The following is a 144,179-nucleotide window of genomic DNA, read 5'->3' as shown; positions in this document are numbered from 1 at the left end:
CAGTGGGGAAAAACTGAGAGCTTTTCCCCTAAGGTCAGGACCAAGACAAGGCTGTCACTCTCACCATGTTCATTCAACATAGTGCTAGATGTCTTAGTCACAGCAATCAGACAAGAAAAAGGAATAAAATTCATCTAAGTGATTAAAAAGAAAAGAAGTAAAAGTCACTACTAGCGGATGACATGATATTGTATAGAGAAATTCCTATAAACTCCACCAAAAAACCACTAGAACCGATAAATGGATTCACTAAGGTCACAGGATACAAAATCAACACACAGAAATCTGTTGTACTTCTATACACCAATATTGAAACAGAAAGAATTTCAAAACAGAAAGAGAAATTAGAAAACAATCCCAATTACAATTACACCAAAAACAATAAAATACCTAGGTAGGAACAAATCTAACCAAGGAGGTCAAAGACCTGTACTCTGAAAACTGTAAAACACCAATGAAAGTGGCAAGGTATTCCATGCTCATGGGTTAGAAGAAGAAATATTGTTAAAATGTCTATATTACCCAAAGTAATCTAAATGCAATCCCTATCAAAATACTAACTGCATGTTTCACAAAACTAAAACAAACTCTAAAATTTGTTTTAGATAGAGATGCCACCAAAATCACAAACCCAAATAGCCAAAGCAGGTTGAAAAAGAACAAAATTGGAGTTATCACAATTCCGGACTTCAAGTTATATTACAAAGCTATAGTACTCAAACCAGTATGGTACTGGCAGAAAAGTAAACACTTAGATCAATGGAACAGAATAAAAATCCCAGAAATAAACCTATAATACAATTACTCTTTGACAAAGGAGGCAAAAATATGCAGTGGGAAGACAGTGTTTTTCACCAGTGGCGTTAGGAAAACTGGAAAGCTACATGCAAAAGAATGAAACTGGACCACTTTCTCATACCAGACACAAAAATAAATTCAAAAGGAACTTTTGTGCATTATTGGTGGAAATGCAAACTGGTGTAGCCACTGTTGAAGATAGTATGGAGGTTTCCTAAGGACTTAAAAATAGGGCTACCATATTATCTATTAATTTCATGACTGGGCATTTACCCAAAGAATATGAAAACAGTAATTTAAAATGATATGTGCATCCTTATGCTTTTGAAGCACTATTTACAATGGCCAAAATGTAGAAGCAGCTCAAGTGTGCATGTATAGAAGGGGATTAAGACCACACTTATCTTGAAGAACACTGTGTAATGTATAGAACTGATGAATCACTATATTGTACACCTGAAACTAACATAACCCTGTATGGTAGACTATACTGGATTTAAAATTTTTTTAAATGTACCTAGAGTTAATTTAAAGAAGAAGAAAAAGAAAAAAGAAAAAAAGAATTTTCAATCGATATTCTTGAAGTTAAGGAAAGACTACAGAATTTTTCAAATTAAAGGAGATTAAAACATTATGGTAATTAAATTAACATATAATTCTAAATTGGATTATTTTCTATAAAGAAAACTTTTAGTCATTGGTGAAACTTAAATAGCATTGGGGAAGTACATGTTAATAATGTATCAATGTTAATGCCCTGACACTAATGGTTATATCATGCTTATCTAGTAGAATATTCTTTTATAAATAATCTATCTTCATGGTTATTTGTTGGTTTTCTTCTTTATATTTTACATTGTTTCAAAATTTAAAAAATAGTGAAACATTTAAGTACTGCCCTATGACTCCAATTTGGGGCATAGGTCACAAGTTAATGAAATCTTCCTAACATTGACTAAGGAAGCAAGAGAGAGGTTTCCTTTTTGAGTAAACCCTCTTAATGTGTAGAAATGGTCAGAGTGTCCCAGGGCAGTGGAATATCTGAAATTCTTGTTGGCATTCAGTATAGAGTTTAAATTATTTCTAGTTCTCTTTTGGGAGAATATCTGTTTTGTTTTATAGTTAAAGAAATTCAGTTTTGTGCTTAAAGCAATTCACAGTAGTTTTTATATCCTTCCTTTTTTGTTTGTTTAGGTTGTTGTTTTATTTTTCACATAACTGATATTCCTGATATGAGTCTCCAGGGGTCATTTATTTTTCTTTTCTTCTTCTTCTTCTTTTTTTTTAAATTTAATCCCCTGTGTCTCTTATGAGCAAAGTGATAAAACTGTGCCTTTTGTTAGTGCACAATTTGAAGCAAGAATTCTTTCTTACAAAATTTGGGTTCCTTTCATATGAGGGCTTACCAAAAATGTCTTTTCATTTAAAGCATTACATTTTCATTTAGAATTTTTGGGAGACATTTACCTTCATCTTAATATACAAGAAAAGAAGACAAAAAATGAATCTTACCTGGCCTGAAAGAGGATTCTAATTATTTGTAATATCTGGGTCCTGTCATTTTAATGAGTATCAGTGGAGTGAAAGTTATTAACAGATGAATATAATTTTCAGAATGCATATCTGTTTTTAGAATCCTTCTACAGAAAAGCTTTGCAATTAACTTTCCTCTTAAAATATTGATTTTTTTATAATTTTATAAGAGGGAGAATATTCATCATTTATTTTTGACCCCTGTTTCTACCATATTCCCATAAGGGGAAAATTTTTTCAATGTATTCTAGATATGGTAAGTCACTTATAATTTGCAGTAAATATCTAGATCATAAATGAAAGCATTCCCACATGTAAAAGTCAGGTAATATCCACTGACTTTTGAACTGTCATTTACTTTTCTATTTTTATGTAGATGTAATAGTCAAAACTTCATGATAAAATGCAACTGTGAGATGACTAACATTTGAAATGAACAAAAAATAATAATTAAGTGAAATGGGATAAAGGAACAATGGGGAACTACTGCATCAGGGCAAAATAATGGTATATATCAGAATATTTCAATCATAGAGATAGTATGTAACTGTCATTATTTCCATATTTCACAAATTTTTAAGTGTTTTAATGAGCTAAGAATTTTTGAAGAACATTACATATAGACATTGTTATTAATCATCTGAATGTTACAAAAAATTTTTCAATAATTTTTAAGGTATACATAGAAAATACATTTAAGGTCAAGCTTATGTTCTATTTAGACATTGAAAGAGAATTCACCTCATTTGGAAATGACCAGCTAAAATTTAAATGATCTTTCAAGTTCAAATAGGGAAAAAGAAAAAATTTAGTAGTGTTGTTATCATAACTGTTGCATTAAATGGAACACAGAGCGACCTAGGTTGATATAGTTTTAAGTATCATCTACCCTGTTATTGGATCAATTTTTTAAACATCTTTACATTTCTGACTAGGTCTTTTGTTTTTCTGTCTGTAGCTTTTGTAAAAATCCTCTTATTTCCAATTCTGAAGTTGTTTTTCTATGTTTATTTAATAGCACTCAAGTCTGAAATGAGAAATCAGTCAAGAGAGATCGAATTCATTCTCCTAGGATTTACTGATGACCCACAATTGCAAATTGTGATTTTTATATTTCTCTTTCTAAACTATGTGTTGAGTGTAATGGGGAACTTAACCATCATCCTTCTTACCTTGCTAGATCCCTACCTCAAGACTCCCATGTATTTTTTTCTCCGAAATTTCTCCTTCTTGGAAGCTTCACTGACAACAGTCTGTATTCCCAGATACCTGATAAGCATCGTGACTAAAAACAAAGTAATTTCCTACAATAGTTGTGCATCTCAGTTATTCTTTTTCCTCTTATTAGAAATTACAGAATTTTACCTACTGGCTGCCATGTCTTTTGACCGTTACGTAGCAATCTGCAAACCCCTACATTATCCCATCATTATGAACAACAAAGTATGTTACCAACTTCTATTCAGTTCATGGACAGTTGGCTTTCTGCTTTCATTTCCACCATTGGCTTCGGGACTGACACTGGATTTCTGTGCTTCTAAAGTAATTGATCATTTCATGTGTGACACTTCCCCTGTGCTGCAGCTTTCCTGCACTGACACTCATTTACTGGAATTGATTTCATTTGTCTTATCTCTTGTAAATCTCATGGTCACGTTGCTGTTATTGATTCTTTCTTACACATACATTATCAAGACCATTCTAAAGATCCCCTCTGCTCAGAAAAGAACAAAGGCTTTTTCTACTTGTTCTTCTCATATGATTGTAGTCTCCCTTACTTATGGTAGCTGTGTCTTCAATTACATAAAGCCAACAGCACAGGAAAGGGTGACTTTATCCAAAGGTGTAAGTGTTATTTATACCTCAGTTGCCCCTTTATTAAACCCTTTCATTTACACTCTCAGAAACCAGCAAGTGAAACAAGCCTTCAAGGATATACTCCAAAAGATTTTCTCTTTTTTCAAAAAATGAAGAGGAAATTTAATTTTAAAATATTGGAGAAAAAAGTAAATAAAAATTTTGACTCTTCTTAAAGTTTACTTAATCTGTCCTTCAATTAGTTCATCTCATAATATTTTTTCACCTCACAATATTTTAACTAAACCTTTCAGCACAGTGCATCTTTTCCTTCCTACTTCTCTTTTTGATTAACATACCTTTCTGTACTACAGTGTGAGTATTCTCAGGTTATCAACAGAAATGTGAAATTTCTTTTACTGTACAACACATGGTACTGACCCCCTCAAAAATGATTTTAAATAGATATTCATCATAAGAATTTTGTAGAATTATACAGACATCAATATAACAACATGCACTACCACTGGGACTCTAGAAAGTTCTTCAAATGTCACTCAAGTGTTTTCAACACGGCAAGAAAAAAAGACAGGCTTCAAATCATAAAAAGCTCATATGTTCTAAAATGTAGCAGGACTTTATCTGGTAAGTCTATAGACCTGAAAATTTGGAGTGAATAAGAATCACACACATGGTTGGTTTATTAAAAAACAAGTCAATGTTCTCATTCTTAAAATGTCTTTTCAATTTACCTGGAGTACATCATAGAAGCATGGATGGTACGTGATTCTAATGCAGGTGGTACCTATGAGTTTTCTTTTTTCATATAAAAACCTATGTGAGCAGATTTTTACCTTATAAAGATTACTATGTTAAATGTATTGAGGATGGGTTTTTGGATGTTGGAATCTGGGAGACAAGTTAGAGAGCTAATATTTTAAACTAAATGAGTTTTTTGAGAGTTGAAATGCAACAGCGTCAATGAATCTGAAGCTCCAGGAAATGGTTCCAGAGATATTTAGCAAAACAAAGAGGAATGGTTGGACATTTGGTTATATGGGATCATTGAAAAAATATTTTAAAAAATGATTTGGGTTTCCCTTCACCTTCCCTGGGTTTCCCTTCACCTTCCCTTCTGCCCACTCCTGCACATACTCACTCATACTTCTGTTGCTTTTAAAGAAGGGAGTATTACTGGTATCCTGTCAGGTAAAAAAAAAATAAAAATGGACCTACAAAGAAATCCATGAAATATAATGAGTTCCATATTGGATATAATATGCCATCAGAGAAATATGAGTGAAAAAATCATGAAGGTATTTAATGCTGTAATCCTATCCATGTGGTCGTGAGAAGAAAACAATTTAAGCTCAGGTTTGTGTTCTGATTTATTTTACTATTTTAAGTCAAACTGGTTTTTTGGTTTTCAAAGATTTTTTTTATTTATTTGAGAGAGAGAGAATGAGAGAGCAGCAGAAGGAGAGGGATAAGGCTCCCTGCTGAGCAGAAAGCTGGATGTGGGGCTGGATCCCAGGACACTGGGATCATGACCTAAGCGGAAGGCAGATGCTTAACCAGCTGAGCCACCCAGACAGCCCTTAAGCCAACACTGTTAACCATCTTCTTTTCTAAGGCAATTACAAGGGAATAAGTTCATATTATTATATTCAAGGCCCTCAAAGCTTTCCGATAAGCACTTTAAAAATTATTTGACCCTTACTAGATTTAGTTTGTATTTTTCTCATTCTTTGGGTTGTCATTTCACTTTCCTGATAGTGTCCTTTGTTCACAAAATTTTTGATTTTGATGAAATCAAATTTTTCTATTTTTTTTTAATTTTCTTGCTTGTGCTTGTGGTGTCATATTTAAAACACCATTGCTTAATCCAAAGTTGCAAAGATGTATACCTGCTATTTATTCTAAGAACTTTATGGTTTTATATCTTACATTTAGTGTTTGGTTTCTATTGAGTTAATGTTTGTGTATGGTTTGAGGTAGACATTAAAGTCAACTTTTGAATGAAAATAGTTATCACAACATGATTTGTTGAAAAGGCTATTATTTCTCCTTTGAATAATCTTGGCACCCTAGTTAAAAATCAATTGACCATAAATGTATGGGTCTATTATAGACTCTCAGTTCTATTCCTTTGAGCTATTGCTCAGTTGCTATGCCTGTATCATACTGTCTTTCTTGATCACTGTAGCTTTATATGAAATTTGAAGTTGGAGAGTATGACTGTTTCAACTTTGTTCTTCTTTTTCAATATTGTTTTGGCTATTCAGTGTCCCATGCAATTCCATCTGAATTTTAGGGTCAGATTGCTCATTTATGCAAAAAGAGCATTTGAAAACTTAATGAAAATTATATTGAATCTGTGCATCAATTTGAAAACTGTTACCATCTTAATTAACAATATCAGGTCTACTATCAAATAATATGAGATGTCTTTTTATTTATTTAGGATTTCTTTAATTTTTTTAAGATTTGTTATTTTTTAGGATAGAATGTTTCACTTCCATGGTTAAATTTACATTAAAAACTCCTACAACTGTTGAACAATAAAAAAATAAATACTCAACAAAATATAGACAAAGGACTTAAAGAAGATATGCAAACAGGCAAAAGCACATGAAAAGATGCTCAAAAACAGCAGTATCTGGAAAATATAAGTAAAAACCACAATGACATACCACTTTACAACCTCTAGGACACTTATGTATGTGTATGTGTGTGCCTGTGCATGTGTGTGTACATATATGTTGGTTATATATATCACCAAAAATATTAAGTGCTATTGTACAGAATAACAGGTGATATATACAAAATTTGGAACCCTCATACACTGCTGGTGGGAATGTAAAATGTGTAGCCATTTGGAAAAGTTTGGCAGCTTATCATGAAGGTAAATATAGGGTCACCATATAACCCAGAAATTCTACTTCTAGGAATTGAAAACATATGTTCACACAAAAACTTCAACACACATTTTCATAGACTCATCATGCATAAGAGCCAAAAAGTAGAAAAAACCTAAGTAACTTTCAAGTGATGAATGGATAAACAAAATGTGGTACAGGTGTATTTTATTCATTTTCATTTTGTTGTGCTTTGCTTTGTTGCACTTTGCATATACTGCATTTCCTACAAGTAGAAGGTTTGTGACAATCCTGCATCAAGGAAGTCTACTTGTGCCATTTTTCCAATAGCATTTGCTCATCTCTGTATTGCATTGTAGTAATTCTCACAATATTTCAAGGTTTTTCATCATTATTATATTTGTTATGGTGATGTGTGATCTGTGATCTTTGATGTTACTACTGTAATTGTTTTGGGACACCATAAACACTGTCCATATAAGACTGCAACTCTAATCAGCAAATGCTATGTGCGTTCTGACTGCTCCACTCACCAGATGTCCCCCCTTCGCTCTCCCTCTCTTCTGACCTCTCTATTCCTTGACACACACCAATATGGAAATTAGGCTAAATAATAACCCTAAAGTGGCCTGTAAGTGTACAAGTGAAAGAAAGAATCACGTGTTTCTCACTCTAAGTCAAAAGCTACAGATGATTAAGTTTAATGAGGAAGGAATGTCAAAAGCCAGGATAGGCCAACAGCTATTTCTCTTGCATCAGTTATCCAAGTTGTGAATACAAAGAAAATTTCTGGAAGGAAATTAAAGTGCTACTTCAGTAAAAGACATGAGTGATAAGAAAGTGAAGCATTCTTTTTGCCAATAGAGAGAAATTTTTATTGATCAAGGTAGAAAATCAAATCGAGCACAATATTCGCTTAAACCAAAGCCTAATCCAGAGTAAGGCCCTAATTCTCTTCAATTCTATGAAGACAGAGAGATGAGGAAGTTACTGAAAAGAAAATCTGAAGCAAGCAGAGATTCGTTCATGAGGTTTAAGGAAAGAAGCCATCTCCATTATACAAAAGTACAATTTAAGCAGCAAGGACTGATGTTGTTGCTGAAGTGAAGTATCCAGAAGATCTAACTATGGTAATTAATGAAGATGGCTACACTAAACCACACACTTTCAATGTAGATGAAAAGACTTATAGTGGATGAAGATGCCATCTAAGACTTTTATAGCTAGAGAAGAGTAGCTAATGCATGGCTTCAAACTTCAAAGCCTAGACTGACTCTTGTTAAGGCTAATGAAGCTACTGATTCTAATTTGAAGCCAGTGCTCATTGACCATTCTGAAAGCATAAAAATTATGTTAAATCTATTCTGCCTGTGCTCTATAAATGGAATAACAAAGCCTGGATGACAGCACCTCTGTTTACAACATGGTTTATAAATATTTTAAGCTCACTGTTGAGACCTGGTGCTCGGTAAAAGATCCCTTTCAAAATATTGTTGTTCATTGACAATGCACCTGACCATTCAAGAGCTCTAATGGAGATGTACAACACGATTAATGTTGTTTTCAGGATTGTTAACACAACACCGTTCTGAAGCCTGTGGACCAAGGGGTAATTCTGACTTTCAAGTCTTATGGTCTAAGAAATACATTTCATAAGGCTAGAGATGCCATGGATACTGATTCTTCTGATGGATCTAAGCAAAGGAAATAAACAATTTTCTAGAAAGGATTTACCACTCTAGATACCGTTAAGAACATTTGTGATTCATAGGAAGGGGTCAAAAAGTATCAACATGAACAGGAGTTTGGAAGAAGTTGATTGCAACATACAGTATTTAAAAATATTATCAGTTATTGTTGTGTATAGAAATAATTGAAACCCAGACATTGGTCAAAATCACTTATATTATACAAATGTTAGTGACCCTTGGAAGAAATTCAATGTATGATGTATTTATTTCTGTGTTTGAGGTTTAAACCACTTATAAATTATTCCTGATTCATTCTAGTTGTGTCGATGTAATGAAATTTATTAATATATCTTACATAAAAGCATGTGCAATAAATTTAATCTGATATATTTGGAAAACTACTGGCAAAGCATATTTAGAATATCCACATCATATTAAATAATTCCCTTTGTCTCTTCAGAGCCTTTCCCTATACTCCCCATGCCTGCCCTTGGATTCAGGTGTTCACAAATGTCCTTTGGCCATATTCATTATTTTTGCTTTTTCTGGAATTTCTAAGTCTGGTTTCTATTGCTCAGCCATGTTTTGGAGGTTCACCCATTTTACTGTGTGCATCCTTAAGTTCTTTCTTTTTGCTAATACAATTTGGCCAAATCTAAATTTAGCATATTTGACTTAGCAAATTTAGAATCTCTGGCATCCTTTTGTCTTAGTCACCTTTCCCTCCCCACTTCCCACACATTGGTGTTCTTATTCTCTGAGGAATCTCTCCACAAGATGGAATCATTTGTTTGGATCAATGTAATAATCAAGTACACACCATATTCTGAAATGCCAGTCCCTAAAAGCCTGTAACCTCCCACAATGTCCTATAATAAGTGTCTGCCAAAGGAAAATTAACTGGGGGCAGGGGCTTATTCCCCTATGCCTTGGTGACTCTACTTCTCAGTTCCCATTCTCCATGGCAGTTGGAATTATGGAATTACAGGAATTGTCTTTAAAGGAAAGTAAGAAGGATACATGAAGAGGAACACCATTCACCATTTTGTTGCTCTTTTTAACATCTCATCCCAACTGCTAATTAACATCTTCTACTCTCCTTTTTGATGCAGCATGTTGCAAGACTCAACCTACTTTTCTCCTTTGTGTTAGTAGCTCACTTGATCTTTTGGGGTTTATACCCACAAAGACTTGCTGTGGAGTTGTTCTTACACTGTTTTACCTCCTGTCTTTGCTAACTCTCATGAATCAGCATATTTGGTTTAAAGTTATACTGTCAGTTATGCACAGAATCACAAAATATTGTAATTATAAGAAATCATAAATTTGCAAATTCTTATAACATGGATCCCATATCGGTCAGGGTTCAAGTGAAGGTAGGATTTCTGTAAGCACTCTGGAAAGAAAGGAGATAATGGAGGAATTATAGCTTTTAAAAATAATGAAAGAGATAGGGAAGGAGAAGTTTGAGCACCAGATAGAATGTTGAAGAAACTAACACTAATGATCTCATTTTGAAGCCCTGGAGGATGGTTCAGGAAAGTTTAAGACATAGCTGTGGATGCAGTGATGGGGAGAGAGCCTGCTTACAGTGGTACCACAAAATGTTAGAAGTGGCAGAGTGCAAAATCTGAACTTTTATGTTCACTACCATGGGACATGTGCCTGGATTAAGGCATGTGCTGAGGTGGCATGAGGAGCAAATCACAGGAGTGTCAGGGTGCTCTGAGGATCCCCTGGGTTACAGGAAGAATGAGTAGCGCTAAGATGCTGCACTGTTCCAGGCACAGAGCCAGGAAACCAGCAGAGAGCAGTGGGTCTTGGTGCTGACTTTCTGCTATAAACTGTGAACTGATGCGTGATTGGGGGTCCATGTTCCTGGGATGGGCTGGCAAGCCTGGTAAGACCATCCCCCAGATGAACAGTGCTGGTCCTTCTCAGGGGCATCCCTGAAATTTGGAGTTTTAAGACTTGGTCAGGAGCCTGATGGATAAAGGCTCAGACACAGGCAGAGGGAATGCAGGGTTCAGACAGAAGCCAGGAAAACAAATAGGGTGATTGATTGCTTTTATGTGAGGGCTCACTGAAGACTAGGGGATATAAATTTTCAGCTCTGAGGCTAGAGATGAGGGTACAGCCATTTACATCCCACCTATCATTGCTGAAAGTCTTCAGGGTACAAAACAGCGACACCTTGTGGAGGCCACAGCCGCATACACCAAGCCCCACCCCCTGTGCCCCGGAGATGCATTTCCCCTAAAACAAGTCAGCCTGAGAATCGTTGTAGCAGAACTGTTCCCCAGAAGACTAGCACAAATAACTAGCTCATACCAGGCTTATTAATTATAGAGTACAACAAAGCTTCAGCTCTAGGGGAAATAGGACTGAGCTTTTTTTTTTTTACTTGTATTCTTTTATTCTTTTATTTTTGTTATTTATTCATTTTTTCTTAAGTTTTCCAATTCCTTTTTCATTTTTTATTATTAACGTTTTGAATTTTTATATAAAAACATTTCATATATAGATTTTATTTTTTGTCTACCTCTATTTTATTTTATTTTATTTTTTATTTTGGGATCCAGGTTCTTTTAACAAGCAGAACAAAACACAGCCAGAATCTAGTTTTGGGGGGTTTATTTGTTTTATGTTTCTGTGGGTTTTTTCTTTGTTTTTTTTGCTTTGTTTTGGGGTTTTTGTTTGTCTGTTTTGTTTGTTTTTGTTCTTTTTTTTCCTCTTTCCTTTTCCTTTCTTTTCTTGATAAAATAAGGAGACAGAGGAATTCAAACCAAAAAAAGAACACAAGGTAGAACTCACATCCAGGGATTTAATCAATACAGACATAAGTAAGATGTCTGGATTAGAATTTAAAACAATGATTATAAGGATACAGCTGGGCTTGAAAAAGCACAGATGACACTAGAGAATCCCTAACTACAGAGATACAAGAACGAAAATTTAGTCAGGCCAAAATTTAAAATGCTATAACCACGATGTAAACACAAATGGACGGCATGAAAAGGAAAATGGATGAAGAAGAGGAGAAAATCAGTGATATGGAAGATAAAATTATGGAAAATGCTGATGCCAAAAAGAAGAGGGAAAGAAAGGTAATGGACCTTGAAGGTCCATTAAGGAATACAGTGACTTAGTGAAACATTATAGCATTCATACCATAGAAATCCAAGGAGATGAGGAGAGAGATAAGGGGGCAGAGGGTTTTTTGGGGAAATTATTGTTGAAAACTTCACTAATCTGGGGAAGGACACAGACATCAAAATCCAAGAAGTACAGAGAACTTCCATTAAATTCAACAGAAACCAGCCATCATCAAGGCATATCATAAATTCACAAAATACACAGATAAGGAAAGAAACCTGGAAACAACAAGGGAAAAGAGGTCCTTAACCTACAAGGGGAGACAGCTCAGGTTCTCAGCAGATCTGTCCACAGACATTTGGCAGGCCAGAAAAGAGTTGAAGGAAGTATGGGAACATGCCAAATGGGAAAAACCTGCAGCCAAGAATTCTTTATCCAGCAAGGCTTTCATTCAGAATAGAAAGAGAGATAAACAGTTTTCCAGGCAAAAACTAAAGGCATTCATAAACATTTAACCAGTCTTGCAAGAAATTTTAAGAGGGACTCTTTGAATGGAGAAAAAAATACCAAAAGCAACAAAGACTAGAAAGGACTAAAAAACATAACCAGAAATACCAACTCTACAGGTAACACAATGGTACTAAATTCATAACTCTCAATAATCACTCTGAATGTAAATGGACTAAATGCTCCACAAAAGACATAGGGTACCAGAATGGGAAAAAAAAAAAAAAGATCCATCTTTATGCTTCCTACAAGAGACTCATTTTAGACCTAAAGACACCTGCATATTGAAAGTGAGGGGATGGAGAACCATCTCTGATGCAAATGGATGTCAGGAGAAAACTGGAATAGCCATACTTATATCAGACAAACTAGATCTTAAAATAAAAACTGTAATAATAGATGAAGAAGGGCATTATATCAAAATTAAGGGATCTAACCATCAGAAAGATCTAACAATTGTAAATATTTATGTTCCCAACTTGGGAGCACCTAAATATATGTCAATTGATAACAAACATAAAGAACCTCATTGTTGATAATACAAAAATAGTAGGGGATTTTAACACCCCACTTACAACAAGGGAAAGATCATCAAAGCAGTGAATCAACAAGGAAACAATGGCTTTGAATGACACACTGGACCAGATGGACTTAACAGATATATTCAGAACATTTCATCTTAAAGCAGCAGAGTACACATTCTTCTCAAATGCACATAGAACATTCTCCAGAATAGATCACATACTGGCTGACAAATCAGCCCTCAACGAGTACAAAAAGACGGAGATCATACCATGCATATCTTCAGACCACAACACTATGAAACTGGAAGTCAACCACAAGGAAAAATTCAGAAATAACTCAATTACATGGAAGTTAAAAAACATCCTACAAAAAAATGATTGGGTTAACCAGGAAATTAAAGATGAATTTTAAAAATATATGGGGAACACCTGGGTGGCTCAGTCAGTTGAGCAACGGACTCTTGATTTTGGCTCAGGTCATCATCTCAGGATACTGGGATCAAGACCCAAGTCAGGCTCCATGCTCAGCTGGTAGTTTGCTTGAGGATTCCCCCCTCTCACTCTGCCCCTGCCCCCCTTTGAAAAAAATAAGTAAATCTTTAAAAAAAAATACCTGGAAGCAAATGAAATTGAAAGCATGACACCCAAAATCTTTAGGGTGCAGCAAAAGCACTCCTAAGAGGGAAGTGTATTACACTACAGGTCTACCACAAGAAGCAAGAGAAGTCTCAAATACACGATGTAAACTCACACCTAAGGAGCTAAAAAAGGAAGAGGAAATAATGCCTAAAGGCAGCAGAAGAAGGGAGATAAAGTTTAGAGCAGAAATGATATAAAAACAAACAAAAAAGCCATGAAACTAAGAGCTGGTTCTTCAAAAGAATTGATAAAATTGATAAACTGCTAGCCAAACTTACCAAAAAGAAAAGAGAAAGGACCCAAATAGATAAAATCATGAATGATAAAGGAGAGATCACAACCAACACCATAGAAATACAAACAATTATAAGAGAATACTATGAAAAATTCTATGCCAACAAACTGGGTATCCTGGAAGAAATGGACAAATTCATGAAAATGGCTGAGTTGTGTCTTCCTTTAAAACTATTTGTCCATTCCGGGGGGAGGAGCAAGATGGCAGAGGAGTAGGAGACCTAAATTTCATCTGGTCCCATGAATTCAGCTAGATAGGAATCAAACCATTCTGAACGCCTACAAACTCAACAGGAGATCGAAGAAAAGAATAGCAACAACTCTCTGAACAGAAAAGTGACCACCTTCTGGAAGGTAGGACGTGTGGAGAAGTGAATCTGAGGAGATATTCGGGAAGATAGATGGCGGGGGAGGGAGCAAGTGATAGAGCAGCAGAGCACAAAATCGGAACTTTTAGAAGTCGACTCCGCTGAGGGATGTCGCTCCAATGGCTAAGTGGGGAGTGGAACCCTCTCTGGGACAGTGTGTTCTCAGGACGCTCGGGGTCACAGAGAGTCCAGGGGTGCCTGAGTGTGGCAGAGCTCCCAGGTATCGGAGTGGGGAAGACGGCTGCAGAGATGGACCCGAGGAGTGGGCTTTCAGCTCCAGGTTGCCATAAACCATGATCTGTGGCACAGTCGGGCCATTCGCCTTCCAGCAGGGACCCAACAAGGAGCAGATGTGGGGAGACTCCCCTTCCATCCCCGGGAGGAGCAGCACGGGAGCGCACCACAGGACTCTGCTGGGTTTTTGAGACCACACAAGGTTGTGTGCCAGAGATAGAAACACTCGGTCACTGGCTGGGTGAGCATGGAGTGCAGGCAGAGACCGGGGAGACGGGAGTGATTGCTTTTCTTTGGGGGCTCACTGAGGAGTGGGGCCCCGAGTTCTTGGCTCCTCCAGGGCAGAGATTGAGAAGCCGCCATTTTCACTCTCATCCTCCAAAGGTGTACAGAAAGCTTGCAGGGGACAAAACCTAAGGAGAGCAAACCCGAGATGATTACTTAGCCCAGACCTGCCAAGGGCAAGGCAATTCCGCCTCTGGCACAGACATTTGGGAACCACGTCAACAAGCCCCACCCCAAGAAGATCAGCAAGAACAGCCACCCAAGACCAAGTTTACCGATCAATGAGAATGGCAGAACTCCAGTGCTAGGGGAATACTGCACATAGAATTCATGGCTTTTTTCACATGATTCTTTAGTCTTTCAAAGTTAATTTTTTTAACTTATTTTCTTTTTTTTTGGAATTTTTCTTTTTCCCTTTTTCAACCAAAATTTTATCAATCCCTTTTTTAAAAAATCTTTTTTATTTTTCATTTTGAGAGTCATATTCTATCCCTCCATAGTAGTTAACCTTATATATATATATATATATATATATATATATATATATATATATATATATATATATATATATATATATATATATGTTGTTCTCTCTTTAAAATTTTGGGATACAATTTCTTCTAACAGACCAAATGTACACTAAATCTCTAGTGTACAGCTTTCTTCTAGTCTCCTGGCTGATCACATTCTCTCCCTTTTTTTTTTAAATCCTCTTCTTTCTTTTTTCACCCAACTTCTTAACTTATTAATTCCTTTTATAAAATCTTTTATAATTTTCATCTTTACAGTCATATTCCATCCCTTCATCATATTAACCCTTATTTTTGTACATATATAAGTTTTTCTTTCTTTAAAATTTTGGGAGTCACTTTCTTCTAACAGAACAAAATACACCCCAAATCTAGTGTGTGGCACTTATCTATGCACCAACCTATTCATATGTGATCATATTCTGGTTTTTTGTTTGTTTGTTTTTATCTTTTTCTTTTTTTCCTTTTTCTTTCTTTCCCTTTCTCTTCCCCTGGTTTAGGTCTCTTCTGATTTATTTAGTGTATATTTTTCTGGGGACGTTGTTACCCTGTTAGCATTTTGTTCTCTCATTCATCTATTCTCCTCTGGACAAAATGACAAGACAGAAAAAATCACCTCAACAAAAAGAACAAGAGGCAGTACAGACTGCCTGGGACCTAATCATTACAGACATTAGTAAGATGTCAGAACTAGAGTTCAGAATGATGATTTTAAAGATACTAGCTGGGCTTGAAAAAAGCATGGAAGTTATCTGAGAAACCCTTTCTAGAGAAATAAAAGAACTAAAATCTAACCAAGTCAAAATCAAAAAGACTATTAATGAGGGGCAATCAAAAATGGAGGCTCTAACTGCCAGGATAAATGAGTCAGAAAAGAGAATTAGTGATATAGAACACCAAATGACGGAAAATAAAGAAGCTGAGAAAAAGAGAGGTAAACAACCACCGGATCACAAGGGCAGAATTTGAGAGATAAGTGAAACCATAAAATGAAACAATATTAGAATAATTGGGATCCCAGAAGAAGAAGAAAGAGAGAGAGGGGCAGAAGGTATATTGGAGCAAAATATAGCAGAGAATTTCCCTAATTTGGGGAAGGAAACAGGCATCAAAATCCAGGAGGCACGGAGAACCCCTCTCAAAATCAATAAAAATATATCAACACCCCAACATCTAATAGTAAAACTTATGAGTCTCAGAGACAAAGAGAAATCCTGAAAGCAGCTCGGGACAAGAGATCTGTAAACTACAATGGTAGAAACATTAGATTGGCAACAGACCTATCCACAGAAACCTGGCAGGACAGAAAGGACTGGCATGATCTATTCAGAGCACTAAATGAGAAAAATATGCAGCCAAGAATGCTGTATCCAGCTAGGCTGTCATTGAAAATAGAAGGAGAAATCAAAAGCTTCCAGGACAAACAAAAACTAAAGGAATTTGCAAACATGAAACCAGCCTTCCAAGAAATATTGAAAGGGGTCCTCTAAGCAAAGAGAAAGCCTAAAAGTAAATAGACAAGAAAGATAGAGACAATATATAGTAACAATCACCTTACAGGCATACAACACACTAAATTCATATCTTTCTATAGTTACCCTGAAAGAAAATGGGCTAAATGCCCCAATCAAAAGACACAGGCTATCAGATTGGATAAAAAAAAGACCCATCGATATGCTGTCTGCAAGAGACTCATTTAGGACCCAAAGACACTTCCAGATTGAAAGTGAGGGGGTGGAAAACCATTTACCATGCTAATGGACACCAAAAGAAAGCTAGGGTGGCAATCCTTATATCAGACAAATTAGATTTTAAACCAAAGACTAGAATAAGAGATGAGGAAGGACACTCTATCTTTCTTAAAGGTTCTATCCAACAAGAAGATCTAACAATTGTAAATATCTGCCCCTAACGTGGGAGCAGCCAATTATATAAGCCAATTAATAACAAAAGCAAAGAAACATATCAACAACAATACAATAATAGTAGTGGACTTTAACACCTCCCTCACTGAAATGGACAGATCATCTAAGCAAAAGATCAACAAGGAAATAAAGACTTTAAATGACACACTGGACCAAATGGACTTCACAGATATATTCATCCCAAGGGAACAGAATACACATTCTTCTCTAGTGCCCATGGAACATTCTCCAGAATAGATCACATCCTAGGTCACACATCAGGTCTCAACTGGTACCAAAAGATTGGGATCATTCCCTGCGTATTTTCGGACCACAATGCTTTGACACTAGAATTCAATCACAAGAGGAAAGCTGGAAAGAACTCAAATACATGGAGGCTAAAGAGGATCCTACTAAAGAATGAATGGATCAACCAGGAAATTAAAGAAGAATTTAAAAAATTCATGGAAACCAATGAAAATGAAAACACGACTGTTCCAAATCTTTGGGATACAGCAAAGGCAGTCCTGAGAGGACAGTATATAGCAACACAAGCCTTTCTCAAGAAACAAGAAAGGTCTCAAATACACAACCTAACCCTACACCTAAAGGAGCTGGAGAAAGAACAGCAAATAAAGCCTAAACCCAGGAGGAGAAGAGAAATAATAAAGATCAGAGCAGAAATCAATGAAATAGAAAACAAAAGAACAGTAGAACAGATCAATGAAATTAGGAGTTGGTCTTTGAAAGAATTAATAAGATCGATAAACCCCTGGCTGGACTTACCAAAAGAAAAGAAAAGGACCCAAATAAATAAAATCATGAATGATAGAGGAGAGATGACAACCAACACCAAAGAAACACAAACAATTCTAAGAACATATTACGAGCAACGATATGCCAGCAAATTAGATAATCTGGAAGAAATGGATGCATTCCTAGAGATGTATCAACTACCAAAACTGAACCAGGAAGAAATAGAAAACCTGAACAGACCTATAACCATTAAGGAAATGGAAGCAATCATCAAAAATCTCCCAACAAACAAGAGCCCAGGGTCGGATGGCTTCCCAGGGGAATTCTACCAAACATTTAAAGAAGAATTAATACTTGTTCTTCTGAAACTGTTCCAAAAATTAGAAATAGAATAAAACTTCCAAACTCATTCTATGAGGCCACCATTACCTTGATCCCAAAACCAGACAAAGACCCCATGAAAAAGGAGAATTACAGACCAATATCCCTGATGAACATGGATGCAAAAATTCTCACCAAAATATTAGCCAATGGGATCCAACAGTACATTAAAGGGATTATTCACCACAACCAAGTGGGATTTATTCCTGGGCTGCAAGGTTGGTTCAACATCCTCAAATCAATCAATGTGATACAATACATTAAGAAAAGAAAGAACAGGAACCACATGATCCACTCAAGAGATGCAGAAAAAGCATTTGACAAAGTACAACATCCTTTCTTGATCAAAACTCTTCAGAGTATAGGGATAGAGGGTACGTAGCTCAATATCATAAAAGCCATCTATGAAAAACCCACAGCTAATATCATTCTCAATGGGGAAAAACTGAGAGCTTTCCCCCTAAGGTCAGGAACGCGGCAGGGATGTCCACTCTCACCACTGCTATTCAACATAGTATTAGAAGTCCTAGCCACAGCAATCAGACAACAAAAAGAGATAAAAGGCATCCGAATCAGCAAAGAAGAAGTGAAACTCTCACTCTTTGCAGATGATATGATACTTTATGTGGAAAACCCACAAGACTCCACCCCAAAACTGGTAGAGCTCATATAGGAATTCAGTAATGTGGCAGGATATAAAATCAATGCACAGAAATCAGTGGCATTCCTATACACCAACCACAAGACAGAAGAAAGAGAAATTAAGGAGTCTATCCCATTTACAATTGCACCCAAAACCATAAGAGACCTAGGAATAAATCTAATCAAAGAGGCAAAGAATCTGTCTCAGAAAACTATAAAATACTTAGGAAAGAAATTGAGGAAGACACAAAGAAATGGAAAAACGTTCCATGCTCATGGTTTGAAAGAACAAATTTTGTGAAGATGTCAATGCTACCTAGAGCAATCTACACATTCAGTGCACTCCCTATCAAAATACCATCAACTGGGCGCCTGGGTGGCTCAGTTGGTTGAGCGACTGCCTTCGGCTCAGGTCATGGTCCTGGAGTCCCGGGATCGAGGCCCGCATCCGGCTCCCTGCTCAGTGGGGAGTCTGCTTCTCCCTCTGACCCTCTTCCCTCTCGTGCTCTCTCTCATTCTCTCTCTCTCAAATAAATGGGTAAAATCTTTAAAAAAAAAAACAAAATACCATCAACTTTTTTCAAAGAAATGGAACAAATAATCCTAAAATTTGTATGGAACCAGAAAAGACCCCGAATAGCCAGAGGAATGTTGAAAAAGAAAAGCAAAGCTGGCGGCATCACAATTCCGGACTTCCAGCTCTATTACAAAGCTGTCATCATCAAGACAATATGGTACTGGCACAAAAACTAACACATAGATCAATGGAACAGAATAGAGAGCCCAGAAATGGACCCTCAACTCTATGGTCAACTCATCTTTGACAAAGCAGGAAAGAATGTCCAATGGAAAAAAAACAGTCTCTTCAACAAATGGTGTTGAGAAAATTGGACAGCCACATGCAGAAGAATGAAACTCAACCATTTCCTTACACCACACACAAAAATAGACTCCAAATGGTTGAAAGACCTAAACGTGAGACAGGAGTCCATCAAAATCCTAAAGGAGAACACAGGCAGCAACATCTTCGACCTCAGTCGCAGCAACTTCTTCCTAGAAACATCACCAAAGGCAAGGGAAGCAAGGGCAAAAATGAACCATTGGGACTTCATCAAGGTAAAAAGGTTTGCCCAGCAAAAGAAACAGTCAACAAAACCAAAAGACAACCGACAGAATGGGAGAAGATATTTGCAAATGACATATCAGATAAAGGGCTAGTATCCAAAATCTATAAAGAACTTATCAAACTCAACACCGAAAGACATTTTCCAAAGAAGACTAGAGTACTTCTTGAAGTTCGGGTCAGAACAATGTTTATGGTTATAGAAAGCTTGCATGGCATCAAACCTGTATTTTCTCCATGCGAGAGGTTTTTACATAACAAACACAAGGGTGAACTCATGACAAAAACCTCAAGTAGATTATGAATGCACTGCCTCTCACATTTTAAATAAATTAAGAAAATCTGGGGTTATATTTATGACTTGACTCATTAGACATATCAAAAAGTAAGTATGTTCCCTACTTGTCAATGAATGTGTTTATCTCTGCCCCATTCCAAAGTTTATTTTGTGAAATAAATTACAGAAGTCTCCAAGTTATCACATCAGTATTTTTAGGATTGCTAATTTTATAATTTAACATTTCAAAATACACTAACAATATCTGCCTTTTGATCTGCCAGTTTTGCTGGTGTCTTATAATAAATATGTGTCTATTACTAAAGGAAAAGAATGCCGATTGTCAGAAAAAAACAAAAGAAAAAAAGAGGCACAATACAAGTTTGACACTTATCCCCTACATACTTGCCCAGTTTATCCAACAGGAAGAAAATAATACAGCAAATATTATTAAGAACTTATAGCATAGACAAAATGCTGGTTGCTAAGAATAAAGAGAGAACATGATGGATAAATGTCATATAGATTACATTTTAGCAATTTGTGCTTTTTACACAATTAATTGTACAGATAATTTTATTGATTCTATGTTTTAGTTTTTAGAAAGAAGACAATGAGATATTTTGTCATCAAAAACCTCTCTTATTATAGGGCACCTAGATGGCTCAGATGGTTAAACATCTGCCTTCAGCTCCAGTCATGATCCCGGGGTCCTGAGAGTTAGCCCTGGGTTGGGCTTTCAGCTCATCAGGGAGTCTGCTTCTCCCTCTCCCCACTGCTCCTGCTCTCTGTTTGTCTCTTTCTCTCAAATGAATAAATTAAATCTTTAAAAAAAAAATACCTCCTTTATGAATTCCTTCTTGTCTTCAGAGAAGTTTGATAGTAAAAAGGCAAAGAGAACATAGTGGAAAAAGAAAAGAAAAAAAACAGAAAAAAGTCAGTTGCTATTTTAAATAAGAAATATAAAAATGATATAAATGGATCAGTATGCTGTAAGAATTACAGTATTGATATAGCTCTGTCTCTATGAGTATTAGTACCTCTGGCTTCTGTTTTCTTTCCCACAAAAAAAGAACTTTACTGTTATTTATAACCAAGGCAATTCTAGTCTTATATTTCTAAGAAAGGAAACACACTTATTTCTTCTGGTCACATTTAAAAGAATATATATTCAGAATAACAATGATCATAGCTCTTATTAAGTTCAGGAATTGTGACTGGGTCTTCAGCTTCCACCAAAATTTAGGAAGTAGGAAGACAATGAAGTTTGTAAATGGCATCAAAGTTAGAACTCAGAATTAGGCATTTCAGTCCTAAGAGTACACAATCTCAGAAACTGGAAAACCATGTCTCAATATCTAAATTACAAACATGATAACAATTGTTGCAGAAACATATTTCCCTTGCCTCTGGAGACATCCAGAAAAATGTTGCTATGTTCAATTTCAGAGAGATTACTGACTGTGCTCTCTTCCAGGATTTTTATGCTTTTCATATCTCACACTTAGGTCTTTAATCCATTTTGAGTTTAGTTTTGTGTATGGTGTACGAGAGTGGTATAATTTCATTCTTCTGAAAGTAACTGGTTTTCCCAACATCATTTGTTGAGGAGACATAAATATATACATATATAGCTACCCCAGTAAAACCAAAATAGTAGAATTAAAATAAATCTTTACTTATGGATTTTTGAACTGTAGATCATAATCTAGGATTTCAGCATTTTCAAAGATTTTCTATGTCGTGAACAGAATGTTATAATATTAAATATAATAAAAAACATTTTCATACATTTATATCATGTTTCATTTTTAATAGAAATATATGTATATTAGGCCATATTTTTTCATTTCTTTTTATCTTAACTATGGGCCTTGATTTGAATATGTTTGAAAATTATTATCTAAATACTTCTGTACAGTTCGTTAATGGAGTGGATCTTAAAAGATATTTGAGGCATGAATGATTTCAGGGATAATAGATAATTAAACCATTGATTACATTTTTCCATGATCATTTATATGTACACTGTTTATATTTTGAGAAAATAGATCTAATGATCCAGGAACATTATCTAATTTTAGAAATTAAAAAAAAAGAAAGAGAAGAAGAATACAAGATACACATATTGATACAATTTAATAAGATTAAAACTTAAGGCTCTCAATGTTTTTTTTTTTCTTTCCAACCCTGTTATGGGTCAACCCGAATGACTTTGCTTTAAACATACTTCCAAGTTAAGCCATTATTTTATCATTAAGCCATTCTAAGATGCTTTAGTTATATATTTTTATAAGTCTGTCTACTATTAGTTATTTACCATAGAAAATATTAATATTATTATTAATTTTGCACAGTAGAAGAGATAGGTCAGTGAAACTAAAATCAGTGAGAGATGTACAGCTAAAAAGATTAGTGAAAATTTAAACTCAGGAAGGATTAGTATTCATTACTCCAGCTGAAAATCTTGACATCTTCTAAACCTATGTCTTAAGTCTAATCTCTGGACAGTCTTGAGATGTGGTAGAGGACATTTCTTTACATTCTGAGCACTCTGAAAACAAACTAAGAATATTAACAGTATTATTTTACCCTGCTTGCAATCATCCTTACCTAAAGCTCCTGTAATCTTCTGCTTTTTAATATCTTCTTGCCTTAAAATGACTAAGGTTGTACCAAACTTGCTGGTTGGTTTGTCCATGAATTTAGCAGGTTTAAATTAATTTTTCCAAAATAAATTAGAATGGGTATGGACTTCTCCGTCTGATTATTGTCACAGTCTTACTTGTGTTCATTTATCAATTTAGTCTTCCAGAATATAAATAAATGCCCATGATTGAAAGATTCTTATTTGTTATTCAAAAGAATCTATGGAAACTCCCATGCTTTGTCTAAAGAAACATCTCAACTTTTGGTCAATTAAAAAATAATATAAGATCCTTTCACCACTAAAAATGTTTGTCATTGTTGTACTATGAAAATAAACATATTATTATTAAATTGAACATTATTTAAGGTTAAGTGATCATGGCATTAACCTATGATTAGAGTCTCTAAAAGGTACAGATAATTCTCCTGTAATAATAAGTTCTTTGCAGAAATTTTTTTTCTAAGTATCTCAAATGGAATTTCCTAATTGTGGACTCTATTTCTCATTTTTAGTGTTCTTTTCTCCAGGATGGCATAATCAGATTTTCAGGTTGTCTAACAAATCTCTATTTATTTATTTTTAATCAGTTGGCCATAATTTGAAGTTTTTAGTAACAAATGCACTCTTATTTATTAGGACTTTTAAATTATTTATGATATTATTGACTAAAAGCTGAATTAGTGTTTCCATTGAGATAACCTTCCTGGAAATATTCTATTCCTACTACATGGCTCCCTTCTTGTTTCATAATCTGAATTTTAAAAAGCATCAACTTTTGCCTACATTTAGCTATTATTACCATCATTACTTTTTTACTTTCCATTCTCTCCCCAACCCTGTTTCATTGGTTTAAAACACAACTCAATAACCTGTGTCTTTCAAACTCAGCTTTCCAAAGACATGAAACTTCTTTTTTTTTTTTAAGATTTTATTTATTTATTTGCCAGAGAGAGAGAGTGCAAGCTAGGGGGAGCGGCAGGCAGAAGGAGAAGCAGGTGCCCCACTTAGCAAGGAGCCAGATGCAGGACTGGATCCCAGGACCCCTGGGATCATGACCTGAGCCCAAGGCAGACACTTAACTGACTGAGTTACCTAGGCATCCCTGAAAGTTCTTTAAAAAAAAAAAAAGAAAAGTTTGGAAAATTAGGACTTATGAAATGAGAATTAAAATAATTGAAATGCAATTTTATGTATACGTTAAATCACCAATTGATGTAGTCAAGGGGTTGATGTGTCAACAGGAAAATACTTCTCAATGAATTGTTTTGAATACACTGTAGAAAAGCAAGATAATATAAATAACAAAGAGTTCACAAAACATTGTACATAGAAGATGTTCTGACATATATTTGATTGGCTATTCAGAAGGAGAAATTACCTAGAACAGGGAAAATTTTTTTATTAAGACAATGAGGTTCAAGAGGCAAGAAAGATGCCAGAGTAGGAGGATTCTAAAGTCACCCCATCCCATGAATACAACTAGATAACACTGATATCATGTAAATAATCCAGAATGACCCCAAGTCTGGCAGAACAAACTCCAAAACTAAAGGTAGAGAAGAAGCCACATGGAAGAGAGTAGGAAAGGCAAAGACAGGTTCGGGGAGCTAAACAGACCCTGGGACCCATAGGTGGGAAGAAAGGAAAGAAATAGACTATTACACCAGGGAGCCCGGAAGTGGAAGAGGAATCCCTATAACATTTGGCTATGAAAACCAGAGGAGCTGAATTTCTTGAGTTCTTACAACCTGAAATTTTAAAAATCAGTGGCTCAGCAACAGGAGAGCCTGGAGGGCAATAGAAAGCTGAGTCCCTATCCTTAAAGAGACAGCACAACTAGTCCTGCAGAGAAGCAGCAGTTAGAAAAATTGCCTGGGGTGGGGAGGAGTTAGGATGGCAGAGAAGTAGGGGGATCTGGGCTTTCCTCATGCCTGGAACACAGGTGCATTGAGGTCAGATCACTTGGAACACCCACAAAAATGATCTGAGGATTGGAAGAAAGATTTCCATGGTTGAAGGGAGACAGCATGGCAGGTATGAGGTGCGTGGAAGAGAATTGGGAGAGAGAAAATCTGCCATGCTACAGAGGGGAAGGAAACCTTTCCATGCGGACAGAAAAGAGAGAGAGGGAGAGGGGGGTTGAAAGAGTGCAGCGTTGTGGTTTCACAAAACCTCTCAGACCACAGACTGGGGAGCTGGGAGAACTGAATGACACAGGTTTTTTTGCAACCGGTGAGCATATCTCAAATTCTGAGTTCCTGGAAGTGCTAGATTTTCACCAGAGCAGAGTTGTATCCTCTGCTCCTGGAGATAAGGACGGATCTGGCCAGGGAGGGTGCACAGAGTGGTGTAGGGATCTCAAGTGTCGCACTGGGAGAGATCATTCCCTTTCCTGGAGTTCATTTGGAAGAAGGTATATGTCCTCTCCAAGGACAAAAGACCCTTCAGTGCCAGCAAATGGACTTTCATCTGCAAGGGACTAAGGTGTGCTGAAGGGGGATAACCTGGTTGTTGATTTTTGAGGTGTCACAGCATAGAATCTGTGAACCGACCAGCCAGGGGACTGGTTTGCTGGGACAAAGAGCACTAGTCAGAGCCCAGTGAGCCTCTAATCCAGGAGAGGGAGCAGATGGGAGCAGTTTGGGCTCCTTTAAGATTTGGAGGTTTGAATCCCTTCCCTGCCAAAGACAAAGGCAGGAGAGCTGGGTTCTGGTCCAATGATGGCCCTCACTTTAGTGTGAGGGCTTCCTGAACAGAGGGGGTTTGAGATCCCCTGCCTAGGACTAGACAGTGGAGTGTCACCATTTTAACCCTGCTACCACACTGTTGCACATCAGAAAGCAACACAGAGGCCCCCATTGGAAGTGGAAGCCACTTACATCAAACCCTGCCGCCCTGTGCTTGGCAAGTCCTTTCTTTACTGGGGCAGGATTGACAGCACAGTAGGCTTTTCTCCCAAAAGAGCAATACAGGCAGGAAGTTGCATTCACGCTTACTGATCTACAGTATCCTACACCATCCCCTTCAGTTCATGTGGAAATAGGACCAGGCAGTATATTTTTTCTTCTACCTTATTCTTTTTTCTTTCTCTCTTTAGAATCAGATTTAAATTTTTTGTTTGTTTCTCATTTGTTTTTTCATTTTCTTTTCTCTCTTTAATTTTTTTTTTTGAATCAGGCTTTTTTGTTGTTGTTCTTTTTTCTTTTTTTCTTTCTTTCTTTTTCTCTGGAATCAAGCTGTAGGGTTTTGTTTTGTTTTGTTTTTGTTTTGCTTTGTTTTTTGTTTTTTTGTGGGGTTTTTTTTTTTTTGGTGGTGGTGGTGGTGGTGGTTGTTGTTCCCTTTCCTTTTATTTTTGGAGCAGGCTTTCTCTCTTCTTCTCTCCCCCTTTTTTTCTTTTCTTTCTTCCTTTTTTTCTCAAGCTTTTTTCAATGAACAAATCAGAGCTTATCTAGATAAAGGTCCAAGCACTCCCCACTCCCAGCATGGAGGAACTCTGCAGAGGACTGACCAGTGGGAAAGAACAGTCAAAATTCAACAGCTGAGTACACAGCATACACCAGAAACACTTCCTGAAGTGCCGGGCCCTGGACACTCTATGACCTCTTCTTGGAGGTCAGGAAACGTAACAACGTAACAACCTTTCATAACATGCAAAAGATAGAAACTTAGCCAAGATGAGAAGATGGAAGAATTCTCCCCAAAAGAAAGGTCAGAAAGATATCACAACCCGAGACTTGCTCAAAGCAGATATAAACAATATATCAGAACAAAAATTTTGATCAACGGTTATAAGACTATTAGCTGGACTTGAAAAGAGCATAGAAGACACCAGAGAAACCCTTGATGCAGAAATAAAAGACCTAAAAACTAGCCAGGCTGAAATAAAAAATACTAAAGCAGAGATTCAAACAGACTGGATATAATCACTATGAGAACTGAAGAAGCAGAAGAGAGTATAGGTGATATAGAAGATAAAATTATGGAAAATAATGAAGCTGAAAAGGGGGAAAGAAAACTATTAGACCATGACAGTAGACTTAGGGAACTGAGCAATTTCATGAACCAAAATAATATGCATAGCATAGCAGTACCAGAAGAAATACAGTGGGAAAAGAGGCAGAAGGTTTATTTGAACAAATTATAGCTGAGAACTTCCCTAATCTGGAAAAAGAAACAGGCATTCAACCCCAAGAGACACTGAGAACTCCCCTCAAAATGAACAAGAACAGATCAACACAATGACATAACATAGTGAAACATGCAAAATACAAAGATAAAGAGAGAATTCTGAAAGCAGTATGGGAGAAAAGGTCCTTAACCTATAAGAGTAGACACATAAAGCTGGCAGCAGACCTGTCCACAGAGACCTGGCAGGCCAGAAAGGATGGGCATGATATATTCAACATGCTAAATAAAAAAAAATAAACAGCCAAGAATACTTTATCCAGCAAGACTATCATTCAGAATAGGAGAGATAAAGAGTTTGCAAGACAAACAAAAACTAAAGGAGTTCATGACCACTAAACCAGCCTTTCAAGAAATATTAAAGGAGAGCATTTGAGCAGAGAGAGACCAAAAGTAACAAAGATTAGAAAGGAACAGAGACATCTAAGGAACAGCAACTTTACAGGTCATACATTGGCACTCACCTCATATCTTTCAATAATTACTCTGATTGAAAATGGACTGATGCTCCAATCAAAAGACATAAGGTATCAGAATGGATTAAAAAAAAAAAACCCATCAATATGCTGCTTACAAGAAAACTACCTGGGGCATATGTGAAGTTTTATTTACTAATCTGAGAGCACATTCTGGAGGGACAGAGATCCCTGGGAGACTCTCTAGGAACAAAGGAGGTGACAGGCACAATTTCTCTCCCTCACCCCCCAGCATAAACACAAGGCCACCTGTGGGAACCAGTGCAGTGCCAACATTCACTACATAACTTGCTTACACAATGCCCACCTTGACCATCCTTCCATCTTCAATGGGTCTGCTCTATTCAATCATAGTTGCTCAATCCTGGTGCTGCAAGTGCCATTCCCCAGACTACCACTGCAAACCCTGCCAACACTGCATCTCTGGATCTGTGCACTTTGCACAGCCTCAGTCCTAGTGGTGCTGGTGGGCCCAGTCCCATGGAAGACTTGCACAGACCTTGCTAAACTCCTCCCTCACCAACCCAGTCCCAGTGAGGGCAACATGTCCCCTCTCACTAGCAAGCAAATTTCCAGGCATTCTGTGCTCCTTTCCTCCAATTTGTTCTTGGCCAGAGCCCATTCATATCAGGCACAAACCAGGCAGGGTGCAAGCAGCCCTGACAGGGGCCAGCACCACTCCAAAGTGCCTTGGAGACAAGGGAAGATAAGCACACATCAGTCAGACTGCAGCACTAGCAGTGGGCTGGGGAAAGACAGTTAGACTGATTGCAACTCTACCCACCAATGAAAGCTTCTCAGGGGACAGCACAGAGAAAATGCCATGCAGTTTGGTGCTCCTGCATCTCTGGAAAACACCTAGTCTGATTAAACTCAGCCCAAGGCAGCCCCAGATTGATCCACTAACACCACAGGGACACAACACTGCCCACAAGAGGCAAAGAGAGCTACTAAGATGATTGGAATGAAGGAAAAAGTGGCCAACATACAACAGCAAGGCACACGGAGCACAGATAGGAGACATCCCTCAAGTGCCAGGTTCTGGTGAACAGGGGACACTCCCCTGCAGGGCATTCAGGAACTCTTCTTCATAAACCTATTACTTACAAAAGCAGGAGATGTAGCTGACTTTCCTAAAACAAACAGCAACAACAACAAATAAAAACAGAAACAAAGAGTTAGAAAAAATGATAAGACAGAGGAAATTTTTGCAGATGAAAGAACAGGACAAAACCACAGCAAGAGACCTAAGTGAAATGGAGATAAGTAATATGCCTGATATAGAATTTCAAGTTATGATCATAAAGAACCCCACTGGACTTGAGAAAAGAGTGGAGGACCTCAGTGAGACCCTTGACAAAAACATAAAAAGGAAACAATCAGAGATGAAGAACATGATAAATGAAATTTAAACACATGAGATGGAATAAAAAGACAAGAGGAAGTGCAACAACAAATTGGCAACCTGAAGGACAGAGTAATGGAAAGTAATCAAGCTGAGCAGATGAGAGGAAAAAAATATGAAAAATGAGAAAAGACTTAGGGAACTCAGTGACTCCATCAGTTGTAGTAACATTTGCAGTATAGGGAACTCAGGAGAAGAGAGAAAAGGGGACAGAAAATTTATTTCTTGAAATAATAGCTGAAATCCTGAAATTCCTGAATCCGGGGCAGGAAACAGAAATCCAGATCCAAGTGGCACAGAGAAGCCCAACAAAATCAACCCAAGGAGGTCCACTCCAAGACATATACTAAATAAAATCACAAATAAATAAATTAAACCTTTTTTTTAAAAAAAGAGTGATGTTTAGAGCAATATAGGCCTACTTCAGAAGAAAGAAAAATTTCAAACAACCTAACATTACATGTAAGGAAACCAGAAAAAGAAGAATATAAAACACAAACTCTGTGGAAGGAAGGAAATAATAAAGATTAGAGCAGAAAAAAAATATAAATAAATAAATAAATAAATAAATAAATAAATAAATAATAAATAAATAAATAAGAGAAAGGGGGGGAGGGAGGGAGGGAAGAGAAAGAGAAAAAGAAAGAAAGAAAGAAAGAAAGAAAGAAAGAAAGAAAGAAAGAAAGAAAGAAAGAAAGAAAGGAAGGAAGGAAGGAAGGAAGGAAGGAAGGAAGGAAGGAAGGAAGGAAGGAAGGAAGGAAGGAAGAAAGAAAGAAAGAAAGAAAGAAAGAAAGAAAGAAAGAAAGAAAGAAAGAAAGAAAGAAAGAAAGAAAGAAAGAAGCTGGTTTTTTGAAAAGATCAATAAAATTGAAAAAAAACTTTTAGCCAGACTAATCATAAAAAAGAGGACTCAAATAAACAAAACCACAACTGAAAGAGGAGAAATTAACAACTGACACCACAGAAATACAAAAAAATTATAAAGGAATATTAGGAAAAATTATACACCAAAAAATTGGGCAACCTAAAAGAAAGGGATAAATTCTTAGAAACATATAAACTAAGAAAACTGAAACAGAAATAATTAGAAAATCTGAACAAATTAGAAGTAACAAAATTGAATGAATAATCAAAAAAGTCTCAACAAACCAAAGTCCAGGACCAGATGGCTTCACAGGGGAATCCAGAAAACATTTAAAAAAGAGTTAGGACCTATCCTTCTCAAGAAATAGAAGAGGAAGGAAAGCTTCCAAATTTGGTCTATGAGGCCAGCATTTTGCTGATACAAACACCAGATAAAGACACTACAAAAAAGAAAACTACAGGCCAATATCTCTGATAAACATAGATGCAAAAATCCTCAACACAATATTAACAAATCAAATCCAAAAATATATTTTAAAAATTATTCAACATGATCAAGTAGGATTTATTCCTGAGATGCAAGGGTGATTCAATATTTGCAAGTCAATCAAGCATCATACATCACACCAACAAGGGAAAGAATAAAAATCAAAAGATCATTTTAATAGATGTTCTATATTTCTAAAAGCATTTGATAAAATGTAATATCCATTCATGATAAAACTCCAAAAATAGATATAGAAGGAACTACCTCAACAAAATATACACCATATACAAAACCCCACAGCTAACATCATACTCAATGGGGAAAAACTGAGAGCTTTTCCCCTAAGATCAGGACGATGACATGGATATCCACTGTCACAACTTTTATTCTATATAGTACTACATGTCCTAGCCACAGCAATCAGACAAGGAAAAGGAATAAAAGTCATGTAAATTGGTAAAGAAGAAATGAAATTCACTACTTGCAGATGACATGATACTATATAGAAAAAACCCTAAAAACTCCACCAAAAAATGACTAGAATTGATAAATGGATTCACTAAGATTACAGGATACAAAATCAATGTACAGAAATCTGTTGTATTTCTATACACCAATGAGGCAACGGAAGCAGAAACTAAGAAAACAATCCCATTTACAAATGTACTGAAAATAATGAAATATCTAGGAACAAACTTAACCAAGGAGGTGAAAGACCTTACTCTGAAAACTATAAAACACTGATGAAAGAAATTGAAGATGACACAATCAAATGGCAAGATATTCCATGCTCATGGATTGGAAGAACAAATATTGTTAAAATGTCTTATACTACCCAAAGGAATCTAAACATTTTATGCAGTCTCTACAAAAATAGTAAAAGCATTTTTCACAAACTTAAAAATAAAACAAAATCCTAAAATTTGTATGGAACCACAAAAAGCCCAAATAGCCAAAGCAAACTTGAAAAAGAACAAAATTGGAGTTATCAAAATTCCAGACTTTAAGTTATATTACAAAGCTGTAGTAATCAAAACAATATTGTACTGGCAGTAAAGTAGACACATGGATCAATGCAACAGAATAAAAAAACGCAAAATAAACCCATGATTCAATTATTCTTTCACAAATACATAGTGGGAAAAGTCTTTGTGGGTTGGGAAAACTGGAAAGCTATATGCAAAAGAATGAAACAGGACCACTTTCTTACACCAAACAAAAAATAATGGATTTTCTTACATCAAACAAAAAAAATGGATTAGAGACCTAAATATGACACCTGAAACCATAAAAATCCTAGAAGAGGACACAGGCAATAATTTCTCTGACATTGGCTATAGCAACATTTTTCCTGATATGTTTCCTGAGGCACAGGAAAAAGCAAAAGCAAAAATAAACTGGGTGCCTGGGTGGCTCAGTCATTAAGCATCTTCCTTCGGCTCAGGTCATGATCCCAGGGTCCTGGGATCGAGTCCCACATCGGGCTCCCTCCGGGGGGGTGGGAGAAAGCCTGTTTCTCCCTCTCCCACTCCTGCTGCTTGTGTTCTTGCTCTCGCTATCTCTGTCTCTGTCAAATAAATAAATAAATAAATAAATAAATAAATAAATAAATAAAGCAAAAATAAACTATTGGGATGTCATCAAAATAAAAAGCTTCTGCCCAGTGAAGGAAATAATCAATAAAACTAAAAGACAATCTACCAAAGGTGAGAAGATATTTGCAAATGATATATCTGATAAAGGGTTAGTATCTAAATTATACACAGAACTTATACAACTCAACACTGAAAAACAAACAATCCAATTAACAAATGGGCAAAAGACATGAACAGACATTTCTCCAGAGAAGACTTCAGATGGACATCAAACACATGAAAAGATGTTCAACATCATTCATCATTAAGGGAATGTAAATCAAAACTACAATGACATATAATCTCACACCTGTCAGAATGTCTCAAATCAAAACCTAAAGAAACAATAGGTGTTTGTGAGGATGTGGAGAAAAAGGAACCCTCTTCCTGCATTGTTGGTGGAAATGTAAACTGATATGGCCACTGATGAAGACAGTAGGGAGGTTTCTTAAAAACTTAAAAATAGAGCTACCCATATGATCCATTAATTCTACTACTGGGCATTTATCCAAAGAATATGAAAAGAGTAATTTGGAAAGATATGTGCACCCCTATGCTTTTGAAGCACTATTTACAATGGCCAAAATGTAGAAACAGTTCAAGTGTGCATGGATAGATGAATGGATAAAGAAGATGTGATAAAGAAGATTTGAAAGGATAAAGATTCAGAAGATGAATGGATTAAGAAGATATAATACATAGATATGTTATATATATATATATATATATATATATATATATATATATATATATATATATGGCCATAAAAAAGAATGAAATCTAGCCATTTGGATCAATATGGATGGATCTAGAGTGTATAATGCTAAACAAAATAAGTCAGTCAGAGAAGGTCAAATACCATTCGATTTCACTCACATGTAGAATTTAAGCAACAAAACCAGTGAACAAAATTAAAAAAAAGAGAGAGAAAGAGAGAGAGAGGGAGACATACCAAAACTGATCTTAACTTACAAGAACAAAGTAAGTGATGGTTACCAGAGGAGAGGTGGGTAAGGGGATGGTTGAAATAGGTGAAGGGGATTAAGACCACACTTATCTTGAAGAGCACTGAGTAATGTATAGAATGGATGTACACTATATTGTATACCTGAAACTAATATAACACTATATGTAGACTATATTGGATTTAAATTTTTTAAAAATGTACTTAGAGTCAATTTAAAGAAAAAAACATAGAAAAAGGAAAAAAAGAAAAAAATAATTACCAACCAACATTCTTGAAAGTTAAGGAAAGACTAGGGAATTTTCCAAATTAAAGGAGATTAAAACATTACATTAATTAAATAAACATGTAATTTTAAATTGTATTATCTCCTATAAGGAAAACTTTTAGTCACTGGTGCAACTTAAATAGGATTGGAGAATTTCATGTTGAGAATGTTTCATTGTTAATGTCCTGACAATAATGGTTGTATCACACTTATCTAGCAGAATTTTCTTTTTTGTTATAAACACATACCACCATATTGAGGAGCAGATGGAGCACCAAATGGTGTAGGAACAAAAGATATTCATTGTCTATTTGTTGAATTTTTTTGTTATATTTTATACGGTTTCAAAATTTTAAAAAATAGCAAGACATTTAAGTATTGCCATACACCTCCAGTTTGGAGCATAGGTCACAAGTTAGTGAAATCCTAACATTGACTGAGGAAGCAATCCTTTTGGGATAAACCACCTTAATGTGTAGAAATGATCATACTGTCCCAGAGCACTGGAATATCTGAAAATCTTGTTGGCATTAAGTATAGAGTTTAAAATATTTCTAGTTCTCTTTGGGGAGAATATCTGTTTTGTTTTGTAGTTAAAGAAATTCGGTTTTGTGCTTAAAACAATTCACAGTAATTTTTATTTCTTTCCTTTTTTGTTTGTTTTGGTTGTTGTTGTTTTATTTTTTACATAACTGATATTCCTGACCTGAGTCTCCAGGGGTCATTTATTTTTCTTTCCTTCTCCTTCTCTCTCTTTTTTTTTTAATTAATCCCCTGTGTCTCTTTTGAGAAAAATGATAAAACTATGCCTTTTGTTAGTGCACAATATGAAGCAAGAATTCTTTGTCACAAAATTTGCATTCCTTTCATATGAGGGATTTCCCAAAACGTCTTTTCATTTAGAGCATTACATTTTCATTTAGAATTTTTATGGAGACATTTACGTTCATTTTAATATAAGAAAAGGAGACAGAAAATGAATCTTACCTAGCCTGAAAGAGGATTCTAATTGTTTGTAATATCTGGATTCTGTCATTTTAATGAGTTATCAGTAGAAGTGAAAGTTATTAACAGATGCATATAATTTCCAGAATGCATATCTGTTTTTAGACTTCTTCTGCAGAAAAGCTTTGGAATTAGCTTTTCTCTTAAATTATTGAATTTTTAATAATATTGTTAGAGAATATTCATCATTTATTTTTGACCCCTGTTTCCACTATATTCCTATAGGGGGAAAATTATATCAATGTATCCTAGATATGGTAAGTCATTTAAAATTTGCAACAAATATCTAGATCATAAATGAAAGCATTCCCACAAGCAAAATCAGGTAATCCACTGACTTCTGAACTGTCATTTATTTTTCTGTTTTTATGTAGATGCAGTAGTCAAAACTTCATGATTAAATGCAACTGATATGAGAAGACTGATGTATTTGAAACCAAAGAAAATTAATATTTAAGTGAAATGAAATAAAGGAACAATGGGGAAGTACTGCATCAGGACAAAATAATCATATATAGCAGAATATTTCAATCACAGAGAAAATATGTAACTGTCATTATTTTTATATTTCACAAATTTTTAAGCATTTTAATGAGCTAAGAATTTTTGAAGAACATTACATATAGACATTGGTATTAATTTTCTAGATGTTACAATAATTTTTTCAATAATTTTTAAGATATACATAGACAATACATTTAAAGTCAAGCTTACATTCTCTCTATTTAGAGCATTGAAACAATTCAGTTCATTTGGAAATAATAGCTAAAATTTAAGTGATCTTTCAAGTTGCAATAGGAAAAAAGAAAAAATTAAGTACTGTTGTTATCATAACTAAGGCTTAAGTGGAATCATCAGTTAGAGGTAGCTAGGTTGATCTGTGCTATAGCTTTAAGTACCATCTGTTTTGTGAAATTAGATCAAATGTTTAAACTTATTTACATTTCTGACTATGTGTTTGTTTGTTTGTTTGTTTCTTTTTGTACCTTTTAAAAACTCCTCTTATTTCCACTTCTGGAGTTGTTTTCCTATGTCTATTTCATAAGACTCAAATCTGAAATGAGGAGATCAGTCAAGAGAGATCGAGTTCATTCTCCTAGGACTGACCAATGACCCACAATTGCAAATTGTGATTTTTATATTTCTCTTTCTAAACTATGTGTTGAGTGTGATGGGAAACTTAACCATCATCCTTCTTACATTGCTAGATCCCCACCTCAAGACTCCCATGTATTTTTTCCTCTGAAATTTCTCCTTCTTGGAAGCTTCACTGACAACAGTCTGTATTCCCAGATTCCTGATAAGCACTGTGACTAAAAACAAAGTCATTTCCTACAATAGTTGTGCATCTCAGTTATTCTTTTTCCTCTTGTTAGAAATTACAGAATTTTACCTACTGGCTGCCGTGTCTTTTGACCGTTGCTATGTAGCAATCTGCAAACCCCTACATTACCCCATCATTATGAACAACAAAGTATGTTACCAGCTTCTATTCAGTTCATGGACAGTTGGCTTTCTGCTTACATTTCCACCAGTGGCCTTGGGATTGACACTGGATTTCTGTGCTTCTAAAGTAATTGATCATTTCATGTGTGACACTTCCCCTGTGCTGCAGCTTTCCTGCACTGACACTCATTTACTGGAATTGATTTCATTTGTCTTATCTCTTGTAAATCTCATGGTCACGTTGCTGTTATTGATTCTTTCTTACACATACATTATCAAGACCATTCTAAAGATCCCCTCTGCTCAGAAAAGAACAAAGGCTCTTCTACTTGTTCTTCTCATATGATTGTAGTCTCCCTTACTTATGGTAGCTGTGTCTTCAATTACATAAAGCCAACAGCACGGGAAAGGGTGAATTTATCCAAAGGTGTAACTGTTATTTATACCTCGGTTGCCCCTTTATTAAACCCTTTCATTTACACTCTCAGAAAGCAGCAAGTGAAACAAGCCTTCAAGGATATACTCCAAAAGATTTTCTCTTTTTTCAAAAAATGAAGAGGAAATTTAATTTTAAAATCTTAGATAAAAAGGTAAATAAAAATTTTGACTCATTTTATAAGTTTACTTTATCTGTTCTTCAAATAGTCCATCTAATAATATTTTTACCTCATAATATTTTAACCACACCTTTCACCACAATGCATCTTTTCCCTCCTACTTCTCTTTATGATTAGCATTCCTTTCAGGCTACAGTACGAGTATTCTCTTGAGTTATCAACACAAATGTGAAATTTCTTTTACTCTACAAAACATGGTACTGACCTCAAAAAAATGATTTTAAATCAATATTCATCATAAAACTTTTATGGAATTATATAGACATCAATATAACAACATGCACTACCACTGGGACTCTAGAAAGTTCTTCAAATGTCACTCAAGTGTTTTCAACATGGCAAGAAAAAAAGGCAGGCTTCAAGTCATAAAAAGCTTGTATGTTCTAAAATGTAGCAGAACTTTATCTAGTACGTCAACAGACCTGAAAATTTGGAGTGAATAAGAATCACACACCTGCTTGGCTTATATAATAGCAAAGACAATATTCTCATTCCTAAACAGTCTTTTTTTAAAGATTTTATTTATTCATTTGAGAGAGAGAGAGAGAAACACACAGAATGAACACAAGCAGGGGAAGAGGCAGAGGGAGAGGGAGAAGCAGACTCACTGCTGAGCTGGGAACAGGACATAGGGCTGGATCCCAGGACCTGGAGATCATGACCTGAGCTGAAGGCAGATGCTTGACCATGTAAGCCACCCAGGTGCCCCCCTAAAATGTCTTTTTAACTTCCCTAGAGTACAGTATAGAACCACGGAATGTAGGTGATTCTGATGTAGGTGGTTCCTATGAGAGTTTTCTTTTTTAATATAAAAACCTATGTGAGCCAATTTTTATTTTATTAAGATTGCTATGTTAAATTTATTGAGAATGGGTTTTTGGATGTTGGAGTCAGGAAAACAAGTTAAATGGTTAATGTTTTAAACTAAAAGAGTTATTTGAGAATTGAAATGCAATAGTGTCACTGAATCTGAAGCTCCAGGAAATGGTTCCACAGATATTAGGAAAACAAACTGAGAGGAATGGTTGAACATTTAGATATATGGGATAAATGAAAAAAAAATATTTTTAATGAGTTTCATCTTCCTTAGACCTTCATTGTGCCCACTTGTGCACACTCTCCCTTATATATTCAATGCTTTTAAAGAAGGCAGTATTACTGGTATCCTGTCAGATTTAAAAAAAAAAAAAAGGGACCTACAAAGAAATTCCTGAAATATATAGAGTTCCATATTGGGTATAATATGCCATCTGGGGAGAAATATGAGTGAAAAAATCATTAAGGTATTTAATGCTGTAACTCCTATCCATGTGGCTCTGAGAAGAAAACAATTTAAGTTCAGGTTTGTGTTCTGATTTATTTTACTATTTTAAGCCAACACTGTTAATCATCTTCTTTTCTAAGGTAATTACAAGGGAATAAGTTCATTTTATTATATTCAAGGCCCTCAAAACTTTCCAATAATCTCTTTAAAAACTATTAGACCCTTATTAGATTTGGTTTGAGAGTATTTTCCTCATTCTTTGGGTTGTCTTTTCACTTTCCTGATAGTGAATTGTTAATTTTGACGAAGTCAATTTTTTTATTTTTTATTTTGTTGTGTGTGCTTTTGGTGTCATATTTAAAACACCATTGCTTAATCCAAAGTTGCAAGGATGTATACCTACCATTTATTCTAGGAAATTTCTAGTTTTATCTCTCACATTTAGGTCTTTGGTTTCTATTGAGTTAGTGTTTGCGTACAGTTTCAGGTAGAGATTAAAGTCATATTTGCATGAAAATAGTTATCACAACATGATTTGCTGTAAAGGCTATTATTTCCCCATTGAATAATCTTGGCACACTTGTTAAAAATCAATTGATAATAAATGTATGGGTTATTATAGGACTCTCAGTTCTATTCTTTTGAGCTGTTGTTCAATTGCTATGCCTGTATCATACTGTCTTTATCACTGTACCTATATATTAAGTTTTGAAATTGGAAAGCATGACTCTTTCAACTTTCTTCCTCTTTTTCAATATTGTTTTGGCTATTATGGGGTCTTAAAAGTTCATATGAATTTTAGGATCAAATTGCTCATTTACGCAAAAAGAACAGCTGAAAATTTAATAAGGATTACTTTGAATCTGTGGATTAGTTTGGGAACCATTACCATCTTAATTCAATATCAGGTCTATTCTCCAATACATAGGTTGTATTTATTTATTTAGGACTTCTTTAATCATTTTTTAATTTTCTTATTTTCTTGGTACAATGTTGCACTTCCTTGGTTAAATTTACATAAAATAACTCCCACAACTGAACAATAAAAAAAACAAAGACTCAACAAAATATATGCAAAGGGGCTTAAAGATGATATACAAACAGGCAAAAAGCACATGAAAAGAACTCAAGAACAGTAGTATTTAGGAAAATGTAAGTAAAAACCACAATGACGTACCACTTTACAGCCAGAAAGACAGTTATAATATGTATGTGTATGTGTGTCTGCCTCTGTGTGTGTGTGTGTGTGTGTACATATATGTTGGTTATATATATCACAAAAAATAACAAGTGCTATTGTACAGAGAAACAGGTGATGATGTACAGAATGTGAAACCTTCATACGCTGCTGTTGGGTATGTAAAATGTGCAGCCACTTGGAAAAGTTAAGCAGCTTAGCAAGAATGTAAATATAGAGTTACCATATAACCCAGAAATTCTACTTCTAGGAATTAAAAAGATATGTTCACACAAAAACTTCAACACACATATTCATAGATGCATCATGCATAAGAGCCCAAAAGTAGATCGAACCCAAGTAACCTTCAAGTGATGAATGGATAAACAAAATGTGGTACAGGTATATTTTGTTTATTTTCATTTTGTTGTGCTTTGCTTTGTTGCACTTTTCATATACTGCATTACCTACAAGTTGAAGGTTTATGACAATCCTGCAACAAGCCAGTTTATTGGTGCCATATTTCCAACAGCATTTGCTCATCTCTATCACATTGTGGTAATTCTCACAATATTTCAAGCTTTTTCATCATTATTATATTTTTATGGTGGTGTGTGATCATGATCTTTGATGTTACTATTGTAATCCTTTTAGAACACCATAAACACTGCCCATATAAGACAGCAACTCTAATCAGTAAAAGGTGAGTGTGTTCTGACTGCTCCACTGACCAGCTGTTCCCCCTCCCCTCTCCCTCTCTTCTGGCCTCTCTATTCCCTGACACACACACCAATATTGAAATTGGGCTAAATAATGACCTAAAGTGGCCTGTAAGTGTTCAAGTGAAAGAAAGAATCACGTTTCTCACTTTAAATCAAATGCTAGAAATGATTAAGCTTAATGAGGAAGTCATGTCAAAAGGATAGACCAAAATCCGGTTCTCTTGCACCAGTTAGCCAAGTTGTGAATACAAAGAAAAAGTTCTTGGGTGTGCCTGAATGGTCAGTTGCTCAAGTGTCCAACTCTTGGTTTCAGCTCAGGTCTTGACCTTGTGGTCATGGGATCCAGCCCTGTGACCTGCTCTCAGCTCAGTGTGGGGCCTGCTTCAGATTCTCTCTCTGTCTCCCTCTTGCTCTCTCTCTCTCTGTCTCTCTAACATATAAATAAATTATCTTTACAAACAAAAAAAAAAGCAAAGAAAAAGCTCTTGAAGGAAATTAAATGTGCTATTCCAATGAACACATGAGTGATAAGAAAATGAAGCAGCCTTATTGCTGATGGAGAGCATGTTTTAGGGTCTGGATAGAAGATCAAACCAACCACAATATTCCCTTAAGCCAAAGCCTAACTCAGAGCAAGGCCCTAATTCTCTTCCATTCTATGAAGCCTAAGAGAGGTGAGGACAGAAAAAAGTCTGAAGCAAGCAGAGATTGCTTCACGAGGTTTAAGGAAAGAAGCCAACTCCATAACACAAAAGTACAAGGTGAAGCTGCAAGGACTGATGTTGTAGCTGAAGTGAATTATCCAGAAGATCTAGCTAAAGTAAATAACAAATGTGGCTACACTAAACAACATATTTTCAATATAGATGAAAAAGACTTATAGAGGATAAAGATGACATCCTGGACTTCTACAGCTAGAGAAGAATAGCCAATGCCTGGCTTCAAAGCTTCAAAGGCTAGGCTGACTCTCTTGTTAAGGCTAAGGCAGCTAGTGACTCTAAATTGAAGCCAATGCTCATTGACCATTCTGGAAGTCCTAGGCCTAAGAATTAGACTAACACTACTCTGTCTGTGCTCTATAAATGGAGTAACAAAGCTTGGATGACAGCACCTCTGTTTACAACATGGTTTACTAAATATTTTAAGCTCACTGTTGAGACCTACTGCTCAGTAAAAGATGCCTTTCAAAATATTGCTGCTCATTGACAATACACCTGACCAATCAAGAGCTCTGATGGAGATATACAACATGATTAATATTGTTTTCATGACTGCTAATACCACCATTCTATAGCCCATGGATGAAGGGGTAATTCTGACTTTCAAGACTTATAATTTAAGAAATACATTTCATAATGCTAGAGATGCCATGGATACTGATTTCTCTAATGGATCTGGGTAAAGAAAATAGAAAATTTTCTGGAAATTCTAGATGCCATTAAGAACATTTGTGATGCATAGGAAGGGGTTGAAAAGTATCAACTTGAACAGGAGTTTGGAAGAAGTTGATTGCAACATACAGTATTTATAAATATTATCAATTATTGTTCTGTGTAGAAATAATTTGACCAGACTTTGGTCAAAATCACTTATACCAATGATAGTGTCACTTGGAAGAAATTCAAGGTATGATTTATTTATTTCTGTGTTTGGGGATCTTTCCATATTTTAAACCACCTATAAATTAAAAATTCCTGATACATTCTAGTTGTGTCAATGTAAACAAGTATATTAAGTATACCTTACACAAAAGCAAATGCAATCATTTTAATCCAAAAAATTTGGACAATAATTGACAAAGCATATATAGAATATCTTCATCATACTTAACAATTTCCTTGGCCTCTTCAGAGCCATTCCCTCTAGTCTCCATGTCTGCTATTGGATTCAGATATTCACAGATGTCTTTTGGCCACATAAATTACTTTTGCTTTTTCTGGAATTTCCTATAAAAGAAATCACAAATTGTGAATGTTGAAGTCTGGATTCTCTTGTTCAGCCATATTTTGGAGATTCACCCATTTTATTGTGTGCATCCTTAAGGTCTTTCCTTTTTGCTAATGCAATTTGGCCAAATCTAAATTTAGCATATTTGACTTAGCAAATTTAGAATCTCTGGCATCCTTTTGTCTTAGTCACCTTTCCCTCCCCACTTCCCACAAGTTGGTGTTCTTTTTCTCTGAGGAATCTCTCCACAAAACTGAATCATTTGCTTTGATCAATGTAATAATCAAGTACACACCATATTCTGAAATGCCAGTCCCTAAAAGCCTGTAGCCTCCCATAATGTCCTTCTGAAGTAAGTGTCTGCCAAAGGAAAAATAATTGGGTGCAGGGGGGTTATTCCCCTATGCCTTGGTGACTCAACTCCTCGATTCCCATTCTCCATGGCAGTTGGAATTATGGAATTACAGGAATTGTCTTTAGAGGAAAGTAAGAAGGATACATGAAGAGGAACACCATTCACCATTTTGTTGCTCTTTTTGGCATCTCATCCCAACTGCTAATTAACATCTTCTGCTCTCCTTTTTGATGCAGCATGTTGCACGACTCAACCTACTTTTCTCCTTTGTGCTCACAGCTCACTTGATATTTTGGGGGTTATACCCACAAAGAGTTGCTGTGGAGTAGTACACTGTCTTACCTCCTGTCTTTGCTAACGTCTCATGAAACAACATGTTTGGTTTAAGGCTATACTGCCAGTTATATATGGAATCACAAAACGTAATTATAAGAAACCATAAATTTGCAAATTCTTACAGCATGGATCCTATATCGTTCAGCGTTCTGGTGAAGGTAGGATTTCTGTAAGCACTCTGGAAAGAAAGGAGATATTGGAGGAATTATAGCTTTTAAAAATAATGAAAGAGATAGCTATGGAAGGAAAAGTTTGAATACCAGAGAGAATGTTGAAGAAACTAACACCAAAGATCTCATGTTGAAGTCCTATGAGAATGCTTCAAGAAAGCTTAATGGGAAATCATAGTGACTCTCAGTTATTTCTGAGAAAGTATCTACCAATAGTCTTAGCAATAAAGTTGGTAGTTTTCAAATACTTTTGAAAATCTACCATGAATCTAGCTTGCACACACCATCCTGGCTACAAACTGGAGAACAGGATCCTCTGCTTCCCTTCCAACTTCCAAATTTTGCACCAAGTCCTCTCACTGACAAATCATAAACTAGAAAAATACAGGGAGGAGAACTCTCAGAAATAACATCCCAGTTTCTCCACAGCACTGAGAACAACTGAGAAAGTATTATGTGATGTTGCGTTGGCAACAGTTCAATGCAGATACTTTGAAAATAACCAAGATGAGTCTCAGAAATTGCAATTAGTGCTCTTTTCACTGGCTCTGCCCAAAGTGTGATATCAGTGTTGGGAGCAACTTAGAAGAGAGGAGATGCCGGGCCCCAGGGTGGCTCAGTCTGTTAAGCATCCAAATCTTGGTTTTAGCTCAGGTCATGTTCCAATGGGTCCTGAGATTGATCCCCATGGAATCTGCTTTCAGTGGGAAGACTGCTTGAAGATTCTCCCCCTCTGGCCCTCACCTGACTCATGCTCCTTCTCACTCTCTAAAAATAAATAAAGTAATCTTTTAAAAAAAGAAAGACATGAGATTTATTTTGCATTTTCTTGTTCAATTTACCCCCACTATATAGTACACTATTTCAAGATCACATTCCAGTTATGGAATGAATGAGTCACAGGAATAAAACATACAGCATTAGGAATATAGTCAATACTATTGCGATAGCATTCTATGGTAACAGATCATAGCTACACTTGTGGAGAACATAGCATAATATATAAACTTGTAAATTCATTATGTTTTCCACCTGATGTAACTAATGTACTAATGTAACTAATAGTCGTGTGTCAGTTATACTCAATATAAACAAACAAACAAACAAATAAATTAGCATTGATGAATGATTAGAAGTGAATTGAGATGCCAAAGAAACCACTTCCGGCAAGGAAAAGAACATATGTGAGAGTGAATAACTTTCATTCGTGATTTCACTTAATCTTTACAATATCCTATGAGTTAAGAGTACTAGCCTTCTCATTTTATGAATAGAGAAATTGATAAAAAGGTTGAATAGATTTTGAAAGTTTGCAAAGTTATTGGGTCTCTTTAGCCTCAAAATCTGGGAATTTTTATCTGGTCTTTATGACAATTCATTATGTGAATTGTGGCTTCATTTTTGTCTCTCTGTTTATAAAACGTGGAAATGATTTCTAACATCTGTGATGGCTAGGATGCAATGAAAAGGGCTCATTCTTGTCTGTAGGAAGGAAATCTTGAAGTATCTATCAAAATGTGATACTCATATATATTTTATTCTAGTAGTTGCATATATGCAAATGAATGCATAAAAATGGACTTAACATTTTAGCTAATGATATGAAATTGGTAGCAAGCTAATTTCCTGAATCTTAAAAAATAATGAAATTATTAAATTATTAGAAGTTTCCTCTGGTATTCTATGAATTTGTTTTAAAAGGATGAGTCCCAGCTTTATAAGTTAACAAGGAATGATACCCATTACACATTGTTAACTGAAAAAAAGAAAAATTGCCAAATATTTTCTATAGTAAAATTGCATTACTGTATTAAAAGATTTGCTCTCTGATTGTGTGAACATGACTGTGTTTGTGAATGAAATTTCTGATAGAATATACTATAAATATTTAATACTGGTTAATTTGAAGATGTGAGGGGAAATGGAGGATCAGTTAGAAACATAAGGGCCAATCTATTTGTCATTATATACCATTGATTTGATGATTGATTCTCTGACACTTACTTCTCATGGCATTAAGTCTATATAATGCTTAACATTAAAAAATTAAAAACTGAGTTTCAAATACCCTTCTGATTTTTAAAAATATTGCAGTTCTTTCCTGATTCATTCATTCTTCTTTGTGCTGGTAAGGATGTATAAATGAATAAAACCTGAGTGCTACCCTCAATGAAGGGTTGGAGCTCAGCTCTGTATTTAATGAACCCTAAAGGAATTGAGAATAAATTATCTCCTGAGTGAAGACCCAGTGCCATGGGCATACTAGAAAAATTAAATACAGCCAAGGGGAAACTAGGTTGATTGGTTTTACACTAGTAGGTACACTTCTGCTTTTATCTCACTATATTGTTTTGCTCCTGGAAGAAGTACATCATGACATCACTATACCTCTTAGGCCCATCTCTCCTGCATCAGGCCTTTCTTTATTCTGGCCTCTCATTCATTTATACACTGACTAGAGAAGGTAAATATGTTCTATCTTTGGATAGTATTCAATCCTCATCTTATCCAGAGAGCTTTGAAATGGCTTACCTTTCAGTCATGAAGCAGTAGTCCCTAGAAATTTACTTTAAAAACTCTCAGGGTTACAATTAGTACCTTTTTAAAATTTAGGTTAGAATAATGTTTATGTTTATATGGAAAGATAAAAGAGATAAAGAGAAATTCTTTTACTTATAGGAAAGGATGTAGAAAACTTGTATGCAATCAAGGCTGCATTTTCCCTGTGTGAGAGGCTTTTACATAAGAGAGGAAGGGTGAACTCCTGACAAAAAGTCCCCAGAAATAGCTTATGAAGGCATTGCCTCTCACATTTTAAGCAATTTTAAAAATCTGGCATTATATTTCTGTCTGGAATCATTAGACATATCAGAAAGTAAGTATGTTCTGTATTTGTCAATAAATATACTTTTATCTTTCTCCCATTCAAAAGGTTATTTTTGGAATACATTGCAATGATCCCCAAATTATCACTTTAACATATTTACTATTTTTAATTTTATATTTTAATATTTTAGTTTGTTCAAAATATAGTAACAGTCTCTGCCTTTTGATATGCCAATTTTGCTGAAATGTGTCTATTTCTAAAGGAAGACAATGCTGATCATCAGAAAAAAAATTAAAAAAGGAAAGTAAGGCACAATACAACTTTGACACTTGTCACTTATTCACTTGTCCAGTTCATGCTATAAGAAGAAGAATAACAAATATTATTGAGAACTTACAGCACAAATAAAAAGCTGGTTGCCAAGATAAAGAGAGAACAACACAGGTAAAAACCATATAGACCACAGTTTAGCAATTTGTAGTTTCTCTAAAGTAAATCTTAGAATTTTCTTTATTCTACTTACTTTGGCTTCTAGAAAGAAGATAATGAGATATATTGGCATTAAAAAACTCCTTTATGAATTCCTTCTTGTTCTCAAACAAGTTTAAGAGTGAAAAGACCAAGTGAATATAGTTAAAAAACAAAGTTGATTGTTAATTCACAAAAAGAACATAAAAATGATATAAATGGATCAATATGTAGTAGGAACTATATTATTGACATAGGTCTATCCATGTGAGTATTAATTAATATCTCTGGTTTCACTTTTTTTCCCATAAGTTAAGACCTTTACTTTTATTTACAACCAAGGTAATTCTACTTCTATATTTCTGTGATTAGAAACACATTTAAAAAGTACCATGAGAGACAAGGGACTCTGAAAAACAAACTGAGGGTTCTAGAGGGGAGAGGGGTGGGGGGATGGGTTAGCCTGGTGATGAGTATTAAAGAGGGCACGTTCTGCGTGGAGCACTGGGTGTTATGCACAAACAATGAATCATGGAACACTACATCAAAAACTAATGATGTAATGTATGGTGATTAACATAACAATAAAAAATTTAAAAAAAAAAAAATTTAAAGAAAAAAGTATATAAAAAAAGAAACAAAACACGTTTATTTCTATGGAGCACAACATTTGAAAGAATGCATCTTAAGAATAAAGTAATTATAGCTATTATTAAGCTCTGGATTTGTGATTGGGTCTTCAATTTCCATCAAAGCCTTGCAAAACAATGAAGTTTTTTAATGGCCTCACAATTAAAACTCAAAATTAGGTATGTCACTCCTAAAAGCACACAATCTTGGAAACTGGAACACGGTGTCTCAATATGTAAATCTAAATATAATTACTAAATGTTGCAGAAAAACAATTAAGATATATATTGCATATATAGACAATTTGGTTACAGGTACAGGTGTTGTGTAAAGGCACTCATGAGAGAATTTTTAACATAGACGTGAATACAGTTTTCCTTATCAAGAGAGAATGTATAAAATATTTCTGCTTTAATGGAATTGAGGGCATATTGCAAAGATGCACAGGGAAATTTCCACTGCTTCATTTCACTGGAACTAAAAATCAACCTTTAGATCTTTAAATCTTCAATTCCTATTCACATACTCTTTCTTTCTGTTTTGTTTCTCAACAGTAGATTTTTCTTTTTTTTTTTTAATTTTCTTTAAGATTTTATTTATTTATTTGAGACAGAGAGAGAGAGAGCACAAATGGGGAGGAACGTCAGAGGGAGAAGCAGATTCCTCGCTGAGCAGGGAGACTGATGCGGGGCTCCATCCAGTCCTGGGATCAGGACCTGAGCCAAAGGCAGACGCTTAACCAACTGAGCCACCCAGGTGCCCCTCAACAGTAGATTTTTCCTAAATAAAATAAAAAGCAGCATGAGAAACCACACAATGATTACAGAGTTTGTTCTCTTGGGCATCTCAGACGACCCACAGCTTCAGGTTGTAACCTTTATCTTTTTATTTATGGCTTATGTATTAAGTGTCACTGGAAACCTAACCATCATCATCCTCACCTGGATAGACTGTCATCTCAAGACTCCTATGTATTACTTCCTGCAGAATTTCTCCTTCTTAGAAATTACATTCACCAGTGTTACTATCCCCAGATTTTTGGGGGCAATCATTACGAATGTCAAGACCATTTCCTATAACAATTGCTTAGCTCAACTATTTTTCTTCATCCTCACGGGTGTTTCTGAATTTTTTCTTCTCACTGCCATGTCTTTTGATCGTTATGTTGCCATCTGCAAGCCTCTTCATTACACCACCATCATGAACAAAAAAATCTGCACCCTGCTTGTCTTTGGGTCCTGGCTAGGAGGATTTCTTACCATTTTCCCACCACTCATGCTCATCCTCCAGCTAGATTTCTGTGCTTCCAATGTAATTGATCATTTCTCTTGTGACTATTTCCCCATTTTACAACTCTCATGCTCAGATACAGGGCTTTTAGAGATGATTGGTTTTTACTTTGCTTTTGTCACTCTGCTCTTCACTTTGGCATTAGTGATTCTTTCCTACCTGTACATCCTTAGCACCATCTTGAGAATTCCATCTGCTAGTCAGAGGAAAAAGGCTTTCTCCACATGTTCCTCTCACTTGATTGTCATTTCCATCTCTTATGGGAGCTGTATATTCATGTATGTCAAGCCTTCAGCAAAAGAAAGAGCATCACTGACCAAAGGAGTAGCTATTCTCAACACCTCGATTGCCCCCATGTTGAACCCTTTTATTTATACCCTGAGGAACCAGCAGGTAAAACAAGCTTTCAAAAACTTGCTTCAGAAAGTACTGTTTTCTAGAAACAAATGAAAGGATGAATGGATGAAAACATGAATGGATAGCACTGTGAAGATCCAATAAAGGACAAATAAAATTTCAACTTCTACAGTATCCTCCAATATCCATCTCACAGATACTTGCAATGCTGTGTTCATTTCTTTAAGCTTTCTTTTAAACCGAAAGTAACTCTGTCGTGTCTTTCTTTCAAACCATCTATAGATTCCATTTCCTCATTGATTTACAATACCAAATAGAACATTAATGGCTATAAAACAAAAATCATTTTCCTGATTGTTCCAAATAATAAAAATGCTTTTTAGTGTAAAGACTTGAGTAAACACTCTTTTCATGGATTTATTCTTAAATCTTATGTTGTTACTAATATCACATTTTCCCTCTTTTTCTTACATTTTCTTTCATAAAGCTATAAAAAGTATGAAATGAATTATTTAACAACCATATTTTGTGCACACTAGCTGCATATCTGTCCAGTTCTTCCCACTCAATTGGATGTTTATTTTACTGCTTATAAATTAATTAAAAGTCATACATCTTTTGCTTTCTAGTTATGCTTAGGGCTTGTATTATGTCTTTTTTATGTACTACCCTTGTTTAACTGTATTATTATTATTTTTAAAGATTTTATTTACTTATTTGAGAGAGAGATCATGAGCAGGAGGAAGGGGAGGGTCATAGGGGGAAGGACAAGCAGACTCCCCACTGAGTGGGGAGCCTGATGTGGGGCTCAATTCCAGGACCCTGAGATCATGACCTGAACTGAAGTCGGATGCTTAACCAACTGAGCCACCAGGCACCCCATATCTGTATTATTTGTTTAAATATGTAACAGATGAAGATATCAGCAGTCACCATTATACCTATGCTACATGAGTGTTTGATAGGAACTTCATAAATAATAATCTCTCTTCTATAAAGAACAATTATTCTGTGCCATATGCTCAAACATGTATGTCCTAAATAATATGGTGTTTAATCTTCACAGCTATATGGCAACATAGACTAATTATCCCTGTTACAGGTGTGCAAAGTGATGCTTGGAAAGATTGAGTAATTTGCCTGAGGTCTTGAGGCATAACAACCAATGTGATAACCTAGTTTGAAAAACAAATCAGAGACAAAAGTTTGTGTTTATTTCATGCGTATTTAAAACTGTGTGAACCTGAAAATACTATAACTTTTACTTAGGACCCGCACAATTTTATTGGCATTTTACACTCACATTATATCATTTGGGCATGATTATATTATTATAGTCTAGTCAGGGAAGGTACTAATTCCTAATATACTTTACATATAAATTAGAATTTTATTTTATTTTAAGATTTTATTTATTTATTTGAGAGAAAGAATGAGAGAGAGAGAGAGCAATGAGTGGGTGAGGGGCAGAGGGAGAACGAGGCTTTCCCGCTCCGTGGAGCAAGAGAGCCAGATGCCGGGCTTGATCCCAGGACCCAGGGATCATAACCTGAGCTGAAAGCAGACGCTTAACCAACTAATCCACCCGGGTACCCCTAAATTAGAATTTTAATCAATCAAAACAAGAAACTCTTCAACGTCCACTGCTGGTGAGCAATGGAGTGAGGAGAAAATGTATAAAGTATTAGTAGTAATACCAAATATTCTTACTGGAAGGCAGATGAAAAATATGTAGTAAAGAATGAATTTAGTACTATGCAGTAGACTATCAGTTTTTAAAAACTGGCATGGGTTAAATATGCATTCAGTAGAGATATGCATTAGGAACTAGATTTTGGCTGTTAATCTCTGAAAAATAATATCAAGGGAAATAAACTTTACCTAGTGTGGTTGTTTGCTTGCTCTTTTTTTTTTTTTCTGTCTCATTGGACACTGTCCCCCAAGCTTCCTTTTCAAATTCAATATTAATGTGTATGATGTTTTATATTCCTTAGTGTTTTCTGCATAGTCCTATTCTGGCAATTTCGATTCACTGAATTATTCCCAGTGAGCCAGCAGCAGAGAGAATAGATAAAACAATAAGTAGCTTATGCTACATAAAATCTATGTAGAAACCATACCAGACAGTTTTAAATGCCTTCTGATATTTTTTTCTTCTTCATATGTTTGCTCCTTTCTCACTTTCTGTACTCAAAGAAATATATTCCCTCTAGATAAAATGGAAAATTTAAGACAAAGACATTAGCAGTAGAAAGTAAAATGGTTCACTGAGAGGAAATGTGTCAGGAATGCTGGGTTTCCCTGGATTACAACAATGACAACTGCTAATATTTTTTTATGTTCCAGCCATTCTGCGTTAGTGAACCTGTATGAAAATCAGAGGTAAGTCAGACATAGAAGACAATGGAGTCTCCCAAACTGTATCATTGCTTCATTACTTATCAGCTCAAATTTTAATCAGATTAAATAGGGTTATTGGAGTTTTATTTTGCAACTGGATATAGATGTCCGTATGTTTTGTTTCATTATCTCAATTTATTTACTCTCTATTAAATGAAAAGCAGGAAATTACCATCTCTGTGCCTGTGTTTCTAATTGAATATAGGCTAGGTAGTACTTTCTTTAAGAGAATAGACTTTAATCTTAGGTAGTCCCTGGTTACATTATACACTTGTTAACTATATGAATATATCTAAGGTATAAAACCAAACTGACCCTAGCTCTTCATTTGGGAATAAAGATAAAGTTCCATAGGTGAGTCGTGAAGGCTAAATGAGATAGAATATATAAATCCTTAGTATGTCATTGGAATAAATAATGCCTTTCTTTAATCACAGTTACTATGAATAATCTGCCCAAAGTTAGAAATCAATTCCAACTAAAAGAAGATAAATAAACCAGCTTTTCTTAAAGCATAGGGTCACATGGTTTATACAGCACTTTCATTTATATTATTTCAATTAATTCCCAGAACGTCCTTGAAATTTCATGTCCATGGTAAACAGAGAAAACTGATGCTTAAGGAAATTAAGTACCATTCAAAATCACAAATCCATTAAGCTGCCCATTTGTATTTTTCACCCATGTTTCTCTAACAGCAAAGCCCATATACTTTCTGCAGTAGCAGTTTACCTTAGAGTGTCATAAGTAAGAAATTAATAGTATTTTGATACCATGCTCTTTTATGAGTTTATGTACTTTTCCTTTTTTCTTTCATTATTGATGACTAAATAAAGAACAGAACAGTGATGTTTTCAGAATGAAACCTTGAAGGTATTTTGTGGCCATCTTATTTAACAAATATGAAGTATTATTGTTAACTTTCATTTTGAATAGCTCAAAGAGTATGTGTCAGGGGTTCTTAGAAGGAATTCTTGACTTTGACAAAATGAATGGAAGATAATTTAAGGTAAACCTAAACCATGTTCTTCCAGGGGAAATATGGACCTGCATTCAGAAATAAAAAGATGGGCTAAATGCTTAGAGACATCCTTCATACTCTGCATGAGTACATCCTTGGGATGGCTTCAGGCTTGAGGAATCATATGCACTTTGTTAAACACTGAGGTCTTTTCTCCCCAAAGGCTACTGAATGAATGAATGAATAACATCCATCAGGCTTAACTGATGTTGGTAAATGAATACAGTCCATTGAATTTTCATTAACATTTTTACGTAAATAGTATAGTATACCTCCCTCAAGTCTTTGATATTGGATCATCTTTTCTGACAGTTTCTTTTTTTTTTTAAGATTTTATTTATTTATTTGACAGAGAGAGACAGTGAGAGCAGGAACACAAGCAGGGGGAGTGGGAGAGGGAGAAGCAGGCTTCCCGCTGAGCGGGGAGCCCGATGTGGGACTCGACCCCAGGACCCCAGGATCATGTCCTGAGCTGAAGGCAGACGCTTAACGACTGAGCCACCCAGGCACCCTCTGACAGTTTCTTTAAGTATGTTCTCTGGTCCTACAAAATTGACCTATCAGTACTCATTTTCAGTGATGTTCACATGAACCTTCCTTATCTATTAATACCTTCTTTCATTGCTCTTCATACATTCCCTCAAAGGTTTAATCAATAACCAAAATATGTAAGTCAGTCATGGTTTGATTTTACAGAACAGTCTTAAAATTGATAGGAAATCTAAGAGGAAAAGAGAATATGCAAAAAAATTGAAATAAGGGTAAAAATACAGTGCAATGGCACATTATTACCTATGGAAGAGTAATACTATACTTTTTTTAAACTGGATCTCCAATGCCAATAAAATAGTGCAGAAATTTCAATCTTGAGATTTAAACCAAATATTGTCTATTTCTTGAGCATGTATTTTGAGAAGAAGCTGAGCAGAATAAAGTTAATTAAAAGAATGAATGCTAAAGAAATTTAATAAAATTAATTTTAAAATGTTTTATGAAGTTTTTTTAGTTGTATATCAAAAAACTTTGGCTTCTTTTATATGTCCTTTGTCATAATTTACTCAATATGGGGAATTTAGGCCCAATGAATATATTGAAAAGTAGTTAAATGAAGAAAACACATCTTGCAAAACAAAAGATACAACCCACATACTATGCAGCCAAGAATTGGGCATATAATAGAGAACTTCATCTGATGGGTATTTGTGATGCAAGAACAAACTCAAAATGAATGAATGAATTGATTAAACAAGTGTTTATTTTAAGCCTCCTGAATTAATTAAACAAGTGTTTATTTTAAGCCTCTTATGACTCTTCCAGGCACTGGACTGTGTTGCAAAGGCTTTGAAGGTCAGACTCTGTCCTAACTTTCAGATATGCACAGAGTAGTGGAGGAATTCACAGGAGATTTCAGCACAGATGTGTGGTGGGCTAGGAAGAATCAGTCGAAGATTTTTATGGGACTCAAAAAAGGGTATTAAACCTAGTGTTGTGGGAATACATAAGAAGGTGATTTGGGGTGTCATTGAAATCTGCTACCCACGAGGCTACTTACATACACATTTTTCTATTTAAGGCAATTTTCACAATCATTGTAGCAAGGTTACTCTTACTAAGGAGGAACAGAGAAACAAAATGGATATTGGTAGCCTTTGGTAGCAATGTTGAGGTGCTACAAATATCTAACATGCCTCAAATGTGGTGACCATCCTAGCTGAATGAGAGCAGTGAATTGTTGAGGGACAGGAGGCAGGGGAGAGGTCACCACATTCACAAAGTGGAAAAACAAAGCTAAGATTCATTTGCCTAGAGACTCCCAGATACTGTACAACCAGATGATTCCATCTCACTTTTTTGTTGTTATTATTGTTCCTATGTGATTTTCTTGCTGTTACTTTATTCATTACTATTACTTTTAGACAAAGCTTTTAATACAGGACACCATCTTAATCCCAAAGGTTTTCACCAAGGGATTTCTCCATTGAGCGATCCTTATATAGCTTTTTTAAAATGCTAAGCATTTTTCTAAATGCTTCACATATTAATTCATTTAATACTCACAATAACTTTGTAAGAAAGGACTGTATACAGAAGAATAAACTGTGTTTATAGAAGAAACACAGACTACATAGTTTCAGACCTAATAAGTGGCTTGGATTCAAGCCTAGACATCCTCACTCTTCCTTATGGAAATAACTATGGTAATATCATTTAATATTTTTTTAAAAAAAGAGAAATTAAAACTTACTACTTTAAAACCACATACAAGTAAAAAAATTAAACTATTTACCTGAGTTTTCTTGGGGAATATTTAACTAACTCTTTAACTGAGGGAAATTCTTCAATAATAATAGTAATAATTGTTATTTTAAATAGAAAGAGAAGTCATTTGTACAGGAATACAAGTCATAATAATTACATATAGGCTGAAACGTCATAAACTATGGCCAGGGATTCAGGTAGGATCAAACACAGTTCTAAGCTCTCCAGCTTAAATTATTTCTTGCCTCTTTCTCCCCTTCATCTCTAAAATCAAAGGTTGTTGGTGGCAATGACTCTAGTATATCTGACCCATGAGGTAATAGGAGGAGTTGAAAAAACTGAGTGTTAGCAAAAGTTGATCGATGGCTAATCACTCACACATCATTAAAAACTAACCCATTGTTAGTTGCAACTTCTTGACTCTAGTATATCTGACCCATGAGGTAATAGGAGGAGTTGAAAAAACTGAGTGTTAGCAAAAGTTGATCGATGGCTAATCACTCACACATCATTAAAAAATACAGGATCTTTCCCATTTCTGAGGATTCTCAATGTAATTAAGCTTTAACTTACAGAGAATGGGAAACTAGTAAACAATTGGAGCAAGAGCACAAAGGTGATCTTCACTGGGAAGAAACCTCATGCACACATCTTTGAAAGTTAACACGTGTTATTTAGAGTCAGAAAAGTCTGGGAAAAATCCCTGCTCTAGCCCTGCAAGCTCTGTGATATTGAATGTTTTCAAACTTGCCATAACTGGAGATTTCACCTGTAGAAGAGAGGAAATTAAGGGATTATTGTTCTTATCAGTTAACATAAATTCTCGCCTATAGATGAAAACACATAGTATTTCAGCCAAATTCTGGCTCCACACCTTTGCTAATCCTCTCTTCGAGTTTGTTCCTTGTGTTTTCTCCTAGAGGTCTGGCAGGAGAACAACAAATAAGGGATTGAAGAATGAGAAACCACACAGAGCTAACAGAGTTTATCCTCCTGGGATTGTCAGATGATCCACAGCTTCAGGGCGTGATCTTTGTCTTTCTGCTCATCACCTACATGCTCAGCATCATGGGGAATCTGACCATTATCATCCTTACCCTGCTGGATTCCCACCTCCAGACCCCCATGTATTTCTTCCTCAGAAATTTCTCCTTGCTAGAGGTTTCATTCACGACTGTCAGTATACCCAAGTTCCTGGGCACCCTGATTACAGGAGATAAAACTATTTCTTTTGATGATTGCATTGCTCAGTTATTTTTTTTCATTCTGTTGGGAGTCACTGAATTTTACCTCCTGGCTGCCATGTCCTATGACCGTTACATTGCCATCTGCAAACCTCTGCATTACATGACCATCATGACTCCTAGAGTCTGCATACTCCTTGTCTTCTCTTCATGGTTGATTTCATTCTTAATCATATTCCCCGCACTCATGTTGCTCTTAAACCTTAATTACTGTAGGTCTAATATTATTGACCATTTCACCTGTGATTATTTTCCCCTGCTGCAACTTTCTTGCTCAGACACAAAATTCCTAGACATAATGGGGTTTTCCTGTGCTGTGTTTACTTTAATGTTCACCTTGGCATTAATAATTCTGTCCTACATATATATCATCAGAACAATTTTGAGAATTCCTTCTGCTAGTCAGAGGACAAAGGCCTTTTCCACTTGTTCATCCCACATGATTGTCATCTCCATCTCCTATGGCAGCTGCATTTTTATGTATATTAAACCCTCAGCAAAAGACAGAGTGTCTCTGAGCAAGGGAGTTGCTGTGCTAAACACCTCAGTAGCCCCCATGCTGAACCCCTTTATTTACAGCCTAAGGAACCAGCAAGTCAAGCGAGCCTTCATGGACAGGGCAAGGAAGATTGTATTTTTCTCAAGCAAATGAAATGCTGAGGTGTCACGAATTAGACACTCACAATGCCAGGCAATTTAAAATATACAAACATGAAATTTGAACAACTTCTTCAAATTACAGTGGCCTTCCTGTCAACCTTATTCATTACTTCTTTCTAACAGCTTATAAGCACATTTAATATATTTCCCATTCAATTGAAATAACTTCATATGCCCTTCTGGTTCCCGTTCTTCTGAACCCATTGTTAGTTGCAACTTCTTGAACAATAATTATCATAATTCAGAAAGTTGTACTTTGATATTTTTTAATTTTTTATTGTTATGTTAATCACCATATATTACATCATTAGCTTTTGATGTAGTTTTCCATGATTCATTGTACTTTGATTTTTGTCTAGGAAAACAGTTATCACCCAGAATGGAGGAGACATTGTATAAATATTGATGTGATATTTTTCTTATTCTACACAGACAATATAATTTTGTGATTTTCAATGATCTTTGTCAGAAATCCCTTCACCATCTTATAGTTCCTCTAGGAAAAAAAATTCTTCAAATGCCATATGATTTTTTGAAAGATGTGAATGCTTTCATTTAAAAACCAAGAAACATTGCTCACTTAATAGAATATGTCCATATAATTTACCTATTGCTAAAAAAAAGCATAGATCTTTTAGAACATAAATAGACCTCCATATTTCCAAATCCCATAATGACTCAGTAGATACAGATAGACATACAGGGTAGATACCTGCATACATACATACATGCATACATACATATACACATACTGTAGAAAATAGTAAAGAAATAGCTGTTTTAAATGTGTAGGATAAGTTCACTTTCTCTAATTCCATGGAGTGTAACCTCTGCTTTCTGACTACAATGGAATATATATATATAGTTCCTTCTCTAGTTTTGGACTAGTTTGAAACTGGGCATGTATCTAAATTATTTAATGCCTAAACAGCAAAATCATTTAAGTTTGGTAGAAAGTAAAAACTTCATAATAGAGCAAAATTTTCCATTTCATATAAAATTACAATTTCACTTGTTAAAATACTCTTCCACTCATTCAACTTAAGATATTAAGTGCCTAAAGTATTTTGGATGTGTGTGTGTGTGTGTGTGCATGTGTATGTATGTATGTGTGTGTGTGTGAGAAAGTACAAGAAGATTACAGATATAACAAAGTATTCTAAATAATATGAACCATTTTTTAGTAACCGAAAATATACTATAATCCTAATTAGTGTTGCACCATTCCTAATGATCTCTATGCAGTATATTCAACTGAGATATACAGCACAGGAGTTATTGAGAAAAAAACAAAGTAAGTGATAGAAAATTGAAGGGGACTTGAAATGTAAGAGAAAACTTATGAATGGTTTCTCAGTTTCATCCTATCTGAGGTATAATTGATATGTTAAAGAAGACAAATAGTTGACAAACAGGGTTTTTATAACCTCTCAACATATACTTCCCCATTGGCAAATCAGGTGTCAGAAAATCTACATATGTAATGCACCACATATGTAATGTACAATGTTCTATAGGTACTATAGGGATGAAAATGAATCTGTCAAGCACATACTGTAATTAGTCATCAATAAATAGTAGTGATTTTTATTAATATTGGTCTCTATAGCCAACTGCCATGGTTGTGAATAAATACAAATTGTATTTTCCCCCTCCCTTCCTTTATGCTCCTGTTTTGTTTCTTAAATTCCACATATGAGTGAAATCTTATGATAATTGTCTTTCTCTGATTGACCTGTTTTGCTTAGCATAGTATTCTCTAGTTCCATCCACATCATTGCAAATGACAAGATTGCAATTTTTTGATCGCTGAGTATTATTCCATAGTATTTATGTACCACATCTTCTTTACCCAGTGATGTGTTGATGGATATCTGAGCTCTTAACATAGTTTGGCTATTGTGGACATTGCTGCTATAAACATTGGAATGAGGAGCCCCTTCAGATCACTACATTTGTATCTTTGGGGTAAATGCATAGTAGTACAATTGCTAGGTTTAGGGTAGATCTATTTTTCACTTTTTGAGGAACCTCCATACTGTTTTCCAGAGTGGTTACACCAGCTTGCATTCCCACCAACAGTGTAGGAGGGTTCCCCTTTCTCCACAACCTCACCAACAACTGTCCTTCCCAAGTGGTTAATTTTAGCCATTCTGACCGGTATAAATGGTATCGTATTGTGGTTTTCATTTGTATTTTCCTGATGGCAAGTGATGTTGAGCATTTTTTCATGTGTCGGTTGGCCATTTGGATGTCTTCTTTGGAGAAGTATCTGTTCATGTCTTCTTCCCATTTCTTAATTGGATTATTTGTTCTTTGGGTGTTGAATTTGGTAAGTTCTTTATAGATTTTGGATACTAGCCCTTTATCTGATATGTCATTTGCAAATATCTTCTCCCATTTGGTCGGTTGTCTTTTGGTTTTGTTGACTGTTTACTTTGCTGTGCAAAAGCTTTTTATCTTGATGAAGTCCCAATAGTTCATTTTTGCCTTTTTTTCCCTTGCCTTTGAAGATGTGTCTAGCAAGAAGTTGCTGTGGCCAAGGTCACAGAGGTAGCTGCCTATGTTCTCCTCTAGGATTTTGATGGATTCCTGTCTCACATTTAGATCTTTCATCCATTTTAAGTCTATGTTTGTGTATGGTATAAGGAAACGGTCCAATTTCATTCTTCTGCATGTGGCTGTCCAATTTTCCCAACACCATTTGCTAAAGAGACTGTCTTTTTGTCACTGGATATTCTTTCCTACTTTGTTGAAGATTAGTTGACCATAGAGTTGAGGGTCGATTGCTGGGCTCTCTATTCTGTTCCATTGATCTATATGTCTGTTTTTGTGCCAGTACTATATTGTCTTGATGATTACAGCTTTGTAATAGAGCTTGAAGTCCGGGATTGTGATGCCACCAGCTTTGTTATTCTTTTTCAACATTCCTTTGGCTATTCAGGGACTTTTTTTGTTCCATACAAATTTTAGGATTATTTGTTCCAGCTCTGTGAAAAAAGTGGATGGTATTTTGATAGGGATTACATTGAATGTGTAGATTGCTCTAGGTAGCATAGACATTTTAACAATGTTTGTTCTTCCACTCCATGAGCACAGAGCATTTTTCCATATCTTTGTGTCTTCCTCAATTTCTTTCATGAGTGTTCTATAGTTCTCTGAGTACAGATCCTTTGACTATTTGGTTAGGTTTATTCCTCTGTATCTTATGGTTCTTGGTGCAATGGTAAATGGGATTGCTTCCTTCATTTCCCTTTCTTCTGTCTCATTGTTGGTGTACAGAAATGCAACTGACTTCTGTGCATTGATTTTATATCCTGCCACTTTGCTGAATTCTTGTTTGAGTTCTAGTAATTTGGGGGTGGAGTCTTTTGGGTTTTCCACATAGAATATCATGTCACCTTCGAAGAGTGAGAGTTTGATTTCTTCTTTGCTGATTCAGATGCCCTTTATTTCTTTCTGTTGTCTGATTACTGAAGCTAGTACTTCTAGTACTATGTTGAACAACAGTGGTGAGAGTGGACATTCCTGCCATGTTCCTGATCCTAGGAGAATAGCTCTCAGTTTTTCCCCATTGAGAATGATATTTGTCTGGGCTTTTCATATATGGCTTTTATGATATTGAGATATGTTCCCTCTATCACTACACTGTGAAGAGTTTTAATCAAGAAAGGATGCTGTACTTTGTCAAATGCTTTTTCTGTATCTATTGAGAGGATCATATAGTTCTTGTACTTTCTTTTATTAATATAGTGTATCATGGTGATTGATTTATGGATGTTGAACCACCCTTGCAGCCAAGGAATAAATCTCACTTGGTCATGGTGATTTATCCTTTTAATGTACTGTTGGATTATTCTGGCAGATCCTATTGGTTGGATCCTAATGTACTGTTGGATCTTGGTGAGAGTTATTGCATCCAGATTCATCAGGGATATTTGTCTGTAATTCTCTTTTTGGTCTTTACTTTTGGGATTGAGGTAATGCTGGCCTCATAGAAAGAGTTTGGAAGTTTCCCTTCCATTTTGATCTTTTGAAACAGGTTCAGTAGAATAGGTATTAATTCTTCTTTAAATGTTTGGTAGAATTCCCCTGGGAAGCCATGTGGACCTAAACTCTTGTTTTTTGGGAGATTTTTGATTATTGCTTCAGTTTCCTTGCTGGTTATGGGTCTGTTCATGTTTTCTGTTTCTACCTGTTTCAGTTTGGGTAGTTTATACATTTCTAGGAATGCATCCATTTCTTTCAGGTTGCCTAATTTGTTGGAATAGAGTTGCTCATAAAATGTTCTTATAATTGTTTGTATTTCTTCAGTGTTGGTTGTGATCTCTCCTCTTCCATTCATGATTTTATTTATTTGGGTCCTTTCTCTTTTCTTTTGATAAGGCGCAACAGGGGTTTATCAATCTTATTAATTTCTTTCAAAGAACCAGCTCCTAGTTCCGTTGATCTGTTCTACTCTTCTTTTGGTTTCTATTTCATTGATTTCTGTTGTAATCTTTATTAATTCTCTTCTTCTCCTGGTTTAGGCTTTATTTGTTGTTCTTCCCCAGCTCCTTTAGGTGAAGGTTCAGTTGTATATTTGAGACCTTTCTTGTTTTTTGAAAAGGTTTGTATTGCTATATACTTTTTTCTTAGGACTGCCTTTGCTGCATCCCAAAGGTTTTGAACAGTTGTGTTTTCATTTTCATTAGTTTCCACAAATTTTTGAATTCTTTAATTTCTTGGTTGACCCATTCATTCTTTAGTAGGATGCTCTTTAGCCTCCATGTATTTGAGTTCTTTCCAAATTTCCCCTTGTGATTGAGTTAAAGTTTCAAAGCATTGTGGTCTGAAAATATGTAGGGAATGATCCCAATTTTTGGTACTGGTTGAGACCTGATTTGTGACCCAGTATGTGGTCTATTCTGGAGAATGTTCCATGTGCACTTGAGAAGAATGTGTATTCTGTTGCTTTAGGATGGAATGCTTTAAATATATCTGTGAAGTCCACCTGGTCCAGTGTGTCATTCAAAGCCCTTGTTTCCTTGTTGATCTTCTGCTAGATGATCTGTCCATTGTAGTGAGTGGGGTGTTAAAATCCCCTAATATTATTGTATTATTATCCATATGTTTCTTTACTTTGGTTATTAATTGGTTTATATACTTGGCAGATCCCATGTTTGGGGCAAAATATTTACAACTGTTAGATCTTCTTGTTGGATAGACCCTTTAAGTATGATATGATGTCCTTCCTCATCTCTTATTACAGTCTTTGAATTAAAATCTAATTTATCAGTTATAAGGATTGCTATCCCAGCTTTCTTTTGATGTCCAATAGCATGATAAATGGTTTTCCACCCCCTCGCTTTCAATCTGGAGGTGTCTTTGAGTCTAAAATGAGTCTCTTGCAGACAGCATATCTATGGGTCTTGATTTTTTATCCAATCTGATATCCTGTGTCTTTTGATTGGGGCATTTAGCCCATTTACATTTTGAGTAACTATTGAAAGATATGAAATCAGTGCCATTGTAATAAAGTCACTGTTTCTGAATATTGTCTCTGTTCCTTTCTTGTCTGTGTTACTTTTGGGCTCTCTCTTTGCTTATCGGATCCCCTTTAATATGTCTTCCAGGTCTGTTTAGTGATCGCAAATTCTTTTAGTTTCCATTTGTCCTTGAAGATTTTCTCTCTCCTATTTTGAATGACATCCTTGTTGGAAAAAGTATTCTTGGCTGCATATTTTTCTCATTTAGCACCCTAAATACATCATGCCAGTCTTTCTGGCCTGCCAGGTCTCTGCGGATAGGTCTTCTGCCAGTCTAATGTTTCTATCTTTGTAGGTTATGGACCTCTTGTCCCAAGCTGCTTTCAGGATTTTCTCTTTGTCTCTGAGATTTGCAGGTTTCACTATTTTATGTTGAGGTGTGGACCTATTTTTATTGATTTTGAGGGGGGTTCTCTGTGCCTCCTGGACTTGAATGCCTGTTTCCTTCTCCAGAATAAAGAAGTTCTCTGCTATACTTTGCTCCAATATACATTCTGCCCCCTCTCTTCGTTTCTTCTGGGATCCCAATTATTCTATTATTGTTTCACTTATGGTACCACTTAGCTCTCGAATTCTCCCCTCATGATTTAGTAGTTGTTTATCTCTCTTTTTCAGCTTCTTTATTCTCCATCATTTGGTCTTCTACATTACTATTTCTTCTGTTCATTTATCCTAGCAGTTAAAGTCTCCATTTTATTCCATCTCATTAATAGCTTTCTTTATTTCAGCTTGATTATATTTTAGCTCTTTTATTTATCCAGAATGGGATTCTCTGTGTCTTCTATGCTTTTTTCTTTTTCTTTTTTTTTTAAGATTTTATTTATTTATTTGACAGAGAGAGATAGCGAGAGCAGGAACACAAGCAGGGGGAGTGGGAGAGGGAGAAGGGTGAGCAGGGAGCCCAATATGGGGCTCGATCCCAGGACCCTGGGATCATGACCCGAGCTGAAGTCAGTCGCTTAATGACTGAGCCACCCAGGCGCCCCTATGCTTTTTTCAAGCTCAGCTAGTATCTATATAGTCATTATTGTGAACTCTATTTCTGACATCTTACTTATATCTATACTAATTATGTCCCTGCCACTTGTTCTCTTTTTTGAGGTGAGTTTTCCTGTTGAGATAACAAAATACTAAAATGGCAACAACAACCCCAGAGAAATATACACTAAACAAATCAGAAGAGACTCAAAACTGAAAAAAAAATGAAATAATAAAAAATTTTAAATAAAAAATTAAAAAACAAACAAACAAACAACAACAAAAAGAAGAAAATTTAATCAGACAGGTGAACAGAACAGAGCAAAACACTGGGTCCTGTGCGTATTTTAGTCTTGTTTATTAGAAAACTAGATTCTAAAATTGTAAAGAAAGAAAAACATATATGTAGAAAAATAAAATTAAATACATTGAAAGGATAGATTGTAATTATAAAAATGAAAATTTAAAGACAAAAAAAGAAGCAATATAAACAAACAGGTGAACAAAACAGAGCTATACACTATATCCTGAGTGTATTTTTGTCTGTTAGAATAAACTACATTCTAAAATAGTAAGGAAAGAAAAATTATATATACAAAAATAAAATTAAATACAATAAAAGGATAGAATCTATATGTAAAATTGAAAATTTAAAAAGATTTTTTAAAAAACTTGTTAAATAAAAAATTGGTTGAAAAGGGAAGGAGAGAAAAAAATTAAAATTGAAAGACTAAAGAGCTATGGGGGAAAGAAAACATAAATTCTATATACTGTTTTCCCCTAGCACTGGAGTTTTGCAGTTCTCTATGATCTGTAAACTTGATCTTACCCAGATGTTCTTGCTGATCTTCTGGGGAGGAGGGACCTGTTGCACTGATTCTCTGGTGTCTTTGCCCCAGTCTCAACTGCAGGGCCCTTGCCAGGGGCCAGGTTAAGTAATCTGCTCTGGATTCCTCTATGTGGCTTTTGTTTTCTGAACACTTTCCCTGCTGATCTAGAGGATGAGAATGAAAATGGCAGCCTCTCTGTCTCCAGCCCAGAGCTGAAAGCACAGGGCCCCACTCCTCAGTGTGTCCTAAAGGAAAAGCAGTCAATCACTCCTGTCTCCCTGGTATCCATCCATGCTGACCCAGCCCTTGACTGAGCATTTCTATCTCTGACACACGCTCCTGTTTTGAGTCTCCAAATCCTGCAGAGTCCTGCAGCTCGTACACACACAGTCTTTCTGGGGGAGGAAGGCAGATCTCACCTCAGTTCTGCCACTTCCTGGGCCCCTGCTTGGAGAGCAGTTGGTGACTATGCTGCAGTTCATGGTATAAAAGCAACCCCAAGCTGACAGCCCACTCCTGCACTTGCTGATTGCAGCCAGCTTCCCTGCTCCAATGCCTGGGAACTCTGCCTCAGTCAAGCACCCCAGGTCTTCCTGTGACACCAGAGACACTGAGACCACACTGTCCCACCTAGGATTTTTCCCCATATCACCACCTGAGTACCTTTCAGGCAGGGACATCCCTCAATGGGGCAAACTTCTACAAGTTCTGAACTTGTGCTCTGCTTCTATATCGCTTTCCAATAGCCAGCTGACAACGACTCCTTCCCCCTGTGGTTTATCTTCCCATAGATCGCCTCAGATTCACTTCTCTGCACCTCCTACCTTGCAGAAATCGGCCACTTTTCTATTTGCAGAGTTGCAGCTATTCTTTTCTTAGATCTCCGATTGAGTTCACAGGTGTTCAGAATGATTTAATAGCTATCTAGCTCAATTCTTGGGACCAGACACAACTAAGGTCACCTACTCCTCCACCATCTTGGGCTATCTACAATACAGTACTGTTAACTGTAGGCAAAATGTAGTGCAGAAAACAATGTTCATCTTCAACAACTTCAGAACTTCAGAATTATTTAACTTATTTATTATACAGAACTGAACTCCTACCAGCTAACAGCAATTCCCCATTGCCTACCCTGCTCCATCCTAAGGCAGCCACTTTTCTACTCCCCATTTCCATGAGTTAGACTAATTTTAACTCCTCATATAATTGGAATTATGCAATTTTTGGTCTTCTGTGACTGACTTATTTCACTTAACCTAAAGTCCCCCAAATTCATCAATGCTGTCACATATCTTCAAAAAAAGAAAAAGGAGAGAGAGGGAAATGAACAACCACACAATGATCAGAGTTTGTCCTGCTGAGCCTTTCTGATTATACTGATCTTCTGGTTTTGATTTTACCTTTTTTATTTATCACATACATATTATGTGTCACTGGCAACCTGGTTATCATTACTCTAGCCTTGGTAGACTTTCATCTAAAGATGCCAATGTGTTTCTTAGCTAAAACTTCTCTTAGAAATCTCATTTACAAATGTATATATTCATAGCTTTCTGGGGACAATCATCACCAAGGATAAAATTGTTTCTCATAACAATTGTATAGTCCAACAATTTTTCCATATTTTCATGGAGGTCAATGAATTTCCCATTCTAATTGCCAGGTCCCTTGACCACTCTTTTGCCACTCTTAATGACCCCTTCATTACACCACTATCATAAACAAGAAATTATGCATCTTGTTTGTGCTCTATGCATGGGTGGGCAGGTTCCTCACCATATCCCCATGCCTTATGCTTCTGCTCCAGCTGGATATGTGTATCCACTGTCACGGATAACTCTGCCTGTGCCTATCTTTTGCTTGTACAACTATCTTCTCAGATATATGGTTCCAAAGAGTAATTGGTTTTTACTTTGTTTGGGTTACTTTGTACTTTGGCATTTGTGATTTTGTCCTAATATACATCATATCTGCCAGTGAGAGAAAAAAGTTTTACTCCACTTATATTTCTCACATGATTGGCATTTCCATTTCCATATATGCTAATTACTCAGCAGGGGGGAAGAAAGACTTCACTGAATAAAGTAGCTATTCTCAATAATTCTGTTGCCCCATGTTGAACTCCTTCATTTACCCCCTAAGGAACCAGAAAGGCATAAACCTTCAAAGGTTTGGTCCTTAAAGTATTATCTCATACAAAGAAATCAAAGTTCTGATTAGTATGAACTAACATTATCATGAAGATTTAACAAGAGAAAAATGAAATTTTAAACTTCTAATCTGCTGTCTTCCTACATCCATGTCACAGCTACAGGAAATGTTGAGCTCATTTGCTAAACATTTTTATATCATGAAAGTGGCTGAGTTGTATTCTCACTTAAAGTATCTGTAGGTTCCATGTAAGTGATTTATAATTGTGAATACAAAACCAGTGGTTATGGAACATAAATCATTTTCCTTAGTAGCATAAATAATAAAAATATTTTATCAAAAACACTAATTCCAAAAGATATATACCCCCCACATTTTTTACAGCATTATTCAAAATATGGAAGCAGCCTAAGTGTATGTTAACAGATGAATACACACACACACACACACACACACATACACACACACACACACATGCAATGGAATATTACTCAGCTATAAAGAAAGGATGAGATCTTGCCTTTTACAGCATCGATGGGCACAGAGGGTACTACACCAAGTGAAATATGCCATATAGAGAAAGACAAATACCATATGCTTTCACTTATATGTAGAATTTAAAAAGCAAAATGAACGAGTAAACCAGGAAACAAAGCAGAAACAGACCCATCAATACAGAGGATAAAACAGAGAATGTACATTAGGACAAATTCACAAATGCCAGATGGGAAGTGTTGGGGCAATGGGCACAATGGGTGAAGAGGAGTGGGAGGTACAGGCTTCTACTTATGGAATAAATAAATCACAGGAATAAAAGGTACAGCAGAGGGAATGTAGTCAGTGCTATTGTAATCCTGTTGTATGGTGACAGATGGTAGTTACTCTTGTGGTGAGCATAGCACGATGTATAGACTTACTGAATAGCAATGTCATACATCTGAAACTAATGTAACATTGTGTGTCAGCAATACACAATAAAAACAAACAAACAAACAAAGTATCATTGATGAATGAGTAGAAGTGAATTGAGGTGTCAAAGGGAAAAGATCATATGTGACTCTGCATGCACTAAAGGAGAAGAAAAATTAAGATTACTAAAACAAGGAAATAAAAACCACAGGTATTCTGGAATGGAAAAAGTGAGGGTGGATGGGATAAAATGAATCTGAAATTGCAAAAACGGATCAAATATTACTGTGTCTTGGCCCTGATAAAATTAGACACTTACATTGAGGGTACTAAGAAACCTTTTTAATTTTTCCTGAAAAATGAGAAGTATGAATTTCTCAGACCCATGTTCTCTGAACTAGAAACATTACTTCCTGGGGATAACATGGCATTGTTGCACTGACTCACTGTCCAAATTCTCATGTTGTCTCCAGCCTAATGATATTAGAGCAGTTGATCATTTATTTAACAAACAACAAAAACAGATTTATATCTTACATAAGAATAAATTCTGGTTGGATTAGGAAGCAAATGGGAAGAGTGAAACCATAGAAATAGTGAGTATAAATAATATTTACATGATTTTGAAGTATGTGTGGAAAGGTGCTCTAAGAATAGGTCACCAAGAATTATGGATACAATATTTTTTAGTAGAAGCACCTCATAAATAAGTTAAGGAGAGGTTCTGAAACTTGGTGCAACAAAAGAAATTCACATGTTTATATTCAAGTACATAAATATCTCCTACTAGTAAATAAGACATAACCCCCAAAAAGTGAACATGAGTTAGGAATAGACAATTCATGGATGGAAAATAAAATTTTTAAAAATGTTCAATCTCTCTAAAGTATTATGCTAACTGAAATAAGTGTGTCAGAGAAAGACAAATACCATATGATTTCAAATCATAAGTGAAATTTAAGAAACAAAACAAATGTGCAAAAGGAAACAAAATAGAAAGAGACAAACCAAGAAAGAGACTCTTAAACTATAGAGAACAAACTGATAGTTACTAAAGGAGAAGTGGGTCGGAGAATGGGTGAAGCAGGTAATGCAGATGAAGAACAGTCCTTGGAATGAGCATCAGGTGTTGTAGGGAAGTTTTGAATCACTATAGTGTACACCTAAAACTAACACTACACTGTATGTTAACTAACTGGAATTTAAATAGAAAGTTAAAAAAAAAGATGTAAGTGATTATAAAAGTAAGTATAGAAATATATGGAAATTTTGCTGTGCTTTAGTCATTGAAACTCCACTGTTTATAATCTTTCTTTCAAGCAACATCTATTATGCAGTAAGTGTCTATAAACTTAAGTGTAGACATATATGGGAATAGCCCTGTGCTTGAGTCATTGAAACTACACTGTATATAATCATTCTTTCAAGTAATATGTCTTTCATTAAGATATAAGTGTCTGTAGACTTAAGTGTAGAAGCATATGGAGATTGCCTTATGCTTAACTCATTGAAATGACACTGTTTGATCCATCTTTCAAGAAAAATCTTCTTTCATTAAAATGTATGTGTTTGTAAACATACATGTAGGAGCATATGGAATAACCCCATGCTTAACTCACTAAAACTACATTAGGTACAAAAAAATGTTCAACCTTGGGGGTGCCAGGGTGGCTCAGTCAGTTAAGTGTCTGCTTTCAGCTCATGATCCCAGGGTCCTGGGATAGATCTCCATGTTCTGCTCCCTGCTCAGTGGAAGTCTGCTTCTCCCTCTCCTCCCCACTGGTACTCTCTCTCACTATCTCTGTCTCATAAAATCTTAAAAAAAAAATTCAACCTCTCTAATAATTGGGGAATATAAAATTAAAAGAGTAAACATTTATCTACTGAGTACTTCCTGTATCCTAACTAGTCTGTAGCACTTTCACTAATCATCTCCTTTAATCTGTAGGTTATCCTAGTAGTTAAGACTATTAGTCTTCTCATTTTATGAGTAGAATAATTGATGCTCAGAAAGATTAAATAAGTTTTGCAAGTTTGCAAAGATATTGGGTCTCTTTAACCTCAACATCTGGGCACTGAGATCTGCTCTTTACATGACTGTCATTATTTAGTGTATTGTGGCTTCATTTCATCTTTCCATTTGTACAATGTGTAAATGATTTCTAATATCTGTGATGCTTAGCTTGCAATGGTGCTTATTCTATTCTGTGGGAGGGAAATTTGGAAATATCTATCAAAATTTAGTACTCAAATAATATGTTTTACCAGTACTTGTATATATGAAAAAGAAAGCACACAAATAGACTTAACATTGTAGCTAATGAAGTGATACTGGTAGCAACCTGACTTCCTAAAACTTAACCAACAATGAAACTGCTAAATTATATGCAAGTCTCCTCCGGTATTCTATGCAATTTACTCTTATATTTAAAAATGAAAAGTTAAAGATCCAAACACTCTTCTGAGTTTTCAAGATATTAAAATGCTTCTTTGAAGGGAGAAGATGGCGTGGCGTGGTGGAAGACCCTGAACACAACTCCTCCACAGAACACACTAAATTACGCCTAATAGTAGTACAATTCCTCCTGAAGAACTGAGGGCTGACTGAACAGCTTCTGAACACCCAAAGACAAAGACAAAAGCAAGAGCACAGAATAAACAGGGAGGCACAGTAACAAAGGGAGCCCCCACCCCCTTACTGGGAACATAAGTGGGAGGGATGGTACTGAGGGACTAGAAATAGATTCCTCTGTCCTTAGGCAGAAAAAAAAAAAAAGCTATAGTTTGAAAAAAACCAAAGAGCTACAGGGACACTGTCTCCCATCTACCCTAAAAGCCCATACTGGACTAGGATCCGTGTCCAGTGGCCTGAGACCTCAGTGAGCAATCCCTATCAAAATACCAATAGCATTTTTCACAAGAACAGATGATCCTAAAAGGTGTAGGGACTAAAATAGCCAAAGCATCCTGAGAAAGAACAAAGTTGGAGGTATCCCAATCCCAGATTTCAATATATACTACAAAGGTATAGTAATCAAAACAGTGTGGCACAAAAGTAGACACATAGATCAGTAGGTCAATACAACAGACTACAGACCCAAGAAATAAACCTATGATCATATTGTCAATTAATCTATGACAATGGAGATAAGAAAATACAATGGGGAAAGAACAGTATTTTCAATAAACAGTGCTGGAAGTTACATGTAAAAGAATGAAACTGGCCACTTTCCAACACCATGTACTCAAATTAAAAAAAAAATCTCAAAAAAATAAACTCAAAATGGATAAAAAACCTAAATGTGAGACCTGGAACCATAAATAATCCTAGAAGAAAACACAGGCAGTAATTTCTCTGACATCAACTGTAGCAACACTTTTCTAGATATGTCCCCTAAGGCAAGGGAAACAAAAACAAAAATAAACTATTGGGACTGCAGCAAAATAAAAAGTTGTTGCACAACAAATGAAACCATCAACAAAACAATAAGTCTACCTACTGAATGGGAAAAAATATTTGCAAACGATATATATGATAAGGGGTTAATTCCAAAATACTTAAAGAACTTATACAACTGTACACCAAAAGCAAATAATCTGTTTTAAAAATGGTCAGAGGACCTGAATAGACATTTCCCCAAAGACATATAGATAGCCAACAGTCACATGAAAAGAAGCTCAACATCATGAATCAACAGGGAAATGCAAATCAAAACCACACTGAGATGTTACCTTATACCAGTTAGAATGGCTAAAATCAAAATGACAAAAAGTAACACACTGAGAAGATGTGGAGAAAAAGGACCCCACATGCACTGTTGGTGAGAATGTAAATTGTTATACCCACTTTGGGAAACATTATGGAGGTTCCTCGGAAAATTAAGAATAGAAATACCTTATGACCCAATGATTTTATTATTGGGTATTTATCACCCCTCAAAAAACCACCAATTTTAATAATATACACACCCCTATGTTTATTGCAACATTATTTATAATAGCCAAGATATGGGACAACCTAAGTGTCTGTCAATAGATAAATGGATATGGAAGAGGTGATATATATTATCACTGTGTGTGTGTATATAAAATGAGGTGATATATATAGTGTGTGTTATTGTGTGTCTGTGTCTGTGTGTATGTACATATGTATATATATATATATATATAAAATGTATATAATGGAATAATATGCAGCCATATAAAAGGGTGAGATCCTGCATTTGAGACAACATGGATGGACATAGAGGGTATTATCATAGGTGAAATAGCTCAGACTGAGAAAGACAAATACCATATGATTCTCCTCATAGAGGCTTCTTTTAAAAAAATGAATAAACAGGGTACCTGGGTGGCTCAGTCAGTTAGGTGTCTGCCTTTGGCTCAGGTCATGATCTCGGGGTCCTGGGATCAAGCCCTGCATGGGGCTCCCTGCTCAGCGGGGAGCCTGCTTCTCCCTCTCCCCTGTCCCTGCTCATGCTCTCTCTTGCTATCTTTCTCTCTCTCTCAAATAAATAAATAACATGTTTCCATAAATGAACAAACAAACACACAAAAAGCAGAATCAAACCTGTAAATATGGAGAACAAACTGATGGTTGCCAGAGGAGAGGTGGGTGGGGTGTTGGGTAAAATGGGTGAAGGGGAAGAGGGTGACAGGCTTTCAGTTATGGAATGAGTAAGTCATGGGAGTAAAACACACAAAAGAAGATATACAATTGATATTGTAATACGAGTGTAACGGGACAGATGGTAGCTACAATTGTGGTGAACACAGCATAATGTATAAACTTGTGAAATCACTAAGTTGTACACCTGAAACTAACATAACATTGTGTGTCAACTATACTCACATTTTTTTAAAAAATTAATAACTTTAAAAAGAAAACATAGGTAAGTTTGTTGAGCACAGAGCAGGCATTTTCAAGGGAATAATGAGATCCAGAATTGGTCCCATGGAGTGAGTAAGCAGGTTGGGGCTGAGGGCTGACAAGATAAAGGATTTCTAGAGAGGCTTTTAGATCTGGCAAAAGATTTAATCCTGAATGGGTTTTGGAAGAAGGTGGACAATAGCCTAACACTGAAGTCGGAAAATGTTTTTTTAGTTTTTTGTTCTGGGTTTTTTTTTTTACAACAAATTTGGTAACTGGGACATTTTCATTTCAAAGCTCTATTTTCACTTTAAAGTTAATAATAAAAATACACAACAAAAATAAATTGTTTATTCATTCTATTTTATAAACGTGGAGTTGTATAAATTAAAAAAGCCTGGTGCTACCTTCACTGAAGGGTCCACTCCTGCGCAGCTCAGTCCTGTATTTAACCAGTCCCAAAGGAACTGAGAATAAATTATCTCCTGAGTGTAGATCGAGTTCCATGGGCATATCAGGAAAACTAAGTACAGACAAAGGGAAGCCAGGTTGATTGGGTTGCTGGTAGATACACTTTTGCTTTTATGTCACTATTTTGCTAGCTTTCTGGGAAGATGCATGTCATGGCATCACTGTACTTCTTGAGTTTATCTCTTTGCCCCTTTTCCTTTCTTCACTCTGGTCTCTCAGGGATTTATACAATGACCAGACAAGGTAAAATTGTTTTGTTTTTGGATAGTATTCATTTAATCTTCATCTTATCCAGGGAGCTGTGAAATATTTTACCTTGGTTATTCCCTGGAAATCTCTTAAAGAACTCACAGGTTTACAAGAGTACTTCTTGAAGTTCAGGTCAAAACAATGTTTAGGGTTATACAGAAAGATAAAAGTGATAAAAAGAAATTCCTTTACTTAGAGCAGAGGCTATAGAAAGCTTGCATGCAATCAAGCCTGCATTTTCTCAGTGTGAGAGGCTTTTACATTACAAAAACAAGGGTAAACTCATGACAAAAGCCTCCTGACGTAGATTATGAATGCACTGCCTCTTACATTTTAAATAAAATAAGAAAATCTGGGGTTATATTTATGATTTGAATCATTAGACATATCAAAAAGTAAGTATGTTCCAACTTGTCAATGAATGTGTTTCTCTCTCATTCCAGAGGTTATTTTGTTGAAATAAATTGCAGGGATCCCCAAGTTATCACATTAGTATATTTCCAATTACTAATTTTGTAATTTAATATTTCAGTCATTGTTCAAAATACAGTAACAATCTCTGAATTTTGATCTGCCAATTTTGCTGGTATGTTAAAATAAATATGTGTCTATTCCTAAAGGAAGAGAATATTGATTGTCAGGAAAAAATAAAAGACGAAAAGGCACAATGTAAGCTTGACACTTATCCCCACAGGAAGAAAATAATACAGCAAATACTATTGAGAACTTATAGCAGAGATAAAATCTGGTTGCTAAGAATAAAGACAGAACATGATGGATAAAAGTCATATAGATTACATATTTTTAATCACAAAAATACTTTATTTTATATCTTTCGGCATTGAAAATTTCTCCAAAACCAAATTCACTGAATTTACTAAAAAAGAAACCTGTTTATTTTAGTTAACTGCTTTTTTAAATTGAAACAGAATGAGCTCCATTTTTTTTTTACAATTTTTAGTTTTTTTATTATTATGTTCAGTTAGCCAACATAGATTACATTTTAATAATTTGTGGTTTCTATAAAGTAAATTTTACAGAAAATTTTATTGATTCTACTTATTTAGTCTTCTGGAAAGAAGACAATGAGATATTTTGTGATCAAAAAATTCCCTTATGCACTCCTCTTGTCCTCAGACAAATTTGAGAGTAAAAAGACAAAGAGAAAGAACATAGTTTGAAAAGAAAAAAGGACCAGAAAAGTAAGTCAATTGTTAATTTAAATAAGGAACATGAAGATGATATAAATGGATGAGTATGTTGTAAAAAGTATGTTATTTATATGGCTTCATCTATGTGTTAAATTATATCTCTGGCTTCTGTTTTATTTCTCACAAATAAAGAACTTTACTCTCATTTACAACGAAGGCAATTCTAGTTTTATATTTCTAAGATAGGAAACACATTTATTTCTTCTGGTCACATTTAAAAGAATATATATTAAGAATAACAATAATCGTAGCTTTTAATAAGTTCAGGAATTGTGACTGGGTCATCAGCTTCCACCAAAATCTTAGAAGACAATGAAGTTTGGAAAAAAAAAAAAGACAATGAAGTTTGTAAATGGCATCAAAATTAAAACTCAGAATTAGGCATTTCAGTCCTAAGGGCACACAATCTTGGAAACTGGAAAACAATGTCTCAATATCTAAATTACAGATGTGATAACTATTATAGCAGAAATGAATTTCCCTTGCCTCTAGAGACATATCTAGAAAAATTTTGCTATTTCCAATTTCAGAGAAATTACTGTCTGTGCTCTCTTCTAGGATTTTTATGCATTCAGGTTTCACATTTAGGTCTTTAATCCATTTTGAGTTTAGTTTTGTGTATGGTGTACGAGAGTAGTGTAGTTTCATTCTTCTGCATATAACTGACCAGGTTACCCAACACCATTTGTTGAGGAGACTGTCTTTTTCACATTGGATATTCTTTCCTCCTTTATGGAACCAAAAAACAAACTCAGCTATAGAGAACAAACTGATGATTACGAGAGGGGAGGTGGGTGGGAGAATGGGGGAAATAAGGGTTGGGGATTAAGGAGTGCACGTGTCCTGATGAGCACTGGGTGATGTATGCAATTGTTGAATCACTATATTGTACAACTGAAATGAATATAACAATGTGTGTTACCAATACTGGAATTAAAATAAAATAAAAATAAATAAGTAAAAATTAAATATATTTCATATATAGACAATTTAGTTACAGGTACAGGAGTTATGTAAAGTCACTCATGAGGGGACTTTTAACATAGACCTGTGAATATGGGTTATCCTTTTTAAGAGAGAATGTGTAAAATATTTGTGCCAAAATTGTACACAGGAAAAAAGTTCCATGCTTCATTTCATTGGAGTTAATAATATGAACATTTAAATCTTTAAATCTTCAATTCCTTTACTACTCAGATACTCTTTCTTTCTGTTTTGTTTCTCAACAGATTTTGCTTAAAGAAAATAAAAAGCAGTATGAGAAACCACACAATGATTACAGAGTTTGTTCTCTTGGGCATCTCAGACGACCCACAGCTTCAGGTTGTAACCTTTATCTTTTTATTTATGGCTTATGTATTAAGTGTCACTGGAAACCTAACCATCATCATCCTCACCTGGATAGACTGTCATCTCAAGACTCCTATGTATTACTTCCTGCAGAATTTCTCCTTCTTAGAAATTACATTCACCAGTGTTACTATCCCCAGATTTTTGGGGGCAATCATTACAAATGTCAAGACCATTTCCTATAACAATTGCTTAGCTCAACTATTTTTCTTCATCCTCACGGGTGTTTCTGAATTTTTTCTTCTCACTGCCATGTCTTTTGATCGTTATGTTGCCATCTGCAAGCCTCTTCATTACACCACCATCATGAACAAAAAAATCTGCACCCTGCTTGTCTTTGGGTCCTGGCTAGGAGGATTTCTTACCATTTTCCCACCACTCATGCTCATCCTCCAGCTAGATTTCTGTGCTTCCAATGTAATTGATCATTTCTCTTGTGACTATTTCCCCATTTTACAACTCTCATGCTCAGATACAGGGCTTTTAGAGATGATTGGTTTTTACTTTGCTTTTGTCACTCTGCTCTTCACTTTGGCATTAGTGATTCTTTCCTACCTGTACATCCTTAGCACCATCTTGAGAATCCCATCTGCTAGTTAGAGGAAAAAGGCTTTCTCCACATGTTCCTCTCACTTGATTGTCATTTCCATCTCTTATGGGAGCTGTATATTCATGTATGTCAAGCCTTCAGCAAAAGAAAGAGCATCACTGACCAAAGGAGTAGCTATTCTCAACACCTCGATTGCCCCCATGTTGAACCCTTTTATTTATACCCTGAGGAACCAGCAGGTAAAACAAGCTTTCAAAAACTTGCTTCAGAAAGTACTGTTTTCTAGAAACAAATGAAAGGATGTATTAACATGAATGGATAGCACTGTGAAGATCCAATAAAGGACAAATAAAATTTCAACTTCTAGAGTTTCTTCCAATATCCATCTCACAGATACTTGCAAGGCTGAGCACTTTAATTTTTCTTTTAAACCAAAAGTAACTGTTGTGTCTTTCTTTCAAACCATCTATAGATTCCATTTCCTCATTGACTTACAATTCTAGATAGAAAGCCAATGGCTATAAAGCATACATCATTTTGCCGATTGTTCTGAATAATAAAGATATTGTAAACGGTAATAGCAAAAGGAGTAAACAGTTTTAATCAACTTACTCTTAAATTTTATTTTGTCACTGATATCACAGTTTCTTAAAGTTATAAGAAATGAAATATATTATCTGTAACAACCATATTTTTTGCTTACTATCTGTATTTGTCCAAGTCCTCCCTCTCAGCTATAGGTTTGATTATTTTACTGCTTGTAAATTATTTGAAGGTCATGTCTTCTGTTTTATAGTTAGGCTTAAGGTCTATGTTATGTCTTATATACTCTCCTTGTTTATCTGTATTATATTTAAAAATATGATATAGATGAAAAATATGATTTAGGCAGTCACCATTACACTCATGCCAACTGGAAGTCTAATAGGAATTTCACAAATAATAATATCTCTTCTGTATAAAGCATTTATTCTATGCCATATACTCAACTAGGTATGTCCTAAATCATATCGTATTTAGTTTTCACAGCCAAATGGCAAATTAGAGTGATTATCTCTTTTTTACAAATGTGTAAATTGAAAGGTTGAGTAATTTGCCTGAGGTCTTGAGCTATAACAGCCAATATGATAACCTGATTTGAAAATGAAAGAAAAAATGACTAAAAACTTGTGTTTGCTCTATTTTATACATTTTCCAAACTCTTAAGGACCAGCATATTTTGCTTATCTTTTACCAAGGATTTGCACGATTTTATTGGTATTCTACACTCACATTACATCATTTGGGCATGACTGCATTATTATAGTCTAGTCAGGGAAGGTGCCAATTCCTAATATTATACTTGGAATATACACTGGGACGTTAATCAATCAAAACAAGAACCTCCTCAAATGCCATTGTTGGTGAGCAACAGAGTTAGAAGAAAAAGAAGTATAAAGTACTAGCAGTATTATAGTACCAAACATTCTTCTTGGAAGACAGATTAAAGTTAATGGAGACAATGAATGACTTAGTACAATGTGGTAGATTACCAGTTTTTAAAAAATGACATGGCGTAAAGACAACTTTAGAGTTTTGAAGTATGAATTGAGATATTTAGTTGGTAACTCTGAAAAATAATCTCTGTTGGTCTGTTTGTTTCTCAAGAGAAACAAATCACACTTAGAATGGTTGTTTGCTTGTTGTTATTTTTTCTGTCTCATTGGACACTGCCCCCCAAGCTTCCTTGTCAAATCTCAAGTCTAATGTGTATTATGTTTTATATTCCTTAGTGTTTTGTGTGCAGTCCTGTTCTGGCAATTTTGATTCACTGAATTATTCCCCATGAGCCATCAGGAGAGAGAACAGATAAAACATTACAAAGCTCATGCTACATAAAATCTGTGTAGAAACCATATCAGACAGTTTTAAAACATCTGATATTTTCCCTCTGTCATACATTTGCTCCCGTCTCACTCTCTGTACTCAAGAAATAATGGGAAATTTAGGACAAAAACATTAACAGTAGAAAGCAAAGGGATTCATGAAGAGGAAATGTGTTCAGGAATGCTGCTTTCCCTGCATTACAACAATGGCAACTGCTAATACATTTTATGTTATGGCCATTCTACATGTTAGTCAGCCTGCATGAAAATCAGAGGTAAGGCAGACATAAGGAAGGCAATGGAGTCTCCCAAACCGTATCATTGCTTCATTACCTATCAGCTCAACTTTTAATCAGATTAGATAGGATATATTAGAATGTCATTTTTCAACTGGATTTATTTTTTAAAATGTAAAGGGATGTTAGTATATTTTATTATATCAATTTATTCATTCTTCATTAAATGAAAAGCAGAAAATTACCATCTCTATGCCATGTTTCTAATTGAATATTGGTTATGTAGTACTTTCTTTAAGAGAACAGACTTTAATTTTAGGTAGTCTCTAATTATATTGAACACTTGTTAGAGATACAAATATATCTAAGGTACAAAACCACACTACCCTTGTGCTTCATTTGGGAATAAAGATAAAGTTCCATCAGTGTGTCATAAAAGCTAAATGAGATAGACTATATAAATCCTTAGTATGTCATTGGAATAAATAATGCCTTTCCTTAATCACAGTTACTATGAATATTCTGCCCAAAGTTGAAAAACAATTCCAACTAAAAGAAGATAAATAAACCAGCTCTTCTTAAAGCATATTTGTACCACATGGTTTATACAGCACTTTCATTTATATTATTTCAATTAATTCCCAGAACGTCCTTGAAATTTCATGTCCATGGTAAACAGAGAAAACTGATGCTTAAGGAAATTAAGTACCATTCAAAATCACAAATCCATTAAGCTGCCCATTTGTATTTTTAACCTATGTTTCTCTAACTGCAGAGCCCGTATACTTTCTGCAGTAGCAATTTACCTTAGAGTGTCATAAGTAAGAAATTAATAGTATTTGATACCATGATCTTATTACGAGTTTAAGTACGTTTCCTTTTTTCTTTGATTATTGATGACTGAATAAAGAACAGAACAGTGATGCTTTCAGAATGAAACCTTGAAGGTATTTTGTGGCCATCTTATTTAACAAATATGAAGTATTATTGTTAACTTTCATTTTGAATAGCTCAAAGAGTATGTCTCAGGGGTTCTTAGAAAGGATTCTTGATTTTGACAAAATGGGTGGAAGATAATTTAAGGTAAACCTAAACCATATTCTTCCAGGGGAAATATGGATCTGCATTCAGAAATAAAAAGATGGGCTAAATGCTTAGAGACATCCTTCATACTCTGCATGAGTACATCCTTGGGATGGCTTCAGGCTTGAGGAATCATATGCACCTTGTTAAACACTGAGGTTTTTCTCCCCAAAAGCTGCTGAATGAATGAATGAATGAATAGCATCCATCAGGCTTAGTTAATGTTGGCAAATGAATACAGTTCATTGATTTTCATTAACATTTTTACATAAATAGTGTAGTATACCTCCCCCAAGTCTGTGATATTGGACCATCTCTTGGTAGACTTTCTTTGGGCTTGTATTCACCAATCCTTGAAAATTGGCCTTTAAGTACTCCTTTTCGGTGATGTTCACATTAACCTTTCTATATATATTAATATAATAGAGAACGTCACCCGATGGGTGTTTGTGATGCAAGAACAAACTCAGCATGACTTAATTAATTAATTAGACAAGTGTTTATTTTAAGCCTCCTATGACACTTCCAGCACTGGACTGTGTTGCAAAGGCTTTGAAGTTCAGACTCTGTCCTAACTTTCAGACACGCACAATGTAGTGGAGTAGTTCACAGGCGATTTCAGCACAGATGTGTGGTGGGCCGGGAAGAATCTGTTGAAGGTTCATAAAATCTCGGCTATAGATGAAAACACATAATTTTTCAGCCAAATTCTGGCTCCACACTTCGACCTTTGCTAATTCACTCTTCGAGTTTGTTCCTTGTGTTTTCTCCTAGAGATCTGGTAGGAGAACAACAAATAAGTGACTGAAGAATGAGAAACCACACAGAACTAACAGAATTTATCCTCCTGGGATTGTCAGATGACCCACAGCTTCAGGGGGTGATCTTTGTCTTTCTGTTCATCACCTACATGCTCAGCATCACTGGAAACCTGACCATTATCACCCTTACCCTGCTGGATCCTCACCTCCAGACCCCCGTGTATTTCTTCCTGAGAAACTTCTCCTTGCTAGAGGTTTCATTCACGACTGTCAGTGTACCCAAGTTCCTGGGCACCCTGATTACAGGAGATAAAACCATTTCTTTTAATGATTGCATTGCTCAGTTCTTTTTTTTCATTCTGTTGGGAGTCACTGAATTTTACCTCCTGGCTGCCATGTCCTATGACCATTACATTGCCATCTGCAAACCTCTGCATTATATGACCATCTTGAATCCCAAAGTCTACACACTCCTTGTCTTCTCTTCATGCTGATTTCAATCTTAATCATATTCCCTGCACTCATGTTGCTCTTAAACCTTAATTACTGTAGGTCTAATATTATTGACCATTTCACCTGTGATTATTTTCCCCTGTTGCAACTTTCTTGCTCAGACACAAAATTCTTAGAGATAATGGGGTTTTCCTGGTCTCTCTTTACTTTAATGTTCACTTTGGTGATCATAATTCTGTCCTATACATATATATATCATCAGAACAATTTTGAGGATTCCTTCTGCTAGTCAGAGGACAAAGGCCTTTTCCACTTGTTCATCCCACATGATTGTCATCTCCATCTCCTATGGCAGCTGCATTTTCATGTATATTAAACCCTCAGCAAAAGACAGAGTGTCTCTGAGCAAGGGAGTTGCTGTGCTAAACACCTCAGTAGCCCCCATGCTGAACCCCTTTATTTACAGCCTAAGGAACCAGCAAGTCAAGCGAGCCTTCATGGACAGGGCAAGGAAGATTGTATTTTTCTCAAGCAAATGAAATGCTGAGGTGTCATGAATTAGACACTCACAATGCAGGGCAATTTAGAATATACAAACATGAAATTTGAGCAACTTCATATCACAGTAGCCTTCTTGCCATCCTTATTCATTCTTTCTTTCTAACAGTTTACAAACACATTTAATTTATTTCCCATTCAATTGAAATAACTTCATACGTCTTTCTGGTTCCCATCTTCTGAACCCTTTATTAGTTGCAACTTCTTGATCATTAATTGTTTTAATTTGTAAAGTTATACTTTGCATTTTGTTTAGGAAAGAAATTATCCCCCAGAATGGAGGATACACTGTAAATATTGATATGATATTTTCCTTACTCTATACAGAAAATATAATTTTGTGATTTTCATTGATCTTTGTCAGAAATCCCTTCACCATCTTGCAATTTCTCTAGGAAAAAAAATTCTTCAAATGCCATATGATTTATTGAAAAATGTGAATGCTTTCATTTAAAAAACAAGAAACATTGCTCACTAAATAGGGTGTGTTCATATAATTTCTATTGGTTAAAAAAGCATAGATATTTAACATATATACTTTTGTAGGCATGGTGCTAAATACATCTCCATATTTCCAAATCCCGTTATGACTCACTAAGTATAGGTTTAGGCATAGGTGGATATACAAGTAAATGCATACATACATAATGTATACACATACTGCAGAAAGTAGTGATGAAATAGTGTCTTAGGTATGTAGAATAAGTTCAATTTCTCTAATTCCATGGAATGTAAGCTCCACTTTCTGACTATGCTGAAATATTTATATATAGCTCCTTTCCTAATTTTGGAGTAGTTTGAAACTGGGCATGTGTCTAAATTATTTGATGCCTAAACAGTAAAATCATTTAAGTTTTGTAGAAAGTAAAAGCTTCATAACAGAGTAAAATTTTCCATTGCATATAAAATTAGAATTACACAGGTTAAAATTCTCTTCCATTCATTCTACTTAAGGTATTAAGGGCCTAAAGTATTTTGGAAAGATGTATGTGTATGTATGTGTGTGTGTGAGAGAGAGTAAATGAAAGAAGATTATGGATACGATAAAGTATTCTAAATAATATAAACCATTTTTTAGTAATTGAAATATACTATAATCCTAATTAGTGGTGCAACATTCCTAATGATTTCTATGCAATATATTCAACTGAGAAATATAGCACAAGAATTGTTGAGAAAAAAATAAAATAAGTAATAGAAAACTGAAAGGGACTCAAAATGTAAGAGAAAACTTATGAATGGTTTCTCAATTTCATCCTATCTGAAGTATAATTTGTATGTGAAAGAAGGCAAATAGTTGACAAATTTAGGGTGTCTATAACCTCTCAACATATACTTCCCCACTGGTAAATCAAGTGTCAGATAGATCTGGCATATATAACATACCATAGGGATGAAAATGAATCTATCAAGCACATAACATAATTAGTTATCAGTAAATAGTAGTGATTATTATTAATATTGATCTCTATATGTAACTGCAATAATTGTGAATAAGTACAAATTATATTTATAAAGTGGTGAGAACACCTAACTCGGGATCTACCCACTTGTATTTTTAAGGGCATAATACAGTATTGTTAACTGTAGGCAAAATGTAGTACAACAATGTTCTTCAATAGTATTCATCTTCAACATCTTGAGAACTTATTCATCTTACAGAACTGAACTTTGTACCAGCTAACAGCAACTCCCCATTGCCCACCTTGTTCCATCCCAAGACAGCCACCATTCTACTCTCCATTTCCATGAGATAGACTTATTTTAACATCTCACATAAGTGAAATCATGCAATTTTTTGTCCTTCCACTTGATTCACTTAGGGTAATGTCTTCCAGATTCATCAATGTTGTCTCATATCTTTAAAAGAAATAAAAATGGAAGAGAAAGAAATAAACAACCACACAATGATCAGAGTTTGTCCTGCTGAGCCTTTCTGATGATCCTGACTTCTGATTGTGATTTTACTCTTCCTATTTATCACATACATGTTATGTGGCAATGGAAACCTGATTATCACCACCCTAACTTGGGTGGGCTTTCATCTACAGACATCTACATGTTTCTTAGCTAGACTTTCTCTTTATTAGAAATCTCATTTACAATTATATGTAGTCTTTGATTTCTGGGGTTAATTATCACCAGGGATAATATCATTTCCTACAACAGTTGTGCAGCCCAACTTTTCTTTATTTTCATGGGGGTATGAATTTCAAATTCTAATTGCCATGTCCTTTGATCATTATGTTGCCATTTGCAAGCCCCTTCATTATCCGACCATCATGAACAGGAAACTCCGTAACCTGTTTATGCTATGTGCATTGCTGGGCATGTTTCTGACCATTTTCCCACCCCTTATACTCCTCACCCAGCTAGATTACTGTGTTTCCAATGTCACTGAACACTTTGCATGTGGCTATCTTTCCTTTTTGCAACTGTCTCATTCAGATACATGGCTCCTATTAGTAATCGGCTTTTTCTTTGTTTTGGTTACTTTGCTATTTACTTTGGCATTGGTGATTTTGCCCTATGTATACATCACATCGCCTAGTCAGAGGAAAAAAAAAAAGTTTTTCTCTACTTGTTCTACTCACATGATTGCCATTGCTATTTTCATATATGCTAATTCTTCCACAAAAAAAAAATCATTGACAAAAGAAGTAGCTATTCTCAATAATTCTGTTGCCCTCATGCTAAACACTTTTATTTATATCCTAAGGGACCGGAAAGGACACAAGCCTTCAAAGATTTGGTCCTTGAAATACTGTTTCATACAAACAAATCAAAGTTTCGGATAATATGAATGAATGTTATCATGAAGATTCAATAAAAGAAAATGAAAATTAAACTAATTTGTACTATCTTCCTATATCCATGTCACAGCTACAAGAAATGCTGAGCTCATTTGCTAAACACTCTTGATAACATGGATGTGGCTGAGTTGTGTCTTCCTTTAAAACTATCTGTAAGTTCCATGTCCGTGATTTGATTGTGAATATAGAACCTGTAGTTATGGAAGATAAATCATTTTGCTGACTATTCTGATTAATCAAAATGTTCGATCAAAAACACTAATTCCAAAAGATATATGAACCCCTGTGTTTTTTGCCACATTGTTCACAATAGCTAAGATATGGAAGCAATCCAAGTGTACATTGATAGATGAAAGGATAAAAATGTTGTGAGATATATATATATATATATATATATATATATATATATATATATATATATAACGGAATATTACTCAACCACAAAAAAAGATAAGATCCTGCCATTAGCAACAATATGGATTGACCTAGAGGGTATTTTGCTAAATGAAATAAGTCAGACAGAGAAAGACAGATGCCATATGATTTCACTTATATTTGGAATCTCAAAAACAAAATAAAGCAATGAATAAACAAACAAACAAAATACAAACAGATCCATAAATACAGAGAACAAACTGATGGTTGCCAGAAGGAAGGGGTGGGGAGATGGGCAAAATGTGTGAAGGGGAGTGGAATGTACAGATTTTCAATTATGGAAGAAATAAGTCACATGAATAGAAGGTACAGCATAAGGAATATAGTCAATGCTATTGTAATAGCTCTGGATGGTGACAGATGGCAACTGCACTTGCAGTGAGCACAGCATAATGTATGGACATCTTGAAATGCTATGTTCTACAACTGAAACTAATGTAACACTATGTGTCAACTAAACTTCAGTAAAAAACATTTTACACTGTAATGACTTAAAGTTAATACTGTTTCAATCAATTTATTTTAAATATCTCTTTTCTCATATTGATATAAAATTATTTTTCCTTTTAATAGTTACTTGAATCATGAAATAAATATCTATAGCACCATTGTTTTTGCATACTATCTGTAGTGTCTGTCCAGTTCTTCCCATTCAGTTAATAAACTTGGGTGCATATGTTACCACTTACAAACTATTTGAAGGTCATGTATCCTATGTTTTCTAGATATGAAGTCATGTGTTATGTCTTGTTGTATAAACTCTTCTTATTTTCTGCATTATTTTTTATAAAAATATATAACATAAAGATTTTAAATATTTTATTTATTTATTTATTTATTTATTTTAGAGACAGAGAGAGAGAGGGCACATGAGGGTGAGGGGAGGTGTAGAAGGAGAGGGACAAGCAGACTCTGCTCTAGGCACGGAGCCTGACACAGGGCTTGATCTCACGACTTTGAGATCATGACCTAAGCCGAAATCAAGAGTTGGCCACTTAACCGACTGAGCCACCCAGGCTTCCCAAGGCAGCCACTAACTCTTATGCCACCTAAAAGTTTGATAAGAATTTCATAAATAGTAACTCTTATATAGAGAGCATATATTCTGTGTCATATGCAAAACAAGGTATGTTCTATACCATATCATAATTAACCTTAAAGCTATATGACAAATTAGACATGATTATCCCTTTTTACCAATGTGTAAATTGATGCTTAGAAATGTTGAATGATTTAGCTAAGTTCTTGAGCTATAACAGCCAATATAATAGCCTAATTTGAAAAACAAAACAAAACAAAGAAAAACTTGTGCTTGCTCTCTTTTATTTATTTATTTTTATTTATTTTATTAACATATAATGTATCATTTGTTTCAGGGGTACAGATCTGTGATTCATCAGTCTTACACAATTCACAGTGCTCACCATAGTACATACCCTCCCCAATGTCCATCACCAGCCACCCCATCCCTCCCACCTCCCTCCACTCCAGCAACCCTCAGTTTGAGAGTCTCTTATGATTTGTCTCCCTCTCCAGTTTTGTCTTGTTTCATTTTCCCCTCCCTTCCCCTATGATCCTCTGTCTTGTTTCTCAAATTCTTCATATCGTGAGATCATATGATACTTGTCTTTCTCTGATTAACTTATTTTGCTTAGCATAATACCCTCTAGTTCCAGCCACATCATTGAAAATGGCAAGATTTTATTTTTTGATGGCTGCATAATATTCCATTATATATATATACACACACACACATACCACATCTTCTTTATCCATTCATCAGTTGATGGATATCTAGGCTCTTTCCATAGTTTGGCTATTGTGGACATTGCTGCTGTAAACATTGGAGCGCAGGTGCCCCTTTGGATCACTACCTTTGTATCTTTGGGGTAAATACCTAGTAGTGCAATTGTTGGGTCATAGGGTAGCTGTATTTCAACTTTTTGAGAAACCTCCATACTGTTTTCCAGAGTGGCTGCACCAGCTTGCATTCCCACCAACAGTATAGGAGGGTTCTCCTTTCTGAGCATCCTCACCATCTGTCATTTCCTGACTTGTTAATTTTAGCCATTCTGAGTGGTGTGAGGTGGTATCTCATTGAGGTTTTGATTTGGATTTCCCTGATGCCGAGTGATGTTGAGCATTTTTTCATTGTCTATTGGCCATTTGGATGTCTTCTTTGCAGAAATGTCTGTTCATGTCTTCTGCCTATTTCTTGATTGGATCATTTGTTCTTTGGGTGTTGAGTTTGATTAGTTCTTTACAGATTTTGGATACTAGCCCTTTATCTGATATGTCATTTGCAAATATCTTCTCCCCTTCTGTCAGTTGTCTTTTGGTTTTGTCGTCTGTTTCCTTTGCTGTGCAAAGCTTTTTATCTTGATGAAGTTCCAATAGTTCATTTTTGCCCTTGCTTCCCTTGCCTCCCTTGCCTTTGGCGATGTTTCTAGGAAGAGGTTGCTGCGGCTGAGGTCAAAAGTATGTTCGAAACTCTGTAAGGACTTGCAAATTTTGCATAGCTTTTACTATAATAAGAACAATTTTACTGGTGTTTTTACTCGTCTTATCTGCACATAGTTATATTATTATAGTCTAGTCAAGAAGGGTACTAACTCTTAATATAATACTTGGCATATAAATTAGAACTTTAATCAATCAAACAAGAAACTCTTCAACTGCTATTGCTGGTGAGCAATAGAGTAAACAGGAAAAACAGTATTATGTGTAATGTCTAACAGTATTATGGTACCAAAATTTTCTCACTAGGAGGCAGATTAATAATAATGGAATCAAGGAACGGACTTAGTACAATGTGGTAGATTACCAGTTTAAAAAAATGTCATGGTGTAGAGATGCATTTAGTCAAGATCTACATTAGGAATTAAGATATTTGCTTGCTCATCTCTGTCTGAAAAATAATGTCAAGGAAAACAAACTTCACACTTAGTGTGGTTGTTTCCTTGTTGGAGTTTTTCTTTTCATGTCACACTGGACACTGCCCACAGGATTTCCTTATGTCAATGTTTTATATGTTAGTAGTTTATGTATATTCCTATTCTGACAATTTTGATTCACTGAATTAATCCCCTTGAGTGAGTGGCAGAGAGAATAGACATAGTATTAAGTACTTGTACAAGTTAAATCTGTGTAGAAACCATGCCAAAGAATTTTAAAACACTTTCTGATATTTTTCTATCTTTTATATATTTGGTTCTTTCTTACTCTCTACAGTTAAATAACTATATTCCCCAAAGGAAAAAAATGGGATAGATAAGACAAAATGTCAATAATAGAAAATATACTTGTTCAATGGCAAAGGAAGGCTATCAGAAATGCTGGCTCCTCTAGATGACAACTATAGAATTTGCTAATATTTTACTATTCCAGCCGTTCTGTGTTTGCAAACCTCTATGAAAAGCAGAATTAAGTCAGGTATATAGACGGTAGTGAAAGTCTCTCAAACCTTATCATTGGTTCATTATTTAGCTCAACTTTTAATCAGATTAAATGGAATGTATTGGCGTTATAATTTGCAACTGTTTATATCAAAAAGTATAAAAATAGGATACTATTTTTTTATTATTTCAATGTAGCCATTTGCAGTTAAAGATAGGAAGTGACTATGTCTCTATCTGTGTGTTTCCAATAGGCTATGTGGTATTCTGTTTAAGAGAACAGACTTTAATTTCACATCATATTTGATACTTGCTAGCTTTATGAATTTATGTAAGGTACATAGCCACTCTGAGCCTCAGTTCTTCATGTGGAAGCAAAGATAAGGTCTACTAACTCTGTTATAAAAACTAAATGAGATAAATAAAAAGTCCTTAAATATTACTGAAATAATAATGGTTTTGTTAAACCACAACAACAGTGAACATCCTTCCCAAAGTTAGGAATTAATTCCAACTAAAAGAAAAGTAACATAAATAAAACAGCTATTCGTTTGTCCAAGTAAGTGCCACATAAATTATAGAGCATGAGGTTTTGACGGTTGATATTCAGCATAAACCCCTACATATATGTGTGTTACTATTTCTGAAAATACTATTAAATGTGATTTGGTGATCTCCTTTTTCCTTGATTTCTTTCTATATGCAATTGTATGAATTTCAAAAAACTAAATCTGCTCATCTTCATTGAAATGAAGAAATATAAAAAATTCAGATTGATTCAGGTAAATAGTCATCTAAAATAATTATGAAGAAGAGTAAAAGACAATTCCAAAGGAAAAAAAAAAAACAATTCTCCAACCACTCAGTGAGACCAACCTTGGAGATTTTGTTTCATTCAGGCAGAGGGAAAGTTTCACACAAGCTCTAGTTAATTTGTCAAGAATGAATAAGCAGGGCCTGAAGTGTATTTCAATGCAATTATGAAGCTGAGCTAGATGTTGCCCATAACATTAATTAAATTCTTTTCCTTTTCTCTAATATATTAAGCATGAGTAACTTTACTAAACATTTTAATAAAGGAAAAAGAAACAGGGTAACATGATCAGAAAAGCAAATTGCTTTGGAGATACTCTCTGAACATATTTTTTAAATGACTTTTAGTAAGGTTTAACTAAAGAATAACTAAATCAGTAAATAAATAAGATTAAAAAACTAGACTTTCAAAATCAATGCATTACTAAGGGAGACTTCTACCCAGCAAAACAGATATCATTATTTTAATTTTTTTTAATTTAAAACACCTGAAATGAAGTGGAACAGTCAAAAGGTCCCCTCTCAGATTGTCAAAGGAACAGAGTCTATGTACTTTTTTAAATAGAGCCCTTTTTTTAACCTCGAGCATCAATGAAATTTCCAATGACTAGTTTATCAGAAGATCACTGTTAATATTTACTTGATAGTAAAGATTTTAGAAGGATAGGACATCAACATGTTTTAAAAACAAAAGCCCTGAAGATGTTTTCTGGCCTTCTTATTAAGCCACTGTTCAGTATTATTTTTTAATTTCAATTTTAAATGACTCAGTGAATCTGTCTCAGGAATCCTTAGAAGGCAAGTCAGAATTAATTGTTTGAAAGGAGTGGAAGGAAATGTGTATCTTAGTAGCATAAGCCATTACACTGAACTGGAATAAATATAATTAAATATATATTTAGTTGGTGAGATAGCCAAATGAAGAATTATTCCGAGATCTTAAATGTTGTAATTGAACGGTACATCTAAGTGGAATTTAATCTAAGGACAAAAAGAGTAGCTTAAAAATTTTTAAATTGTTCCTAGGTAGGAATATCATGGATGGTATTGCTGTCACTGTTATTCTAATGCTGTTGTATGTGCAGTGTGAGGAAAAGAAGCAAATGAAGATTAATGCTATATTACAATCTTATCTAATTCTATTCATAATCAGGGCTCTCATCATGAGATAAAGAAAATATAAATGTATAAAAGGTAAAAGGGGTTTCATAAAAATATTGTAGTCCTAAATTTGATGATACATTGAAACTGCACTCATAGACATTTTACTTGAAAAAAATATATATATGTTTGCTGGTCCTGTCCACTGAAATTACCTAGAAAGGGTGATCAAACTCATAGTATTTATCACAGCTAGTGCCCAGTTTCTTACCTTGATTCACCATTTCCTAACCAATATAAGAAGGCCTCTTTGGAGAAATGACTCAGTCCAGTTCTAATACAGAAAAGTGTAGCATGAGCCTGGAAAACCTTGTCCTACAAGATGGGAAGGAAACAAGAGGAAAAGTGTACAGTCCAAGAGAGAAGGGTCTCACCCAGGGCTAAAGCACTCCAAAGAGAGAGTGATGCCAATTTCAATCTCTTTTGAAATATTTATGTCAATCACTAATGTGACGTACAACAAATATATAATTTATAGAGTGATGTATTCCTAAAGATACCAACAAAAATATACTAGAGAACCAACTCTGACTACTGAATAAAAATAAAGTAGGACTTCATCTGCGCTTTTTCATATAAACTGTAACAATGAATAAGCAAATGGTAAATGACAGATTAAGAACATAACCATTTTGCTGCACGTAATCAATTAAAGGATCCAGCCATTGATCAACAATGGTTGAGAAGAATAAAAATAGAAGACAACTAAACATGTATCTCCTGTTGAAAGTTGCAAAAAAATTCCCAAACTTAAATTTTTGCAAAAAAAGTTCCCAAACCTAAACGTGGATTAAGCCTCTAAATCTAAACAACAATTACAGGAAATCATGGGAATAAGCATGCAGTCAACTGAACATTACTGCACACGTGCCCTCCATGAATATAAGAGAGTTTCTTGTTGTCTATTAATTGGGCTTTTAGGGTAAAAACATGACACCATTTCATTCTTGCAACAAAACTGATCTACAAGACTACCATATTATATACTTAAAATTGCTGAAAGAGTAAATCTTAAATGTTCTCACCACAAAAAAGAAAGCGTAAATATATAAGTGATAGATGTGTTAACTAACCCTATCATGGTAATCATTTCACAATACACAAGTGTATAAAATCAATCTGTACTCATACCCCAATGATGTTGTATCTCTTCAAACTTACACAATGTTATATGTCAATTATATCTCAATAAAGCTGAAAAAATATAAATGAAGTGGACAAGGGTATCCCTCCCTATAATATAGAACCACATCAATCAAAACGTTCCTCTACTGAGTGCTCCTTTACTAGGTTAAATAAACACAGTATATACTGTCATAAATTTGAGTTTCTTCCATTTTTCTCCCCACTCTATTCTAATTCCCCTCTTCCAGTAAGTAATTTCCAAAAAATCTTGCATTCCAATTGTGATTTACTTCTGTATTGGTAACTATGTCATTATCTGATTATACAAACTGACAATTGTATTTTTTATGTTAACTGTATGTCTTGTTATTTTATTTAGATATATTACACTTATTTAATATTAACTAGTTATGATATAATATGTATTATTAGTTTATATAATTATATAACAAATATTAGTTTATATAATTATGTAACAAATTATATAACAAAATTATATATTTTGTTATATAATTTTATATATTATATATATAATTATATATAATATAATTATATAACAAAATTATATAACAAAAGCCTTATTTTAACTGAGTACATGTAATATAATTTTTATTATCAAAATATTTGGGAAACATAAAGAATGATATTAAAAAATAATAATTCACTATCCAGAATTTCAAATAAACAAAATATTAGTATTTGGTGATATTTCTCATTAGAATATTAAAGATATGACAAATAAATATAAAGGTCAAGTTGAAAAATAAGATGGGCAAATTACACTGCAATTAAATATTGCTATTTGTAATGAGGGTTAAATGAACATGTGTATTGGTATTTTTTAAAAATGTGACCACAATAGTGCTTTGTAATAGTTATTATTTAACTTAGAATTATGAAATAACCCTGCTTCTCAATGCTTCAACACCAACAAAGCCTAAGGATAAATAACAAAAAGGATATATTTAGAAAAACTTATATTTCCAGATGATTAAATATAGATTGTGTTTATTTTTATAAGAAAGTAGGTTTCACAATAGTTTTTTGTTACTCATAAAATATTAAGGAATGATGATTAATAGAAGTAATCATCTTGTAGAAGTCAACATTTTAGGTCCTCTGTGGGATACAAAGGTGAACACAACCATTCTCAAGGGAGATTCACTATAGAGAAGAGTTAAAAGGCTACTGAGAAATGCAAGGATGGCTTCCAGAACTCCCTCATGGTCCATAATATAGCACAGATAGGGCCTCGACTTGGCCTTGTTCCCAGGAGATCAATGAACAACTTTCTTTTGAGGTCAAAACAAGTAAACTTGGAAATATTGAGCTATAAGTCCAAGCAGAGGAAGGCCAATCTAGTTTAAGTATCTGCACTCATACCCCAATGATGTTATATCCCTCTCAGTGCTCTCTTTAAATAGTGCTTTCTTAAATTTTTAGATCAACATTATCGAATAAGACTATCGTATTATTTCCACATTTTTTAAGGTTTCTGGCACTTCATTTTTATTTCCTGAACTGTTTTCCTTTGAGCCATCAAAGGAAATCTAATCTAATCAAATAGAATTTGATTAGAGTGAACTTTGCTGGAGCCTGGCAGAGAAGCAATGATTTGCATTCTATTCTTCACAGCACAAATTTGCTTAAAATATAAACGATGTAACTGTCATAAATTTTACAACCAAAATCTACAGCACAGGATATCCAGCACAGCTGGGAATTACCTGAATATGTCAGTACGAATAGACAACATTTTCCTGTATGTTTTTGAAATGTCTTTATGGATCACTATTCTCATATAAAAGATAAGTGTGAGGCAGAATTACAAGAGAATCAAATTTTTTTCATAAAGCTAATAGCTCAGAAAGAAGAATGTTCAAATGGAAAATGCACTGGACAAAAATCTGGGTGACAGAGCTGCTAACATCTGAGGCAAGTAGTTACTTTCCCAATTTGTGCTTCAGTGTAAAATAAAAAAAAAGATGCATGTCCCTTTAAGCTCAAAAATAAAATATTTTTTGTATGTACATTTCTAGCAAGTCACAGAAGATATCAAACATTAATGATTTTGATGGAATTACAAGAAAAAACAACAAGCAAGTAAGTGAATATATTCTCTATTTAAAAAATAATAAGGCTAGGGGCACCTGGGTGGCTCAGTTGGTTAAGCGACTGCCTTCGGCTCAGGTCATGATCCTGGAGGCCCGGGATCGAGTCCCACATCGGGCTCCCTGCTCAGCAGGGAGTCTGCTTCTCCCTCTGACCCTCTTCCCTCTCATGCTCTCTATCTCTCATTCTCTCCCTCTCTCAAATAAATAAATAAAATCTTAAAAAAATAAAAATAAAAAACAATAAGGCTATTAACTCTTTTATACAGTAAATATGTACATAATATACTATTATATAATATGTATATAACATTCTCATACTATCTTGAAACTTACACCCTAAAATATTAATGTATAAAATAAAATTAATAATTAAAATAAACAATTGATAATATATTTGCTAAGAAAATCATTAATTGATTTCTTGTGTCATAAGATGTATAAAAGTTGTTACTTTAGCTTTCTTTCACTTTTACCTTGTGATGGAATTAAAAGCATTCATTTCTGTTTTTAGGTGGTGGTATACCTAGTAAATGCTTAACAAAAGAAAGAAAAAGGCATATTTAAAAAATTTTTCAAACATTATGTAATGATTTACATAAGTTGGACAAAGCAAGAAGTACTGATTTTATCATTTCTCAATAATGTGAGTTATTATATGAAGATTAACAAACTTTTCCTGCTACATTTCGGATAAGAAAACTGGTAAATAAAGCAAAGCTCATAAATATGTATTACAACCAAAGGCAAGCAAGAGGATCAAAAGAAAATAAGATCAGCATGGACTATAGAATATATTTTACAATTGTATCAATGATGGTGATATTGATTATCATGAATTACACCTTTCATGTCCTCCCTTTAATTCTCTTGCCACCTAAATACCTTTAAAGAAGAAAAGGAGAGAGAGAGAGAAATGACCCACACAGCGATCACAGAGTTTGTGCTGCTAGGGCTCTCTGATGATCCTGGTCTTCGGACTGTGATGTTCCTATTCTTATTTATCACATACTTAGTTAGTGTCACTGGAAACCTGACGATCATCACCCTACCCTTGGTGGACCTTCATCTGCAGACACCAATGTATTTCTTCCTCCGAAACTTCTCTTTCTTAGAAATCTCATTTACAACTGTGTGTATTCCTAGATTTCTGGGGGCAATTATCACCAGGGATAAGACTATTTCCTACAGCACCTGTGCAGCCCAACTCTTCTTCCTTATTTTTATGGGGGTGACAGAATTTTACATTTTAACTGCCATGTCTTATGACCCCTATGTTGCCATCTGCAAGCCCCTTCATTACACCACCATCATGAACAGATTTCTTGTGGAAGCTGTATATTTATGTATGCTAATCCCTCTGCAAAAGAAAAGGCATCATTGACAAAAGGAGTAGCTATTCTCAATACTTCTGTTGCCCCCATGCTCAACCCCTTCATTTACACTCTGAGAAACCAGCAAGTAAAACAAACCTTCAAAGATGTGGTCCATAAAGTAGTATTTTCTTCAAGTAAATGAAAGATTTCTTCTGGGGGGGAGGACACTGTAAAGAGTAACTAGGAAAAATCCTGAAATTCCTAAATATCTCTATCAGTATGCTTCTTCCTATAGTCTCTTATATGCCACATTATAGTTAATTAAATATTTTCCCAGCTCATTTCTTCCACTTCTATACCCAAGTTTCTCCAATGCGTTGTTAATTGACTGATTTTAAAATATGGTAAACTTTATTTCTCCTACAAAATTTTGTGGAAATGAAATGTATTTCTATAAGACATACTCTACAGCACAATGTAGAAAATAGTTTTAATTCTGTTAATAAATTCCTTAAACGGTACATATAATACCACATCATACTTCAAATGTAGTTTGAAAACTAGTGTGTGATTTCTTGTGTATTTTCAAGGTGTTCATTGGTGATCTCTTAACATTTAAAAAAACTAGAGTTCCTATATTAATATAGGAATTATATGAAATTCAGTTCTTAGAAATAATAAGTAGTTGCAATTTGCACTTTAAATGTAGAGCTTTATATTTTGTGAAATTTAGTGCATATTACAAGGTAAATAGTGATCACGATATTGAGTAGCACTCTTTATAGAATTTCCATGTTCTCTATCATTTTTTAAAAAATATTTATACTTATTAAAGATTTGAAACAAAAACAATAAAACATGCCACTTTCCTGATTCATTGAGCATCTTATGACAGTTATTTTGAAGAATTTGTCAGATGTGCCTATATTTCTCTAGAGTCTGCTGATGATGATTTTGTTTTTTGATTGGACCATTTTTGTCTGTTTCTTCATGTTCCTTGTACCTTTGTGTTGATACGTACATACTTGAAAAAACAACCATCTCTCACAGTCTTGCAAACCTGGGTTTGTGCCGAGGAAGACCATCACCAATCAGTCCAACTTCAGTCCATAAAATTCTGGGGGCCTCTCAAACCTTTTCCAAGGATGTGTCTTCTCAGACTTCCATGCGGATATTCCCAATTAGCAGATTTTGCCCACTTTCTTATTTTGATGACGTTTGTGATCTCTTCCTCGCTCTGTTTCTGTCTGTGTGAACTCAGGTCCTTGAGGTAACATCTTGCCATCCGGATCCTTCTTGTTCTCAGCAGCCCACAATCACCTGGAAGATGTCAAGTGCCCTAAGTTAACAATTTCTGTTTATCTTACCTGCACTATTCTTTCCGCAGCACTCTTCCTTACTTTATGTAGATCTGACTTTGTGAACTACATTATTTTCCTTCTTTTTAAAGCATTGCTTTTAACAATTCCTTCAAGCCTTGATACTGACAACACACACATTTAATTTCTGTCTGTCCAAAGAATTCTTTATTTCCTCCAGGATTGTTTTTGTTGCTGGTAATGGTGGTGTTTGGTTTTTTGTTTGTTCGCTTGGGGTTTTTTGGATTGTAACTGTGCTTATCTTTCCCTTCTGTTCTTGTATTCCATCTACTTTATCCACTGAAGCCCTTGTCATATTAATCATAGTTGTTTCAAATTTCCAGTCTTATCATTCTAACACCTCTGCCATGTCTGGTTCTAAATCATTCTCTGCCTCTTTAAAAACAATTTTTTGCCTTTGTTTTGCTTGTACTGTTTTCTTGACACCCAGACAGGATGCGCTGGGTAAAAGAACCAGAGCACGTAGACCTTTAGAAATGGGACGGTCAGGCATAGGGAGAGGGAAGCACTCTATAGTCCTACGGTTAGGGCTCAGTCTCTTAGTGAGGCTAGGCCTCTGGGCTGTGAACTTCATATATGTTTCTCAGTTTTTTCTCCCCACTTAAGTAGAATAGGAAGGTTAGAGTGGGCTGGAGTTGGGTATTTCCCTTCTCCCACATGGAAGGCTAGAGGATAGTGGAGCTGGGTATTGCCTTGTCCGGGGTCAGTTAAGCTCTCTAGTGTCCCAGCAGGTTAGGCTCTGGTCAGCTATATTTCTGTGAGGGCTGGCTCTCTTAAGAACACACCACTCTCATGGATTTCAAAATGGTCCCTTTCCTCTTCCCCTGAAGCACACGGTGATTTTTCTGACACTGCCCGTCTGAATCTGGTTGAGCTCTTGGAAGTAAATCTCACAATATGGTGGAGGCCTCATATATCTTGGTCCCCCCAGAGCTTTTAACTCTGAGTTTCCTCACTGAGCCTCCACAAATAGTCAGTTATACTTCAGGTTTTCCGACTCTAGCACTGGACCCTATGGCAGTTTCTGCTCATGAGCCTCTGCTCCCTGAAACCTTCACTTCTTGGGTTTATCTGTCTGATTTTCAATCTTGAGGGCAGTGATTTGCCCACTCTAAGGATCTAAAACAGTTGATTTTTCACGCTGTTCATCTTTTTCTTATTGTTAGACCCCAGTGGTGACTTTTGACTTCTTATATGAAGTACTGCAAATTGAATGTGTCATATGTCTTAGAACACATTATTTTTCTGTTTAATCTCACATTTCTATATGTTCTTTGCATGAATATTGATCTGTCTCAGGTTCTGTAAGGCTCCTTCTTACAGAAACAGAGATTTCCACATATTATGTTTTATTTAATTTGTTAAAAATTTGCATTGTTAAACCCATTTTAGAAATGAAGAAAGAAAGGCCTTTAACAATTTTCTAATCTGCCAACGTGAATAGATAACAAAGCTTGAATTTCAACCTATCTCTCTTGGATCTAAAACTCCATTAAAAAAAAATCCTTGTGGTACACTGCTTCCCATTGATATTCTTGTATATTATAGGCACTTATATATCAAACTAAAAATATTTTTGGACGTTTTAAGCCCTGAAAGTAACAAACTTATGTATATATGAAAATTTTAATAGAAATTAAAGATATCTGTTAAAATAGCTCTTTTTATAGATATGCTGGTTATACTGATGAGCTGTGATAGGAACAATTAGATCATCACCCTCAAATTACTTTGATCACATAATTTATTAAATACTGTGGTTGAATCAGAATAATTTAGAATATTTAACAAAGAATCACTATTTTGTGGCAGCTTTTGATGAACATGTGACGCAACAAAAAAGTCAGGAAAAGTTTAAAGTACACTTTTGTATAATTTCATATTCGAAAAATGACTAAAAATAATGGATCAATAGTATATATTACTTGGTATAATGGAGTAAATTTGCTGATTAAAAAAATGGCTTGGTGTACTAAAAAAAGTTCTGAACTGAGAGACAGGTTACTTTATTTATAACTTTCAGCACATTTTCTCTCATTTGCTTGACCTTGACTTTTTGGAAATCGTGTAGCAATGGAAATCTTATCTATTTTGATTCCATTTTATCCAGTCTTTGTATACTAGTTAAAGATAGCAGATCCTCAAAAGATACTTGTTGAAGGAAAAAAATAGTGATTGATTCAACAGACTGCTTTTTTTGTCATTTCTAATATGAAACAGAAAGAAATCAGAATTGTAAAATCCTGCCAAGTTCCTAGAATTTATGTTTCCATTAATTATGGGGTTAAACCGAGCACATCTTTCAAATGGAAAGGGACCTTCTGGGTAGTAGATGTTTCTCAAGAATTAGCACCATTACTATGATAAGAGAATGACTTCAAGTGATTCTTGGAAAAGATTGAAGAGTTCAATGAATATTTAATCCATAGTTTTTCTTGCCTTTATATGGGAAATCACTGAGCACTGAACTCTATCCCATTCTTTTTATTGTTCTATATTCAGTGTTTCTGAATAATTTATTTGATACCACCAGCTTGGAGAGCCACTTTTGTGGAGACATTTTAGTATATGATAAAAATGTAATGTTTTCATATAAGATTAAGTCGTCCCAGTATTTTACTCAGCAAAAGAGGAAGTGGGAGCCTCCATTCGTGAGAAATCCTGACTTAGGAAATTCAGGAAACCTCTCCCAAAAGCTTTGCATATTTAGTTATTTTCTCATTTAGATCATATGCAAAATATTCCATATGCTTTTGGCTTACTTCTTATGCCCTTTCTATCTCTTTGGGCATTATCCCAAAAGTTTCTCCTTCCAATATTGGTGCAATTGTGGATAACATTTGTATAATCCTTAGTGTATTTTCCTCTAGGCCCTTGTTGGTACATGATTCACTGGAGTATTTGTTGTGAGACATGGGGATGTATGGTAAATAAAACATATGCCTTATGCAGGGGAAAATCCATATAGAATCTTTGTCCAGAAAGGCCCAAAGTAACTCCAACTCTGACTTGTTCTTCACTATTTTTGCTCCCATAGCTGCAAAGGAAAATGTGTAAAAGAATATTAGCTACAGAAATAAAGTAACTCCAATGTATTGGGAAAGACTGATTTTAAAAATACTGAATCTCTTAACCTAAAACCGAAATATTTGTCAATTTGCTTTTTTTAAATCATTTCAACCAGCTGACACAGTCATTTGTGTGACAAATAGAGGTAAGATTGTAAAGTTGAAGATAATGAAAAATCTCAGCACTCATTACTGCTTAACTCAACTTTTCATCGGAATACATAGAATAATCTGGGTTTGTTATGTTATCTGTATTTATCAAGGATTATGAAAAATGAGCATGTTACATTTCCTGTTTGTCATAATAATTTATTCCTTTATTAATTTTCAGAAAATTATTGTCTCTGAATTTGATCTTCCTCATTGAATACAGGTTTAATAAGTAGTACATGCTCTGGTTTCAGGCAGAAAGAGTTAGGAATTCCAATTCTACTATGAACTAACATCTGATGTCTGATCTAGTTTATGATAATCTCTTTCATTGTCAGTTTCTTCATATTAACATAGATAACTCATACTGAGTAAATGAGATAAGTGCATACAGTCTTTCTTTGTCTCTTAAATGAGTACCCTCAAAAATGATTTTTGGTGCTTAAAGTGGGGCTATATTCCTCAAACGTGTTCATTGATTTTATTTTGGGGAAAATAAAGATAATAAAAACCACTGTCTGGGAGTACATTTTATACAAATTTTGTATAATTTAATTTTACTTTTTTTTTAATTAATCCTCATGATTATTCCATGAAATATTATTCCCATTTTTAAATGAAAGGAAAACTAAAATTCAGAGACATTAACTTGTCCAAAGTCACAATACTATAATGTGACTGAGTTGCATTTTTAATCCATTTCTCTTTGAAAGCAAAGCCCACAAGTTGCCCCAATATCATTCATTATAAATAAATATTAAGTTCTGATGCCATATGTTTTTTAAGAATTCCTTTCCTCTTTTAAGTTAAAAATTATCCTCAAATATAGATACCTAGTTAACAAACTGAGACAATCAGGATATAAGCAGAATATCTCTATGAAAACCTACAGACTTTGAGAGTAATTTACATGATTACTGCTTTTCCTTCATTATTCTTATTCCTACTGGTTGGTGCTTTGATCTGACTTGGAATTCAAACTCCCCCTTTTTATTAGGAAAAAAACAATGTAATTTTTTTTTCCAGGGGACTCAGGGAAACAGGATTCTGAACCAATTCTACAAACACTCTGAGGCATTGCTAAAGTAATAATCTGAAAAAAAACCTAAATTGGTTCTTCATGAGATTTTTTTGTACTCAGTCACCATGAAGTTCTTGCATGACATTAGTTGTCAACAAACACAGTCAGGAATGGAGTGAATCATTGCAGAAAAAAAAAATTAGTGGCTGTTACAAAACTGACCTGTTATTCAAAATATCACATTAAGCCAATACTCTGTTCTCTTCTTTGACAAATTAGCCTAACATATAAATCTAGAAACCAAGAAAAAGCGTGTCAAGTGAGAGAGAAAGATAGAGAATTGGAAAACTGTGTACTAATTTATGGGTGCAAATTTCCTTGCATATATGTATTCACAACTTTCTTTAAGGAGTTTTAACTTAAGAAGAGAGAATTTAGCACACAGAATTAAAGAATTCTCTCTCTTTAAATTAAGAAGAGAGAATGCAGAATGATAAAGTTAGTTTCCAGTTATATTGTTGAATCATGGGGCTTTTTACTACTTCTTCTAATTATTACAAAAATAAAGAAAACAATCTCTTCATCTTTAGTAGGCCTCTAAAAATTGTTTGTTTCTTTAAATTAGACAATCTGGGGAATGATGTTGTTCTTTTTTCAAAATTCATATGGAATGGCAGAAGTGTCCTAAAAATCATTTCCAGTTATTTTATTTAACACAATAGTAAGTAGCTCTTTATAGAATATGTTAATTTTTACTTTCAATGAATGACACACTTGATTCAACAATTAGATATCCATGAAAGAGTAGAATTCATTGAAAAGAAAGGGACAAATGTGTCTGCCTTCAGCTCAGGTCATGATCCCAGGGTCCTGGGATCGAGTCCCGCATCGGGCTCCCTGCTCCTTGGGAGCCTGCTTCCCCCTCTGCTTCTCTCTCTCTCTCTCCTCCTCTGTCTCTCATGAATAAATAAATAAATAAATCTTTAAAAAAAAAAGAAAAGAAAGGGACAAATGGGACTACAAAGCTTGTGACATAAGTTTCGTGTGATTAGGTAAAAGAAACGTGGATAAGTAGTTAGGAAGGAAAGCTCAAAATGATGTTTTACGGTCTTGGATATATTTTTCATCACTCTACCAAAAACATCACAGAAATAATTTACAGATCAAAGAGTACACACAGTGTTAATTACAGAGTATTGTTCATTGAGAACAATGAATTTTATGATTGAAATATCCATCATACACTTGAATTGCCATAAGTGTGTTTACAAAATATGTCATTGTGATGTCTGTTTCTCTTGTAAGTGTTCAGCCTGTTTCCTCCAGTCCCTGAGAAATAGCAAAAGAAATGTTCATTTTTTTGTGACTCTCACATGCTTTCCCAGTAGGCACTATCCATCTCAGTTGGAATTTGCCTTAAATAATCAACAGCAATATTTTTGCTGAACAGTGAAGTGAAAAGAGAACTCAGGCAAGTAAGGGGAAAAAAGAGCAAGAAATTTTACAGCATTATGATGCATTATATACCAAAAATCAACAATTCCACATCTTGAAACTAAATATCATATTGCAAAACTTCTCTCATGACACTAAATTGAACCCTTCACTATTTAATGAGAATGCACAGAATGAGGGGTATGAAAATGGACTGGTTTGGTTTATTGAGAAAAATTCAGCTTTGCTTTAAAATACATTATGTTATTACTGTTATTATTATTCAGGAAAAAATATAAAGGGATTTCATGTGCTGTTTCATCATATACTCCAAGTAATAATACAGGGAATTATGTGACAGAAATGAGGAAATGAGACAATTTCTGGTTGGAAGAAGGACAAAGATTTTCCCAGTGGGAAGGGAACCCTTCAGGGAATTACTCTTAAGAATCAACAGGAAGCATTTCTATTCCAGTTATCAAACATTCAGAAAAAAGTAGGTTAAAATTCCTGTTCTTCTCATGAAGGTACATAATGTGGATAAGATTTTTTTAAATATTTTTAGGTTCAGTTCCCAATCTGTGAAATAACGATTTTATGAAGAAATATTCTATGTAAAACACAGAGTGTGCCACATGGTAAAAACTAACTTTAAACATGTTACCTACTTTTATCAAGTTGGCTTAAAGATCTCCCAAATTAATTAAATTAAACTAAAATAAATTAAATTAAATTTGTTTACTTCCAGATATTAATTCAGGCACTACCCATATGTAATTCCCTTTCTCTAATCTTTCCGTTTGTGTTTTTTCCTCAAGTTTACACAAGAGAAGAAAAAAATGAGAAACTACACAGAAATAACAGAGTTTATCCTCCTGGGATTATCAGATGACCCACAGCTTCAGGGGGTGATCTTTGTCTTTCTGTTCATCACTTACATGCTCAGCATCACTGGAAACCTGACCATTATCACCCTTACCCTGCTGGATTCCCACCTCCAGACTCCCATGTATTTCTTCCTCAGAAACTTCTCCTTGCTAGAGGTTTCATTCACAACTGTCAGCATACCCAAGTTCCTGGGCACCCTGATTACAGGGGATAAAACCATTTCCTTTAATGATTGTATGGCTCAGTTATTTTTTTTCATTCTGTTGGGAGTCACTGAATTTTACCTCCTGGCTGCCATGTCCTATGACCGTTACATTGCCATCTGCAAACCTCTGCATTACATGACCATCATGAATCCCAGAGTGTGCATACTCCTTGTCTTTGCTTCTTGGTTGGCTTCATTCTTAATCATATTCCCATTACTCATGCTGTTCATACAGCTTGATTACTGTAAGTCCAATGTTATAGACCATTTCACGTGTGACTATTTTCCCCTGCTGCAGCTCTCTTGCTCAGACACAAAATTCTTAGAAATAGTGGGTTTTTCCTGTGCTGTGTTTACTCTACTGTTCACCTTGGCATTAATAATTCTGTCCTATATATATATCATCAGAACAATTTTGAGGATTCCTTCTGCTAGTCAGAGGACAAAGGCCTTTTCCACCTGTTCATCCCACATGATTGTCATCTCCATCTCCTATGGCAGCTGCATTTTCATGTACATTAATCCAGCAGCAAAAGACAGAGTGTCTCTGAGCAAGGGAGTTGCTGTGCTAAACACCTCAGTAGCCCCCATGCTGAACCCCTTTATTTACAGCCTAAGGAACCAGCAAGTCAAGCGAGCCTTCATGGACAGGGCAAGGAAGATTGTATTTTCTCAAGCAAATGAAAAAAAAAAGTGTTGTCATAAATTAGAGGCATAATGAAGAACAACTAAACAAAAACCAGGGCCCCTCGAAAGTCTATGAATATCCACATAGTCTCACTAGAGTTTTATTTCATTGCTTATATTTCTATTGCCAGCAGTATACTGAGGATATTTGAATATATATATATTTTTTCCATTTATATTCCAATCCCTTTGTCATGCATCTCCCTTCCTTTAGCCAGTCTTTCCACTCTGTAACTATGAGACTGACCTCATTTCCTTCTTTTAAATATTTTTAAATTCCAATTTTTCCACAATGATTCTTATAAAATTAAGAGACAGAAAAAGACAGAACAAAAGCATAAGAGAGAAACTGTTTTATGATTTCATCAGAAAAAACACTTTCTAGAAATTCAGAAAATATTAAGTCATGTTTAACATTTTTAATTTACTATACAAAGACCATAAATATAGTCATGACAAAGCGTTATAACACTCTCTTACTTTTTCTGGCAATTTTGATATAATAGCTTACACATACAATTCGTTTCAATGCAAATGATGCAAAACCTTATTTGTTTCATAATATACTTGGTTCATTGAAAAATCATTTTAACAAAAATCAGTTACAAGCTCGCTATCATTGTGTTTATTCAGTACTATACTGGAGGTTCTATCCAGGGCACTAGCAGAACAAACACAAATACATTTAGGAGTACTGGAAAGGAAGAAACAAGTAAGTCTTTCTTTGCAAATAACATGATTTTCCTGCTAAAGCCTTAGTGCATTTACACTAGATGGTTCTTAAACCAGACACACTCCTCTCCCAGATATCCACATGTCACCCCAATAAGGCCTCCCCCAATGACACTACCTAAAATTATAGTAGCCCCAGACTTCCAAGGCTTTTAGTTTTCTCTTCCTTCAAAAAATAGTTATTAATTTATAAAAGACCTTATAATTTACAAATCAATCATGCTTATAGCTCATTGTCTGTATTCTCTCACATCCTTCACCCCAGGAGAGCAGGGATCTCTGTCTCCTCTGCAGACAAATGCTGTGGTCCCAGCAACACGGTGCAGGGCCTGCCTATACACTTCCCAAGAGCCCGCAGTGCTTGTGTCTTCTCAATTCTGCATTCAGAAATCCCACATCAGTAACCGGCCATTTGGGGGACTTCACATCTTAGAACACGATCATCTCTACAGAGCAGCCCTCACTTCCACCCCCTGAGAGGCAGTTGTTAGACATTGACCAGAAGTCACTATCCTCCTCATTTAGAACCTGCATCTGCCATGTAGTGGATATTCGATAAATATTTTTTGAATAACTAAATATGTTTGAATCATTTAGAAGGTTTCCAGTGTCCTAGCAATCAGAGCACTGACTAAATATTTTACCCAACTTAAACACATATAAGATACATAACACTGAGTTAGCTTTTAAAACAGTGTTCAAAAAAAATGTGCATTTTATCGTAACTAGACATTTTGTATGACAAAGAAATAATTAATTGAGTATTTTCTAAGGCATTTGATGTTTATTTTCCTCTTTTATTTTACATTAGGCCTTTTGACAACTATGTAAAAATCAATTTATTTGATGTGTATTGGTTTTTCATGAAGTTAATGAGAACACTTCTTGCTACGGTTTGCATATGGAGCTTTCTAATGGTAGGAATTCCCATGATGAAAACCCTTATTTTTTTTTCACACAAAAAAATTCTTATAACTATTTGACTTACACCTAGTAATATATGAGGTCCAACATCATCTGTCAGTCAATACACGTCTGAGATAAAAAATTCAACTTAGAGAAAAATAGCTCAATTGAATGATGGTAATCAGTTAAAACGGGAGGCAAACCAGACATCTTGTGGAGGGGCTTACTTATAAAGGATGATAATATATCAGTGAAATAATTAGTAATACATACTGGAATTATTCGGTAATATGATGTCAGTTCAGGTCTTAGAGAAAGTCTTAAAATATTTGGATCCCATAACCATTTGATTTAACAACTTTTATTTTTTGATTTTGAACAAGTTATAGCAAACCATTATTTGTAATTAAAATCCATCCTCCACTCTCTGAGGAGACGGAAACCTGGTAGCTTGAACGATGTTCCATTGACCTAAAACATAGTCACTCATCAACCTCAGAATACACGGAGGTAATTGACACATTATTAAAAAGCAGATGTCCGACTAGCTTGTGGATAGGAAGGTAACAGGTGTAATCAGTGTTCATTCAAAGTAAATTATTAGGAGGCCTAAAGAAAAGCTAGAGAGCTATTTAGAACTAGGAATAAAACAGTAAAGGTAGAAAGTTAGAGAGTGAGAGAGTGCTCAAGGAGGAAAGAGAGACAATCCAGCATCTAGGAATTTGAGAAAAGATATGGAGAAGAAACATGTCTAACAGGATATTTCATGAGGGGCAGTGCTTTATGAGATAGAAATTCATTTCCTTTTCCTGTAAGTAAGTCACTAAAGATTGCATTGCTCACAAATACACAAGTGGTGGACACCAGACACTTTAACTTCTTTCTGCCTCAGAGTCTTTCTTTACCTGAATAGTAATAGCACTGACTTCACAGTGTTTTGTATTGTCTGCTTGTTTGAAAAAATGAGATAATTTTATGGTCAATGCCTGGTAATCAATAAAAGCGCTGAATAAAATATGAAAAGACTCACTATTTAGATACAAAACTAAAGGCAAAGGAATGGAAATTTCATAAGTAGAAAATGAGTGTCACTATCTCTACTGAAATATTTTGAATAAATATTTTCAATGCCTATTTCAATGTGTATCAGTTATAAATTCAACACATCTCAATGTTTATGTATTGTCCTCTATGTGAGCTAACGGTTCATTCATCCTTTCCCACTTCTTCCTTTTGTCCCATGTTCAAATATTCTCATCTATCAATCATAATCAATCTGCACTAAGAAATAATAGAAAACTGAGGTGCAGAGACAATGAAGGACCTTCCTAGTGATCAGAGATCTCTTCTGATTTGTTTAGTGTATATTTTTCTGGGGTTGTTGTTACCCTGTTAGCATTTTGTTTTCTCATTCATCTATTCTCCTCTGGAAAAAATGAAAAGGAAGAAAAAAACACCTCAAAAAAAAAGAACAAGAGGCAGTACCGACTGCCAGGGACCTAATCAATACGGACATTAGAAAGAAGTCAGAACTAGAGTTCAGAATGACGATTTTAAAGATAATAGCTGGGCTTGAAAACAGCATGGACGATATTAGAGAAACCTTCTCTGGAGAAATAAAAAGACTATACTCTAATCAAGTCAAAATCAAAAAGGCTATTAATGAGGTGCAATCAAAAATAGAGGCTCTAACTACTAGGAGTTAGTAGTTAGTAGTAACTACTACTGCCTTATTTAAGGCAGAAGAGACAATTAGTGATATAGAAGACCAAATGATGGAAAATAAAGAAGCTAAGAAAAAGAGAGATAAACAACTACAGCATCACGAGGGCAGAATTTGAGAGACAAGTGATACCATAAGATGAAACATTAGAATAATTGGGATTCCAGAAGAAAAAGAAAGAGAGAGGGGGGCAGAAGGTATATTGGAGCAAATTGCAGCAGAAAACTTCCCTAATTTAGGGAAGGAAACTGGCACCAAAATCCAGAAGGCACAGAGAACCCCCTCAAAATCAATAAAAATAGGTCAACACCCCAACATCTAATAGTAAAACTTACGAGTCTCAGAGACAAATAGAAAACCCTGAAAGCAGCTCAGGAGAAGCGACCTGTAATCTACAATGGTAGAAACATTAGATTGACAAGAGACCTATCCACAGGGACGTGGCAGGCCAGAAAGGACTGGCATGATATATTCAGAGCACTAAATGAGAAAAATATGCAGCCAAGAATACTACATTCAGCTAGGCTCTAACTGAAAATAGGAGAGATAAAAAGCTTCCAGGACAAACAAAACCTAAAAGAATTTGCAAACACGAAACCAGCCCTCCAAGAAATATTGAAAGGGGTCTTCTAAGCAAAGAAGGAGCCTAAAAGGAACATAGACCAGAAAGGAACACAGACAATATACAGTAACAGTAACCTTACAGGAAATACAATGGCACTAAATTTATATCTTTCAATAGTTACCCTTATGTAAATGGGCTAAAAGCCCCAATCAAAATACACAGGCTATCAGATTGGGAAAAAAAACACAAGACACATCAATATGCTGTCTGCAAGAGACTCATTTTAGACCCAAAGACACCCCCAGATTGAGAGTGAGGGGGTGGAAAACCATTTACCATGCTAATGGACACTAAAAGAAAGCTGGAGTAGCAAGCCTTATATCAGACAAATTAGATTTTAAAACAAAGACAAGAATAAGAGATGAAGGACACTATATCCTACTTAAAGGGTCTATCCAACAAGAAGATCTAACAATTGTAACTATCTATGCCCCTAACATGGGAGTAGCCAATTATATAAGCCAATTAACAACAAAAGCAAAGAAACACGTCAACAAAAATAAAAAAATAGTAAGGTACTTTAACACCCCCTTACTGAAATGGACAGATCATCTAAACAAAAGATCAAAAAGGAAATAAAGACTTTAAATGACACACTGGACCAAATGGACTTCACAGACATATTCAGAACATTCCATTCCAAAGGACAGAATACACATTCTTCTCTACTGGTCATGGAACATTCTCCAGAACTGATCACATCCTAGGTCACAAATCAGGTCTCAACTGGTACCAAAAGGTTGGGATCATTCCCTGCATATTTTCAGACCACAATGCTTTGAAACTAGAACTCAATCACAAGAGGAAAGTCGGAAAGAACTCAAATACATGGAGGCTAAAGAGCATCCTACTAAAGAATGAATAGGTCAACCAAGAAATTAAGGAAGAATTTTAAAAATTCATGGAAACCAATGAAAATGAAAACACTACCATTCAAAATCCTTGGGATGCAGCAAAGGCAGTCCTAAGAAGAAAGTATATAGCAATACAAGCCTTTTTCAAGAAACAAAAAAGGTCTCAAATACACAACCTAACCCTACACCTAAAGAGGCTGGAGAAAGAATGGCAAATAAAGCCTAAACCCAACAGAAGAAGAGACATAATAAAGATCAGAGTGAAATCAATGAAGTTGAAACCAAAAGAACAGTAGAACAGATCAACAAAACTAGGAACTGGTTCACTGAAAGATTAATAAGATTGATAACCACCGGCCAAACTTATCAAAAAGAGAAGAGAAAGGACCCAAATAAATAAAATCATGAATGAAAGAGGAGAGATGACAATCAACACCAAAGAAATGCAAACAATTATAAGAACATATTATGAGCAACAATATGCCAGCAAATTAGATAATCTGGAAGAAATGGATGCATTCCTAGAGATGTATCAACTACCAAAACTGAACCAGGAAGAAATAGAAAACCTGAACAGACCTATAAGCACTAAAGAAATTGAAGCAGTAAATAAAAATCTCCCAACAAACAAGAGCCCAGGGCCAGATGGCTTCCCAAGGGAATTCGACCAAACATTTGAAGAAGAATTAATACCTATTCTTCTGAAACTGTTCTAAAAATTAGAAATGCAAGGAAAACTTCCAAACTCATTTTATGAGGCCACCATTACCTTGATCCCAAAACCAGCCAAAGACTCCATCAAAAGGGAGAATTACAGACCAATATCCCTGATGAACATGGATGCAAAAATTCTCATCAAAATACTAGCCAATAGGATCCAACAGTACATTAAAAGGATTATTCACCAAAACCAAGTGGGATATATCCTGGGCTGCAAAGTTGGTTCAACATCCGCAAATCAATCAATGTGATATAATACATTAATAAAAGAAAGAACAAGAACCATAGGATCCTCTCAATAGATGCAGAAAAAGCATTTGACAAAGTACAGCATCCTCTCTTGATCAAAACTCTTTAGAGTATAGGGATATCATAAAAGCCATCTATGAAAAACCCACAGCAAATATCATTCTCAATGGAGAAAAACTGAGGGCTTTCCCGCTACGGTCAGGAACATGGCGGGGATGTCCACTATCACCACTGCTATTCAACATAGTACTAGAAGTCCTAGCCACAGCAATCAGACAACAAAAAGAAATAAAAAGCATCTGAATCAGCATAGAAGAAGTCAAACTCTCACTCTTTGCAGATGATATGATACTTTATGTGGAAAACCCAAAAGACTCCACCCCAAAACTGTTAGAACTCATACAGGAATTCAGTAAAGTGCCAGGATATAAAATCAGTGTACAGATATCAGGGGCATTCCTATATACCAACAACAAGACAGAAGAAAGAGAAAGTAAGGAGTCTATCCCATTTACAACTGCACCCAAAACCATAAAATACCTAGAAATAAACCTAACCAAAGAGGCAAAGGATCTGTACTCAGAAAACTATAAAATACTCATGAAAGAAATTGAGGAAGACACAAAGAAATGGAAAAACGTTCCATGCTCATGGTTTAGAAGAACAAATATTGTGAAGATGTGAATGCCACCTAGAGCAATCTACACATTCAGTGCAATCCCTGTCAAAATACCATCCACCTTTTTCAAAGAAATGGAACAAATAATCCTAAAATTTGTATGAAACCAGAAAAGACCCCGAATAGCCAGCGAATGTTGAAAAAGAAAAGGAAAGCTGGCGGCATTACAATTCCAGACTTCAAGCTCTATTACAAAGCTGTCATCATCAAGACACTATGGTACTGGCATAAAAACAGACACATAGATCAATGGAACAGAATCGAGAGCCCAGAAATGGACCCTCAACTCTATGGTCAACTCATCTTCGACAAAGCAGGAAAGAATGTCCAATGCAAAAAAGACAGTCTCTTCAACAAATGGTGTTGGGAAAATTGGACAGCCACATGCAGAAGAATGAAACTGGACCATTTCCTTACACCACACGCAAAAATAGACTCCAAATGGTTGAAAGACCTCAATGTGAGACAGGAGTCCATCAACATCCTAAAGGAGAACACAGGCAGCCACCTCTTTGACCTCAGCCAGAGCAACTTCTTCCTAGAAACATCGCCAAAGGCAAGGGAAGCAAGGGCAAAAATGAACTATTGGGATTTCCTCAAGATAAAAAGCTTTTGCACAGCAAAAGAAACAGTCCACAAAACCCAAAGACAACCGACAGAATGGGAGAAGATATTTGCAAGTGACATATCAGATAAAGGGCTAGTATCCAAAATCTATAAAGAATTTATCAAACTCAACACTCAAAGAACAAATGATCCAATCAAGAAATGGGCAGAAGACATGAGCAGACATTTTTCCAAAAAAGACATCCAAATGGCCAACAGACACATGAAAAAGTGCTCAACATCGTTCGGCATCAGGGAAATCCAAATCAAAACCTCAATGAGATACCACCTCACACCCATCAGAATGGCTAAAAGTAACAAGTCAGGAAACGACAGATGTTGGCGGGGATGGGGAGAAAGGGGAACCCTCCTATACTGTTGGTGGGAATGAAAGCGGGTGCAACCACTCTGGAAAACAGTATGGAGGTTCCTCAAAAAGTTGAAAATAGAGCTACCATATCATCCAGCAATTGCACTACTGGGTATTTACCACAAAGATACAAATGTAGGGATCTGAAGGGGTACATGCACCCCAATGTTTAGAGCAGCAATGTCCACAGAAGCCAAACTGTGGAAAGAGCCAAGATGTCCATCGACAGATGAATGGATAAAGAAGAGGTGGTATATATACACAATGGAATATTATGCAGCCATCAAAAGGAATGAGATCTTGCCATTTGCAACGACGTGGATGGAACTGGAGGGTGTTATGCTGACTGTAATAAGTCAATCAGAAAAAGACATGTATCATATGACCTCACTGATATGATGAATTCTTAATCTCAGGAAACAAACTGAGGGTTGCTGGAGAGGTGGGGGTGGGAAGGATGGGGTGGCTGGGTGATAGACATTGGGGAGGGTATGTGCTATGGTGAGTGCTGTGAATTGTGCAAGACTGTTGAATCACAGATCTGTACCTCCGAAACAAATAATGCAATATATGTTAAGGAAAAAAAAAGAAGTAGATAGCAGGAGGGAAAGAATGAAGGGGAGTAAATCGGAGGGGGAGAGGAACCATGAGAGACAATGGACTCTGAAAAACAAACTGAGGGTTCTAGAGGGAGGGGGTTGGGGGGATGGGTTAGCCTGGTGATGGGTATTAAAGAGGGCACGTTCTGCGTGGAGCACTGGGTGTTATGCACAATGAATCATGGAACGCTACATCAAAAACTAATGATGTAATGTATGGTGAGTAACATAACAATACAAAATTTAAAGAAAAAAATTTTTAAATGAAATAAAAGCCACATTAAGGAGGGGCTCTGAAGGGTTACCCTAAATTCAAAGGGCCAATATAGGTATAAACCTTCTCATCAGTCTTTAATAGGTTGTTCTTTTCAGAAGACAATCAAGTCATACTAGAAATCCATAGCAGTGTTTTCCACCATTTCATTCTGGTAAAGAAATCTTCTCTAAGTTGCCAAAATTCAAAGGATATAAGCATACTAAGTCTACTGAAGACTAGTCCAGTTTCTGGGAGAAAAATGTGAATTCCTTGTACAATCATGGAAGAGTGAAATTCTAAATCAAGCTTTCACACACCCAGAATCACGTTGTTTGTATATTTGCCTACTTACCTCAATCATTTTGCTTTTTATAATTTTTAATCAATATTTATTGAAATGATTCACCTGTATCTTTAATGATTCTTCTCCTTGGCACCCTATTTACTTAATGAGTTCCCCTGGGCCAACAAAAAGACACAGGTAAAATAAGTCCAGTTCCATTTCTATGCATATATAGAGAAGAACATCCCGTATTTTCTATTTTTCAAAACAGTGTTTGCAGGAAAATATAGCAGTCCCTGAACCTAAGGAGAATATTACTTAGATTTTATAGATGTATAATCATAGAATTACAAAATACTGATTTTCACAACAGCATTTGCAGGAAAATATAGCAGTCCCTGAACCTAAGGGAAATACTACTTACATTTTATAGATGTATAGTCATAGAATTACAAAATACTGATTTTCACAATAGCGTTTGCAGGAAAATATAGCAGTCCCTGAACCTAAGGAAAATACTACTTACATTTTATAGATCTATAATCATAGAATTACAAAATACTGATTTTAAATGATTGCATGAATAGAAAGAAAAATGATTTAATCAATAAGTGTTTTGTATTATATGAAAAGAGGCAAATGGAAGAGTACCAGTCAACCCAGGTGTAACTGAATTTGTAAATGGAGTTTGAGTGAGAGATGAAAAGCAAGAAAGAGTTGTATTATAATAAAATGCTGTCAGCATTTTATAGTATCAGGAATGAAGGGCATTGAGAGTCAAAGAGAATTATACTTCTTAAGAACCATGAAAAAGTTAAATCAACACACTTGTTTTGAAAGCACAATAGAAACCAAATATTTTGCTAACTCGATTTACCAGCTCTGAAATTGTGTAAATGTTTAAGCAAATCAGATGATAAAATTTGAGACTAAATCATCAAGAAGAATCAGGAAGTAAGTAAATTTTTTCTTCAATGTATATATTCCTCATTTTACTTAAATGTTTTTTAAAAAGTGTTTGTACATATGTTTATGGAATTACAACCCTTTCAATACTAAAAATTAAATAATTGCTTACTACCAAGAAACTATTAATGAAATCACAGAAATAAATCTTGGATTGTTGACTTTTTTCTAATTTGAAATTGTATGCTGTTACAGAAACAGGATTATTTTGAAAATTCCCTACTGGAAAGAATATCTGCTTCCCAGTTAAGATTATTTTGACCATCTACTTTTTCCTTTTCCATAGCTGTATTGTAAAAAAAAAAAAAAGGAAAAGAAAAGCATTATGCATTGTATGAATTAAACTATTTCTAGACAATTATTTAATTTAGTAATAGAAGGTTACCTTCTTGTCCTTCTGCCTTTTCATCAGAAAAGGAAAAAAAATAAGAGGGTGATAGCATCAACCAAACCTTGAGAAAGTAATTTATGAGAGAATGCCAACAAAACATTCCCATGGATAAACATGCACGTTCTACACCGAGATGATTACTGTGTTGACTAAATGTTTAATCTTGTGAAAGTTTTCTTAACTAACTCAAAATATAAAATGTGGAGGTAAAAGTAAATGCCCCCGTGAGATTTCAAATGCTATATTTAGATTATCCAAAATCCAGACCAGTTTTTATAATATTGAGGAAAAGAAAAATACAATTAGAGTATTTTCATGTTTTTATAAACTGAGCTAAATATTTTAAAGAATAATTAGAATATTAATTTCTTAAAAAATTAGAATATTTAAGGCTTCAGCTTAAATGTTAGCACAAGATATTATTTTTTATCCACGGCCAATGATAGTGTATTTTCAACAAAAAGAAATAAATTATCATATAGTTTCACTCATATACGGAACATAAGAATAGAGCAGAGGACCACAGGGGAAGAGAGGGAAAACTGAATGGGAAAAATCAGAGAGGGAGACAAACCATGAGAGGCCCTGGACTCCAGGAAACAAACTGAGGGTTACAGAAGGGATGGGGATGGGGGAATGGGGTGACCAGGTGATGCGTATTAAGGAAGGCACATGTTGGGATGAGCACTGGGTATTATATACAACTAATAAATCGTTGAACACTACACAAAAACTTATGATGTAGTATATGTTGGCTAACTGAACATAATACAAAAATTAAAATAAAAAATAAAATATTTAATTAAAAAAAAGAAATCAGTATTTAACTTCAAATAATATTTATTACTTGAATGTGAGGTCCAGTAGAAATTGGACAGAGTTGCTGAAGGAAAACATTTGTTTTTGGATTTCATAGATTATTCATCATCATGGATATTCTTAAGATTCTATACTCTAACCTCAATCCTGTTTTAACTTTTTTATGTCCTATAGGGGAAGATACATTTTCCATTCTAAAGGGGGGATGAAAGGATCAGCAATGAAAAACCACACAGTACCGACAGAATTCATTCTTCTGGGGCTATCAGATGACCCAGAGCTTCAGATTCTGATTTTTCTCTTTTTAATTATCACATATATATTAAGTGTCACTGGTAATTTGACCATCATCACTCTCACCTTGGTTGACTCCCGTCTACAGACCCCTATGTATTTCTTCCTCAGGAACTTCTCTGTATTAGAAATATCCTTTACAACTGTCTGTATTCCTAGATTTCTGGTCACAATTATCACCAGAGACAAAACGATTTCATACAGTAATTGTACAGCTCAGTTGTTTTTCTTCATCTTCATGGGAATAACTGAGTTTTATCTTCTAACTGCCATGTCTTATGACCGCTACGTGGCCATCTGTAAACCCTTGCATTATACAACCATCATGAACAGAAGAGTCTGCATTTTACTTGTCTTTTGTGCTTGGCTGGCAGGATTCTTAAATATCTTCCCACCAGTTATTCTTTTTCTCCAGTTAGATTACTGTGGCTCCAATGTCATTGATCATTTTACTTGTGACTATTTTCCCCTCTTGCAATTATCGTGCTCAGACACGTGGCTCCTGGAAGTGATTGGTTTTTACTCTGCAATAGTGATTCTGCTTTTCACTTTGGCATTAATAATTCTGTCCTACATGTTCATCATTAGAACAATTCTGAAACTGCCTTCTGCCAGTCAGAGAAAAAAGGCATTTTCTACATGTTCCTCACACATGATTGTCATTTCCATCTCTTATGGAAGCTGCATATTCATGTATGCCAACCCCTCTGCAAAAGAAAAGGCATCACTGACCAAAGGAGTTGCTATTTTAAATACTTCTGTTGCTCCTATGATGAATCCATTCATATATACCCTGAGGAACCAGCAAGTAAAGCAAGCCTTTAAGGATACTATCCAAAAGGTTATATTTTTCTCCAGTAAATGAAAGTATGAGTAGCATTCAAAGAATGAAGTTCTTGTAAATACTATTATTCACACTTTCTTAAACCTCCCTTTCCTTTACTAGAGTTATGTATTTTCCCTTTTTTTCCATTCCCATATTAAAGTTTCCCAATCACTGAACTCAGTAAATTTGATCAACTGAATATTGTTTCAGAATTTTCTGTAAATTCAAGTGTTTTATTCAAATGTATGTGGATGAAGTAATACAATTGGGTCAGTGATTATGATTTTGAATGGTAGTGGTTTTCCTTTGAAGAGACACTGGGCATTTAGTTTGATGGAAAGAGCGTCAGGATAGGTGCGGATTTCTGAACTTTTCATTCTTACCCAGTAATAGAAATGAATGTTAGAAAATTTTGATTCTATTTGTCATTTCCATGAAATCAAATAAACACAATCACCAAGGGGCTGGGAATAAAATATAAATATCTCTTAAATATTTTAAAAGATTAGAAACTCAGACATATTAAAATATTTGTACTATTTATAGTAATTATGATGCTAATGAGGAGGAAGAGAAAGAAGGTAGAAGGGGGTCGAAGATAACATAAAATTTTTCAGCAATTCGTACATTCTAGATCTACTGTTTTCTTTGTATTGACTCATTTAATCCTACCAACAGTTTACGTGTGCTAGTAATTACTAACTTCTCTCAGTCAGAGGTATCTTTCTTTTTTTTTTTCTTTTATTATGTTCTATTAATCACCATACATTACATCATTAGTTTTTGTCGTAGTGTTCCATGATTCATTGTCTGCATATAACACTCAGTGCTCCACGCAGAACGTGCCCTATTTAATACCCATCACCAGGCTAACCCATCCTCCCACCCCTCTTCCCTCTAAAACCCTCAGTTTGTTTCTCAGAGTCCACAGTCTCTCATGGTTCATCTCCCCCTCCGATTTCCTTCTCTTCATTTTTCCCTTCCTGCTATCTTCTTCTTCTTTCTTTTTTTTTTTAACAAATAATGTATTATTTGTTTCAGAGGTACAGATCTGTGATTCAACAGTCTTGCACAATTCACAGCACTCGCCATAGCACATACCCTCCCCAATGTCTATCACCCAGCCGCCCCTCCCTCCCACCCCCCACCACTCCAGCAACCCTCAGTTTGTTTCCTGAGATTAAGAATTCCTCATATCAGTGAGGTCATATGATACATGTCTTTCTCTGATTGACTTACTTCGCTCAGCATAATACCCTCAAGTTCCATCCACATCACTGCAAATGGCAAGATTTCATTCCTTTTGATGGCTGCATAATATTCCATTGTGTGTGTGTGTGTGTGTGTGTGTGTGTGTGTGTGTGTGTGTATACAGCACATCTTCTTTAACCATTCATCTGTCAATGGACATCATGGCTCTTTCCATAGTTTGGCTATTGTGGACATTGCTGCTATAAATATCGTGGTGCACGTACCCCTTCGGATCACTACATTTGTATCTTTGGGGTAAATACCCAGTAGTGCAATTGCTGAATCATATGGTAGCTCTATTTTCAACTTTTTGAAGAACCTCCATACTGTTTTCCAGAGTGGCTTGCATTCCCACCAACAGTGTAGGAAGGTTCCCATTTCTCCACATTCCTACCAACATCTGTCATTTCCTGACTTCTTAATTTTAGTATTCTGACTAGTGTGAGGTGGTATTTCATTGAGATTTTGATTTGGATTTCCCTGATGCCGAGGGATGTTGAGCAATTTTTTCATGTGTCTGTTGGCCATTTTGATGTCTTCTTTGGAAAAATGTCTGTTCACGTCTTCTGCCATTTCTTGATTGGATCATTTGTTCTTTGGGTGTTGAGTTTGATAAGCTCCTTACAGATTTTGGATTTCTTTTATTAATGTATTGTATCACATTGATTGATTTGTGGATGTTGAACCAACTTTGCAGTCCAGGGATAAATCCAACTTGGTTGTGGTGAATAATCCTTTTAATGTACTGTTGGATCCTATTGGCTAGTATTTTGGTGAGAATTTTTGCATCCATGTTCATCAGGGATATTGGTCTGTAATTCTTTTTGATAGAAAGAAAGAACAAGAACCATAGGATCCTCTCAATAGATGCAGAAAAAGCATTTGACAAAGTACAGCATCCTTTCTTGATCAAAGCTCTTCAGAGTGTGGGATAGAGGGCACATACCTCAATATCATAAAAGTCATATGAAAACCCACAGCAAATATCATTCTCAATGGGGCAAAACTCAGAGCTTTACCCTAAGGTCAGGAACATGGCAGGGATGTCCACTATCACCACTGATAATCAACATAATACTAAAGTCCTACCCACAGCAATCAGACAACAAAAAGAAATAAAAGGCATCCAAATCGGCAAAGAAGAAGTCAAACTCTCACTCTTTGCAGATGATATAATACTGCATGTGGAAAACCCAAAAGACTCCACCCCAAAACTGCTAGAACTCATACAGGAATTCAGTAAAGTGGCAGGACATAAAATCAATGCACAGAAATCAGTGACATTCCTATACACCAACAATAAGACAGAAGAAAGAGAAAGTAAGGAGTCTATCCCATTTACAATTGCACCCAAAACCATAAGACACCTAGGAATAAATCTAACCAAAGAGGGAAAGGTTCTGTACTCAGAAAACTATAAAATACTCATGAAAGAAATTGAGGAAGACACAAAGAAATGGAAAAACGTTCTATGCTCATGGATTGGAAGAACAAACATTGTGAAGATGTCAATGCTACCTAGAGTAATCTATACATTTAATGCAATCCTTGTCAAAATATCATCCACTTTTTTCAAAGAAATGGAACAAATAATCCTAAAATTTATATGGAACCAAAAAGACCCCGATTAGCCAGAGGAATGTTGAAAAAGAAAAGGAAAGCTGGCAGCATCACAATTCTGGACTTCAAGCTCTATTACAAAGCTGTCATCATCAAGACAGTATGGTACTGGCACAAAAACAGACACATAGATCAATTGGAACAGAATAGAGAGCCCAGAAATGGACCCTCAACTCTATGGTCAACTTATTTTTGACAAAGCAGGAAAGAATGTCCAATGGCAAAAAGACAGTCTCTTCAACAAATGGTGTTGGGAAAATTGGACAGCCACATGCAGAAGAATGAAACTGGACCATTTCCTTACACCACACACAAAAATAAACTCAAAATGGAAGAAAGACCTCAATGTGAGACAGGAGTCCATCCAAATCCTAAAGGAGAACACAGGCAGCAACCTCTTCGACCTCAGCCACTGCAACTTCTTGCTAGAAACATCGCCAAAGGCAAGGGAAGCAAGGGCAAAAATGAACTATTGGGACTCCATCAAGATAAAAAGCTTTTGCACAGCAAAGGAAACAGTCAACAAAACCAAAAGACAACCGACAGAATGGGAGAAGATATTTGCAAATGACATATCAGATAAAGGGCTAGTATCCAAAATCTATAGAGAATTTATCAAACTCAACACCCGAAGAACAAATAATTCAATCAAGAAATGGGCAGGTAACATGAACAATTTTCCAAAGAAAACATCCAAATGGCCAACAGACACATGAAAAAAGTGCTCAACATCGCTCAGCATCAGGGAAATCCAAATCAAAACCTCAATGAGATATCACCTCACACCAGTCAGAATGGCTAAAATTAACAAATCAGGAAACGACAGATGTTGGCAAGGATGCGGAGAAAGGGGAACCCTCCTACACTGTTGGTGGGAATGCAGGCTGGTGCAGCTACTCTCGAAAACAGTATGGAGGTTCCTCAAAAAGTTGAAAATAGAGCTACCATATGACCCAGGAATCGCACTATTGGGTATTACCCCAAAGATACAAATGTAGTGATCCAAAGGGGTACATGCACCCCGATGTTTATAGCAGCAATGTCCACAATAGCCAAACAATGGAAAGAGCCAAGATGTCCATTGACAGATGAATGGATAAAGAAGATGTGGTATATACATACCATGGAATATTATGCAGCCAACAAAAAACCCTGAAATCTTGCCATTTGCAATGATGTGGACGGAACTAGAGGGTATTATGCTAAGCATATAAATCAATCAGAGAAGGACATGTATCATATGATCTCACTGATATGAGGAATTCTTAATCTCAGGAAACAAACTGAGCGTTCCTGGAGTGGTGGGGGTGGGAGGGATAGGGGTACCTGGGTGACGGACAATGGGGACAATATGCGCTACAGTGAGCTCTGTGAATTGTGTAAGACTGATGAATCACAACCCTGTACCTCTGAAACAAATAATACATTATATGTTTAAAAAAAAAGAAGAAGAAGATCGTAGGAAGGGACAAATGAAGAGGGGGAAATCAGAGGGGGAGATGAACCATGAGAGACTATGGACTCTGAAAAAAAAACTGAGGGTTCTAGAGGGGAGGGGTGTGGGGGCATGGGTTAGCCTGGTGATGGTATTAAAGAGGGCACATACATCATAGAGCACTGGGTGTTATATGCCAACAATGAATCATGGAACACTACATCAAAAACTAATGATGTAATGTATGGTGATTAACATAACATAATAAAAAAATAAAGAGGGCACATATTGAATGGATTACTGGGTGTGATATGTAAACAATAAATCATGGAACACTACCTCAAAAACTAATGATGTAATGCATGGTAATTAATATACCATAATAAAATAAAATTAAAACAAAGAAATAAAGTAGGCATTCATCTGGGCTTTTTTGTATAAACTGTAACAAGGAATAAGCAGATGGTAAATGACAGATTAAGAACATAACCATTTTTAACACATAGTGAATTAAAGGACCCAGCTATTGATCAATAATGGTTGCTAAGAATAAAAACAGAAGACAACTAAACATGTATCTCCTGTTGAAATTTGCAAAAAAATTCCCAAACTTAAATTTTTGCAAAAAAAGTTCCCAAACATGGATTAAGCCTCTAAATCTAAACAGCAATTACAGGAAATCATGGGAATGAGCATGCAGTCAAGTGAGCATTACTGCACATGTGCCCTTCATGAATATAAGAGTTTCTTGTTGCCTATTAATTGGGCTTTTAGGGTAAAAACATGACACCATTTCATTCTTGCGACAAAACTGATCTACGAGATTACCGTATTATATACTTAAAGTTGCTGAGAGGGTAAATCTTAAATGTTCTCACCACAAAAAAGAAAAGGTAAATATATAAGTGGTAGATGTTTTAACTAACCCTATCGTGGTAATCATTTCACAATACACAAGTCTATAAAATCAACACATTGTACCCTTAAAACTTACACAATGTTATACGTCAAAAAGCTGTAAAAAATATAAATGAAGTGAACAGGGGTATCACTCCCTCTGATATAAAGCCACATCTGCCAGCATACACCTTTACTGACGGCTCCTGTAACTAGGTTAAATAAATACAGTATGCATAGTCATAAATTTGAGTTATGCCTACCTTTTCCTTCCATTTTTCACCACACTCTGTTCTAATTCCCCTCTTCTAGGAAGTAATTTCCAAACTGCATCCTAACTGTGACTTAGTTCTAAATTGGTGACTGTATTATTATTTCATTATATAAATTCATTATTGTGTATTTTATGTTAAATGCATGTTTTGTTATTTTATTTAGATATATAACACTTATTTAATATTAAGTAGTTATAATATCATATCTATGCATAGGTGTGATGATAATCCTGACTCCATCTTTGGTCTGCCGTCTTGTTCATGCCAGAGCAATGACCTCCCTTAGGCTATGTGATCCAAGCCCCCTGAAGGTTAATGGATGCCCTGACCAGAATGCAGGAAGGCTCGTTCTGAGCCTCCCTAAATTAGCACACAAGAAGGCACCATTTAAGATAAAGACCAAGATGAAAAATAAGATGGGCAAATTGACACTCCAATTAAATATTGCTACTTGTAAAAAGGATTAAATTGGTTAACCAATGTAATCATGTTTTTTAAAAATGTGAGTATTATATGTGCATTTTAATAGTTATTATTTAACTTAGAATTATGAAATGGCCTTGCTTCCTGATGCCTCAACATTAATAAAGCCTAAGGATAAACAACAGCAAAAAGGGTATAAGTTGAAAAATTCATATTTTGAGAAGATTAAATATAAATTAGATTATGATTTTTATTTTTGTAAGAAATATTTCGCAAATGTTTTGTTACTCAAGAAATATTAAGTAATTGTGATTAATGGAAGTAATTATTTTGGAGAAGTCAGCATGATAGGTCTTCTGTGGGATACAAAGATGAACACAACCATTCTCAAGGGAGATTCACTATAGAGAAGAGTTAAAAAGCTACTGAGAAATGCAAGGATGGCTTCCAGAAATCCCTCATGGTCTTTAAATATATAGTCTGGCCTGGACTTGGCCTTGTTCCCAGGAGATCAATGAACAACTTTCTTTTGAGGTCAAAACAAGTAGACTTGGAAAATTTGAGCTCTAAGTCCAAGCGAAGGGAAGCTAATCTAGTTTAAGTATCTGCACTCCTACCCCAATGATGTTATATCCCTCTCAGTACTCTCTTTAAATAGTGCTTTCCTAAGTTTTTAGATGAACATTACTGAAGAGGACTATGGTATTATTTCCACATTTTTTAAGGTTTCTGGCATTTCATTTTTATTTCCTGAACGATTTTCTTTGAGCCATCATAAAAGAGAGACAAAGTAAATCAAATTTGATTAGGGTGAACTTTGCTGGAGTCTGGCAGAGAAGCAATAATTTGCATTCTATTCTTCACACACAAATTTGACAGTCTAAAACAAAAGAGAGGACTGTCATAAATTTAACAATCAAAATCTACAGCACCGGATATCCAGCACAGCTGGGAATTAGCTGAGTAGGTTAGTAGAAATAGCAGACGTTTTCCTATATGTTTCTGGAATATCTTTATGGATCAGTGTTCTCATGTAAAAGATAAGGCTGAGGCAGAGTTACAGGAGACGCAAACATTTTTCATAAAGCTAATAACTAAGAAAGAATTTTCAAATAGAAAATCTGGGTGACAGCACTCCTAAGCTCTGAGGCAAGTACTTTCTCAATTTGTACTTCAGTGTAAAATAAAAAAATAAATATTGTATGTCCCTTTAAGCTCAAATATAAGAATGTTTCTATATATGCATTTTTAGCAAGTCACAAAGATGTCAGACATTAATGATTTCAGTGGACTTACAAGACAAACCAGGAAGTAAGTGAATATGTTCTCTGTTAAATAAAATATTTAGGTTATTTATTCAATCATATGGTAAATACATATATATTACTACATAATATGTATAGAACGTTCTCATATAATATGGATAACTACACCTAAAAGTATTAATGTGAAAATAAAATTACTAATCAATTTAAATAATTTATAATCAATCCCTAGCTTTATTTGTTAAGAATATTATTAATTGATTTCTCATATCATAAAACCTATAACTATAGTGGTTGTTACTTTAGTCTTCTAAATTTCACTTTTACCTTATGATGAAATTAAGATCATCCATTTCTGTTTTTTTAGGTGTGGTATCCTTTAATAAATACATGACAGAAAAGAAAGAAAAATGCATATTTGTCTTAATTTTTCAACAAAAATGCAATGATATGCATAAATTGGACAAAGCAAGTACTGACTTTATTTACCATCTTTCGATGATGTGGGTTATTTATAAAGATTTCCAAACTTCTCCTGCTACATTTCAAATAAGAAAATTAATAAAGCAGAACTCACAAATATGTATTACAACCAAAGGCAAACAAGAGGATCAAAAGAAAATAAGATCAGCATGGACTATAGAATATATTTTACAATTGTATCAATGATGGTGATATTGATTATCATGAATTACACCTTTCATGTCCTCCCTTTAATTCTCTTGCCACCTAAATACCTTTAAAGAAGAAAAGGAGAGAGAAAGAAATGAACCACACAGCGATCACAGAGTTTGTCCTGCTAGGCCTCTCTGATGATCCTGGTCTTCAGATTGTGATTTTCCTCTTCTTATTTATCACATACTTATTAAGTGTCACTGGAAACCTGACGATCATCACCCTAACCTTGGTGGACCCTCATCTGCAGACACCAATGTATTTCTTCCTCCGAAACTTCTCTTTCTTAGAAATCTCATTTACAACTGTGTGTATTCCTAGATTTCTGGGGGCAATTATCACCAGGGATAAGACTATTTCCTACAACAACTGTGCAGCCCAACTCTTTTTCTTTATTTTCATGGGGGTGACAGAATTTTACATTCTAACTACCATGTCTTACGACCGCTACGTTGCCATCTGCAAGCCCCTTCATTACACCACCATCATGAACAGGAAACTCTGCACCCTGCTTGTGCTCTGTGCATGGCTGGGCGGGTTCCTGACCATTTTCCCACCCCTTATGCTTCTACTCCAGCTGGATTACTGTGCTTCCAATGTCATCGATCACTTTGCATGTGACTATTTTCCCCTTCTACAACTGTCGTGTTCAGATACATGGCTCCTAGAAGTAATTGGCTTTTACTTTGCTTTGGTTGCTTTGCTATTCACTTTGGCATTGGTGATTTTATCTTATATGTATATTATCAGAACGATTTTGAGAATCCCATCTGCCTGTCAGAGAAAAAAGGCTTTCTCCACATGTTCCTCTCATATGATTGTCATTTCCATTTCTTATGGAAGCTGTATATTTATGTATGCTAATCCCTCTGCAAAAGAAAAGGCATCATTGACAAAAGGAGTAGCTATTCTCAATACTTCTGTTGCCCCCATGCTCAACCCCTTCATTTACACTCTGAGAAACCAGCAAGTAAAACAAGCCTTCAAAGATGTGGTCCATAAAGTAGTATTTTCTTCAAGTAAATGAAAGATTTCTTCTGGGGGGGAGGACACTGTAAAGAGTAACTAGGTAAAATCCTGAAATTCCTAAATATCTCTATCAGTATGCTTCTTCCTATAGTCTCTTATATGCCACATTATAGTTAATTAAATATTTTCCCAGCTCATTTCTTCCACTTCTATACCCAAGTTTCTCCAATGCGTTGTTAATTGACTGATTTTAAAATATGGTAAACTTTATTTCTCCTACAAAATTTTGTGGAAATGAAATGTATTTCTATAAGACATACTCTACAGCACAATGTAGAAAATAGTTTTAATTCTGTTAATAAATTCCTTAAACGGTACATATAATACCACATCATACTTCAAATGTAGTTTGAAAACTAGTGTGTGATTTCTTGTGTATTTTCAAGGTGTTCATTGGTGATCTCTTAACATTTAAAAAAACTAGAGTTCCTATATTAATATAGGAATTATATGAAATTCAGTTCTTAGAAATAATAAGTAGTTGCAATTTGCACTTTAAATGTAGAGCTTTATATTTTGTGAAATTTAGTGCATATTACAAGGTAAATAGTGGTCATGATATTGAGTAGCACTCTTTATAGAATTTCCATGTTCTCTATCATTTTTTAAAAAATATTTATACTTATTAAAGATTTGAAACAAAAACAATAAAACATGCCACTTTCCTGATTCATTGAGCATCTTATGACAGTTATTTTGAAGAATTTGTCAGATGTGCCTATATTTCTCTAGAGTCTGCTAATGATGATTTTGTTTCTTGATTGGACCATTTTTGTCTGTTTCTTCATGTTCCTTGTACCTTTGTGTTGATATGTACATACTTGAAAAAACAACCATCTCTCACAGTCTTGCAAACCTGGGTTTGTGCCGAGGAAGACCATCACCAATCAGTCCAACTTCAGTCCGTAAAATTCTGGGGGCCTCTCAAACCTTTTCCAAGGATGTGTCTTCTCAGACTTCCATGCGGATATTCCCAATTAGCAGATTTTGCCCACTTTCTTATTTTGATGACGTTTGTGATCTCTTCCTCGCTCTGTTTCTGTCTGTGTGAACTCAGGTCCTTGAGGTAACATCTTGCCATCTGGATCCTTCTTGTTCTCAGCAGCCCACAATCACCTGGAAGATGTCAAGTGCCCTAAGTTAACAATTTCTGTTTATCTTACCTGCACTATTCTTTCCGCAACGCTCTTCCTTACTTTATGTAGATCTGACTTTGTGAACTACATTATTTTCCTTCTTTTTAAAGCATTGCTTTTAACAATTCCTTCAAGCCTTGATACTGACAACACACACGTTTAATCTCTGTCTATCCAAAGAATTCTTTATTTCCTCCAGGATTGTTTTTGTTGCTGGTGATGGTGGTGTTTGGTTTTTTGTTTGTTTGCTTGGGGTTTTTTGGATTGTAACTGTGCTTATCTTTCCCTTCTGTTCTTGTATTCCATCTACTTTATCCACTGAAGCCCTTGTCATATTAATCATAGTTGTTTCAAATATCCAGTCTTATCATTCTAACACCTCTGCCATGTCTGGTTCTAAATCATTCTCTGCCTCTTTAAAAACAATTTTTTGCCTTTGTTTTGCTTGTACTGTTTTCTTGACACCCAGACAGGATGCACTGGGTAAAAAGAACCAGAGCACGTAGACCTTTAGAAATGGGACGGTCAGGCATAGGGAGAGGGAAGCACTCTATAGTCCTACGGTTAGGGCTCAGTCTCTTAGTGAGCCTAGGCCTCTGGGCTGTGAACTTCATATATGTTTCTCAGTTTTTTCTCCCCACTTAAGTAGAACAGGAAGGTTAGAGTGGGCTGGAGTTGGGTATTTCCCTTCTCCCACATGGAAGGCTAGAGGATAGTGGAGCTGGGTATTGCCTTGTCCGGGGTCAGTTAAGCTCTCTAGTGTTAGGCTCTGGTCAGCTATATTTCTGTGAGGGCTGGCTCTCTTAAGAACACACCACTCTCGTGGATTTCAAAATGGTCCCTTTCCTCTTCCCCTGAAGCACACGGTGATTTTTCTGACACTGCCCGTCTGAATCTGGTTGAGCTCTTGGAAGTAAATCTCACAATATGGTGGAGGCCTCATATATCTTGGTCCCCCCAGAGCTTTTAACTCTGAGTTTCCTCACTGAGCCTCCACAAATAGTCAGTTATACTTCAGGTTTTCCGACTCTAGCACTGGACCCTATGGCAGTTTCTGCTCATGAGCCTCTGCTCCCTGAAACCTTCACTTCTTGGGTTTATCTGTCTGATTTTCAATCTTGAGGGCAGTGATTTGCCCACTCTAAGGATCTAAAACAGTGGATTTTTCAGGCTGTTCATCTTTTTCTTATTGTTAGACCCAAGTGGTGACTTGCGACTTCTTATATGAAGTACTGCAAATTGAATGTTTCATATGTCTTAGAACACATTACTTTTCTGTTTAATCTCACATTTCTATATGTTCTTTGCATGAATTTTGATCTGTATCAAGCAAATTAAAGAAATCTGTTAAAAACTGAGGGTTGCCGGAGTGGTGGGTGGGTGGGAGAGAAGGGGTGGCTGGGTGATAGATATTGGGGAGGGTATGTGCTATAGTGAGCGCTGTGAATTGTGCAAGACTGTTGAATCACAGATCTGTACCTCTGAAACAAATAATGCAATATATGTTAAGAAAAAAAAAAGAAGATAGCAGGAGGGGAAGAATGAAGCAGGGGAAATCGGAGGGGGAGATGAACCATGAGAGATGATGGACTCTGAAAAACAAACGAAGGGTTCTAGGGGGTGGGTGGTGAGGAGATGGGTTAGCCCGGTGATGGGTATTAAAGAGGGTACATACTGCATGGAGCACTGGGTGTTATGCACAAACAATGAATCATGGAACACTACATCAAGAACTAATGATGTAATGTATGGTAATTAACATAACAATAAAATTTAAAGAGAAAAAATAAAAAATAAAATAAAATAAAAAGATATCTGTTAAAATAGCTCTTTTTATGGATATTGGTTATACTGATTAGCTGTGATATGAACAATTAGATCATAACCCTCAAATTACTTTGATCACATAATTTATTAAATACTGTGGTTGAATCAGAATAACTTAGAGTATTTAACAAGATAAAAGTCACTATTTTTGGACTTTTGGTGAACATTTCACTCAACAGAAAAATTATAAAATGTTGAAAGTAAACTTTTGTATTAATTCATATTCAAAAATGACTAAAATAATGAGATCAATATATATATCACTTAGTATAATGGAGTAAGTTTCCTCATTAAAAATAGCTTGATGTAGTATCAAAGTTCTGAACTGAGAGACAGGTTTCTTTATTTATAGATTTCAGAACAGTGTCTGTTATTTGTTTTAAAGATTTTATTGATTTATTTAGAGAGGGAGAGAGAGAGAAAGCATGAGCACGGAGAAGATCAGAGAAGAGGGAGAAAGAATCCCAAGCCAACTCTGCGCTGAGCTCAGACCCTGAGGTAGGAATCAATCTATTCTTGAGAGAAATCCTGACTTAGGAAATTCAGGAAACCTCTCCCAAAAGCTTCGCACATTAGTTATTTTCTCATTTAGATCATATGCAAAATATTCCATATGCTTCTGGCTTACTTCTTATGCCCTTTCTATCTCTTTGAGCATTATTCCAAAAGTTTCTTGTTCCATTATTGGTGCAAATGTTGATAACATTTGTATAATCCTTAGTGTACTTTCCTCAAGGCCTTTCTTGTCACATTTGATTCACTGGAGTATTTGCTGTGAGACATGGGCATATATGGTAAATAAAATATGTGCCTTATGCAGGGGAAAATCCGTATAGAATCTTTGTCCAGAAAGGCCCAAAGTAACTCCAAATCTAACTTCTCTTCACTATTTTTGCTCCCATAGCTGCAATGGAAAATGTGTAATAGAATATTAACTATAGAAATAAAGTAATTCCAAATGTATTGAGAGTGATTTTTAGGAATACTGAATCTCTTAACCTAAAAATGAAATAGTTGTCAATGTGTTTTTTGTATCATTTCAACCAGCTGATGCAGTACATTTGTATGACAAATAGAGGTAAGATTATAAAACTGAAACCAATGACAAATTTCCTTTTCTTAGCACTAATTCATTAATGCTTAACTCAACTTTTCATCAGATCATGTAGAATAATTTGAGGTTGCTATTTCTTTCTATATGTATCTAGTGTTATGAAAGATGAACATGTTACATTTCCTGTTTGTCACAATAATTTATTCCTTTATTAATTTTCAAAAAATTACTTTCTCTGAGTTTTAATTGAAGATTGTAAGTTTTAAGATTGAAACCACTGAATATAGGTTAACTAAGTAGCCCACGCTCCATTTCCTGGCAGAAAGAGACTAGTATTTCAGGTCTAACATGTAGTAGCTGTCTGATCTTGTTTATGTCATTTAACCTCTCTCATTGTCAGTTTCTTCAAATTAACATAGGATTATCAAAAAGAGTAAATAAGATAAGATCATCAGCGTTATTACTGTCTCTTAAATGAGTGAGCACAAAAATGGTTTTTGTGATTTTTTCAATGGGGCTGTATTCCTCAAATGTGATTGTTGATTTTATTTTTAGTAATAAGATAATAATAACTGATATCTAGGAATACATGCTATAATATTTTTGTACAATTTAATTTTACTTGTAATTAAATTAGCCCTAATTCCATGATATATTGTTCTCATTTCAAAAAAAAATACAAAAAAATAAAACCTAAAAGTCAGAGAGATTAAGAAACTTGTCCAAACTCCCAATACTATAATGTGGCTAAATTGCAGTTTTTTAAGAAAGATTTACTTATATATTTTAGAGGGAGAGGGAGAGGGAGAGGGAGAGAATCTCAGACAGACTCCACACTGAGTGCAGAGTCCAAGGCAGGGTTCTATCTTACATCCCTGAGATCACTCCCTGAGCCAAAACCAAGAGTCAGACTCAACCGACTGCGCCACCCAGCTGCCCCTAAATTGCATTTTTTTTATTTTTTATTTTTTTAAAGATTTTTAATTTATTTATTTGACACAGAGAGGGACAGTGAGAGGGAGAACAGAAGCAGGGGGAGTGGAAGAGGGAGAAGCAGGCTCCCCACTGAGCAGGGAGTCCGATGTGGGACTGGATCCCAGGACCCTGAGATCATGACCTGAGCCGAAGGCAGACGCCTAGCGACTGAGCCACCCAGGCTACCCCCTAAATTACATTTTTAATCTATTTCTCTTTGAATGCAAAGCCCACAAGTTGCCCCAATAATACCACACATTATAAATTAAGTTCTGATGCCATACATTTTATAAGAATTCCTTTCCTTTTTTTTTTAAGTTGAAAATTATTTGCAAATGTAGATACTTAGTTAACAAACTGAGATAATCAGGATATAAGTAGAACATCTCTATGAAAACCGACAGTTTGCAAAGTGATTTAGGTGATTACTGTTTTTCCTTCATTATTCCTATTCATCATGGTTGGTGCTCTGATCTGACTTGGGATTCAAACTTCCCCTTTCCATTAGAACAAAAAGCAAAGTCATTTCTTTTTTTCAGAGGATACAGGTAAACTGCATTCAAATTAATTTGGGTAATACTCTAAGGCACTGCTAAAGTAATAATCTGAAAAAAAAACCTACATTGGTTCTTAGGAGATTTTTTGCATTCAGTCACCATGAAGTTCTTACATGAGATTAAATGTCACTAAACATTTTTTCATCAAAACTGGAACGAATCATTCCACAAAAAAAATTAGTACTTGATATACACCGAACAATTAATCAAGATATCAAATTAAACCACAATTTTGCTCTCTTCTCTGACAAATTAGCCTGGCATATAGACCTAACACCAAGAAAAAGTGTCAATAAGAGAAAAAGATAGATTAGAAAACTGTGTACTAACGGTATGGGTGCAAATCGCCTTGAGGATATACGTGTTCACAACTTTTTTAGGACTTTTAACTTAAGAAGAGAGATTTCAGCACACATAGAGAATGCAGAATAATAAAGTTAGTTTCCAATTATATTGTGGAATTTAGGGATCTTCTTACCACTACTGCAATTATTGAAAAAGTAAGGAAAAGCAATTTCTTAATCCTTAATAGGTCTTTTTAAATTGTTGCATTTTGAAATTGGACAATTTAGGGGATGATACTGTTCTTTTCTCAACAAGGCCATCCTTAAAATTCATACGAAATGGCAGAACTGTCCTAAAAGTCATTTATTTAAGTAAGTAATTGGTTGGTGCTTATTATTTCATTCACATATCAGTTATTTCATTTAACACACTCGCAAGTATTTGTTCATTAAATAGATTAAATTTCACTTTCAATGAGCCACACAGGTAATTCAGCAATAAAATAAAACTAATGATGTAATGTATGGTGAGTAACATAACATAATAAAATTTAATAAATAAATAAATAAAAATAAACTATCCAGGACAGGTTAGAATTCACTGAAACAAGAAGGAGCAGAGAGCATACTAAACTTGTGACCGTAACTTATATGTGACTGGGAAAAAGAAACATGGATGAGTAGTTAGGAAGGAAGGCCTAAAATTACATCTTCAAGTCTCAGGTATATATGTTTCATTTCTCTAGCAAAAACATCACAGAAATGGTTGAGAGACCAGAGTCTATACACAGCTGTTAATTACAGAGGATTGTTCATTGAGAACAATGACTTTTATAATTAAAATATCCATCATACACTTGAATTGCCATAAGTTTATTTACAAAATATGTCATTGTGATGTCTGTTTCTCTTGTTAGTGTTCTTCAGCCTGTTTCCTCCAGTCTCTGAGAAATAGCAAAAGAAATGTTCATTTCTTGTGACTCTCACATGCTTTCCCAGTAGGCACTATCCATCTCAGTTGGAATTTGCCTTAAATAATTAACAGCAATATTTTTTGCTACCAGTGAAGTGACTGAAAAGAGAACTCAGGCAAATAAGGGAAAAAAAGACCAAGAAATTTCACAGGATTATGTCATTATATACCAATAATCAACAAACCTACATCTTGAAACTAAATATCCTACTGCAAAACTTCTCCCATGACTCTGAATCGAAAACTTTACTATTTAATGAGAATGCACAGAATAAGGGATTAGATAATAGACTGGCTCAATTTATTGAGGAAACTTTTAGGTTCACTCTACAATGCGTTACTGTCATTGTTGTTGTTGTTGTTATTTTATTATTATTATTCAGGAAGAGAAAATAAAGGGATTTCATGTACTGATTCATTGATTACTCCAGGGTGTTGACAAAATAGAGCTTCTATAAATGAATGCTGATGTAAATAAAAGGAAAAATACAAAAATATAATATGGGCTAGAAAGTAGAATACATATAGAGAGACTATACTAAACATTTAGATGGAAAAAAAAGTTTTTTTTAAGATTTTATTTATTTATTTGACTGACAGAGAGAGAGTACAAGCAGGGGGAGCGGCAGGCAGAGGGAGAGGGAGAAGAAGGCTCACCAAGCAGGGAGCCCGATTCGGGGCTCGATCCCAGGACCTTGGGATCATGACCTGAGCTGAAGGCAGACGCTTAACGACTGAGCCACCCAAGCACCCCTAGATGGAAAAAACTTTGAAGGAAAAACCGTTCTGTAGAAGACAATGTTTATTTTAGATATTCATACAATTTTGCTTCTTTATCTCATGAAATATGTAGATCCAACCTACTAAATTTCTGCTCTGGCTTTTCATATTCTATACCCTGTAGTATCTGAGGACATTATGTCAATGAAGTCATTGTCTGTGGCTTGAGATCAGGAATAGGTGGTTTGAAGGAGAATGTGAGCCAGAGTGAAAACACAGAAATCTGTCTCATTGTTAAATATTTAACTTCAGTGAATTTCAAATTTTGCAGACATCTCCATTTGAGTGACCTTTTCCCTGACATATCTCTCTTTTCTATATTACACTAGTACAGTAAGTAATAATACAGGAAATTAGGAGACAAAATGAGGAAATGAAACACTTTCATTGTGGTTGAAAAAGGACAAGTAATGTCCCATTAAGAAGGGGACCCTTGAAAGAAGTACATTTGTATCAACAGGCAGCGTTTCTATTCCAGTTATCAAACATGCAAAAAACTAAAAACTAATTAAAACCCCTGTTCTTCTAATTTGGGGTACATGATTTGGATAAGATTTTTAAAACTCTTTTTAGATTCAGTTTCCAATCTGTGAAATAGGGATTTTATGGAGAAACATTCTATGTAAACCATAGAGTTCAGCATATGCTAAAAACTTCCTTTAAAACATGTTACCTACTTTATTTAGTTGTCTTAAGGATCTATTAATTAAATCAGTAAGGCATAATATGTTTATTTCCAGAGACAAATTCCAGAACTATCCATGGACAATCCTCTGTTCTACAATCTGCTTCTTTTTTTCTCCCCCTCTAGATTATACAAGAGAAGAAAAAAATGAAAAACCACATAGAAATAACAGAGTTTATCCTCCTGGGATTGTCAGATGATCCACAGCTTCAGGGGGTGATCTTTGTCTTTCTGTTCATCACCTACATGCTCAGCATCACTGGAAACCTGACCATTATCACCCTTACCCTGCTGGATTCCCACCTCCAGACTCCCATGTATTTCTTCCTCAGAAACTTCTCCTTGCTAGAGGTTTCATTCACAACTGTCAGCATACCCAAGTTCCTGGGCACCCTGATTACAGGGGATAAAACCATTTCCTTTAATGATTGCATGGCTCAGTTCTTTTTTTTCATCCTCTTGGGAGTCACTGGATTTTGCCTTCTCGCTGCCATGTCCTATGACCATTACATTGCCATCTGCAAACCTCTGCATTACATGACCATCATGAATCCCAGGGTCTGCATACTCCTTGTCTTTGCTTCTTGGTTGGCTTCATTCTTAATCATATTCCCATTACTTGTGCTGTTCATACAGTTTGATTACTGTAAGTCCAATGTTATAGACCATTTCACGTGTGACTATTTTCCGCTGCTGCAACTCTCTTGCTCAGACACAAAATTCCTAGAGATAGTGTGTTTTTCCTGTGCTGTGTTTACTCTACTGTTCACCTTGGCATTAATAATTCTGTCCTATATATATATCATCAGAACAATTTTGAGGATTCCTTCTGCTAGTCAGAGGACAAAGGCCTTTTCCACCTGTTCATCCCACATGATTGTCATCTCCATCTCCTACGGCAGCTGCATTTTCATGTACATTAATCCAGCAGCAAAAGACAGAGTGTCTCTGAGCAAGGGAGTTGCTGTGCTAAACACCTCAGTAGCCCCCATGCTGAACCCCTTTATTTACAGCCTAAGGAACCAGCAAGTCAAGCGAGCCTTCATGGACAGGGCAAGGAAGATTGTATTTTCTCAAGCAAATGAAAAAAAAAAGTGTTGTCATAAATTAGAGGCATAATGAAGAACAACTAAACAAAAACCAGGGCCCCTCGAAAGTCTATGAATATCCACATAGTCTCACTAGAGTTTTATTTCATTGCTTATATTTCTATTGCCAGCAGTATACTGAGGATATTTGAATATATATATATTTTTTCCATTTATATTCCAATCCCTTTGTCATGCATCTCCCTTCCTTTAGCCAGTCTTTCCACTCTGTAACTATGAGACTGACCTCATTTCCTTCTTTTTTTTTTTTTTTTTTTTTCTTACCCTTTTTTTTTTTTAATTTTTTATTGTTATGTTAATCACCATATATTACATCATTAGTTTTTGGTGCAGTGTTCCATGATTCATTGTTTGTTCATAACACCCAGTGCTCCATGCAGAACGTGCCCTCCTCAATACCCATCACCAGGCTAACCCATCCCCCTACCCCCCTCCCCTCTAGAACCCTCAGTTTGTTTTTCAGAGTCCATCATCTCTCATGGTTCGTCTCCCCCTCTGACATACTCCCCTTTTCTTCCTCTCCTGTTATCTTCTTCTTTTTCTTTTTTCTTAAAAATGTTGCATTATTTGTTTCAGAAGTACAGATCTGTGATTCAACAGTCTTGCACAATTCACAGCGCTCACCGTAGCACATACCCTCCCCAATATCTATCATCCAGCCACCCCATCCCTCCCACCCCCAACCACTCCAGTAACACTCAGTTTCTTTCCTGAGATTAAGAATTCCTCATATCAGTGAGGTCATGTGATACATGTCTTTCTCTGATTGACTTATTTCACTCAGCATAACACCCTCCAGTTCCATCCACGTCGTTGCAAATGGCAAGATCTCATTCCTTTTGATGGCTGCATAATATTCCATTGTGTATATATACCACATCTTCTTTATCCATTCATCTGTCGATGGGCATCTTGGCTCTTTCCACAGTTTGGCTATGGTGGACATTGCTGCTATAAACATTGGGGTACATGTACCCCTTCGGGTCCCTACATTTCTATCTTTGTGGTAAATACCCAGTAGTGCAATTGCTGGATCGAACGGTAGCTCTAATTTCAACTGTTTGAGGAACCTCCATACTGTTTTCCAGAGGGGTTGCACCAGCTTGCATTCCCACCAACAGTGTAGGAGGGTTCCCCTTTCTCCACATCCCCGCCAACATCTGTCGTTCCCCTGACTTGTTAATTTTAGCCATTCTGACGGGTGTGAGGTGGTATCTCATTGAGGTTTTGATTTGGATTTCCCTGATGCCAAGCGATGTTGAGCACTTTTTCATGTGCCTGTTGGCCATTTGGATGTCTTCTTTGGAGAAATGTCTGTTCATGTCTTCTGCCATTTCTTGATTGGATTATTTGTTCTTTGAGTGTTGAGTTTGATAAGTTCTTTATAGATTTTGGATACTAGCCCTTTATCTGATACGTCATTTGCAAATATTTTCTCCCATTCTGTCGGTTGTCTTTTGGTTTTGTGGACTGTTTCTTTTGCTGTGCAGAAGCTTTTTATCTTGATGAAATCCCAATAGTTCATTTTTGACCTGGCTTCCCGTGCCTTTGGCGATGTTTCTAGGAAGAAGTTGCTGCGGCTAAGGTCGAAAAGGTTGCTACCTGTGTTCTCCTTTAGGATTTGGATGGACTCCTGTCTCACGTTTAGTCTTTCAACCATTTGGAGTCTATTTTTGTGTGTGGTGTAAGGAAATGGTCCAGTTTCATTCTTCTGCATGTGGCTGTCCAATTTTCCCAACACCATTTGTTGAAGAGACTGTCTTTTTTGCCATTGGACATTCTTTCCTGCTTTGTCAAAAATAAGTTGACCATAGAGTTGAGGGTCCATTTCTGGGCTCTCAATTCTGTTCCATTGATCTATGTGTCTGTTTTTTGTGCCAGTACCATACTGTCTTGATGATGACAGCTTTGTAATAGAGCTGGAAGTCCGGAATTGTGATGCCGCCAGCTTTGCTTTTCTTTTTCAGTATTCCTCTGGCTATTCTGGGTCTCTTCTGGTTCCATACAAATTTTAGGATTATTTGTTCCATTTCTTTGAAAAAAGTGGATGGTATTTTGATGGGGATTGCATTGAATGTGTAGATTGCTCTAGGTAGCATTGACATCTTCACAATGTTGATTCTCCCAATCCATGAGCATGGAACGTTTTTCCATTTCTTTGTGTCTTCTTCAATTTCTTTCCTGAGTATTTTATAGTTTTCTGAGTACAGATCCTTTGCCTCTTTGGTTAGATTTATTCCTAGGTATCTAATGGTTTTGGGTGCAATTGTAAATGGGATAGACTCCTTGATTTGTCTCTCTTCTGTCTTGTTGTTGGTGTATAGGAATGCCACTGATTTCTGTGCATTGATTTTATATCCTGCTACTTTACTGAATTCCTGTATGAGTTCTAGCAGTTTTGGGGTGGAGTCTTTTGGGTTTTTCCACATACAGTATCATATCATCTGCAAAGAGTGAGAGTTTGACTTCCTCTTTGCCGATTTGGATGCCTTTGATTCTTTTTGTTGTCTGATTGCTGTGGCTAGGACTTCTAATACTATGTTGAATAGCAGTGGTGAGAGTGGACATCCCTGCCGCGTTCCTGACCTTAGGGGAAAAGCTCTCAGCCTTTCCCCATTGAGAATGATATTCGCTGTAGGTTTTTCGTAGATGGCTTTTATGATATTGAGGTATGTACCCTCTATCCCTATACTCTGAAGAGTTTTGATCAAGAAAGGATGTTGTACTTTGTCAAATGGCTTTTCTGCATCTATTGAGAGGATCATATGATTCTTGTTCTTTCTTTTGTTAATGTATTGTATCACGTGATTGATTTGCGGATGTTGAACCAGCCTTGCAGCCCAGGAATAAATCCCACTTGGTCGTGGTGAATAATCCTTTTAATGTACTGTTGGATCCTATTGGCTAGTATTTTGGTGAGAATTTTTGCATCCATGTTCATCAAGGATATTGGTCTGTAATTCTCTTTTTTGATGGGGTCTTTGTCTGGTTTTGGGATCAAGGTAATGCTGGCCTCATAAAATGAGTTTGGAAGTTTCCCTTCCATTTCTATTTTTTGGAACAGTTTCAGGAGAATAGGTATTAATTCTTCTTGAAATGTCTGATAGAATTCCCCTGGGAAGCCATCTGGCCCTGGGCTTTTGGTTTCTTGGGAGATTTTTGATGACTGTTTCAATTTCCGTAGTGGGTTATAGGTCCTGTTCAGGTTTTCTATTTCTTCCTGGTTCAATTTTGGTAGTTGATACATCTCTAGGAATGCACCCATTTCTTCCAGGTTATCTAATTTGCTGGCATAGAGTTGCTCATAATATGTTCTTATAATTGTTTGTATTTCTTTGGTGTTGCTTGTGATCTCTCCTCTTTCATTCATGATTTTGTTGATTTGGGTCATTTCTCTTTTCTTTTTGATCAGTCTGGCCAGGGGTTTATCAATCTTGTTAATTCTTTCAAAGAACCAGCTCTAGTTTCGTTGATCTGTTCTACTGTTCTTTTGGTTTCTAGTTCATTGATTTCTGCTCTGATCTTTATGATTTCTCTTCTCCTGCTGGGTTTAGGCTTTCTTTGCTGTTCTTTCTCCAGCTCCTTTAGATGTAGGGTTAGGTTGTGTATTTGAGACCTTTCTTGTTTCTTGAGAAAGGCTTGTATTGCTATATACTTTCCTCTCAGGACTGCCTTTGCTGTATCCCAAAGATTTTGAACAGTTGTGTTTTCATTTTCATTGGTTTCCATGAATTTTTTTAATTCTTCTTTAATTTCTTGGTTGACCCATTCCTTCTTTAGTAGGATGCTCTTTAGCCTCCATGTATTTGAGTTCTTTCCGACTTTCCTCTTGTGGTTGAGTTCTAGTTTCAAAGCATTGTGGTCTGAAAATATGCAGGGAATGATCCCAATCTTTTGGTACCGATTGAGACCTGATTTGTGACCTAGGATGTGATCAATTCTGGAGAATGTTCCATGGGCACTAGAGAAGAATGTGTATTCCGTTGCTTTGGGATGGAATGTTCTGAATATGTCTGTGAAGTCCATTTGGTCCAGTGTGTCATTTAATATCTTTATTTCCTTGTTGATCTTTTGCTTAGATGATCTGTCCATTTCAGTCAGGGGGGTGTTAAAATCCCCCCACTATTATTGTATTGTTGTCAATGTGTTTCTTTGCTTTGTTATTAATTGGCTTATATAATTGGCTGCTCCCATGTTCGGGGCATAGATATTTACAATTGTTAGATCTTCTTGTTGGATAGACCCTTTAAGTAGGATATAGTGTCCTTCCTCATCTCTTATTACAGTCTTTGTTTTAAAATCTAGTTTGTCTGATATAAGGATTGCCACCCCAGCTTTCTTTTGGTGTCCATTAGCATGGTAAATGGTTTTCCACCCCCTCACTTTCAATCTGGGGGGTGTCTTTGGGGTGTAAAATGAGTCTCTTGCAGACAGCATATGGATGGGTCTTGTTTTTAATCCAATCTGATAGCCTGTGTCTTTTGATTGGGGCATTTAGCCCATTTACATTCAGGGTAACTATTGAAAGGTATGAATTTAGTGCCATTGTATTACCTGTAAGGTGGACTGTTAACTGTCTGTTGTCTGTGTTCGTTTCTGCTCTTTGCTGCTTTTAGGTTCTCTCTTTGCTTAGAGGACCCCTCTCAATATTTCTTGGAGGGCTGGTTTCGTGTTTGCAAATTCTTTTAGTTTTTGTTTGTTCTGGAAGCTTTTGATCTCTCCTTCTATTTTCAATGATAGCCTAGCTGGATAGTATTCTTGGCTGCATATTTTTCTCGTTTAGTGCTCTGAAGATATCTTGCCAGTCCTTTCTGGCCTGCCAGGTCTCTGTGGATAGGTCTGTTGCCAATCTAATGTTTCTACCATTGTAGGTTACATATCTCTTCTCCCGAGCTGCTTTCAGGATTTTCTCTTTGTCTCTGAGACTCGTAAGTTTTACTATTAGATGTCGGGGTGTTGACCTATTTTTATTGATTTTGAGAGGGGTTCTCTGTGCCTCCTGGATTTTAATGCCTGTTTCCTTCCTCACATTAGGGAAGTTCTCTGCTATAATTTGCTCCAATATACCTTCTGCCCCTCTCTCTCTCTCTTCTTCTTCTGGGATCCCAATTATTCTAATGTTGTTTCGTCTTATCGTATCACTTATCTCTCGAATTCTGCCCTCGTGATCCTGTAGTTGTTTCTCTCTCTTTTTCTCAGCCTCTTTATTTTCTATCATTTGGTCTTCTATATCGCTGATTCTCTCTTCTGCCTCATTTATCCTAGCATTTAGTGCCCCCATTTTTGATTGCACCTCATCAATAGCCTTTTTGATTTCGATTTGGTTAGATTTTAGTTCTTTTATTTCTCCAGAAAGGGTTTCTCTAATAACTTCCACGCTTTTTTCAAGCCCAGCTAGTATCTTTAAAGTCATGATTCTGAACTCTAGGTCCGACATCGTACTAATGTCCGTATTGAGTAGGTCCCTGGCTGACGGTACTACCTCTTGTTCTTTTTGCTGAGGTGATTTCTTTCGTCTTGTCATTTTGTCCAGAGGAGAATAGATGAATGAGAGAACAAAAGGCTAACAGGTTTACTACGTCCCCAGCAAATATACTGTATACAAATCAGAAAAGACCTGAAACCAGGGGAAAAGAAAGGGAAAGAAAGAAAAAAGAAAGAGAAAAAGAAAAAAAAAAAGAAAAAAAGATAAAAACAAAAAAAACAATTCAAAAAAGGCAGAATATGATCAAATATGATCAGGCTAGTGCATAGATCAGTGCCACACACTAGATTTTGGGCGTATTTTGGTCTGTTAGAAAAAAGTGCCTCCTAAAATTTTAAAGGAAGAAAGACATATATGTACAAAATAAGGGTTGATACAATGAAGGGATGGAAGATGACTGTAAAGATGAAAATTATAAAAGATTTTATAAAAGGACTTGGTAAGATAAGTTGTTTGAAAAAAGAAAGAAGATTTAAGGAAAAAAAAAAAAAGGAAAAAGGGAGAGAATGTGATCAGGCAGGAGACTAGAACAAAGCCATACACTAGTGATTTAGGGTATATTTTGATCTGTTAGAAGAAACTGTACCTCAAAATTTTAAAGAGAGAACAACTTATATATATATATGCCAAAAACAAGGATAACTACTATGAAGGGATAAAATATGACTCTAAAAATGAAAAAAAAAAATGTTTTTTTTTTTTAAAAAAAAGGGATTTATAAGATGTTGGTTGAAAAAGGGAAAAAGAAAAATAAAAAAAAGTCAACAAAAATTAACTTTGATGAAATAATGAATCATGGTAAAAAAAAAAAGAAAAAAAAGAAGCCATGAATCTATGTGCAGTATTCCCCTAGCGCTGGAGTTCTCCTATTCCCTTGATCGATCAACTTGGTCTTGGCTTGCTGGCTGTTTGTGTTGATCTTCTGGGGGAGGGGCCTGTTGCTGTGGTTTCCAAATGTCTTTGCCGGAGGCGGAATTGCCCCGCCCTTGTCGGTCCGGGCTAAGGAAGCTGCTCCAGTTTGCTCTCAGGAGCTTTTGTTCCCTGCAAGCTCTCGGCACAGCTCTGGAGGACCAGGGCGAAAATGGCGGCCTCCCAGTCTCCGCCCGGAGGAGCCGAGAACTCGGGGCCCCACTCCTCAGTGCGCCCCCAGAGAAAAGCAGTCACTCCCGTGTCCCCGGTCTCCGGCCGCTCTCCATGCTCACCCGGCCCGCGATCGAGCGTTGCTATCTCTGGCACCCGAGCCCGCTCGGAGTCTCCAAACCCAGCAGATCCCTGCAGCGCGCTCCCGCACCGCTCCTCCCCGGGAAGGAAGGGGAGTCTCCCCGGATCTGCTGCTTGTTGGGTCCTTGCTGGGGGAGCCGTGCCCCGACTGGGCCGCAGATCACAGTTTATGGCAACCCCGAGCTGAGAGCCCGCGACTCTGCTCCGTATCTGCAGCCGGCTTCCCCGCCCCGACACCTGGGAGCTCTGCCGCACTCAGGCACCCCCGGTCTCTCTGTGACCCCAAGGGTCCTGAGACCACACTGTCCCGGGAGGATTCCACCCCCCGCTTAGCCACTGCAGCGACGTCCCTCCGCCGAGCCAACTTTTAAAAGGTCCGATTTTGTGCTCCGCGGCTCTAGCACTTGCCAGAAGCGGCCGGCGGAGGCCCCTCCCCCGCCGTTTATCCTCCCGAATATCGCCTCGGATTCACTTCTCCGCACGTCCTACCTTCCAGTAAGTGGTCGCTTCTCTGTTCAGAGAGTTGTTGCTACTCTCCTGTTCGATCTCCTGTTGAGTTCATAGGTGTTCAGAATGGTTTGATCCCTATTCAGCTGAATTCCTGAGACCAGACAAAATCTAGGTCTCCTACTCCTCCGCCATCTTCTGACCTCATTTCCTTCTTTTAAATATTTTTAAATTCCAATTTTTCCACAATGATTCTTATAAAATTAAGAGACAGAAAAAGACAGAACAAAAGCATAAGAGAGAAACTGTTTTATGATTTCATCAGAAAAAACACTTTCTAGAAATTCAGAAAATATTAAGTCATGTTTAACATTTTTAATTTACTATACAAAGACCATAAATATAGTCATGACAAAGCGTTATAACACTCTCTTACTTTTTCCGGCAATTTTGATATAATAGCTTACACATACAATTCGTTTCAATGCAAATGATGCAAAACCTTATTTGTTTCATAATATACTTGGTTCATTGAAAAATCATTTTAACAAAAATCAGTTACAAGCTCGCTATCATTGTGTTTATTCAGTACTATACTGGAGGTTCTATCCAGGGCACTAGCAGAACAAACACAAATACATTTAGGAGTATTGGAAAGGAAGAAACAAGTAAGTCTTTCTTTGCAAATAACATGATTTTCCTGCTAAAGCCTTAGTGCATTTACACTAGATGGTTCTTAAACCAGACACACTCCTCTCCCAGATATCCACATGTCACCCCAATAAGGCCTCCCCCAATGACACTACCTAAAATTATAGTAGCCCCAGACTTCCAAGGCTTTTAGTTTTCTCTTCCTTCAAAAAATAGTTATTAATTTATAAAAGACCTTATAATTTACAAATCAATCATGCTTATAGCTCATTGTCTGTATTCTCTCACATCCTTCACCCCAGGAGAGCAGGGATCTCTGTCTCCTCTGCAGACAAATGCTGTGGTCCCAGCAACACGGTGCAGGGCCTGCCTATACACTTCCCAAGAGCCCGCAGTGCTTGTGTCTTCTCAATTCTGCATTCAGAAATCCCACATCAGTAACCGGCCATTTGGGGGACTTCACATCTTAGAACACGATCATCTCTACAGAGCAGCCCTCACTTCCACCCCCTGAGAGGCAGTTGTTAGACATTGACCAGAAGTCACTATCCTCCTCATTTAGAACCTGCATCTGCCATGTAATGGGTATTCGATAAATATTTTTTGAATAAGTAAATATGTTTGAATAATTTAGAAGGGTTCCAGTGTCCTACCAATCAGAGCACTGACTAAATATTTTACCCAACTTAAACACATAAAATAAGGTACATAACACTGAGTTAGCTTTTAAAACAGTGTTCAAATAAAATGTGCATTTTATCATAACTAGACATTTTGTATGACAAAGAAATAATTAATTGAATATTTTCTAAGGCATTTAGTGTTCATTTTCCTCTTTTATTTTACATTAGGCCTTTTGACAACTATGTAAAAATCAATTTATTTGACGTGTATTGGTTTTTCATGAAGTTAATGAGAACACTTCTTGCTATGGTTTGCATATGGAGCTTTCTAGTGGTAGGAATTCCCATGATGCAAACCCTTATTTTTTTTTCACACAAAAAAAATTCTTATAACTATTTGGCTTACACCTAGTAATATATGAGGTCCAACATCATCTGTCAGTCAATACACGTCTGAGATTAAAAATTCAACTTAGAGAAAAAAGGCTCAATTGAATGATGGTAGTCAGTTAAAATGGGAGGCAAACCAGACATCTTGTGGAGGGGCTTACTTATAAAGGATGATAATATATCAGTGAAATAATTAGTAATACATACTGGAATTATTCGGTAATATGATGTCAGTTCAGGTCTTAGAGAAAGTCTTAAAATATTTGGATCCCATAACCATTTGATTTAACAACTTTTATTTTTTGATTTTGAACAAGTTACAGCAAACCATTATTTGTAATTAAAATCCATCCTCCACTCTCTGAGGAGAGGGAAACCTGGTAGCTTGAACGATGTTCCATTGACCTAAAACATAGTCACTCATCAACCTCAGAATACACGGAGGTAATTGACACATTATTAAAAAGCAGATGTCCGACTAGCTTGTGGATAGGAAGGTAACAGGTGTAATCAGTGTTCATTCAAAGTAAATTATTAGGAGGCCTAAAGAAAAGCTAGAGAGCTATTTGGAACTAGGAATAAAACAGTAAAGGTAGAAAGTTAGAGAGTGAGAGAGAGTGCTCAGGGAGGAAAGAGAGAGATAATCCAGCATCTAGGAATTTGAGAAAAGATATGGAGAAGAAACATGTCTAATAGAATATTTCATGAAGTGCAGTGCTTTGTGAGATAGAAATTCATTTCCTTTTCCTGTAAGTAAGTCACTAAAGATTGCGTTGCTCAGAAATACATAAGTGGTGGACACCAGACACTTTAACTTCTTTCTGCCTCAGACTCTTTCTTTACCTGAATAGTAATAGCACTGACCTCAGAGGGTTTTGTATTGTCTGCTTGTTTGAAAAAATGAGATAATTTTATGGTCAGTGCCTGATAATCAATAAAAGCTCTGAATAAAATATGAAAAGACTCACTATTTGGATACAAAACTAAAGGCAAAGGAATAGAATTTTCATAAGTAGAAAATGAGTTTCACTATCTCTACTGAAATATCTTGAATAAATATTTTCAATGCCTATTTCAATGTGTATCAGTTTTAAATGCAATACATCTCAGTGTTTATGTATTGTCCTCTTTGTGAGTTAGTGGTTCATTCATCCTTTCCCACTTCTTTTGTCCGACTTTCAAATACTCTCATCTTTCAATTATAAACAATCTGCACTAAAAAAAATAATAATCTGCACTGCTGGCATTAAATGCATGCATGTTTTATGTCCACATTTATAACTGTGAAGAAAATAAAGATAAATTGTTAAATATAAAATTATATTACATATATGTGTACATATGGTATTCTCATATATATATCTATACCATACTATTCTTCTAGTAATAAAAATGACATCTTTCATTGAAGGAAATGTGGAAATAAACAAGTTCAAAATATTCAACGCCAGGTTTCCAGATATTTATTTTATTGATTCATAAATATTCTCAATATGAGAAGATGTCATACGCACAAATATAAACAACTGTTTAATGCAAGTAAATAACATAGTGAAGAAAATAGTCAAAAGGCAATAAAAGCCACATTAGGGAGGGGCTATGAGAAGGGTTTCCCTAAATTCAAAGGGCCAATGTAGGTATAAACCTTCTCATCACCTTCTCATCAGTCTTTAATAGATTGTCCATTTCAGAAGCAATCAAGTCATACTAGAAATCCATAGCAGTATTTTCCACCATTTCATTCTGGTAAAGAATTCTTTCTAAATTGCCAAAATTCAAAAGATATAAGCATACTAAATCTTCTGAAGGCAAGTCCAGTTTCTGGGAGAAAAATGTGAATTCCTTGTACAATCATAGAAGAGTGAAATTCTTTTTTTTTTCTCTTTTATCTCTCTTTTCTATGTTTTGGATTGTCTTGGCTTTGATGGTATATATGTGGTAGCTTTCAACCACTTTGGATTTTTTCGTAGGTGCATTTTGCTTGGGTCGTGGTGATATTTTGGGTAATGGGTATTAAGGAGAAGAGTTAAATTCTAAATCAAGCTTTCACACACTCAGTATCATGTTGTTTCTATATTTGCCTATTTACCTCAATCATTTTGCTTTACATATAACTTTAATCAATATTTATAAAAATGATTCACCTGTATTTTAAATGATTCTTCTCCTTGGCACTCTATTTACTTAATGAATTCCCCTGGGCCACAAAAAGACACGGATAAAATAAGTCCAGTGCCATTTCTATGGCGTAGATAGAGAAGAACATTCCATATTTTCTATTTTTCAAAGCAGCATTTGTAGGAAAATATAGCAGCCCCTGAACCTAAGGAAAATGCTACTTACATTTTATAGATGTATTATCAAAGAATTACAAAATACTGATTTTAAATGATTGCATGAATGGAAAGAAAAATGATTTAATCAATAAGTGTTGATTAAAATCCATTAAATGGAAGAGTACTAGTCAACCCAGATGTAGCTGAATTTGTACATGGAGTTTGAGTGAGAGATGAAAAGCAAGAATGAGTTGTATTATAATAAAATGTTGTCAGCATTTTATAGTATCAGGAATGAAGGGCATTGAGAGTCAAAGAGAATTATACTTCCTAAGAACCATCAAAAAGTTAAATCAACACACTTGTTTTGAAAGAACAATAGAAACCAAATATTTTGCTAACTCGATTTACCAGCTCTGAAATTGTGTATATGTTTAAGCAAATCAGATGATAAAATTTGAGACTAAATCATCAAGAAGACTCAGGAAGTAAGTAAATTTTTTATTCTTCAATATACATATCTTCATTTTACTCAAATGTTTTAAGAAATCGTGTTTGTATATATGTTTAAGGATTTACAACTCTTTCAATACTAAAAATTAAACAATTGCTGACTACCAAGAGACTATTAATGAAATCCTAAAGCAGGAACACAGAAATCAATCTTGGATTGTTCATTTTTTTCTAATTTGAAATTGTGTTCTGTTATAAGACAGAATTACTCTGAAAATTCCCTATTGGAAAGAATATCTGCTTCCCAGTTAATACTATTTTGACCATCTACTTTTTCATTTTCCATAACTGTATTGTAAAAAAAAGGAAAAGAAAAGAAAAGGATTATGCATTGTATGAATTAAACTATTTCTAGACAATTATTTAATTTAGTAATAGAAGGTTACCTTCTTGTCCTTCTGCCTTTTTATTAGTAAAGCAAAAAATATATATATGATAAGAGGGTGAGAGCATCAACCAAACCTTGAGAAACTAATTTATGAGAGAATGCCAACAAAACATTCTCATGGATAAACATGCACGTTCTACACCAAGATGATTACTGTGCTAATTGTTTAATCTTGTGAAAGTTTCTTAGACTATGTGGGCCTCAAAATATAAAATGTGGAGGTAGGCCTAAATAACCCCTGTGAGATTTCAAATGCTCTATTTAGATTATCCATAATTCGGACTACTTTTTATAATACTGAGGAAAAGAAAAATATCAATTAGAATATTTTCATGTTTTTTACAAAAGGAGCTAAATATTTTAAAGAATAATTAGAATCTTAATTATTTAAAAAAAATTAGAATAAATAGCTTCTGCTTAAAGTCAGAGCAAGATTTTTTTTTATCCATGGCCCATGACAGTGTATTTTCAACAAAAAGAAATCACGATTTAACTTCAAATAATATGTATTACTTGAGTGTGAGGCCCAGTAGAAATTGGACAGAGTTGCTGAAAGAAAACATTTGTTTTTGGATTTCATAGACTATTCATCAT

At 35.4% G+C, this 144,179-nt stretch overlaps 7 protein-coding genes and 5 pseudogenes across 7 annotated transcripts; all 12 read left to right on the top strand.

The window, feature by feature from the left end:
- Nucleotides 1–3,363: 3,363 nt before the first annotated feature.
- Nucleotides 3,364–4,302, top strand: LOC113922042 (olfactory receptor 6C6-like). The gene has a single exon (XM_027593763.1). It carries the CDS (start codon nucleotides 3,364–3,366, stop codon nucleotides 4,300–4,302), a length of 939 nt encoding a protein of 312 aa, XP_027449564.1.
- Nucleotides 4,303–34,450: 30,148 nt separating this feature from the next.
- On the top strand, nucleotides 34,451–36,197 carry LOC113922049 (annotated as a pseudogene).
- Nucleotides 36,198–46,956: 10,759 nt separating this feature from the next.
- On the top strand, nucleotides 46,957–47,895 carry LOC113922360 (olfactory receptor 6C3-like). Its single transcript, XM_035729251.1, has one exon. It carries the CDS (start codon nucleotides 46,957–46,959, stop codon nucleotides 47,893–47,895), a length of 939 nt encoding a protein of 312 aa, XP_035585144.1.
- Nucleotides 47,896–54,439: 6,544 nt separating this feature from the next.
- Nucleotides 54,440–55,378, top strand: LOC113922024 (olfactory receptor 6C1). Its single transcript, XM_027593719.1, has one exon. The coding sequence runs from the start codon at nucleotides 54,440–54,442 to the stop codon at nucleotides 55,376–55,378; it is 939 nt and encodes a 312-aa protein (XP_027449520.1).
- A 5,317-nt stretch (nucleotides 55,379–60,695) lies between these two features.
- Nucleotides 60,696–64,808, top strand: LOC118357353 (annotated as a pseudogene).
- Nucleotides 64,809–73,843: 9,035 nt separating this feature from the next.
- LOC113922361 lies at nucleotides 73,844–74,795 on the top strand (annotated as a pseudogene).
- A 3,686-nt stretch (nucleotides 74,796–78,481) lies between these two features.
- LOC113922021 lies at nucleotides 78,482–79,423 on the top strand (annotated as a pseudogene).
- A 1,927-nt stretch (nucleotides 79,424–81,350) lies between these two features.
- Nucleotides 81,351–82,245, top strand: LOC113922362 (annotated as a pseudogene).
- Nucleotides 82,246–100,502: 18,257 nt separating this feature from the next.
- LOC113922363 (olfactory receptor 6C1-like) lies at nucleotides 100,503–101,474 on the top strand. Its single transcript, XM_035729312.1, has one exon. It carries the CDS (start codon nucleotides 100,503–100,505, stop codon nucleotides 101,472–101,474), a length of 972 nt encoding a protein of 323 aa, XP_035585205.1.
- Nucleotides 101,475–112,441: 10,967 nt separating this feature from the next.
- Nucleotides 112,442–113,380, top strand: LOC113922364 (olfactory receptor 6C3-like). The gene has a single exon (XM_035729266.1). The coding sequence runs from the start codon at nucleotides 112,442–112,444 to the stop codon at nucleotides 113,378–113,380; it is 939 nt and encodes a 312-aa protein (XP_035585159.1).
- Nucleotides 113,381–121,273: 7,893 nt separating this feature from the next.
- On the top strand, nucleotides 121,274–122,209 carry LOC113922065 (olfactory receptor 6C3). Its single transcript, XM_027593827.1, has one exon. The coding sequence runs from the start codon at nucleotides 121,274–121,276 to the stop codon at nucleotides 122,207–122,209; it is 936 nt and encodes a 311-aa protein (XP_027449628.1).
- An 8,420-nt stretch (nucleotides 122,210–130,629) lies between these two features.
- Nucleotides 130,630–131,601, top strand: LOC113922365 (olfactory receptor 6C1-like). The gene has a single exon (XM_035729311.1). It carries the CDS (start codon nucleotides 130,630–130,632, stop codon nucleotides 131,599–131,601), a length of 972 nt encoding a protein of 323 aa, XP_035585204.1.
- Nucleotides 131,602–144,179: the final 12,578 nt, after the last annotated feature.

The sequence above is a fragment of the Zalophus californianus genome, chromosome 9 (genome assembly GCF_009762305.2).
Source record: "Zalophus californianus isolate mZalCal1 chromosome 9, mZalCal1.pri.v2, whole genome shotgun sequence".
NCBI lineage: Eukaryota > Metazoa > Chordata > Mammalia > Carnivora > Otariidae > Zalophus > Zalophus californianus.
This window is presented reverse-complemented; position numbering and strand designations above follow the sequence as displayed.

Coding starts and splice junctions, on each gene's coding strand:
- LOC113922042 (XM_027593763.1), top strand. CDS start 3,364: ATGAGAAATCAGTCAAGAGAGATCGAATTCATTCTCCTAGGATTTACT.
- LOC113922360 (XM_035729251.1), top strand. CDS start 46,957: ATGAGAAACCACACAATGATTACAGAGTTTGTTCTCTTGGGCATCTCA.
- LOC113922024 (XM_027593719.1), top strand. CDS start 54,440: ATGAGAAACCACACAGAGCTAACAGAGTTTATCCTCCTGGGATTGTCA.
- LOC113922363 (XM_035729312.1), top strand. CDS start 100,503: ATGAGAAACTACACAGAAATAACAGAGTTTATCCTCCTGGGATTATCA.
- LOC113922364 (XM_035729266.1), top strand. CDS start 112,442: ATGAAAAACCACACAGTACCGACAGAATTCATTCTTCTGGGGCTATCA.
- LOC113922065 (XM_027593827.1), top strand. CDS start 121,274: ATGAACCACACAGCGATCACAGAGTTTGTCCTGCTAGGCCTCTCTGAT.
- LOC113922365 (XM_035729311.1), top strand. CDS start 130,630: ATGAAAAACCACATAGAAATAACAGAGTTTATCCTCCTGGGATTGTCA.